Below are 144,179 nucleotides of genomic sequence, written 5' to 3' on the forward strand. Positions count from 1 at the left end.
ACAATGAACGAACAAGCCTCAGGATTAGAGTATATCAGCTATTCTGAAAATCATTTATTTAAACTCGGTCTGATTCACTAAAATTGTAAGACCCTTTTATAGTACGACGTGTGCTTACGAGCTATCCACTGAAAAGTGTATCCATCAATTTGATTCCTATAGTTAGATTATAAGCAGGAGGCGTATTGCTTTTTTTTTTCTTGTTGCAGCAACCCCCGAAATATATTTTTCCTTCATCAAGAAAAAAACAAAACAACACAATAATTGTATTCACGTACTTTACTTTTCTTTGTTACATTCGATTTTTTTAATGCATGAATTAAAATTTGCCCCTCTGCAATGTTCTGGTGAGCGTTTGGGTATTATTGATACAACAAAAGCAGAATGTTGTGTTTTTTCATATTTCTCTTTGTAAATTCGCCATTCTGTAGCAGAGTTGGCTCACTGGGACAGTTCATTCTTTTTCATTTGTAAAACAATGATTTAATACCCTGATGAATATTTAAATATAATGTCGTAACATTAATAGTTAAATAATCGACAAGAAAGCAGATTATGCCTACTGTGAATTACTTTATTTTCGTGGATATCATTTTTCTTGGTTTTGCAGAAACTTAGTTTTGCCGGTACGTAAATTTGTTGGTCCAACTGTTTCAAACAGGGAATTGGTGTTCGTTGCTTTGTTAAATTCACTGCTTTTATCAGCCACGAAATTGGTACTTCACGAAAAATAGTGAATTAAAAGTCGTATGACCTGAAAATTAGGGCGGTAAATTTTGTAGCTTTATCTCTAACGTGCAATTACAGTACGGGTTCGTCCATGTGAGATGTTTTCATGCTCCAGTTTTTACGCAACTGACTTGATAAGGATATGGCCAACTTTCCCATTTCCCAGATAAGGATCTGGACATCTTTCCCATTTCCCAGATAAGGATCTGGACATCTTTCCCATTTCCCAGATAAGGATCTGGACATCTTTCCCGTACTAGATCTTTTACAAGATTCATATTATGACAGAAAGCATTAAATGATGCAATCGGAAATGATTGACACAAAACTGGTCCTCTTGTACGGTGTCATCTTCTCGGGATCGGATAAATCTGGCATATGCAGATTCCTCCATAGCGAAGGCAGGAAAAATGAGTTTTAAAGACACACTATGATGCAGATGAACGAATAAAACCAATTCACGGGCTAAATCTGTCCTGCAAGCCGCATTTTGGCCCACCCCAGGGATAAATGATAGTTTTGAAAGTGTTAGCGACATATGCCACCGGTCTTATAGGTTGCAAAAGTGAAATATTCTTTCTGGTTACGCTTATTTCAGTTTTGCTTACAGATGTGCAGCGAATCTATTATAAGTTTATCGGTACAAAAAAAGACAATAATGTACAATGGCACGAGTCAATGTACATGTAATGATGGTAATGCAAGACATGTCAATAACTGTTTTTGACATCGTTAATATACGTGTAATGCATGACATGTCAATAACTGTTTTTGACATCTTTAATATACGTGTAATGATGGTAATGCATGACATGTCAATAAATGTTTTGACATCGTCAATATACAGGTAATGCTGGTAATGCAAGTAATGTCAATAATTGTTTGACATCGTAAAACTGAACAGATGTAGTAGAGAATAAAATAATGATAAAACACTAAATAAATCGTTGCAATGAGCCCGTTAATATATACTATAAACAGGACAAGTATGTCGAATTTTTAATACAAGTTTTGGCATATCTGAACTACGAAATGTATTCTCAAACCACAGCGTTCTTACGTTATCTATAGGGGGAAGAACTCGCAGTGACACCTCACCACAGGAGTAACCTCGCAGTGTAGTCGAATATACAGCGACGTATCGAAAGAGAGCGAAATAGCGCTCTAGGATCAGTGCCTAGGCTGACGGAGATAAGTTCACACGCTGATCGGATCAGCGTTAAAGTGTTAAAGTGTTGAATACTACAGAACCACACTAAGGAACTATTTATTTTTCAAGCAACATTGTTCTTCTTTCATGGGGAATATAAACAAGCTATGATTACCTGTTATCTTGGATTTAAAACAGTCTGACAGGTATGTTTATGATAGTACGTACACGAGAGAGAGAGAGAGAGAGAGAGAGAGAGATGTTCGTCTTTGTGTATGAATGATTGTGACACGAGTGCAATAATTGGCATCTTAATACCAAGAAGAAAAAGAGATTATTATATTTTCGGTATATTTTTACGTTTTAGTGGAACGAGCAGAACTAATTGCGAGAGAGGGAGAGAGAGAGTAGTTTAAAATCATTGATCTATCCACTCGTTCCGGCTCTCTTGCCTATACATATTTGTAGTTACTAAATCCAGTTATCAAAATATTGTAACAATGTTCTTTGACTTACATACACATAAAACAGGGCTGGGTTAAGAAGAGACTAATTTGTATCTTTTTGACAAACATACAAAAAGCAGGGCATTAAGAAAGGAGCAAGTCTAACCTCTTTGACTTACATAGGCTTAAAGCATGGCTAAGAAGGGACCAAGTCGAACCTCACTGACTTACATAGGCTTAAAGCATGGGATATGAAGGGACAAAGTCTAACCTCTTTGACTTACATAGGCTTAAAGCATGGCTAAGAAGGGACCAAGTCGAACCTCACTGACTTACATAGGCTTAAAGCATGGGATATGAAGGGACAAAGTCTAACCTCTTTGACTTACATAGGCTTAAAGCATGGCTGGGTTATGAAGGGACCAAGTCTAACCTCTTTGACTTACATAGACGTAAAGCATGGCTGGGTTATAAAGGGACCAAGTCGAACCTCACTGACTTACATAGACATAAAGCAGGTGCAGGTTGATGAGGGACCAAGTCAGTACTCTCTGACATACATATAAATAAGCAAGGCCGGATTGAGAAGGAACCAAGTCGGTCCTCTGATTTACAGCGACATAAGCAACGCCGGATTGAATAGGGACTAGGTCAGTCCTCTTTGACTGACATACATAAGGTACAGGCAGAGTGAGAAGGGACTCAGTCGAACACTTTAATATTGTAATAATAATAATATAATAATAATAATACACATGGATTATAATAATAATACAATTTTCCGTGTTATCCCGAATCTGCCCGCCCATGCTGTGAAGTCGTGTTAAAATACTTTCCTTCGTGATATAATGACAGATGATTTGGTGATTTTTATTAGCATGGTAATGTTCACATTTTTAGGTCGGTTGTAAGATTGATCGTGTTTACTGGCGTGACGAATTTTGAAAGCGAATAACATGTAAGAAACAAGACTGACCGGCAATATTTACAACCATTGCTCAAGTATAAGCCTTTTGCGATAAGTTAAATTTATGACTCGATTGTACTGTATCGACCAATTAGATCTAGCTCTGCTTTATAGCTAAATCCTGGTTACTCCTTTGGCAACAAACGTATACATGTTAGCAGTATATGACCTGAATATATGCACCAAGAAACTAACAAAATGCACGGAGCATAATGTGGTCGATGGTGAAACAAATCCGACTGTTTTCACTAATGATTGTTTTATCTTTCATCATTAAAGGAGATTTTGTTACGTGATCAATGAAGATCAATAACTGGATTTAGAATTTAGGACGAAGTTGCGTAATAGATGTAGTCATTTTTTTTTTCTAATGCCTTTAAAATTTGACTCTTGAGAGTAAATACAGATATCATTATCTCGTAAATAACACCAACAACACCGTATTCATTTTAATTCTACTTTTGGTTTAATATTTTACGGCACAGCAACACAAGTAGGTTTGAATGAAGTGCCTTGTCCACTGACACACCATGGTAGCTAACCGTGGCTGATCCTATATCAGGATTCGATCCAGCACCCTTTCGGTCGCGAGCACGATAAGCACTGATCGATTGGGTTTTTTGCCTTAATTAATCGGCTGTTACGATAGGGTCTATTCTACATCCCGGAATCAGAAAATGGTGGGTGTAAGTGTGGAATAAACGTCGAGTAATCTTTTGTAAAATGAATATGTAACAATCAAGAGCTACAACATGAGATCAATCAGCAGTGAGAAAACAACAATTTCAGATAACTTCACTAACAACCTTTAAACTAATTAATGCAACTAATTGCTTGCCGGAAGAAAATACAAATACTGTACTCTCTCCCCTCTCTCCACACACACACACACACACACACACACACACACACACACACACATATATATATATATATATATATATATATATATATATATATATATATATATATATATATATATATATATATATATATATATATATATATATATATATATATAATTTACATTAAATTAAAATTGATTGGTTTGGAAGTCATTGAGCAGTATACATACATACATACATACATACATACATACATATATATATATATATATATATATATATATATATATATATATATATATATATATATATATATATATATATATATATATATACACAAAATTTACATTAAATTAAAATTGATTGGTTTGGAAGTCATTGAGCAGTATACATACATACATACATACATACATATATATATATATATATATATATATATATATATATATATATATATATATATATATACACACACACACAATTTACATTAAATTAAAATTGATTGGTTTGGAAGTCATTGAGCAGTATACATACATACATACATACATACATATATATATATATATATATATATATATATATATATATATATATATATATATATATATATATATATCCTTTCCTATACATGTATTACTTTTGTATCGCTTACATGTAATTTGAAGTTAGATTTTCGCCAGTTTGACTCGGAATTAAACTTTAAAGTTAAAAAATATAATCAAAACTTATTGTAAAAATGTATTAATGTCCCATTGAAATATTTACCGTTGTCAGTTCCAAGGTTTTATTCAGTGACACTACAGTGTATCGACTACAAAAGGTCAAATATTTATACTGATAGGAACTGACTGATCATGTGAGTTGGACCGACTTTACCGAATATGCTGTTTACAAAAGATATCCATTCATTTTACATCAACCAACATCATTTATATGTAATTTATAGAAATTGCATGATAATTTCTTTTAGTTCCTTTGTATCGTGTTTTTGAATGATACAATTCAAAATATCCTTTTTATCATGTTCTTAAATGATACAATTCAATATCCCAACTATGATAAGAGCAAACGGTAGTGCCCACTTCATGAAGGCTTGTTTAATCGCAGTTTGGGGTTAATTGTTTTGGGACTTCGAGGTCAACCCTACATGTCATAACTGTGCGCCGATACTATTTTATATCGAAACTTGGACCGACCTAGAAGTTGTGAATGGATCGAACGGTTGTTTCATTCGCAACTTCTCTTCTCGATAAATCCTAAAGGCAATCCAGCAAACGATATGCCCCGAATATATGTGGTTTCCATTTTGTTTTCCTTTTGGCGGAGACATTCCGGCGAACAAAATGCATGTTTTTTTTTTTTTTTTCCTGCAAATTGTCGTGCTATCATACATGCGAAGCATATTGTTATCTTACATAAACAGCCGAGGACGTTCCGACTGAGGCAAGAGAATGACTATGGAAGGGGGAAAGATGAGGGGTGTTAATATGAAATATATAATGGGCTCGCCTAAAGTCTTTTTGTGCATGGGTTAGCTTAAAATTATCCGGTATCGTTGTCTTTTTTTCCTGCAGGTACTTCTTAATTTTTTTGTATGAAATGTACAGTTGCCATAATTGCTGTGTATTACATGATGCCGATTTTTATCTGTAGCAGGAAATGAAAACAAATCAGATCAGACTCATTGTCATCCAAATGCTTTGGCACATATGATCAGATGTTACAGTGCCTTTTATTGTCTGAAAACATTAACGTTGATTTTTTTGACTGTGTTGGCGCCCCAGAGGTGATGGCCTCGTTTCATGATGAAAATATAACTGTACACGTGACTAGCTCACACTGATTTAATCAGACATGTATGGAATTACCAGCCGAATATCTCTTGAAGTGTCTTTTATTGCTGCGGATACGCGTTCATTCTCCTGATCTTCTTTGTTTTATTTATGGCATATCGATCCTTTTGTCTTATTGTCTCAAGTCAAGGCCGTCCCGACCACATAGGCGAACATGGCGGGCGCCTTGGGTACCCGGCTTTCAGTGGCACCAAATTAGATGAAAGTTAATTTTTGTCGGGGGGTGCGAGGTGGATAGGCGCAAAAGTCGTAGTTTTCCGAAGGAGCCATTATCATTTGGCCCGGTCCTGTCTTTAGCATTAGCAATGGGTTTGATTTGTTTTCGCCGCCTCTTTACTTAACTATCTTTAGTGTATTGATTTTTATTTTCAGTGTGTGTGTGTGTGTGTGTTTATGCGTGGTGTGTGCAAAAGCAATTTATCTAGTCTATGGGATGGAAACCGCAGACGTTCATTTTAATCGTTTCCAGGTCATAATTTTAACATATTATGCAAAGAAAACTTAAATGGAAACGTTCCAGTTGTTATTAGACGTGGGGAAGGGGTGTCGGATGCCCCCGCCCCTATTCTTATCCGCCCCTATTAATACGGCTGATGTTTTGTTTTCATCGAGCATTTTCTTGTTTTTCACATTTTCTGCTTACTTTAATCTCCAGAAAATGAGTTGCTATAAATCGATGGATCAATCAACCAGTAGACTATATAAAGTGAGACGGCGATTCATTGAACTGAGAAACAGCAAACATGGATAGATTTAATCGTGTGTGTGTGTGTGTGTGTGTGACTACAGCAGGAAGTACTATCGTATTTTCCCATATAAAGAGCTCACCATATTAGATTTGGTAGTTTAATCTCAGATATGCCATCCATTATGTATTGACAGATTAGAGTCTACATTGGTCTTTTGAAATGATAACAAAGGCACAAGAACAAATAAGAACAAATAGCATAAACCTTGATCTACTGGCGTACAATGTGCCAACAATTTTGTTTCAGTTATGTAAGTTAAGTTCGCAGTTGGATGCGCTACGTGAAGACGACATTGTTCAAAGCTGAGCAGTATGGTATTTGTTTTAATGAGTGGCCAGTGGTGCTGAAGATATGGTTAACAACAGTTTAATTGCAGTTTGTTAGTAGTCATTCCAACGGCAACTATTCAGCATGGCATATATCACCTTTAATTTTAAATTTGTCTTCCTTTTTTTTAAGTCCCTCCCTCCATCTCTCTCTATTCTAGATGTGTTGTTTCATATGAAGTGCTGTAATTTTTTAGGTTCCTTATTTTGAATTTGCTAACTAATTAATCTTTTGGACAGTATCTATTTTAAGAGAAAGATTTATTATCAAACTTATAGTACAATTTATTATCAAACTTATACTACAATTTAGGACATCGAAAACATTATATACATGTTTTTCCAGACACCGCTGACAGGTAAATTTATGGTTCGTTTGATACCAATGTATCGATACCCTTTCAAGTATAATTATTTTATTTAAAAGATAAAATCGTCATCTAAAATACCCACTGTGTTTTTTTATCATAGTCGCACAAAAATAAATTTTTATAAATGTTTAATTCTACATGACCTTTTTGCCCTTTGCGACTTTGTCTGCTCGTGTGAAAGTATGTCGGAAGGTCTGAATTGACTATATATTATTTATTGCTGGTATACAAGAAATAACCGGTCAACTGGTAATATAAATCGTGTGTCGCTCAGGTATACGGTACATGTACATAGTTAAATATAGATTATAGAAGTTTCGTGTCAAGTGTTAAATTTTACACTGTTGCTAGTCGACAGCAGAGATCTTATATTTACAAGCACACCGTTTATATAGAAAGGGTTCCAGTTCCTTTAGTTATATTTCGTGTACTGGTGGTTCAAGACACAGTGGCTGCAGATGATGTCTACAAAATGTCAGTAGAGAGTGTAATTTTATGTGTTCTTTAGGGTTTTTTTAAAATAAAAAAATTCAAACCTGACATGTAAATTGTGTTTTGTTTGTTTTGAATATGCGGTCATCTTTTAACTGAAGATCCTTTGTGCATACATAGACACCCACACATACATACGTATGTACCGGATGCATGTGTACGTTTTGTACCTACGTATATATGTAGTTTTCCATCAATGCAGCCAGATCGTTGAGTATCGGACTGGTATTTCGAGGGTCGCTGTTTCGATAACTTTTCCACGTCAGTTCGGGTCAGCCGTCAAACTGGGTCATTGGGAGAGGCACTTAGCTCCCCCATTTCCTAATCATGATGTATCCAGTAAGTCCAGTAATGTATCTTACGGCACCATAAACACATTTGATGTAAATGGCACAACATCGCATATCAACTCTCAACAATGTAAATGTGTTCCTTCATATCCATTTGCTAACTTAGTATACATTTTTTGTGAGGTGGGATCCTTAAAAACTTCCCAGAAATGACCGCTCCGGTGGCCTAGTCGTTAGAGTGTCCGCCTCGGATGCGGGAGGTCGCGGGTTCGAACCCTGGCTGAGTCATACCAAACACGTATACAATTTGTACTTGCAGCTGCCTCGTTTGGCGCTCAGCATTAAGAGGCTAGTGCTAGGACTGATCGGCTTGGTGTCAGGATAATGTGACGGGATGGGACATGATGCTACATGTCGACAGCGTGATGCCACAGTGCTAAACATTACTAAAAACTCTCATTCTGCAGACATCGTAGCGATATGACTGAAAACGTATTAAAGCAACGTTAAAAATCCAAATCATACACACATACACATACACACACACATCCCATGAAACGAGCCAAGGACAAGTCTCCTACTCCATAACCGTGGTCCTGGATCTAGTGGCAGAATTCCGCTTAGGTAGACTGCATATTTTAAGTGTGAACATGTGGCAATGTCAATTTTTTAACATTTATTTTTAAGAAAAAGAAAACAAAAAGCACGTATTCATTTGTGCCACTAATTAAAGCCTCTGGTTTTTAGGGGTGGGGGCTGCAACTCTGACAGTGCCTAGGGGCGCCATCATAAACCTGTCGCTGCAGGAGTCAGTGGCCGATGCGCACGTGCATATATCTCTTACTTATGTTTCCAAGTTATAACCCAATGGCAAGTCACCTACTATAACCGAGCGCATGTACTTGAGATAATATCTAATATCCTATCATGTTCTTCAAATACGTATAATATTATACGGTGGAGTTGTTAATAAATATCGTTTGTACCTAAATGTTGAGTCCAACTTTAAAGAACATATCCCTGATCTGTCGTAGCATCATGCGCATAAACAACAGGGTATGTGTTGTTTGTTTTACTTATTGCTCCTGACAATCTGTAAAGACCGAGATGTGACTTGTCTTATTAGCGAGTAAAGACGGTATAGCGCATGACAAATAACCATATCGGAGGGCATGATCCAGGGTTTGTAGTCCCCTCCTGATCTTTGAAAACGCTCGAGGATGATCGTTCGAACCAAGGCGTCCCTTACATCAGACAGAATGGCCAACAACTGAATCACGTGATGTATGTACATGCTTTATCAAAATGTCTCCCAGCCAGACGAACGAGCTGCGTAAGAGTTTATTAGTCAACATTATTTCTTGCAGAAAGATAAATTCAGAAATATTCGAACGTGGCTTATCTTCAATGCACAGGAAGATGTTACTTCCTTAGCATATAGAAATATCATCTTATAACCCGCCGCCCCCCCCCCCCCCCCCCCTTACCCGTTTGCCACACCCCCATAACCGCTGGAAGGAAATTCTCAAAGCTTTGTAGTTATATTGCTCTTGAGCTTGACATATGTACCAGTGGTGTCTTTCGGGTAAATATCCATAACATAGGTGTCTTGGAGAAGATAACATGACTATCGTAATTGGATCACACGGATGGTGTCCCTGATAAGAGGTCAAAGGTCAGATATGACATTTTTCAAATATTTTCCTGTATGACTAATTCTGCATTACGACAACTGAGTCACCGTCTGGAGGTGAATGTGTGGCCCTAGGAAAGATTATGTTGGAAGGGTTAGACTATGCAATAGAAATCATGGGCATTTGCTATGGCGAACCTTTGCAATTGTGTTCAGGTTAAATATAAAGCATTTATCATTCGAATAAAAGAAAGGATTTGTTATTACATATTGTAACCTGCAAAATGTCAGGTTGTTTTGTTCTTGCATGATGGATGAGTGTATGGATGAAAGAAATAAGTGCAAAGTAGTTTGTTAATCGTACATTATAATTTCATACATTATAATTTTAATTATGCAGTTTTAATGTCAGTGGTAACATAAATATCGGTAGTATGCATAAACACAGTAAAATAATGAAAAAAGTATACTGTACAATTATCAAAATGTGGAGCCAAGATTATATGCTCAGAAATGCTTTATGAATTTCAGTAGTCCAATAGAAACATTCGATCCCTCAGTGCTGCGTGTATGCTGCGTGCAGCAATCGCAGAGAAACAACCATAACTGCAAACAAGCGCAACAAATTTCTTTGTCAAACGCGTCATTTTAGTGAAACGTCTTAAGTCAGATGAAATGCATATTGAAGCCCATTTTCAGGTCACATTCACTCACCTTATCGGTATTTATTAAATAAATAGCATACGAAATATTTACATCACAAGTTTTGAATTCAGGAACGTCGACTCAGTTTAGCATCGGCCAATGTAGGATATCGAACGTTTTTTGTAAAAATAAATAAACGCTTTTTAGTAAATCTATGTGATTTGAACACGCGTGTCTAATTAAACTAATTTATACCAGTCTAATATTCTACAGTTTTCAAAATTATATTATGTTTTTTTGGGGGATGTTTGATAGTAGCAAGTGTCGCCCAAACCAATACATCATTGCGGCAATGAAATATAGTTAATACAGCTTCGTGAGTATATATATATAATCAACCTGGATATCATTGTCTTTAAAAAAAACAAAAACATCGCTTTTAATTCCCCATTTACCCTAACTATCCACATGCCCTATTACTTATTCTTTTCACCTATATCTGCGTGGGTTCGAGTCTCAGGCTTGGCTAGCGTGGGTACGTTGGAAAGCCTGCTACTATCTTCTCGTGGGTCGGTTGTTCTTCCCTGGGTTTTCCAGGGTTCTTCCTCCACCAGTTATACTGACCGCCATGTACAGCCTATCCTGTGCTGAAAATGGCTTTAAACCCTAAAACAACAACTTATTCTTTTTCATAACCTACCTGTAAAATATTTCTTATTTGACCGTACATTTTAGATTTAACGACCATTTACGGTATTACCCTTGTCATACTACCTATAACTTTTTACCATTAAATGTATTGGATGCCAGATTGGCATGTTTCATAAAGCGGCTTAGGTGTCTGACACGAGTGTTCGTTTGATGTGAAATTTATGCAACCAATTGTCACATATTACATGTAATCTGCTTGTAGCGAGTGACATATTGCAGTATTCAACGGGTTTTATACATTTCATGACAAATTATAACAGGTGTAAGATTATATTATGAAATAAGGATAAGGTCTTTACAGCATGTTGCTCTGTTGCGTTACAATTTACCTTAAATGTTACGCCAAGGTGTGGGACCCTGAGTGTCTAATTGGCCTTTAGCCACCACCTTTACCGTTTACTGCCACCTCACTTCTGTCCGCATGTGTTCGAATGTTAGCTCAGCCAACGTGGGCATGCCAGTAGCTTCCCGTGGGTCGGTGATTCTTATAGATATTTTTTTCAACTCCAGGGTTCTTCCTCCACCATTTATACTGGCCGCCATGTACAGCCTATCATGTTTTGAAAAATGGCGTTAAATCCAAGCCAATAACAACACCAAGGTGTGGTGAACGATTGTAATGTTGTGTCGTAATGACGCTGACATAGGTGAGCGTTATGTAACCGTTATAGATTATATGGTCTCTAGTATCGGATTAAATAGTCATTGTTGGATATTTAGCGAAGCGTACATTTTCATTTAATAACTCAAAGTAAATAAATACACCCATGGTCATTTAGTCTTTTTAGTTCTAAGTGTCATCCTTTCCGCTGTCAGATCAACGGATTTCATCAACAGAGCATTCATCAGCAAAAATAGCTGGTATTGTTTTTCCTTTGTCGCCAGCTTCATTACACTCGGCCAGAATTCGCTGCCCCTTCTAGGCATCCAGGATTTGTCGACTCTTTTTTTCTTTCTTTCTTCCCTCCATGCTAATTATTTCCCGTATATAGGTAACAGTAGGTCGGGGAACCATCCTACCGACTACCTCACAATTCAGTATATGTACACATTACTTTACAGGAAATAATTGTTAGTACATAGCATTATATCCTAATTCGAAACCTAAAACAGAATTTAATATTCGTTGTGTGTGTGTGTGTGTGTGTGTGTGTGTGTGTGTGAGAGAGAGAGAGATGCTTGTTGCTACTAGACTCTACATTCAATTATTCAAAGTTTTATACAGCAACTATTTTCTTTATTCACTTGACGATATATATATTCTATCATCATGCTTAATGGTGACTTTCTCTTATCATCAATCTGCCAATAAAACAGATACATAGATTAGGAACCTTAACGGTTTACTGTACAAACACCTTTTGCAATTACTCTGCTTTGTAGATGTGTATATTATATAACATTTTTCCTTTCTAGTATACCCAACAACAAAATAAATTAAGTCATACCTCCATCACTGCACATATGCTTAATTTCATATATGGACGTATCTGAGCATAATTAAAATCTGTACTTGTATTTTGAAAATTAAGTATGAATCATTCAAAAGTATGTTTGTATAGTTGCCATTTGTCATCAAACTTTTTCCATGTACAATTGATGTATGTATAATATGTCTTTGATGGGTAGTAGAACTTCATTTCTTTTCTGAAATGAGCAGTGTTTGGTGTTTCATTATTAAATCTACATTTATAAATATATGATGTCAGTTGCAACGAAAGGAGATCAACCACATTATCTCTTTTGTTTGGTTTATTATACCAAGAATACATTTTCTTTTTGAAACCTGAAAATTGTGCAGATGATTACACTTACTCCTCATCCACCCAATACAATTAGTAATTAATGACTCAGTTTTGGAGCAGTTCCAATAAAGACTAGATAAAGTCTCAAATAAATCGTTGCGTAAAGAACACATGCTTGTAGGGACTTTTCTAATTTTGTTCAAAAATGTATATGTTGGTGAGTCTCTATGCATTATATTAGTTTGAAACCATCTCAGTAGAGGACACATTTGTTTTAAAGACAAGAAAAAGGTATTTATTCCAGTCACTTTCATAAATAAACTCATATTCTTGATTTCATTTTAATATTCTACGTTGGCGAGTTGTTGACACTGTTATAGATATGGTTGAGTATCGGCGGTGCATAATGGCGACTGTGGGACAACATTACTTGTTATGGCATTTATTTTTAACAGTCTGGCTTTTTAAACAGTATGTGTACGCCAGACTTCTGTAGTTTCGACATTCTTTGTTTTGCTTTCTACGCATTTCTATCTTTCAAAAACCAAAATCGGGATGTCTTAATGAGATTCCCTGGGTTTGTATCATACGACCATGATCTTCAATAACATCTGGCGAAACATCCTCCAGACAACAATGAATGTATCACAGTGCCCGGTAAAGCGTTTCATATGCTTTGTTGGGCTGTATATTGCTTGAACTTCTAATCTGCAATTGTATCTGGGGTTGCAAATTTGATCTGAAACGGGACTGGTGAGGGCGGACTTCTTGTTGTTATTATTATGGTGTAATGAGTTAGCGTTACCCAGAGTGCACTGTAGTCTGATTGAGAATTGAAAGTAGTCCTCAGAATATACTTATGTTACTTCTTTAGGCTCGAATAAACAGTAACAAAAGAAAGAGTGAAAACAACAAGCTTTGAAAAATGGAACTTACGATTTTAAGACTCAAATCCAAAAATAATCCCAGAATAATCAACGAATTAAATTTTAGAAGTCCTAGTAATAAAATGTACATATGAATTCAAGTTCGAGTCCTGACGAAAAATCCAAAATTGAAGGCGATGATGTATACTGTATCCTTTGTGGTGTTGTAAGGTTTGCACTTTTGTGTTATTCACAAACAATAAACCGGTGTTTGAATTAATGAAATGTCTTTGTCCAAGAATTCTGTATGAGCACTAAAATGTTTACAGGAAAAAGAATTATCCTTTAGAATGCAAAAAATCTAAATAAAATTTGAAACGTAATTCCCAAACTGGTCACAAACACACAAACACCTTGACATCAAGTGTTTTAAGCTCCGACTGACCAAACATCTCTATAAACAAAGATTATACAGTGACTTGAAGCGAAAACCAGATTCCCGGATGAGGGTCATCTAGAAAGATTTAGAAAATATCTGCAAGTCTAAGGGCACGTAGCACAGAATAGCATCCATTTCACCACCACCATTCACACACCAAAAATGAATAAAAAAAGAGAAGTTGTTTACTTGACCCTCAATCAAGGCCAGGAACTAGGTCAAAAATAGAAACAGTGTTTCTAATATTAGCCGGCCACGAAAAGAGTCAGGTCAAACTGAATTTTCTGGAAAATATCAAATTCCTAGAAAACAAAATTACATTACAGTGGCATATAATATAAAAAAATGTACAACTTGCAAACAATTAAATTAAATCAAATATAAATTAAATCAAATATACGTAGCATTATACCTGTGTGTAAACAAATTTCAGATTAGCATCACATGACTGCTTAACTCCAATCACATTGCTGAAAACTCAGTAAGTTCATAACAATGAGAATTATTATTAGTTACATATTAGATTAGAGGGGGAGGGTGTGTGTGATTTGGATTTTTAACGTAGCTTTAACAATTTTTAAGTCATAGCGCTACGAAATCTTCTGTAAGGCAGCTTATAGTGATGTATAGCACTGGGGCATCATGCCGCAGACATATAGCATAATGTCCCACCCAGTCACATTATCCTGACCAGGCCAACCAGTCCTAACACTAACTTCTTAATGCTGAGCGCCAAGCGAGGCAACTGTTAGTACCATTTTTGTAAGGCTTTGGTATGACTTTGCCGGGGATCGAACCCACGATCTCCCGCATCTGAGGCGGACGCTCTAACCACTCGGCCACTGGAGCGGTGGGGGGGGGGGGAGAGGAGGGATGTTCGCAGTTGTATGTCTCTTTTGAAGCTCATACACATTTCTCCTTTTGCACAGGGTCTAATGGGACTTCAGGACGGTCATCAGCGGAGAGTATATGGGGTTAAAGGCAATACGTACATCGTAGTAAACTAACGTGTGCTATTTTTCCCCTCACAAACTTAAATTTTTCGGCTAGAGTTGCTGTCACTGTTAGATATGCAGACGATTATTAAGATGAATCATCACGTGGGCGTTAAAAAAAACAAAAAACAAATTAATAATCCCTGACGAATCGGCATTGTTTAATTAAAATATAACCTTCTTTGGTGTTGTGTAATAAGCATCACACACACACATACACACACACATAGGATAATAAAGTAGATTTTTGCATTTTAACCTTTTAAGCGGGAGTTGTCTGCCATTCTTTTTATCAACTTGTGCCACAACTAGTCGGCATTTGACTTACACACTGCTTGTAAGTCACATGATCAGGCATACAAAGTCAAATGCCTCATCTAAACATCGGTACCAAATTTATTATTTTATGTGAAACATAGCTTGAAATCAGTCTGATTAAAAACCAGATCTGCACTGTCCCACGTGAAGATCTGACATCGACCGCTGAAGTATCATGATCTGGTGACATTTGGAATGCAGGTTTCAGAACTCTGAGAGTGAATCAGCTCGTTCAGCACACATTGATACTCTTCAGCCATACTACTCAGTCTCCTAAATACAAAGACATAAGACATCGTCTGATCGGTTGATAAAATTAGCAATTATAGTAATAAAATATGTCAACAGAACATGACCCCTATGCGGTCGCTGATGGATCTTCGTGTAGGACAGTGGATACCAGATTATAATCAGCTTGAACTGCATTGATTCTTCAATAGGTCGCTCAAGAAACGAAAGAATTGTCTTCCTTTTGTATTATTATATAGTACATGTATGACCGGTAAAATTAAAAGCAACGATACAAGCCCATGTGCTGTAAGACACAACATTGTATTTAAACTGCTTTGCACACAATGGAAATGAATCCAGATATTTTTAATAGAAATCCTTGTTCAAATGTTTTATGACTGAAAATGACATGAATATAAATTTGGCTGTTCATTATTTTATGTACTGTTGTGTCGCGATAGACCATATGTGTCAAACTCAAGACCCGCGGGCCACATCAGGCCCGGCGTACAATTATATCAGTCCCGAGAGGTCTTGACCGGCGTACAATTATATCCGGCCCGAGAGAGAATTTTAGGCTATGGTGTTTCCCAATGCACACTTTGCTGAAAAACTTAGCTTACTTCGCGCCGAGTTCGCACGGCGCTTTAGTGACTTTGAAGCACAGAAAAGTAATTTCGAGCTGTTTCGTAACCCATTTGCCATAGACGTGGAAACTGCACCTGTAAATTTGCAGATGGAGCTAGTAGAGCTGCAGTGTAATGGGACACTAAAGGCAAAGTACGACACTGTGGGGCCTGCACAGTTCACTCGTTTCATTCGTCTACATGCGGCTGGAACCTTGAGCATGTTTGGTAGCACATATCTGTGTGAGCAGCTGTTTTCTGTGATGAAGATTAACAAAAGATTACACAGGAGTCGTGTCACTGATGAACACTTGGAGTCCATCATGAGAATCTCAATGACACAGAACATTACTCCCAACATAAACGAACTTGTAGCCAAGAAAAGATGCCAAACATCCAGCTCTGACAAATTGGCATAAGAGCGAAAATGGGTATGCCAATGATTTTTTATTATTAAAACTTTTTCTGTTTTAATTTATATTAATGTTTAAAAAAGGTTTAATTTTCCGCTTATTGAATGTTTATCCTGTTCGACCCGCAACCTTACGTGTGATTTGAGTTTTGGCCCGCTGAGCGATTGAGTTTGACACCCCTGCGATAGACCATCACGGTGTCCATTTAGTAATAATCCTTGTTGGGTCCTACATGTGCTTAACATAACCCAATAGGATCTTGACAAAGCCCACTATGTTGAAGATTTACTGTTTTATCCCAGGGGACGCACTTTTATTGGATATCAGGAGCTGGGTATGCAAATAACAATAAGATTCAGCATGCAATAATCTATAATTAAGAGATGATTGTGGCGAAAGCAACAGAAAGTGGAACAACTTGACGAATCGGCATTAACATAAATATAAGCTTCGTTGGTGGTGTATAATAAGCAAAACACACACACACACACGCGCGCGCGCGCGCAAAACTGCACACTGGATTTCTGCTTTGTACAAGATACAGCTCAATGTTTTAATACTGTGTAGCTCTCAGTCCACGTGTTTCGTCGAATCGATCCTTTAATAAAAAAGTAAATCATTGATCTCCGAAAAAATAATCGTATTATAGAATGTTTTGTAAAATGGCTGTTTAGAATAACACAAATCTGAATTTGCGCACATTTTACTTTATTATGAAATTAAATAGTTAATTATTATTTTGGTACTCCATTTGTGGTATTCCCTTTAGTATTTTTATCTGTCTCGAAACGGAATGGATGCAGTTGTACTAATCTAGTAATAGTTATTTTTTTATATATAATGTCCTCTCACTACCCTTCAAAATGATTTTTAATTTAATTTTTGTGTATGGCTTTTAAACAGATGCCAAGTGACTGTAATCACAGTTTATACTTCAGGGATCATATGATAAAACAATTTCTGAAATTGCCTTTCTCAGTTCGTATCTAACATTTAACAAATGAGCAAAATTATTCGATGTAGCAGGTACAATCAAAATGTTAAACTCTTTGATGCACAATTGATTCTCGTGTACAACGAACAACTCGGTTGCTTGCACTTTCGTTGTTAAATGGAGTTTGATGTAGTCTGAACTTAAAGTTGACTTATTCCTTCTGTTAATCTGCGCACCATAATAGTAGAAAGATGAAACAAAGGAGAAAATGAAAATGGTATGATTGTTAAAATTAATTGAATTGAGTAATCTGCAGGTTGGAAAAAATGGTCGGCAATTTCACGTCGATTGCATTTGGACGATCATTCTTTCGAGGCAATAATTTCGCTATTTCTGAAATCGCGACTTTTTCTGACATGGTTGCACACTTTAAATGCAATTTCCTGTAAATGGTTCGTTGTAACTTCGCCCTCTTAGTAAGATAGGTGGTTAATTGGCCTTGGCTGGCGTTATCTAGAGGATGACCTCCCTCAATTTTATAGCCCGGTGGGAGTGGGAGATAGAATATCAACAGAGAATTGAGCAAGACTATTGGGAAGAAATACTGCAATACGAACCCCCTTAGACAAGAAACAACAAAATTTAATCAATAACAATAGTGGCAGCTCCAATTCAATCCAAGTTATGTCAGCAGAATTGAATAGCAGTGTCTAATTTGGATTTATTTCATCATAATAACGAGTGGTGAAAAGAGCGTAATGTCCAAGACTGATTGCATCACCTCACGTCTTCCTATTCTCTAGTCTTCGTATTTTGAACGCTTCATCTGTTCCTGAACTTCCTAGTCTTTTATTCTGAACACGTCATCTATTTCCGAACTTCCGACTTACATCATTCGGTCTGTCCTGTCTCTTCCTGGAAGCTGTTTCCATAAAGGACAAAATTACCCCTCAATCTCTATATGTATCTCTTTAATATGTACACAGAATTCCCTCACTTACGTTACTCAGAAGCATAAATAACTATCCGAACACTGCATAAATTCTGAACTAATTCGATAGATCGTCACTCTCGTTTCACAGCGACTGACCATAAATTAACACGTGAGCGGTGTATCTAACATTACCATATCTCTTTACCTACGCTACCATATGCTCGATTACTTTTGCATAAATCCATAAAATTCTAGCTCACATCAGTCCCTAACCTACAAGATTATTTAAACAATCCAAAGTCAGATATAAATATGCGATTATCGTTAACTCACGACAATCAGTATCGTCCTAACAGACAAAGGAAATTATTTCACCCATGAAATCCTACACATATGAAAATTTGGATAGCATTCAATCCGTCAAATCTATCAATGAAATAGTAACTGTAAAATTAAAGAGATACATTTCATAACAATTCTAGCATCAATAGATTTCCGTGAAACTGAATTAACGAGACATAATATGAATCCTAGTCATATGAAACACATGTGCACAAAACAAACAATCAGAAATAGAAAATTACGTGAAAAATTAAAATTGCATACCTTAATGCTGTTCTCGTTCAGAAATTGTGCGTCCTAGTACGAAACTCTGCTTTTCTTAAAAGACAGCCACCTGGTCCCCTTTTCTTTTTTTAACGAGGAAAGCACTCTTCTTTTTCGGATTCTTTGGAGCCAAACGTTTCTCTCAGGATTTCGGACTAAAGAATTTCGACCAAGGTCGTCACTTTAAATTTACAGTCTTCCAAAGTGTTCGCCTTAATTTATTCTGACCAATCGTACAAAGCGGTTCTTAAATATTTCCCAAGATAATCATTTCTTTCGTCAGATTTTGGAAAGCATAGAATCTCTGTCCTACGTTGCATGTAGATTTTCCTTTGAAAATGATAGTTTGACATGAGTTCCTATCAAGCGGTTATGGTTGGTTGCTCAAATGTTTACTTTCTCAGGACATTGTTGCAATACCATGGTCAAATCTCAATGAGTCATAGATGCTAGCCTTTCAAGTTTAGCAATGCCATGGGGGGGGGGGGAGAAAAGAAGACATGTCGAAGTGACCCTTTACAAAGACTTATCTTGCTTAAATGTGATAAAAGTTTAATGCCCAATGCATTCAACTTTAAGGTTCAATACTGTTCAAAATTAGACAGTTTACACTTGTCATAACCATTTTTTAGCAATGTACTTTCCCCGTTTATTACAAACATTATATCTGTAAATAAAATTCCTCTAGCTTGTTATACGAGTACGGCTCTCTCTTTCTCTCCCCTCCTTCTCGATCTAACATGATTACTCAACGCATTGTTCGTACTCGAGCGTATCCGAGTTACTAGGTATATCATAAATATTGATTGATAATTAGTATCTTATAATAAGGACTAACACCTGGTGAGTGGAAATCAGGCCTTGAGGCAATGTCGGTATATCAGTCAGTTTACATGAGTAATATGGCACTTTTGTCACCAACAAAAATCAATGTCTTACTCGGAACTCGAATATTTCATTGTGGAAGTCAAATTTAATAGTGTTTTCGTTCGTTCCGACCGATTAAATATTCCATTAGAACGAATGTCATTGTAACGAGATTTCATCGAGCTTCCTAACCAGAACAGATTTGCCCATTTTATTTGTATTTTGTATTATCGAGGAAAGCAATCCATCATTGAATATTAATCCCCGATGGTGCAGAATGCGTAATGCGAAAACAAAATGGTTCACTCCCCAGTTATGGTAGGAAACAATTCCCATGCATTCAGTTTATAAATGCCGTTACATATTCAACAGTGTTGTAATATAACTGCGGAGTATCTATATTCGCAGGGTAGCTTGGAAATCCTCGTCATAGAAAAATATTTTGATTATTGTTAATAAAAATAAGATGTAACACTTATGGTTTATTTTCTATCAAAATAATATCTGTAACGGCGAATTTTATTACACTGCCATAGAATAAGCACACGCTTGCCGTTGAGGGTGTCCATTTCATTTGATTATTGAACATTTTCCTGTCTCTTGTCTAACCGTTAACGTACGACTGTAGACTTTTCTGTCACTTGTTGAACTATTATGCTGAGTAAACAAGTATGTCCCCCACGCTCTCACCCCATCCCCTTTTCCGAAATTCACCTCACTTTCATAGCTTGATTACATAAATATATACGTGAGTTGTGAAAGCTGCAGGTTGTTGTTATGAAAAGAAAAGAACGGTATCAGATTACTATGCCTGGTTTTATATAATGTTTTCTAAAAACACATTGTTACTTTAGTATTCTTATTGCTTTCTGCTATATCACCATATATAATATATATTACCTATTTACAGGGACTTAGTGCTTGCTGCTACTCTGACTCATTAGAGTAACGAATCAGTCTTATTAAGACCCCATTTTAATTCATGTTTCATATTTCAAAAGGTAGATATCATAAGAGAGTTCGTGTTATTTGTAAGTCCTCTGAACAGTCTTTTTTGTTTTAGAATTTCACCATTTTAGTCATTTTCATTTTTAGAAAATATTTAGTCTTGCCAGTGTAGAAAATGTTTATAACAAATTCATTTTGGTAGAAGACACGTGATTTCCAAAATGATGCGTTTCCAGTAATTAAAAAAAGAAACTTTAATGGTCATAGAACAGTAGAACTTTTGGGGTATTATATCGTTCATCTTTTGTCTTCGTCCGTCCGTCCCTCCGTTAGCACCAGTTTGTTATCTCTAATCCTCCTAAACTACTTGGAGAATTGCCGTAAAAGTTTACATACATATTGATCCCATTGTTTAGTTGAACCTAAAGGAAAATGGTGCCCCTTGGGCATTTAATAGAGCAGACGCGGTATCCATCTTGAAAATTGTTTTAGTGTCACTCGTAGCGAACAGAAAGACAAATCAACATTGGGGTTTCATCAGATGACTTCTTCTGATGTCAGCTTACTTCTTAATATAAAATAGTGTTGTTCTGAAATACAGAGTGGCCACCCATGCCAGTTCTCTTGAAAATCGTGTTATTGTTATTGCTCCTGAACGGAGTGGCAGATTTCCGTTCAGTTTGAACCAGAAGACCTCTTAAGATGCTTAGTTCAAACTAAGTGAAAATGGTGCTGTCTGGGTTCTAATATGGCTGCCACTTCAACTATCATGAAAATCGTGTTATCATTACTTCTCTTGAATGAATTTCCATACTATCATGACATTTTACTCAAAGACATCTTTTACATTTCTAGTTGGTCCTAAATAAAATAGTGCCGTTCGGAAATCAAATATGGCTACCATAGTTGCCATCTTGAATATTGTGTTATCACCGCTTCTGAATGAATGACTATATCAACGTAGTGTTTTCATATAAAAAACGTTTAATGCTTGCTAGTTGGTCGTAAATGAAAATTTTACCAATCTGACCTCCGATATTGCCGCCACAATAGCCATCTGGAAAATAGCATTATTGCTGCTATAGCTGGGCACGTTCACCAGAAAATTTATTATGATGTTAAGTTGGTCCATAATGGAAACGATGCGCCTCTGATATCCATTTTGCCAATGTGGCAGCCATCTTGAAAATGTTGTTATTGTTACTTTACAGAAGAGAAAGTGGTATTAGCATGAGGTTTTCACCAGAAATATCTAGTACTAATATTAGTACCCTTACTCGTACCTCGTGGATAGGGTACTAACATGAGCATATACGTGTTAATGGAGCAAGCCGGGTGTGATTCACACCCGGCGCTCTTTTAGCCTAATAATAACACTTTAAACATATTCCTTGCATATAATGGAATAAATCGATTAGTCCTCTTATTTAATACCAGAAGTATCGAAAATCATTGTAGAAATAGTTGTAAAATCTCCTTTACCTTTTTTAGCCGATATTTTCGTTTAGATCGTCCGCCATATTATTTCAAATAATGATTACTTCCGTTCTCAGCCTCGTTTGTTTGTGTGCCATATAAGGACATTGACGCCTTATTTGGAAATGTAAACAAATCACAGTAAAATTTTGGCGCCGTTTGGGTCAGAAATTTTGCGCATTAAAAGTAAATACGGTTTATCAGCAACTTTGAAATTATCACCAAGAAGCGATTATTCGCACTTGATTGATAATAATATAGCATAGAATATCCAAATATGGTCTGGCAAACCTTACGTAGAAAAAGCGGTCACGGCGAGAGTCTCGCGTTATCTGTCATGGCGGACAGGATAAAGTTAGAGTAACCATGCCAATTTATTTTATCGTGTAAGTGCTTAATAAATTCAAAATAAGCCAAACTTCATTCACAACATGATTATACTTACGTAGTTGATTTCTACACTGTTTGTTTTTCTGACTTTAGTGATGATTTATTTTGCTCCATTACATGATAAGGGATCAGTTCGTAGCCTCAACCACAACAAATCAAGTTGAGGCTACGACATCGTAGCTAAGAAATATCATGTGATATATTGTTAGTCATAAATCAAAATGGTACTGATCTGATTTCGAATTTGGCCAACATGATGAGCACCTTTGAAAGGTTGTTTTTGCTACTCCTCTTAAATGGAAAGGAATTTTGAAATGTGGTTTTCATCACAGGATTTCTTCTTATGGCGCCTTGATGGTCCTAAATGAAAATAATGCAAATTGACCCTCAGTATGGTCATCATGGAGGCCATCATGAAATTGTTATCCCTATTCACCAAAGATGGATGGATCTATCAACACTTCATTTTCATAAATAGATCTCTCATGACCATTTGTTGGTCCTAAATGAAAACGGTACTAATCATAAATCTAATATGGCTGCCACGAGGGCTGTCGTGAAATCTCGTTGTCACTTCTTTTCCTGAATGAATGGTCATATTGACGTGGGGTTTTCGCCAAATGATTTCTAGTGATGACTGCTTGGTCCTTAATGCAAATGGTGCCGATGTGACTGACATCCAATATGTTCACAACAACAGCTAATTTAAATATCTTGCTATTGATGAAGAATATTAGAGATGGTTTCAACACGCATCAGTTAAAATGAAGGAATGGACTTACCTTAAAATCATGGAACTTGTCATCGCCTTGATGTGGATATATGTGGGGAGTCAGTATTCACAACAGATCGAATCAGCAGAACATAATGTATTCTGTTATGAATGGAGTAGTAAAAAAATTGTGTGTTTTTTGCTAAAATCATCAAACTTTACAACGACGAAACACATTAAAGCAGATTGTTTACACTCCGGATCTCACATACATATACCTAAATGTGGCGTCACTTGAGAGAAACGTGTCCACTTAATTAAAAGATCTTGAAACCAGTTTCAATTACATACGTTTCTGCATGGTACGGAGAACTTCAAAATAATCAGATTTTAGATGATAGACTGTGGTTAAGAAAGAACCCAAATGGAAATATAAATGAAATACCATTGCTTTACACAATACCTCGGTGAATGATTTGACGTAGATACATATTGTGCTGATATATATATATATATATATATATATATATATATATATATATATATATATATATATATATATATATATATATATATATATATATATATATATATATATATATATATATACATACATGCATACATATCTTCGTAGCTTGAATGTTAATGGTGTCGTAAAAGTATGTTGGAAGCAGCTCTAGTTTTCTCTTTCTGCAGTCGTCACAAAATTAGGATGAGCCATAGGATTACTAATAAGCCACTAATCCGATTAACCCATAGTCCGGCACGTAGACATATTCACTTATAGTTGTGTATGTCATCTACTTCTTTGTTCATTCTTACTTTATATGATCGATTGTGCTCTTCGTGTAACAGAAGAAATAAAAATATGAATCAATCAATAATGGCACATGTCATGTATAAACAACTGGTTTATTGTCCTACAGTATTAGCGCAACGCCTGGTGGTGAAATGGAATTTTTCGAGTCCATTTACGATATCTTAAATGAAGAGAATTAACTTTGGGTTCAGATTTATCTTGAATCTCGCGATACTGCACGAGACTGGAGGCATCAGATTGATAATAATACGCAAATAAATTCTTGAAAAGGCTATCTGCTCATGATTATTGTGAGAGTATAATATTTTAATACATTTTGTTTTACAGTTTGTCAGCTTGTTATTTACGGGTTGTCTACATAAAGATGTAGTGCGTTTTATGGTAGACTTTGTGATAAGTGACGAACCGAGTGAGTCACTGACATTGGCAGCCACTCGTCAGAATTCCGATATCTACGAGCCAAAACGGAAGTGTTGCTTTCCAACTGTTTTCAAAATCTTCTAAATTTAGCGTGAGTGTGGAAATATTGGTGCTATTTATGCCAATGTTGATTGTTGCACTCAACGTTTATACGTCTAGTGCTTTCCACAGAAAGCTAGACATTTCATTAGATCTTATCTTAAGGATTGAAGGGAGGATATAATCATATTCATTTCCGTCTTAATAGCTTAGATAATAACGTGTGTATATCAATATCGTTGTTAAATTGAATGCAAGGAACTGTCCAGTGGCGATTGCGGAGGAGTATCTTAGCAGCCGCGGTTACTAATCAAAGTAACGCGGTCGAATTATACTGGACATTATACTAGTATATGTGAAGCAGCACTCACGAGAAGCAACCATGGGTGACTATAATTTATATTTCAGTGAGTGATTTGAGACTAAATATGCCTAATACTGAAAACAGTTGTTCAGAACATTCTTCTGGTGCGTTTGATATGGCCTCATAAAAGAAAAACCGAGCAAATTATTTCTACGATATTTTCATCCCGAGTTTAATACACGCAGGGATTTAATTTTAACACAAGGCATTAAGATGTAATGGTTTAATAATTTTTCTGTGTAAAAGTCAAATTCCACTCTCTGATATATCACAGCCACGTCAAACAGTAAAACTAAATATTAACTCATATGATACTATATATAACCACGTTAAATAGTAACATAATATATTACTGTAAAATTAGTTTTCTTATCATTAAAATTTCAGACTCATCATAATTATCAATGAAATTAATGAAACTCTTTCAGTAATACAGTATGACATTTGATGCCAGCAATTAATTCGACTTCTCACTGAAAATGTCATATATGATATAGTCAATGCCATATGATGTAGTCATTGTCGTATTTGACAGTCATTGTCATATATGATACAATCATTGCCATATGATATAGTCATTGCCATATTTGATAAAGTCATTGTAATATATGATATAGTCATTGTTACATATGATAGTTATTGTCGTATATGATATAGTCATTGTTATATATGATATAGTCATTGCCGTATATGATATAGTCATCGTCACATATGATAAAATTAAATGTAAGATCTTCTGTCTGTCCACGATGCATCTAGCGATACAGTAACTTGATTGATCTGAATGATTGGTGATTGATCTGGGTGACCGCGTCGAGTCGAGTTTGATAGCGGAATACATATGACCTTGGGAGACCCGAAGGGTCAAGCGGGATTCGATGTCCGTCCGCAGTTAAAAAAACAACAAACAAACAATTTGACGCGTTACGGGCGCCTATATTAAGTTATTGTAATGAAAATGTGTTTATTATAAATGATTTAATAACTGAAGACAAGCTTTGTATGACTTTAATAGCATCCATCTACACACACGTAGTTCCCTCGCTTGACCGTTGTTAGGTAACGTCATCCTGGGCAACGGGGAATCTAAATCCGTGTCGGATACGCATCTGATATATGGTTTCATATGAGCTTTCGGAAAAGTGGCTATTATCATGGGTTGTATAATGACGGATACATAATAATGTTGTTTTTGTATAAAGCAATCACTTACCTAATGGTAACACATTTGCATTGTGATTAACAGGCATTAGGATTGTACATGAAGAGACATCTTTTTGATGTATAGAGAAGTTTCAGTGTAGATATCCCAACTTCACAGATTATCGGAGTAAGGATTTATGTAATTTTTGGAGTTCTGATACGACCATTTTTGATTGACAATTCAGAATTCACATTGTTCCTATTCAATCGAGAATTAATGATCTCGACGCGTTGCCGATGCATTTTCTACATTTGAGATTCTGGTATGTCTTCGAAATTTTTCCTGATGACCAACCTGCGTTAGTGACAACTTTGGAGATTCATTTAGCTGGTTGGAACTGGTAAGCTCCAACTACATCTCTTATGTAGCAAAGTCCAAAACTAGAGATCTTTGCCGGCATGCTAGGGTTTCCTCTTGATGCCTTAGTTTTGCCATATTTAAAAGAAAAGGAAATTAGAGATCCTATGAATAGCAAATGCTTCAAAGAAATTCATTATCAACAGAAAGAGAATAATCGATATTTATCACACGGCCATTTCAAAACATTTAAATGTCACAAATATGTCCTGAAGTTAAAGTCTGCATATCATAGATTGGTCACAGTCAGACTCAAGTCAGAACCATTTAAACTATGAATTTCCAGATCTAAGTTTATGCCTGGACTCGAAGCCTTTTAATGAAGTTGAGCCTTGAAGAGAGTAGCTAAACGGGACTGCACTCCTATGTTCTTCTTCTGCTAATAATGTTTGTGGCTTATTGCAATCACAATTTGTATGAATGGGAGGAACAGTAGGAAATGTTTTCTTTACGAATTGTCACCTGAAATATTTTAGCCATCTTTAAATAGACTAAATTAAGTATTGTAGTTAGTGTTTAATGTTTGCAGACAACGTCTTGGTATTGCTCTGTTCTATCGTCGGACGTGTCAAATTAATTAGAAATAACTGTATCTTGTCCTACGTTGAAGCCTGTCCTATCTTCGTTACAATTTAGAAGTTAGTCAGGTTCTTCCTCCTTCTGCTTATGTTGTTCCTTCACGTGAACGTGCAAGCTTGAACATAGTTGCAAAGACTGTTATGTGTACGACAATTGTCAATAAAATCTTTCCCTGTACACGAAAATTGAAAAAACACACATAACAAAATATAAAAACTGCCATACCAATTGACACGGTTAGTACTAAATCATTTATCAATTATAACCAACATTTTACAAAATTGTTTCTTCTGCCTTTAATTTGTCAAAATAAGGCAGATGAATGGGTCTTTGAGCTATTTTCATGTACACAATAATACACAGTGATCGTGGGTAATTGGAGGCGGTGAAGATTTCTATTTTACGAGCCATCGTCCATGAATAGGTTAGTGTACTCATTTTTTTTGAAAAGTTAAAGAATACGAAAAACTGAAAGGGACGAAGACAGAAAGAACGATCCAAAGGAAACTTTGGAAAAGCTCATCAGTGGTACTTCTTTCAACGGCTATTGAATGTGAATCATTACTTCTGAACTTTTTTTTCATTTCTTTCTAAGTTCAGTCAATGGTGAAATCCTATTTTACGCATGTATTGTTAATCGCACAGTTGTCAATAAATCCAGTCTTTGGAATCCTGAAATTAAAGAAACATGACATCACGTCTTTTATCTGCAACGTAGTATATATAATCTTGTTTGTTAAACGGATTGTAAGGTCTTTGTTTGAAATTTACACAAATTGGATTAATATATATATTTCTTATAAATCGTACGATTTAGATCCTTCAAAATAAGAACTATGTATCGGAATAAATATCTAATAAAAAGGGTACAAAAGTTGTTCGATACGGTAGACTAATGCTTGAAATGAAAAAGTACTGTAAATAGACAGATTGACGAACTATACAAGATGACACTTTGACTGAGCACTCACTGCACGCATGCTTACAAAAATATCTAAAAGAAGACGAAGAGACGCTTCATCCCATAATGTTTCACTTAATTTAAGAAATTACAAGGAAAATTCACATATTTCTGAAATTACTAACTGATCATAATTTCTTTGACTGTATATGAAAGAATAGTTAAATTTCTAATATTAAGACAGTGTCAGTTTAATGACTGTGTGTATGATTTAGATTTTTATCGTAGCTTTAGAAAAAATTCAGTCATATCGCTACGATATCTGTAGTGTGACAGTTTATAGTGATGTCTAGCACTGGGGCATAATGCCGCAGACATGTAGCATGATGTCCCACCTAGTCACATTATCCTGACACCACGTTGATCAGTCCTAACACTAACCTCATAATGCTGAGTGCCAAGCGAGGTAGCTGCTAGTACAATTATTTAAAAGTCTTTAGCATGACTCGGCCGGGGTTCGAACCCGCGACCTCCCGCATCCGAATTTAAGAGGTTGTGAAATATGAAAATTCCTTGTGAGTTTTACTAAACCGTCATAACAGAAGTAAGGCAATGGAGCAAAAATATACAGTATACTGTGTAAATCTCTATTATTAACAAAACACGTTTTTTATTTTAAATCTTGCAAAAGTTTTTTTTTAAAGCTTACGTTCACATTTAAACCAATTGGCTTGCATAACATGGGGTTGTAAAGTAACATTTAAACCCATTGGTTTGCATAACATGGGGTTGTAAAGTAACATTTAAACTCATTGGCATGCATAACATGGGGTTGTAAAGTAACATTTAAACCCATTGGCTTGCATAACATGGGGTTGTAAAGTAACATTTAAACCCATTGGCTTGCATAACATGGGGTTGTAAAGTAACATTTAAACCCATTGGTTTGCATACCATGGGGTTGTAAAGTAACATTTAAACCCATTGGTTTACATAACATGGGGTTGTAAAGTAACATTTAAACCCATTGGCATGCATAACATGGGGTTGTAAAGTAACATTTAAACCCATTGGCTTGCATAACATGGGGTTGTAAAGTAGCATAGTCGTGATTTGCTTCCCAGTATCAGGAGTTAATCATAATTTATTCTTTGTCAATTTATTGCTTTTAAAAGTACTCATTGGTATATTTTAAATCAAAATTACAACGTTTTCTGTGATTTTCCAATATCATTTGATTTAAGATAAATTGTTGCAATATTAAGATTAACCGCCGCTCAACGATAGACCCATTTGGCCAAATATGCGGGTCGAAAGAGTTGCAATTCCTATTATCGATCACAGAAAATTAAATCGAGGCTATCACTGCTGGGTGAATGTTGTTTACATTGACAAAGAAGTGGAGATCGGCGATGCAAAGTATCACCAATATCATGACATAATGTACATGTACTTATATTGTTGACAAACCAATATGTGTCATGATAATTTAGAATATATAGATCTATAGTAATAATTAACCCATTTCCCGATATGTTAACAATAAACAGCACACAAAGAAATGTACAGTACACACATGCATTAAATGAAATTAACAATACACAAATACAAAGAAATTTACAATACTCGCATACCTTCAAGGAAACTAACAAAACACATATACAAAGCAATTTACGCACATAGTCAATGTTGTTTTTGTGGGCTTTAACGCCATTTTTCAGCACACGATAGGCTATACATGGCGGCCAGTGTTCATGGTGGAGGAAGAACCCGGGAAAACGCTGGAAAGAACCACCGACCCACGAAAAGCTACTGGCAAGCTTTCTCACATACCCACGTTGGCTGAATCCGAGACTTGAACCGGCGCAGATAGAGGTGATATGACAGTGATACGTAACGGAGATCGCTTTAGACCACTTGGCCAGTCGGAGCCTCCTGTACATACGAAAGTGCTTTACAGTTCTAGCTTCTGGCAAGCTTTCTCACATACCCACGTTGGCCGAATCCGAGATTCGAACCCACGCAGACAGAAGTGAGACGGCAGTGATCCGTAACGGAGGGCGCTTTAGACCACTCAGCTACTCGGGACCCCCACATAGTCAATGAAATTAACAACACACATTTGCAAAGAAATTTACAATACACACATACAGTCAATTAAATTAACAACACACATATACATTCAAAGAAATGTACAATACACACAGTAAAAGAACTTAACAACACATACAGCCAAAGAAATGAAAATATCTCTTAGTAATTAGTTTTATACTGAACGTCTGTTAAGAAATTATTCTCTCCTTTGTTGCACTTAAACCAATTGGAATAAGTTTGTAAGTTGTAATACTAATTTGTAAAATTATGCTTTGTTGTGCGTACAGTGAAACAATAATTATTTTTAATCGTGTATTCGGTATATACAGTTGTAACAATAACTATCAAATCATATTGAGAACTATACAGATGTTCAGAGGTATATACAGTTGTAATAATAGCTATCAAAACATGTTTATCGGTAAATTAGTTAAATAAACGTTTAATGCAGCAAGTCTTAAAATAATTATCCTTGCAGATTTAGAAAGCAGTGCCATTCGCTCCGCACCTTGCCTTCGAACTTTGAAGTTTAAATTATTCCCATAGAAATGAAATAAAAGTCATTAATTTAGTAATTCAAAGTCTGAGAATGCCTATATAAAGCCCTTGTTAGAAATCTGAAATCATAGACACGTAGACAATTGTAATTTAAAATTACATTCTGCTGTGAGATTTTTTAATTTTTATTATATGATTGCTATAGGTTTTGCACATAACCAACAAGGTTTCTGTTCCTTGAAACTTTAATGTCACTGACATGCCTCGGAGCGCAAAATATGATTACATGGTTCTGTTTTATGATCATGATTTGTTTCTTTCAGCAGTGAGTAGCTGACCTTTTTGTTTTTCCACTAAACAATTATAAATCGGATGGAAATGAGTCTCTGTTAATTGTTTAAAATCTCCGGACCATTTAGCATTTTCGAAAAGACATACCAGATCGTGAAATGTCAGATGTCAACATGACATTCTGCCATCTTTTTTTAACTGAGAAGCGTCCTTTTTCATGCAAATTAAAGCGTATGTACCTGCCACTAACGTTGCCATTTGTCCGCTGACCTATCATTGTTCAGACATAAGATTTCTTTTTAAGGTTAAATACTGAAAATCATACACGCTATAACTGATATGCTTTTCACCCTCTGACATTTTAATTGTTTGTATACCTCCCAGCAGCGAGAGCCTCATTCTAGAATTTCGAGATTTTACGAGATATCGCGAGATCATTATTTTCAAGTATTGCGAAACTGGTCTGTTGGAAACTGGTTCCTTTATTTCCACGAAAACAGTAAAAGAATGATAGTTGCGACAAATGATTAACTTCCCGTCAATGAACTGTTTTTTGTTGTTGTTATATTAGAGGAACTCCTCGGATCTGTATAATTGTTGAAAAAATAAATTGTTATTTTTATCGCGCAAGATTTAGTGTCATTAGAGCTATTCTCAGAACCAAAAATATGCGTTTTAAAACGAAAAAGAAAAGGAGAACTTTAAAGAGACTGCATTTGTACTTATTTGGGTTGGTCCAAAATAATTACTCTCACTATCGATGGAAACTTGCAGTGATGTCGAATTAAGTTTGGGGCTGGTTGCAGTAGTTCCATGTCATTATTCAGATTTGCTGAAGCTCATGCAGTCTGACAGAATACGTAAACATTTTTTTATTTTGCTCATGTCACAATTTAAAAGCATGCAACTCCTATACTGATAACAATGAATTTATGAGTAAAATTATTTCGCAATTAAAATGCAGTTTATTCATTTAGGGATATTTAAATGTCTTCAAGAAGGCTACAATACATAACTTCAGTAGCATCATTGTACATTTTGTATTTTATAGGGCAAATGATACATCTTAACACTACATGGTTTTACTCGATTCATATGTGTATACGAAATGTTCGTCAAACTTTGTGACGAATATAATTAATATAGCGGATGTCTGAGATGTGCATAAATACTTGTGCCGTATGACTGACAGCTGCACTGAATCCCAATTAGTTATTTTAAAGTCAGATGAAGTTTTCTAGAAGGGCTTTAAACCACGAACGAGTTTTCTAGAAAGGCTTTAAACCACAAACGAGTTTTCTAGAAAGGCTTCAAACCACAAACGAGTTTTCTAGAAGGCTTTAAACCACGAACGAGTTTTCTAGAAAGGCTTTAAACCACGAACGAGTTTTCTAGATTTATACCTCATTAGATTTTACACATTTTTTCAAATGAAATTTTTCATATCGTTTATTCGTGGACAGTGGAAAGATATTGTAACGAAGATCGGGGATCAAATCAGTATTTTTGGCACGTATTGACATACGTTGTTGAAATTTCCAAATCCCCCCACCAGCATCAACTACTGAAAGAATGCATTAGTGGGAAATGGGAGGGTCAATTTTGTCACCAGTTCCGTTAAAACCAACCAACCAACCAACAAGTTTATGTATGTTCCTGTTTCAGAAAGAAAAATTGAAATGTATTGTACAAATATGTTTTCAGTATGAAATGTGTCATTACAGATCAAGAAGTTTTAACATGTTTCTGCCTAAAATGTTATTAATGGCAGCTGAATGCAGTGTATGCATTTAACATTACAGAGATAGAAGCAGAGTCTATGCTTCTTTAAAAGAAAGACTCCAGCTGTCTGATACTGTTATCGAGCATTTTCCTATGCATTCTACTTAAATGATTAAGCTGCCGATTTTGATTATTTTCTCAGGCCTACATAGATGATATCACATCTTGCGTCATCTCGTCTAAATTTGATTGTACAGATTGTTTTGGCATATATCATACTATCTATGTTATCAGCAACGTAAGTGTTTTATACCTTGAAAATAACTTGATGAAATATTAACGAGCAAATGTTGAATCCAAATAATCTAATGACTTTTCTATGCCAAAGTATTATTGGCACCGTAAAATTTCATTATCTTTGCAATTACAAAAAAAAACGTCATAAAGTGAACCGTTGACAGGCACGGAGAAGACCAAGTTTATAAACCTAATTCAAGTGTGCATCCAGTCTGTTCGCAAGGACCAGATATAAAAAAATACACCGAGATATGGTTCCAGCCAAAAACAAACTGCTGCATGAATGCGTCATTATTAATTCCTGAAACAGCCACATCTTAAAAAAAGAACTATTTTGTTTCCAGAAATTTCTGCTACAGACATGCCATAAACTTTACTAAAATCACAACAACAACATACATCAGCGTAGTTTGATTGACACAGATAAAGTTAAGTGGCCCCAGAGTAGAAAAAACCCCAATAAATTACGAGTTTAAAAAAAGGGGCATCCAGAAACTGTAATTAAATGTCTCTCACGCTGGCATTAACATGAAATACCTTCTGTGGAGTATTTTAGTTAAACAAAAATGTAGTCAAAGATCTGGTTAAAAGTAGTACAGTCACCAGTCTTTTCAATTTCTTTATGAATAATGTACTAAGGGTCAGTCATGCGCTTTAAATTATTTCTTTATTTCCTTTACAAATGACTTGCCAAGCTTGGTACGATCGAACAACCTAATAGATCATGCGCCTTTACCATCTTGTATGAAATAGTTGGATGATGTTTCGGATCCCATTGATGCGTGGGGTAATACCCACAGATGTTTACGTTTCCTTGTTTTATCAAGATGGCATCATTTATACTGTAACAGGTGCAATGAAAAGACTTGTTGAAAGAGAACTGGGACTCAGAACCCCAATGCTGCATTTTGATTGATTAATTTAGCACCTGACTGGCATTTAAATGAAGACAAAATGTTTTTGCGTGCAAAGTCAACTCATGCGGAACCAGACTGGAAGCAATAATGGCTCACAAGGATATTGAAAAGCCACTCTGCTTAAAATCAGATCTCAGCTGACCTACACGAAGATCTGACGACAACTGCTTAAGGGTCATGTTCTGGTGACCTTTGGATTAGCCAATGGAAATGCAGCTTACAAAAATCTGAAAGTGAATCAAATCGTTCAGTATACATTCATGCTTTTCATTCACACTGCTCAGTCTCCACACGCGAAGATATAAGACTTCTGACTGGTTAATAAAATAAGCGGTTATGGTAATACCAAAGGTCACCAGACAGTGACAATTAAGCAGTCTATACTTGAAAAGAGAAATCTGAGGTATACTGTGAGGGAGGCAACTCATCAGGTAACAGAATGTATGGAACAATCTTTGTAAACTGAACCACATCAGTTGGGAAACTTAAACAATGAAATTATATACCCAGGTTCATCTCGTCTGTTGATAAAACTATATGTATATATACAATATTATAAGAAAGCTAAGAAGGTCACCTTTGCATCATTTTCACACTGGCCATTACATATTATTGCTGGACCTGCTGTTATTTAGAGAAGTTTTTTTCTTGCTAGTGATTGTAGCCTGCATCGAATCAAATCTAAAACAAACAGAAAATCGCGCAAAGTAAAAAAGGGGATGAGAAATAACACAATGTAAAAAGGCACATCCATTTTAGATAACTCACCAAAAACTCCAATGAAACTGATGCAGATATATTTGTTTACGTCAAAGCTCCATGCCATAACAATTGGCGCGGCTCACTTTCAAGGAAATCTTTGACGTTGTCTTAGCTACCAATATCACTTCGGCTGGTGTGCTCCCATACACCTTGAGGAGGAAAATAAGAAAATAAAACCCTGAACGTCTTATCTATAGGTCATTATAACTTAAATTTTTGTAAATAACGTGAAATCTGTGTATCGAAAAAGTATATCACGAGTAGATATGTGTGTAAAAGCATTACATTAATGCACTTATCATTAAATAAGGAAAATATACTAAGTATTTATTGAACATATTGATAAACTGAATAAGTATATGAAATGCTTCAATTAAATCACCGGGCATGAAACTAATAAGGCTTTTGTTGTTCATTAGCAGAATGGATCAGAAGCAATACCTGATAACTCTAACAGTGTTGAGTTAACTCCCTTCTTCTACTATGATTAAGTGCTATCAAATCTATAGGAAGTGTATGTTCGGAATACCTAACTATGTCATATTCAAGACATGGAGGTAATAAGTAAATGATTTATGGCACAGTGAATCACATTTGACAAGACTGAACAAATGACACCGATTCTTAAGGTCTGACTAGACAGTTTGTCTGGCGAATTTTCATCCGACAATGACCTATTGCAGAAAAATGAGAATAATTTTACACTGAGTATACAAATAAAAACAAACTGATGAGTTTTGTTGAAAGCATGCATGTGAGATTTTGACTACGGCAGTCAGGTGTGAATTCCGTATACAAGTGGTGTCTTTTATAGTGAGCCAACACTGCCACCAACCCCTCATTTTTACATTCAATTTTGATATCAAAGAGCTATTTTAAATATAATCCTGTGACAAGGCAGCTGAAAGAATCAGTATGTACCTTATGCATGAATAAAATTCCCATGTGCTATAACAAATTAACATACTTTTCATCACCCCTCAACCATCTCCAGTTTTAGATACTTACCTCTGTAGCAGAAATATGTAAATACGTAAGCCAAGTCGGCTGTTCATTTGCAGCCCAAGTTACGTATTTGGTTTCTATTGCTTGTTTAGCTGTGACAGGCAACCACCAAACACGCCAGCCAATTGTCAAGCCTAACTCAAAGTAATTCTAAACCACATTACAGATTTAGCTTCTGTGTGATTTTATAAATGCTAGGCGATGATAATTAAGTTCATGCCTTTTACCTTAAAACTTAGGGAGGTGTCGAAATACTAAACTATCCAGTGATACATTAATCATAAACTTTTTATGCAAACATACAAATTGTTAATGGCGACCTTAAGTTGACCTACTATGATTGCGCATACGTGATATATTAGCATGGATAAACCCAGATTCGACTTCTGGAAAAGTATGTAGTCATTTCTGCCCAAATGCCAAATATGGCCTAAAAGTGTACTGTACTATTCAGTTTCACTCAGTTTTCATGTTTACGTAGCTTTATAACAAATTACCTCATTCTGCTACTTATTTGTTGTGGGGCCGAGAGTGACCTAATGGTCTAAGGCGCTTGCCTATATAGATCACTCGCATCTCACATCTGTCCGCGTGGGTTCGAGTCTCGGCTCGGCCAACGCGAGTATGTAAGGAAATTTGCCAGTAACGTCCCGTGGATCGGTGGTTTTTCCTGGATTTTTCCCAGGTTCTTCCTCCATCAAATACACTGACCGCTATGTATAGCCTATCATTTGCTGGAAAATCTCGTTAAACCCACAAAACCGAAATAAAACAATCATTTCTTTGTACACTTATTTACGTGAAAAAAGCAATAACTAACCTAGCAGCAGGGAAGTTGTACAGACCAGGTGGCTCAGATAAAATTAAGCCTCCCACACAACATTTCTCCGTACAAGCCTCAGATTTCAAAAATAAACCCTCCTGCGCAAATTAATCAGCGAAAATTCGACCCAAAATGCAATTTCAAGCATAAAAAAAAACAACAAAATTTAGGGGGGGGGGGTATAGTAAAATTTGTTTGTGATTGCAAATTCCGACTGCAATTTTATGAGTAAATTTGATCAAGACCAACTCGATACCTACTACGAGGATCATGAAGATTAATCGTGACAAAACCGTGTGGTGTTGCCTGAGCGTGACTGAAGAAATTTTTAAACTTATTTATATCCATGTCGCCATTGCACCAAGTTTGATGAATATTCCTCAGCGTGTGAGTATCAACGCCATTGAATACCGATAAAATATTACAATTATCTCTAATTACCTTCGGAATTTGCGTATATCGCTGCGTCACGTAAATCACATCGGTGTTCTTGTGTCGGCCACGCGAGAATATCCTAGCTGGGTTAGTTTGTTTATCCAGCATTACATCATCGAATACGACAAGATTATTAACATCGCCATCTAAATTCTCCACTGATGGAGCCTCATTGATATCCGTTATAAATTCTATCGTGCCATCCTCAGTATTATCGCTAAATTCTTTTAATACCTGATAACATCGCTGATCATCAACAGACGGCGCAACCAAATACAATTTGTCCCATTTTAACCATCGCATAATCAAATTTAGCAACAATTGCGTTTTTCCAGAACCAGATGGTCCAATGATTATCATTCTAATCGAATTTGGTAATGCCTCGATATGTTTTACTTGCTCGCGTTTTTTTGTGGCTGAAAAATCAATTACATTCATGTTATTAGAATAACATGGATTCATATTGTGTTAAGTGTCGCACTCGAACTGCTACGATAAATCCAATCGAAGTCGTTACACGCAACAACAGAAATGCAATCAAGGGAGAATGTGAAGTTTGCAAGACAATTAAGTTTAGATTTGTAAAAAAAAAAGTAGAACCGGAGGAGACATCGCAACCTCCTTAACAAATCTGCCTGGAGCTCCTTGGGCGAAATATCCCGGAGAGAAGCATTTACCAGGATATAATTACTGCGGACCTGGTACAAGGCTAGATATAAGACTTAACGATAATAATCAACCAAATCCTGGCGAGGATCCAGTAAACGCTATCGATAACGCATGCTACTATCACGATCTTGCATATCGCAGCGGAGATTTACAACAAAGACATCTCGCTGATATTAAATTAATTCACGCAATAGATGCTATTCCTGATAAAAATTTCAAAGAGAAATTGGCAACTTGGTTAATAAAAGGCGCGATGAAAGGTAAATTAGTACTAGGTGCTGGTAATTTATAATGGAGCAAATATATTATTCTCCGCGAGGATTTTGGCGAGGAAAATCAGCAATTGCCAAACTTGCTAAGGCAGCAAAAGTAAAGCAATCTGTCGCTGAATCGTGGCTATCGAGACAAGCAGTCTGGCAAATTTATCTTCCTCCGCCTAAGAAAATATCATATGCGAGTTTCTCTGTCAGCGTCCCTAATGAAGTCCATCAGGCTGATCTTATGTTTCTTCCTTACGATACCGTTGACGGAGTTACATACAAATATGTTTTGACGGTTGTTGATATTGCTAGCAGATACAAGGAAGCGGAACCATTATCAAATAAAACAGCAACGGAAATTGCTAAGGCGTTTAGCGAAATTTATTCACGATCTCCATTAACATGGCCGAAGCTTCTCCAGGTTGATCCAGGACGAGAATTCCTCGGTGCGGTTAATTCATTGATGAAGAAGAATAATGTTAAAATCCGACGTGGTATAGTTGGTGTTCATCACAATCAAGCTATCGTTGAGAGATTCAATAAAACTCTTGCAGAAAGATTATTCGGATATCAGTACGCGAGAGAATTTATTCAAGATAAACGATCTCATGATTGGGTAACAAGATTACCTCACGTGATTAACGCACTAAATAATGAAGTAACACGAACAATAGCAATGAAGCCTGCAATTGCAATTACAAAAACAAATATACCACTGAAGCGAAGTTCCATAATTCCACCTGTGCTAGGTAGTGTCACGGTTAGATATTTATACAAGGAAGGAGAAGCCGAGGGAGGAAGAAAAAGAGCAACTGATCCAACTTGGAGTGTTACGACACATAAAATATCAGCCGTAACAAGATCATCAGGAAGGCCAGCAATTTATTTTCTAGATTCACTAGCACCACAACGCGGATTTACCAAAGAAGAATTACAAATAATACCGAGAGATACTCAATTACCGCCGTCGTCACTTATGTGAAATTTAATTCTACCTAACTGAGATAATTTTCTTACTCGAGAAACTGCTAGATAAACTAAATTTGACCAGGAAATTCTATCATCGACGATCCAGACCTGGCCATCTACTGTTAATCCCTGTGATGAATGTATCGTTGCTGCGTATCCGAGTTTCCATGGCGATCTTTCTGCGTTTATTGCATCATTGACAAGATTAATATCAACGAAAATAATATCATTCAAAACTAATATTTTTTCTTCTCCACATGGCAAAATAACATTGATATTTTGTTTCCTAGTATCAGTTGGCCTATAACACAACGGCACCTGCAATGTTGGAAATTTATCACAATGAAGTTTGAATAATATTTCCTGAATAACATCGCGAACAATTTTTCTGCTAGCAACAATCAGATGATCTGGACGCCACAAAGTTAGAAAATTATCCATCGAAGTTTCGTCGATTATTTTTCTCATCACATCACATTGAAATTTATTAGGTTGCAATCGAATCATTTTTTTAAACTCGGTCAGTAAAATATCATTAGATCTATAATCAGCGTCAATTTCTTCATAATAATCTACAAAATTTCTAAGCCACCTGTGAGGAGATTCACCATCAATAGGATCAGGTTGGCCGTGATCTCCGCACATTATTACAGCGGTATTTTTTTCTTCTAGCCAACCCAGGAATAATTTTAACACAACTAAATTTACCGTGCAAATTTCATCAAATATTATAATCTTGTTGATATATTTATTTCCCATTCGAGCTGAATCCCACAATCCACCGCTGTATTTGAAATAACTATGATACGTACAAGAATTAACGCCACGCTGTTTTATTTCTCGCGCTAATCTATGAGTTGGAGTCAACACGATCATATCAGAGTTTGAAAATAAGTTTATCGCTCGTGTTGTTTTACCGCTACCGCCAGGACCATTTAGGTAAACGAATTTGTTTCGTGAAATCGGATCAAACGCAGATACTGCTGTTGATACTTCATCACATTTATCTTTATGAAACTTATCGCAATCTTCCACATCCGCGTCCTCGCAATAATCTAGAATATCCTCGTTTTTTATTCTCCATGTTCCCCAGGAACCATCGGTGATTAAATTTTCCAGCCTGCACTGAAATTTCTTATCGATATAAAACGAATCCGTTGCAACCCTTACCGCGATATCAGAAAATTTATTTATCATCGACAGCAAATTGATACTCACATAAGCGAGCATCGATGATCTTAAATGAGTATACTGCGCTGACTCTCCATCGAGATAAGTGATCACTGTACCTAACTTCGTTCCATCAATAATAATATTTTCTCTGTTGCAAAATATTCCACGCGATACTGTATCAGCAATAATAAAATCCATCTCGGTATCATTGATAAATAACCTAGCGTGGCGATGTTTATGATCAACTGATCCTCCTTGAGTAAATTTACCAATTATTTTTCTTCCGATATCTTTCGCGTTTTCACAATCTGTCGGCAACCACACCTCGGTCTGCTTTCTATACGATATAATCGCTTCACTTACCGTCAATGATATTAACATCGACGAATCCAACATAAATCTCAACAATACCGTAGGGACCCATCTTCGCTGAGATAAATGCCGACCAATCCAAATATAACAAATTTTATGCAAATTTTCAGCAAGTTCGAATGAAGTAACATGAGCGAATCCTGTCATGACAAAATCAGGTAACGGTCCGTTAATTGCCACTCTCGTCATTTCGTTGGTGGGATGGCCGAATTTAGCAAAGTAATCCGCACAATCACCATACCCAAGGAAACTTCCAGGGTAGCACGCGCTCATATCAACGGAAATCATATCCTCGAAATAATATTTGGTATTCCATAATCCTCCATGGCCGTATTCGATACAACTAAGTTGAATATCATTGATAAATTCGTTTCTTGTAGGTTTCCACGAGTTTATCTCTCTGGCAGCGTGAGCGGCAACAGATGGAACAGTAAAACAATTTGTTAGTAATCGATCTGGATTTGATGAATACTTCTCCGCGATATTTCTCATTGTTTCGTGTAATATTTCATCACGGTAAATATCTCCGCGTGGTAAGATAAATTGATCGTATCTTTCTTCGCTAGAAAATAACCAAACCGATATTGGATCAGACGCGGCTAATATTTTGATAAACCTAAACATGGAATCGGAATTATCTTTTCCGGATTCCACGGCATAAAATTTAACATTACGATCCCTCGGGAATATCATTACCGACTGTGTCCACGCATGTGAATTGTGATCAACAATTTCGATTGGTGTTCCTCGAGAATTATACGGCGACGAATATAATATTTCTCCCGATAATGTTTTTACCGTGATAGGAAATTTAAGTTTCTTGCTTAACGCAGCAACATCGTCAATCGATGCACCATCAGTAACTGTCTTTGCCCATGAATTAATTTTATCCAATCTCAATTGAGTCAGACCAGATCCACGTCGTGCATTTTTCATGTGCTCGATGACGCGCTCAGCTACACAATTTATTTTCGGTGATTCCCTCATCGTAGGTAGGTTTTTCACATCAGGATTATTATTCAGCCGATAAATTCCATAGACAACAGCACTAGAAGGATACGCCCTAGCATAATAAGGACCATCAATCCCTAATAACAATCCTGGTTTCGAATTTTTATCAAGAACAACATTTTTCTTACCGCCGCGTACCGGATCTCGTTTATCACGAATAATCCAAATGTCATCGGGCATTTGTGCAATAAATTTTATTCCGAAAATAAATCTCTCTTCTTTGTGTGAGTTTTTTATATGTTCGATTATCTTTTTCGCTCGCTCCAAATTCATCGTAGCATCAACAAAGTTAGTTTTCCATGTCGACCAAACATGAATCGCTCCATCATCGAAAAATTCCTTCTTTGCACGATCAACTTCAGGAATGATATATTCTGCCTCATCAAGATCAAATAAATCCATTATTATATTTTAGACAAATATCTAAATATAATGAAGCAATGTTCATGGATAACAGTCGGATCAACAAAATCATGTAACAAATCCTGTAGAGGTGAATATTGTGGCGCTCACATATACGAAATTCGACGAGGTAACAAAGGACCACAGCGATGTTTAATTTGTCAAGTTGGCATTCGAGGAAAGACACGATTGTGTTTCTCCTGTGGAGGGAAAAAATATCGTGAGTTACGGAGATATTATGAGAAAGGATCCTCCTCGGTAATAAAATGCGAAGAAGATTATATTAATCGTTTCAAAGCAAATTTCGATTTAAACAAAGAGAATATCATATATGGAAATGAAATCAGCGATTCCCACAATGAAAATCACATGCGAGTATAAATCGCATCCCATCATCGAAGGTTACGAAGCATCTGAGGATGGTAATGTCAGAAACATCAAAACAAAGAAACGTGTTGGTAGTATTTGTAATTCGGGATATCTCAAATTTACAGTCCATAAAAGAAATGAAAGAACAGAATGTTATTCGAATCATAGATTTGTGTTCGAATGCTACAAAGGACCAATAGAGATCGGACTTGTTATCGACCACATTGACGGTAATAAACTTAACAATAAACTTTCCAATCTGCGCGCGGTAACCCAGAGTGAAAATTCAAGATTTGGTAATAACCGTGGATTTCCTAATTATTCGAGGACTGTTAAATCAGTGAATCAGGCAACAGGTGAGGAAATCGCGTTTACATCGATGTCTGCAGCAGCAAAACATTTCGTTATTGACTCGCATTCAGTAAAACGAGTGGCAGAAGGAAAATACAACGCAACATTTTCTTATGATGCTGATTCGTGGATCAAATTCTCCTATGTACCAATAATATTTGATTCGGAGAGTGACGAAGAATAATTGAATATCTCCGCAAAACAAAAAAAAAAGATTAATTTTGAACATTCCCCTGGTTTTTATTTATTTTTTTCGCCCATTTTTCCCTGGGATACAGATTTGAAAATCTCACTCACGATTTCACCAAAAGATTGATACTCACAGTTTCCCCGCGTATATCAAGTAAATTTCCTTTCTGATCCGTTAGTTTGAAATTTATTCTTGACAAAAATCGATTATGACATCGCAGGTAAAACGGATTCATTGGTTCCTTGATTATCAAATAACCAGGAGATGCGCTAGGTGAAAATGAATACAATATAAAACCCTGATGGGCTTGATTTGACTCTGACGCATCAACATTGTAACTACCCTCGACAACATCCGCGTGAAGATAAATCGCGATAACTTCCGTTATATTAACGATACCTGGCGAGATATGCCGTCCACCCCCATTCGGATCATTATTGTGTTTGAGAATCAATTCCGATTGTATTTTTTTAGTCCATGCGGCATGTAATTTCGGAAATAAATCATCAATGGTATCAGTGACGGATTTTCTCATCGCATCAAAATCAGAATTGGGAAATTTGAAATTTGGTAGCGTTTCATTGGTTAATTCAAATACTCTCATGAATTTTTGTTTTTCTCCTGAGTTTTTGATCAACTCGAATTTGCTAATAGGAAGAACATACTTGGCAATTGATATATCGTCGACTATCGCCCGAATAAACATATCATGATAATATTCAATATCATTCGCAAGTTGATTTAAAATTTTCACGTGCTTTATAATTTCGCTGCATGAACCAGATTTATTTAGGATGCATTCATGAAATGATCCTCGCAATAAATTTAATTCTGATTCGTGTTCTTGAATAAACTCGTCTAGTGTTCTTCTTACCAAGATACCGTCTATGGGGGCTATTATCCTGTTAATGTGGGTAGCGTCGAAGATTTTCACATCTGGGGGGATTTTAGGAAGAGGCAGCCATGAGAGAATTCTTTCGTTAATAAAAGTGAAAGCGAACATTACTAGGTTAAATTTGTGGTTATTCATGAGATTGATGGCGCTGTGGATCAGAGGCTTGTGTTTGATATCTCCGTACCATCCTTCGTTGGTTGTAAAATCTTCCTTTTTTGGTTCCGGTAGTTCTGGAAGAGCTTCCTCGTACCAACCTGGAATAATAACATCCGATTTTTTTGGTTCTACCAGAGGTGTGACCTCGGGCCAACCTAATATATTTCTAATCGATGATTGGTAAATATCTACCACGTACGGTGATTTCACTTCTATCATTGACGATAGTGTTGGATCATGTGAAGATATCTTTATTCCCGGAGTAGCATCGCCGGTTAAATTTGATATTCTGGTAGTAAACTCATTATTCAGCTGATCAATTTCATAACTGCCCGTTGGTATACCAACGACGATCCAATCAGGTGTTCCATCGGGTTTATTTTTATTTGCAAAAACAAGTGAATTATTTGACATCAAATTACCGAATGATTTCGATCTAACATTAGGCCAGCTGTTGTAGACGCGCAATTGTGTTAGTGCAATTTCATTAACACTGATTGGTGTTGAAAAATTAATGCTAAACTCTGGTTTCGTTGAACTTAACGATATTAACGTTGTTGTCGGTGGTGTCGTGTTTGTCACGATCTGGGCTAGCTCGGACATTATTAATATTCATTTGTTCAATCTCCGAGTAGATACTGATAATCGAAGAAAATTCTAGATCGGATATAATACCGTCATTAAGACTCTCAGAAAGTAACGATGATAATTTCGAGTATGCGTCATTGATTTTAGTTAGTTTAATTTTGTACGAAGATAGTTTCTCACTTGTGCACGAGGATATCTTTTTCGCGATGATATTTAAAACACCGGCAATTGTTGTTGTTGACGAGATTATTATTGTTGCTACAATTGGCGCTATCATTGTTACCGCGGATAGAATTATTCCTGCACCAGCGACCACAGCAGATACCGCGTACACAGCAACATCAATGGTAACTAATCTGCGCTGATATTTCTTTATTTTTATCTGATAATCGTCGAGGAGTTTTTTTTAACGAATCCTGCCATGATCGCGCCTGATTGTAGCGGTAATCAGATGCGGTCATTTATTAATCTACGATAACAATTACGGGATTACCATGTTTATCCTGGAATACCAACTGATCCCAATTCCGATAAATATTCGAAAATTACAAAATAATCCACCGGTCCTGTGGTGGTTCTATCTGGTGGTTCTAGATCGCATGATATTATATCGATATCTTTTTTTAGCGAAGTAATAAAAAATCCAGGGTAGAATTCATGAATTTCATGTCCAGATAATACTTTAAATTTTATCTTGGAAATAACATATACTCGATATACGCCGGTAATTGGCACGGAGAAATAAAATCCGGTACTACCGTTTTCAGGGTTCCAATTATAATTGTATGTCCTAAACACAAATGGAACATTGCAGGGTAGATTTTTTGTTTCTACTTCCTCTGGTATCGAAATTCGCGATAATCTTCCAAGGTTCATTGACGATATTTTTGTGTTGATATTGTTAATTTTTGTGGTTGTTTCGATAATTTCCCTACCTAATTGTTTTACGTCAGTGGCGTGACCAGTTTTATCGACGGATTGGTCAATCTTTGCTGTTGCAGCAAGAAGTTTCGTGTTTAAATCTCGAATTTCTCCGTCGTACGTTGATATATCTAACTTTTGACGCGCCAATTCACGTACCACGTTAATTTCATCGTTGATGGATTTTATTTTCTCATCTATTTGTCCTTGCATCACGTTAATCCCCTTGGTAAATTCAGGAACAACAACATCGCCGAGTTTAATAATTTCCTCGTTGATTTTTTTGTTGAGATCGTCGATTGATGGTTTCTGACCCATCGAGATATTTACTTTGTTAATTTCGGCAAGAATATTAGTAATTTCCTCGTTGATTTTTTTTATTCTCTCGCTGAGATCGTCATGTGATGCTTGATCGGCTTTTTTCTTTGCTAGTTCATTTGTGGCGGAGGAAGTATCGCTGGATGTTTTTATGTCCTCGTCAAATTTTTTGCTAAATTTAGCTAAAGCATCGTCAAGTTTTTTAAGGTCGTTATTTAGCCTGTTAAGTCTTTTTGTCATTCTGTCCTGAAGATCGTCGTGTAATGCTTTATCGGCCTTCAGGGGTAACTTTGCTATAATATCGGCGATATCAGCAATAGATTTTAATACCATCTCCGATTGGCGAGTAAACTGACTAATGTGATCGCGGTATTCGTCTCGCTTGATTATATCAGTTATTTTGACGTTGCTAGTTTGTAATCTTCCTTCGGTATTTTGAAAAACAGCAACTTCGCCAGGATCCACCTCTGACAGCGATAAAAGATTGTTAATATCGCTCTTGGTTGCAAACTTTGATGTATCGATGTCGACTGCTCCCTTTTTTTCTTTCCTAAAGAGGGATCTACCGTAAATGTCAACCATGATATTTATCTACGGTATATTCAAATAAAATTTTGCGATAAGAGTTGGATGATTTTGAAATTGCATCAAGGACATTAATTGACTCCGGGCCGCATATTGGTGGATCTGCTAATGTTTGTGTTGGAAGCGTTGAATACCAAACCGGAAGTTTTAGTTTTGACACATATTTGATAAATTCATTTGGCGGTGCTAATCCATATGAGTCGAAGTAAATAACTTCGCGAGGATTAATCGCGTAAGCAACCCAGTGAGTGCCAGGACCGGAATTTTTATCGAGATTTATTATTCCTGTCTCGGTACGATTCGGTTTATCTGGTAGTTGATCTCGCATAAATACACCTCTGAAAAATTTTATTTTCTTTTTTTTTGCTTCACTGATTAAATCTAAATTTGAGGCTGGTAGGCTCGACTTAACCCGGATCCGTACGGGGGTCGTCTTAGATAAAGGCCGGATCCTTGTCGTTGCTGCATTGCTTTTGCAAGAAGAAGAGGAGCAAGAAGGGGGAATATCCCTCCCTTTTTTTTGCGATATCTTCCTCCGGTAACTTTTTTTGCTAATGCGGAACCTATCCCTCCAAGCGCGCCTAATCCTACTGCCTTCGCAATCGCGGGAGCCGCCGCAGCTATCAATCCCGGAATAGCGGCAAATAAAGGAAAAATACCACCTACTTTGATCATATCTCTGATTGCTCCTATTGAGAGATTCAGGCGAATACCAGTATTTGCTGATCTGGCTCTGGTGAAATGTCCATGTTGATTTTTAGTTAACGATAGTTTGTTAGGTCCACCGTGAAGCTGATTGCTTTTTAAGGTTAAACTTAAACCTCGTCGCGCTGTTGTTGCCGATTGAAGTTTTTTCACCTGACCGGGAGTCAGAGTTACGCTGACGTGATCGTATGGCATATTAATAATCACTTAATCTAAATTTGGAATTTATTACATGTTCTCTACGGGTGCGTCGATGACTCTCATTCTACCACTGATGCCTTCCAGGATCATTGTTCTATCGCTGAGAATAACCGCGATTGCTCTTGCATTATTTCCCTGCGTGTTAATTCTGGCCTTGAAGTGAATATCGACAACCGACTGCTTTACCAAATCGAGATGTTCCAAGGAAAAGTAATAGATGGGATAAAGAGTATTAAAATCTAGTTGTGATATTTGCAATCCAGTATCAATATTTTGATCGCGGCCCATAAAACTTAATAATCGATGATACGCGCGTGCCGTGGAATTGGTGACATAATCGATGGCTATTTCCTCGGATGGTTCCTGTTGGCCGTTTATTCTCAATGATACGTTTGTCGCCTCGAATCGATCGAATATCATATGGCTATGCAGTTGATCATTTCTATCTACAGATTGAAGGGCAACAAAGATATGTCTAGGTGCGGAAGAACCTTGTTGTGAAGCAATTCGCCAGGTAAATATTCCGTTAATATTAACATCATAGGAGTCGGTCATAGTTGTCAGCCAGGACATAACGGATTTTCCACCTTGATTCATAAATGATAATAATTTTTCTTCAATGATCATCGATGGGACTATCGCTGGCATCCACAAGGTAATTCTTTCAAGGACAACTTTACCGATATCAAGGGGATCCACACTTGCATCTCGCCAGATGGCTCTGTCATCATTGGCATCTCGAACGAAAGATATCGTATGTTTTGCTCCGTAAATAACTTTTCTAAAATGTCTGCAAAATCCAAAAATGTGAGATAACGGAATTGCGCAGGAAAATCTTAAACTCGGACCAACCAACATAAGTTTTCGCGTGGCAAATCCGAGATTGTAATCGTCATTGACGCCAGTTATTAAAGCCATCTGAGTGGCTGGTGCAACACCAGTGTTATCCATTGGTATAGCGATGTTATACCGATTGTGTTCAGCTTCATTAGAATTATCCTTGGCAAACATCATACTAGGACCGGCTGATCTGGTAAAATCATCCGAGTATCTTGCTAGTCCTATGATCGTCGTTGCTATATCAACATTATTCGTGATTGATTCAATCTCTTTTCCATCGATCATGTAAGTGGCATTCTTGAATAATGCCATAATACCATTATTGACAAATCCAACTTTAAAATTTGCTCCAAAGTTGGTATCATTGGTTCTAACAATTTTACCAACAAATTCGATATACGCCTCAGATGGAAGAAAATATCTTGTTGTATCGTGGACTTGAATTTCCTTCCGATTTCTTGAATCTGGCTCAACTACATCGTACGAGAAATACTGAAAATCTCGCACTGATGTATCCCTACCTACTGGTTCATCCATGTCAAATACTTCATTTGACACTTGTGCGAACATTTATTATTAATAATATCGTCTAAAACGAAGACCATCACCTGAAACAAAACTTGTATTTGCTAAATTTGTATTAGCAACATTCTGCGCTAGATTTGTATTAGCAACTTCCTGCGCTAGATTTGTTATAGCAGCTTCTTGTGCTAGATCATTTATTTTTTTATTTGCCGCATCATTTATGGCCTTACTGACTTCAGGTGGCATTTCGCTGGTAATGGGTAATTTGACGGGTTGTTTTTTACGTACTAAACTTAATATTTTATTTTTGATAGCGTTGAAGCCTTTACTGGCCAAATTACCGATACCAGAAACAGCAGTCTCACCTATCTTTCCTATCGCTTTCAATCCTAGTTGTTTTACCATTGGTCCAATTTTAGGTATTACTCGCGTGACAAGACTTCCAATGATATCGCCGAATCCATTACCGTGAATATATTTGTATACTGGCAATCGAGAGTTTACTATGCGGACCTGATTAGGTCTGCGTTGATGTTTGTGAACAATCATATTATTTCAATTGTGTTGATTTAATCGATGAGTTCATCGACAAACTCTTTATAAATGTGAGAATTAATGATACCGCCACGGAATAATCGCTGACAAATATCTGATGCTTCGTTGACTATCTCACGGGAGTTATTTCCGGCTCGCTTTCCTCCGATTAATACTTCAAGGCGAGATACATCATTGACAACACTATCGGGACAAACTGAATATCCACTTCCTGTTTTTTTTGTTTCTGGAGATTCCAATGGCGTTACGTAAAATACTTCATCTGACGGCGATGAAGATGTCCCTGATGACGATAACCCTGATGACGATGACTTCGGTGGCGAATCCCCTATAGGACTATCTTGTTTAGGATATTTATCCTTTATAGTAAGATATGAGCTCATAACAGCCTTTTCAGGAGTACCACTCCTCTCAGGTGGCGAATATGGTTCTCGTGGACGAAATGATGGAGGTGGTATTGGTCTGCCTGAATGCAACGCTGAATAATATTCAGAAATACCTCTCGAAATTTCCGGATCAAGTAAATGGCTTACCCTCTCTCTCTTAGGTGGCGAACTTTCCTTACCTGTAGGTAATGAAAGGGGAGTGGGACGAGGAGGAAGAGGTTGTAATAAAGTAGAAACATCTGTAGGTAATGGATCGAGGTAGGAGTATGCTGATGCAGGAATATCCTTTTTAGGACTATCTTTTTTAGGACTAACCTTTTTAGGTGTTGTTAAATTTGATGCTCTCGCTTCCCCTTTTAATAACGCTATTCTGTAATTACCAACATCCGATGAAAATTTCCCAAAACCTTCATCAGAATATCTTATTGGTTTTCCTAAACTACCAAAATAAATCATCGCATACCAATCAAGTAATTTAACTTTATCAACATCAATATTTTTTCGCAAAAAGAATCTTTTATTTTCCAGAGAATCATCCGCAGCCATTTGAATTCGTTTTTCATTGGTATTGATTAAATACAACAAGTTTGTATCCAAATAATTATCCGCTGTTATATTAGGATCAATTTTAAACACACTACTAGCCGGTGATGATTTATATTCGGGTACAATTATCGGTTCATCACTTTGATCTTTTTTCTTTTTCGATTTTCTTTCCTTTTTCTGAGGTGAAGTTTTTTCTTTTGGTCTAGCTCCTAATTCCTCTGGTTGAAATATTGGCTCCTGTGGTTGAATATCTTCCTGTGGTATTATTTTTCTTCCTCGTGGTTTAGGTTTTGGTCTAGTTTCTAATTCCTCTGGTTGAATTATTGTTTCCTGCGGTTGAATATCTTCCTGTGGTATTATTTTTCTTCCTCGTGTTTTAGTTTTTTCTTTCTTCTCCTGTTGTTTTCTTTCTTTCTCTTGCTGTTTTCTTTCTTTCTCTTGCTGTTTTCTTTCTTCCGCCATTTGTTTATTATGATTATATCTATCGTCTGCTGCTGTAATAAATCTTCTAAAAGATGGATCCCTTTCACTCGCTTGCGTTTTTCCATCATAAATTCTAAATAACATACTAAACCAACTTTTACGAGTTGGATATCTTCCTCTTCCTATATCAGACAAATAGTCATTTCGAATACTGAACATATCTTCAGCAAGTTGACCAAATTGATCTAAACTATATATCGTAGATAGCGGTTGTGATATTATATTCCATCCCTCATCGGTGAAATTTTCTCTTAAATCATCGATATCAAATTTTCTTTTTTTTACTCCAGGTTTTCTCCCTCTAGGTCTTGCTTCAGTTTTTCCTTTACGACCTACTTTAAAGGCAATTGCAGGTTGTCCACCCTGCTGCGCTGCCGCTGCTGCTATTGCTAATCGATCGGGTAATGTTTGTGATTGCTCCTCAATACCTTTCAACGCGCGAAAAATTCCACGTTTTCTGGCTTCCTCATCTTCCTTATCTTTTTCGTCACCATATATAGTTTGTTCGATTGTTTTAGTAACTGGCTTCAACCATTTTGCCGAAGTTTCTGAAATTCCATGTTGTACATCTTCGTAACCACGAACATTTCTCTTAAATAATTGTTTTGTCGGAATGAGTTTCTTTAATGCAGCTAATTGTTCTCGCGCTAATCTAGCCGAATGAGGTTCTCCAACTGTACTAGTTTTCCGACTCATCTTATTTTCAACTATATTGTTTTATTGTGAGATAAAATTAGCATCTGCAACCTTTCCTTGCAATCGCACACAAATTTTACTATACCCCCCCCCCCCTAAATTTTGTTGTTTTTTTTTATGCTTGAAATTGCATTTTGGGTCGAATTTTCGCTGATTAATTTGCGCAGGAGGGTTTATTTTTGAAATCTGAGGCTTGTACGGAGAAATGTTGTGTGGGAGGCTTAATTTTATCTGAGCCACCTGGTCTGTACAACTTCCCTGCTGCTCTAACCTTGAAAAGTTAAATAAAAATCGATTCAATTTATTACAGTCCACCTTCATCTCCCCAGAGGTTTCATTTAGAAAGACACCGGAGATGAGGTATTTTTCAGGATTAATTATTGGTAAGTTGATCCGACTAGAGATTCAACGAAATATGATTGTTTTCAAGACTGCCAGCATTGAATGTAAAATAGACATTTGTACCGTCAATATGATCAATTATTTCTTCGGTTATTATTACTCTCTCGGGACGAGTGTGTGTGTGTGATTTGGATTTTTAATATAGCTTTAACACTTTTTCAGTTATATCGCTACGATGCCTGCAGTCAGGACCGGCGTTTGGGGGTGGCAAGTGGGGCGACCGCCTCAGGTCCCGCTCTTAAGGGGGCCCCGCGCTTCAGGCCTAAGTTCGTCCTTATGAATTTGTCAAGCTATATTCTCCGGTAAATTGGAAACGCTGATACATGCCGCACGTAATGCACGCAAATCGCGAAAGTTGATCTAGTCTAGACATAATCAATGTTTGCAGTAGCATACCAATCGAGATACCGATACTCTGGCCCCGCGCGGTCATGGTCAGCCCTAGACCCCGCGTACTCCTAACGCCGCTTCTGCCTGCAGTGGGACAGTTTTATAGTATGGCTAGCACTGGGGCATCATGTCGCAAACATGTAGCATTATGTCCCACCCACAACAGGTCGACCAGTCCCAACACCAACCTCTTAATGGTGAGCGCCACTACCTCCCGCATCCGAGGCGGACGCTCTAACCACTAGGAACCGGAGCGGTGCTCTAGGGACGAAGTTGATAAGCTATTATTATTATTATTATATACTGAACAAACACTTATGCGATCCCAAACTACGGGAAAGGCATTGATTTCTGCCTTACCTTGTTTAACACAATTGCACCTCGTGTTTTATGTGCATTTTGAAGTGCAATTGCATCTGAAATGAATGCTTAAATTTACATTATTTGCAAAATTATAACTGATTATTATTCTAATTTTTCAGATACATACTTGCGTTTTGAAATTTCGATCCCTCTTCTTTTAAATTTGAAAGTACGTTTCTGTTAAAATAGCCTGTTTTGAGATTAATGAATTGTGAAATACTTATCAATGATGTTCCAGATAATTTGTTTCGTTTTTGAGTGGCTTATGAAATATAATTGTAATTTAAATTGCTGTTTTATTGGGTTAGAGATATAAATCATATGAAAACCGATCAGTAGAAATACTTTGGCTATATACATATTTATTTTATGGGAATTCGTTTAAAAAATCTAATTTTAGACAACACGACGAACTAAACAAGCTATATATTCTTTCACGGCAGATTTTAAAACCATTTCCAAGGTTTGACATTAAAGTACAAATGTTCCAATGAAAATAGTGCCCGCTTTTCCAAGGATGCATGAGAAACCTATTGCAATAAATTATTACATAAATTTAAAAAAAATGAGGAATGGACAGTAGTTTTTAAAATTATATTTGAATTCAAAAATTATAAAATATGCTTAAAGTAACGTGGCTATCAACGATGTATTAAATTTATTCAAAATACAGTATTCATCAGTATAATACAAAAGACAGCACTCATCTGTTCAGAATATTATCCGAAGTCACATAATGCTTTTGGTATGTCCAAATGTACAAAACTGAATGATCTGTTAAAATGATGTTAACTCAGAATCATTATTCCTAATGTTGTCCGCTTTAAATTTTGACACATGCGTGCTGATTATCTTCTTAAAGTAGCATGTATTCAGTTCGATCGTGCGCTGCGTCTTCTATATTCATTTCGCTCTTTAACATTTTCCACATTAAAAAAAAATAATTTTATGGATATTAACCTTAATGTAACTGCCTTACTTATAATGTTATGAACATTAACCTTAATGTAACTGTCTTACTTGTAATGTTATGGACATTAACCTTAATGTAACTGCCTTACATATAATGTTATGGACATTAACCTTAATGTAACTGTCTTACTTATAATGTTATGGACATTAACCTTAATGTAACTGCCTTACTTATAATGTTATGGACATTGACCTTAATGTAACTGCCTTACTTATAATGTTATGGACATTAACCTTAATGTAACTGTCTTACTTATAATGTTATGGACATTGACCTTAATGTAACTGCCTTACTTATAATGTTATGGACATTGACCTTAATGTAACTGCCTTACTTATAATGTTATGGATATCAACCTTAATGTAACTGCCTTACTTATAATGTTATGGACATTGACCTTAATGTAACTGCCTTACTTATAATGTTATGGACATTAACCTTAATGTAACTGCCTTACTTATAATGTTATGAACATTAACCTTAATGTAACTGTCTTACTTATAATGTTATGGACATTGACCTTAATGTAACTGCCTTACTTATAATGTTATGGACATTAACCTTAATGTAACTGCCTTACATATAATGTTATGGACATTGACCTTAATGTAACTGCCTTACTTATAATGTTATGGACATTGACCTTAATGTAACTGCCTTACTTATAATGTTATGGACATTGACCTTAATGTAACTGCTTTACTTATAATGTTATGGACATTAACCTTAATGTAACTGCCTTACTTATAATGTTATGAACATTGACCTTAATGTAACTGCCTTACTTATAATGTTATGGACATTGACCTTAATGTAACTGCCTTACTTATAATGTTATGGACATTGACCTTAATGTAACTGCCTTACTTATAATGTTATGGACATTGACCTTAATGTAACTGCCTTACTTATAATGTTATGGACATTGACCTTAATGTAACTGCCTTACTTATAATGTTATGGACATTGACCTTAATGTAACTGCCTTACTTATAATGTTATGGACATTGACCTTAATGTAACTGCCTTACTTATAATGTTATGGATATTAACCTTAATGTAACTGCCTTACTTATAATGTTATGGACATTGACCTTAATGTAACTGCCTTACTTATAATGTTATGGACATTGACCTTAATGTAACTGCCTTACTTATAATGTTATGGACATTAACCTTAATGTAACTGCCTTACTTATAATGTTATGGACATTAACCTTAATGTAACTGCCTTGTAATGTTATGGATATTAACCTTAATGTAACTGCCTTATAATGTTATGGATATTAACCTTAATGTAACTGCCTTACTTATAATGTTATGGATATTAACCTTAATGTAACTGCCTTACTTAAAATGTTATGGATATTAACCTCAATGTAACTGCCGTACTTATAATGTCATGGATATTAACCTTAATGTAACTGCCTTACTTATAATGTTATGGACATTGACCTTAATGTAACTGCCTTACTTATAATGTTATGGACATTGACCTTAATGTAACTGCCTTACTTATAATGCTATGGACATTAACCTTAATGTAACTGCCTTGTAATGTTATGGATATTAACCTTAATGTAACTGCCTTACTTATAATGTTATGGACATTGACCTTAATGTAACTGCCTTACTTATAATGTTATGGACATTGACCTTAATGTAACTGCCTTACTTATAATGTTATGGACATTGACCTTAATGTAACTGCCTTACTTATAATGTTATGGGCATTAACCTTAATGTAACTGCCTTACTTATAATGTTATGGACATTAACCTTAATGTAACTACCTTACTTATAATGTTATGAACATTAACCTTAATGTAACTGTCTTACTTATAATGTTATGGACATTAACCTTAATGTAACTGCCTTACATATAATGTTATGGACATTGACCTTAATGTAACTGCCTTACTTATAATGTTATGGACATTAACCTTAATGTAACTGCCTTACTTATAATGTTATGGACATTGACCTTAATGTAACTGCCTTACTTATAATGTTATGGACATTGACCTTAATGTAACTGCCTTACTTATAATGTTATGGACATTAACCTTAATGTAACTGCCTTACTTATAATGTTATGGACATTAACCTTAATGTAACTGCCTTACTTATAATGTTATGGACATTAACCTTAATGTAACTGCCTTACTTATAATGTTATGGACATTGACCTTAATGTAACTGCCTTACTTATAATGTTATGGACATTAACCTTAATGTAACTGCCTTACTTATAATCTTATGAACATTGACCTTAATGTAACTGCCTTACTTATAATGTTATAATGTTATGGATATTAACCTTAATGTAACTGCCTTACTTATAATGTTATGGATATTAACCTTAATGTAACTGCCTTACTTATAATGTTATGGACATTGACCTTAATGTAACTGCCTTACTTATAATGTTATGGACATTGACCTTAATGTAACTGCCTTACTTATAATGTTATGGACATTGACCGTTATGGACATTGACCTTAATGTAACTGCCTTACCTATAATGTTATGGATATTAACCTTAATGTAACTGGCTTACTTATAATGTTATGGACATTGACCTTAATGTAACTGCCTTACTTATAATGTTATGGACATTAACCTTAATGTAACTGCCTTGTAATGTTATGGATATTAACCTTAATGTAACTGCCTTATAATGTTATGGATATTGACCTTAATGTAACTGCCTTACTTATAATGTTATGGATATTAACCTTAATGTAACTGCCTTACTTAAAATGTTATGGATATTAACCTCAATGTAACTGCCGTACTTATAATGTCATGGATATTAACCTTAATGTAACTGCCTTACTTATAATGTTATGGACATTGACCTTAATGTAACTGCCTTACTTATAATGTTATGGACATTGACCTTAATGTAACTGCCTTACTTATAATGTTATGGACATTAACCTTAATGTAACTGCCTTGTAATGTTATGGATATTAACCTTAATGTAACTGCCTTACATATAATCATATAATATTATGGACATTGACCTTAATGTAACTGCCTTACTTATAATGTTATGGACATTAACCTTAATGTAACTGCCTTACATATAATGTTATGGACATTGACCTTAATGTAACTGCCTTACTTATAATGTTATGGACATTAACCTTAATGTAACTGCCTTACATATAATCATATAATATTATGGACATTGACCTTAATGTAACTGCCTTACTTATAATGTTATGGACATTGACCTTAATGTAACTGCCTTACTTATAATGTTATGGACATTAACCTTAATGTAACTGCCTTACTTATAATGTTATGGACATTGACCTTAATGTAACTGCCTTACTTATAATGTTATGGACATTAACCTTAATGTAACTGCCTTACTTATAATGTTATGGACATTAACCTTAATGTAACTGCCTTACTTATAATGTTATGAACATTAACCTTAATGTAACTGCCTTACTTATAATGTTATGAACATTAACCTTAATGTAACTGCCTTACTTATAATGTTATGGACATTGACCTTAATGTAACTGCCTTACTTATAATGTTATGGACATTGACCTTAATGTAACTGCCTTACTTATAATGTTATGGACATTAACCTTAATGTAACTGCCTTACTTATAATGTTATGGACATTAACCTTAATGTAACTGCCTTACTTATAATGTTATGGACATTGACCTTAATGTAACTGCCTTACTTATAATGTTATGGACATTGACCTTAATGTAACTGCCTTACTTATAATGTTATGGACATTGACCTTAATGTAACTGCCTTACTTATAATGTTATGGACATTAACCTTAATGTAACTGCCTTACTTATAATGTTATGGATATTAACCTTAATGTAACTGCCTTACTTATAATGTTATGGATATTAACCTTAATGTAACTGCCTTACTTATAATGTTATGGACATTGACCTTAATGTAACTGCCTTACTTATAATGTTATGGACATTAACCTTAATGTAACTGCCTTACTTATAATGTTATGGACATTGACCTTAATGTAACTGCCTTACTTATAATGTTATGGACATTAACCTTAATGTAACTGCCTTGTAATGTTATGGATATTAACCTTAATGTAACTGCCTTATAATGTTATGGATATTAACCTTAATGTAACTGCCTTACTTATAATGTTATGGACATTGACCTTAATGTAACTGCCTTACTTATAATGTTATGGATATTAACCTTAATGTAACTGCCTTACTTATAATGTTATGGACATTGACCTTAATGTAACTGCCGTACTTATAATGTTATGGATATTAACCTCAGTGTAACTGCCTTACTTAACAGTTATCATCTAAAAAGTCTGGATGATTTCAATTTAATTAATCGAGGGAATGACTGTTGTCGGTATAAGTAACTAGTAATATTACAAGTTTGGATTCAAATGTGTTACTTTATTTTCGGAAGTATTTAGTTCTAAAGATACTTCAGACACAGTACGGTTGCTCTGTGCATATTTATTGCATCTTGGAAGATATCTTTAGCAGAACATAAATTCTAAAGAGAGTAAGTATTTTACCGTTTCAGTATGCACAGGCGTAGATGTGGGTAATTACCTAATCCATGCAAAATATATCGCGTAATGTGATCAGATTTTCATACTAGGAGACGGGTATTCTCATGGTGATGTATGGTCATAAAATACGATTTCAGATATTACTAAGCCTCCGAAACCCGACAGTGCAGAATATATTTGGTTATTAGATAACGTAATGTTTTTACTTTGCAGAACAAAAATCGGTCAGTGTTTAGAAGTTTACAATTATTTGCAGTCTGATGTTGTGTGTCATGGTGCACTTCAATATCTCTACGCTGAACGAGCAATTAATTAACGCGAAAACACTCTAGTATGGATTTTAAAAAAAAATGAAAGGAAATAGAACTTACTTTTGTATTATTTAAAATTTTCAAAATGTAATTCTTATCACTAAGGTCTTCAGCATCGCGTGTCATCACAGGGCATAGCAATTCATTTACATTATCTCTAGAACTGTAAAGCACTTTCGTATGTACAGGGGGCCCCGAGTGGCCAAGTGGTCTAAAGCCATCTCCGTTACGTATCACTGTCATCTCACCTCTGTCGAGTCTCGGATTCAACCAACGTGGGTATGTGAGAAGGCTTGCCGATAGCTTTTCGTGGGTCGGTAGTTCTTTCTGAGGTTTTCCCGGGTTCTTCCTCCACTATTAATACTGGCCGCCATGTATAGCCTATCGTGTGCTCAAAAATGGCGTTAAACCCCACAACAACAACAACAACAACAACATATGTACAAACGCTGAATATGTCTGAAAATGGAGAGTTGAAACTTGTACGTAAGCTTTGATAAAAATGGCAATGGACCTGCAAGACAATACACAAGCTTTGTCTAACAGATTAGTTTTTTGTGCAACGAAGTGTTATATTAATGCTCTTCATTCGTAATATTTCCTCTCTATCACCAGACCCGGGTTTCACTCAAATTCACAAACTGTCTCCTCAAATTGACACTTAACATTATGTTTCTTATGATATTTTAGAAAATATATATATTTTTGTCTGAGATAGAGACATCGGAAAGGATGGAAATCACTGTTTGGTTTTAAAATGTAACGCGTCGAAATCTTTTTTTAATTTAAAAAAAACCCCCAGAATATAGGAAATCCTCAAACATTTCCTAAGGGTAAAAATCATTTATAAATGTAGTTTAATCCCTGACATCTGCTGAATATTGTGCGAAAATATTATTACCAATCAAACAGTAGGAAAAATAGTATTTACTCTCAATCTGAGAAAGAAATAAGGAGATGTTTAATGTAACTGAGCAAGAAAGCTAAAATAATCTAATTCCTTAAATAAATTCTAAGTCAAAATAACAGATGGCATGTCCATCTCCATGCGTTGAAACATTGCCGCTCCTTTGGAACCTTTTCAACATATCGCCATAGTCTTGTGTAAGATTCTGTTTAACGATTGAATTGAAACGAAAATCTCCATTTAAAATAAATTTTAACAAAATCAATGCATTTAATGCTGCAGTGTAGAAATTATGCAGAGTTTGTGTTTGCAAAGAGCAAACATTGTATTTTACTTGAAGCAGACTGTAAACTATTTGCCAAGCATTCTTGGCGAGGTCGATAAAGTCTAAAATTACATTTAGATAAAATAAAGAAAGGATACGTGTACAAGATATATGATTTTAAAGGATTATTAATATGACAAACCAACTTTACAGAATGTAATAGTTGTACAAGTTATGCTAAATTTGACAAACTTAGTGTGGCAAGTTATGTTACATTCAACAAACTTCGACTTGTACTGCAAGGCCCCCATTCTTTACTTAGTAGGCGCTATACAGTTTCCTTTTTTGCACAGGGTAAGATTGTGAGAAAGAGGATTTCATGGGGATTTCCTCGTTGGTTGTCCTATCTGTTTAAAATAACTTATTATATATCTCAGGTACTGTTAAAAGAACATTTAATTACATTTATTTTGGTTTATGATTGATGGGTGTAAGTTAGGTGATACAGTATACAGCTTGGCCTTATTTTAGATGTGCACCTATTAAAAACTGCTAGCTCCGCTTGGTCATTTTCGCTTCCTTGATTTGAAAGGTAATTTGTATAAAAAAGGACCTGGCAACTTTTAAAAAAAATACTTTTATATATTTTGCAACTCATTCATTGAAGACCTCTTTGATAGCCTTGTGGTTAGAGCGTCGACCTCAGATGCGGGAGGTCGTGGGTTCGAACCCCGGCCGAGTCATGCTAAAGACTTATACAAATTGTACTAGCAACTGCCTCGCTTGGCGCTCAGTATTATGAGGTTAGTGTTAGGACTGGTCAACGTCGTGTCAGGATAATGTGAATGGGTGGGACATCATGCTTCATGTCTGCGGCGTGATGCCCCAGTGCTAGACATCATTGTAAGCTGCCACACTGCAGACTTAGTAGTGATATAACTGAAAATTTGTTAAATTGTTCACACACAGACACATTCATTGAATTTTCAGAAGCTGGGATTGCATACTGTGGCTGTGTTTGTTTTCCCTGTTCTATTAATTGTTAAAGATCGTGCACTTCAGACCACTTCAGGCTGATTTATCGAGCACATTGGGGCATCAATTCCATTAGCTGTGCGCTTTGATCGGTGTATACTTTTCACAGGTACAATAGGTCAAGACATTGTAGCCACAGTAAATGAAAGTAACATTGAGGTATGACAAAATGTTCTCCATCGTGAGTGTTGCAAAATACAAATAACTTCACCTTGCACCCGTCACTCTCTCAGTTGTAGCCTACGTAAGGTCAGCACAGCTGCCTCTCATCTATTTGATCTTGAAAGTACAGACCGATATACGTAAATTTTTACTACCGATGCTTACATTTTGGGAACAAAAATATAAGCTGCTTTTGAATCCTTCTGAAATTCAGATATTTATTCAAGAATACTTTTTTGAAATTTAAAAATGTCTTATTTATCTGATTGATAAGCCTACAATAAGCGTTCGTCTTATGTTAAAAAAACTTCCAAATTCGACTCGCTCTTACTCTGTATTTACCATGGCTTACCAGTTCTTTCTGTGCGGACTTTGCCAAATATATGATAATTTTTTCTTCAGAAGAAAAACTTCAGGCAAGTACCAAATGCGATACTCATTTTGTTCCCACAAATATTACTTGCTGAACCGCCATTTTTTCAAGCAACGCTCAGCATCCATGACAACTGCTTTGGTACATATGCAGGCAAAAAGAAAACATGAGTATTCTTGTTTCAGATCTGTGCAAATTATTACCCAGAGTAAAGACACAGCAAGAGCAAAATTCCAGAATAAAAACTTCCAGTTCTCTTTTATATCATACCATTTATTAGCTCTTTTTATCGCAGTTGTAAAATCCACGAAAGTCTTTAACTTGATCACATATTCTTAAAAAATTTTCTTGACTGGGTATCGTCCATTATTAAATAAAAGGTTTTAGAGAAAAATGTCATAACCATACTTCTGATTCAAACATGTCTTAAATACTAAGTAACTGTTAAATTTGCGTCGAGCTTTTACCGGAATCATTTTAAAAACCTGTTTGAAAGTTTGTCTTTATTTACGAGACTAGTTGTCATTGTTGGCACACTGTTGACCGCTCCATTGGCCTAATGGTTAGAGCGTCCGTCTCGGATGTGTGAGGTCGCGGCTTAGAACCCAGGACGAGTCATAACAAAAACGTATAAAAATGGTACCGAGAGCTCTCGCTAGGCGCTCAGTATGGAACGTCAGAGCTGTCTTAAGATGAGAATATTTATTTATGCTGTGCTTTTGTACTTATATGATGTGCAAACTTCTTTATATGCTGTGCTTTTGTACTTATATGATGTGCAAACTTCATTATATGCTGTGCTTTTGTACTTATATGATGTGCAAACTTCATTATATGCTGTGCATTTATACTTATCTGTGCATTTGTACTTATATGATGTGCAAACTTCATTATATGCTGTGCATTTGTACTTATATGCTGTGCAAACTTCATTATATGCTGTGCATTTGTACTTATATGATGTGCAAACTTCATTATATGCTGTGCTTTTGTACTTATATGATGTGCAAACTTCATTATATGCTGTGCTTTTGTACTTATATGATGTGCAAACTTCATTATATGCTGTGCTTTTGTACTTATATGATGTGCAAACTTCATTATATGCTGTGCTTTTGTACTTATATGATGTGCAAACTTCATTATATGCTGTGCATTTGTACTTATATGATGTGCAAACTTCTTTATATGCTGTGCAAACTTCATTATATGCTGTGCTTTTGTACTTATATGATGTGCAAACTTCATTATATGCTGTGCTTTCTTCCTTATATGATGTGCACACTTCTTTATACGAAACTTCATTATAATGAGATGGCCGATAGCTGCCGCCATAATACAACATCAAAGTAACACGAATCTGTTATCAACTTGTTATTAGCAAGTGTGAATTTCATTCATGTCAAAATTAATTGCTTTTAGACTCCCAGCTAACTGTCCAGCTAGAATGCCCCTATTTCAGTTCCCTGTGTTTGAAAGCTAGCTTTAAATATGGGATTTAATAATAATAATAATAATAATAATAATAAACTATCTTTAACGAGGATAACACATCTGGTCATGGCTGACCCATCTGCCATGTGGTCCTCAGTTTTTGTAATAAAATAATAAAAATAGAAGTTCATGCACATAACCATGTATCGTCGCACACTCATTCGTACATATTTGACATGAATGACTATGTGTGACTATACTGGGAAACATACAAATATATATCAATTATGGATATGATTTTAAAGTTTTCTGTTCGGAGCTTTTAATATATCATTCCAGCTGGTCTAGAAAGAATTTCTTTAATGATAATTTAAAAGAAGCAAGGGATGTTGAATTACGTATCCTCATTGGTAAGGAATTCCATACAGTAGGTGCTGATACAGAAAATGAGCTTTTGTAATGATTGGTTTTCGACCAAGGAATCTGGAGATCGTTGTTTGTCGTCTGGTTTTCGACCAAGGAATCTGGAGATCGTTGTTTGTCGTCGATTGGAGATTACGCTCAGTATTTCATGATCTTAGTTCAATTATGTTAGAGATATAATCTGGAGAAAGACCGTTTAAAGACTTGTATGTCATGATTCCTTTAAAATAAAGAATACGTTTTTGTATAGGTAGCCATTTCAGACGTGAAAACAAAACATTTGAGGGAGTCATAAGAGGAAGTTTCAGTATTATTCGGGCTGCCCTTTTCTGGAGTCTAACAATTCTGGACAGATTATAATTTGATGTGTTTCCCCATATGGTACAGTCGTAATCTATCAGTGGTAGTATATAACCCGAAAAATAAATTTCAAGTGATTGTGGAGGTAGAAATTTTGAAAGAATTTTAATAGAGTTATTCTTTTGACTACCATTGCACATAAGTGATCGATATGCGCATTCCAGCTGAGGTGTTGATCAATGTAGATACCAAGAAGTTTTTGATTTTTGACAATAGATACGTCTAAGCCATTTTGAGTTAGAAGTAAATCCATGTTAGTAGATAGACGCTGCCTTGTTCCAATTGTCATACGAAATTTTAGAGATGTTAATATGCATTTTGTTTTGATGACACCAAACTGATATATTGTTGAGGTCGGTTTGAAGTTTATTTTTAATGGAGTCTAGAGATTTATCAGATAAATGCAATGTCGAATCGTCAGCGAAAAGATCTGTGTTAGCGTGCGCTGGATACAAGGCTAAGTCATTGATAAATAGTAGAAAAAGAAGAGGCCTTAATATTAATATAGATCCTTGAGGAACACCACTTAAGATATGACTTGGTTCGGATATATGTTTACCCGTGCAAACAACCTGGTGTCTGTTTGTGAGATACGACGTGAACCAGGTAACTGAGTTTGGAGAAAACTTGTAGGCTGAAAGTTTTTTAATGAGCACCGAATGGTCAACCAAATTGAATGCTTTTTTAAAATCAATGAAGATTGCACCATTAAGTTCACCTGGTTCTACTGCTAGTAGCCATTGGTCTATAACTTTTGTCACTGCAGTCTGACATGAATGATTCTTTCGAAAACCTGATTGTGATCTATGGAGGAGTTGATACTTGTCAAGATATCTGAAAATATGCTTGCTGACATGTTTTTCCATAATTTTTGAAAGTACAGATAGAACAGATATGGGTCGATAGTTGGATGGGTCATTCTTTTCATTTCCCTTATAAATTGCGAATACTTTTGGTAACTTCAATGACTGCGGGAATTTATTGGAAGTGATACTACAGTTAATTATTTCTTTCAACGACTCTGAGATTGATAAAGCCGACATTTTCAGAGTTTTGGGGTGAATTCCATCTAGACCAGCTGATTTGTTTGTGTCAAGTTTATTTAAAATATCAAAAGTGTCATTTATTGTTATTAAGTGAATGTTGAAACAAACATGATCGCGTACCCTTTCATTCACGAATTTAGTAAGTTTGTCTAAATTAGGCTCTGTATTCTTAGACCTGTCAAGCGTTTGGGAGATATTAGCAAAAAAATGGTTCAGCTGGTTTGCAATATCGAGCTCTTCAGTATATTTAGTGCCATCAACTATAATTTCACATGGAGCTAGAGGCGCAGGTTTCGTTGAAGTTAGATTTCGTAAGTGATTCCAGATGGATCTGTTATCGGACTTTGATATGATGGCTTCTTTGAAAAAGGAGCGTTTGTGTTTTACAGTGATTGATTTTCTTTTCTTGTATGTCAAGTTATTTTTATATTGTATTGTGCATAATAGATTGTAGGTGATATTTTGTACCAAAATAAGATTAGCTGACTGTTATTGTGATGTGTTTGATTGACATGCACTCCAAATACATTGTCTGAATAGTGTTGTGATTTTTTTTTTCAAGAATACTTAGCTTATCTTGAAGACACGGAGTATGTAATATAATCAAGAATTCCAAGAGGAAGAAATGATAAGAATTCTATATTATTTGTATTCAGTATTTTGTAATATCACATATTCAGTGTATCACATACCTACACATACTAATGTCAGCCTCAGTTTTATATATATATATATATATATATATATATATATATATATATATATATATATATATATATATATATATATAAATTACATAGCCTTTTACCACAGTAAAAAAATTATGTTTATAGTATCAGTTAAGTTTAAGTTCAATAACAGTTCAATAGCAATAAGTTCAATAACAATGCTCTCTTCAAATTCAATTTTGACAATTTGTTTTATTTACATATCATCAATAGGAAAATAAATATCAGGTTCGTTAATTGGATGGGGAGGTAACATAAATACGTAAGCCAAGTCGGCAGCTCATTTGCAGCCCAAGTTACGCTGTTGATCTCCAATGCTCCTCTAACTGTGACAGGTAGTCACCAACATGCCAACCTGTTTTCAAGCCTAACTCAAAGTAAATCTAAACCACATTATAGATTTAGATTATATATGAATTTATAAATGCTAGGCTTGTGATAATTAGGTTCATGCTTTCTACCTTAAAAATTAGGCGGGGGGGGGGGGGGGCTTCAAAATACGAAACCATCCAGTGAGACCTTGAGCTAACTCAAACATACTAACTATGTAAGGCTGCATCTGATTGGAGGTTGAATTCTTTGGCTGGATTTGCAACTTGCAAGGTTCGATATATTAACTCAAATTTGATTGGTAGTTTAATACTTTTGTAGAAATTTAACTTGTAATATGCAACCAAGGTTGAATAAATGTAATTGAGGGCTGAATTCACAATAACTTAATTCTTTTAGCTGGGAATATTTGGTGTTAACTACTATTGGAAATGCTGATTGAATTTAATAAAACGCTCTTATTAGTTGGCAGATTGGAAATTGTTTGTTTGGTGTTGAGGGTCTATCCTAAATTTCTTTCCACTTTTGCCTCGTCCAGACAGACCAATTAAGAAGTGTGACACTCAAGCATGAACACGGAACTGTAGTGGTACCATTCATACAGTTCAGAATCTCGACATTCGAGACTTAACCAGTCGCAAAAGCACCCGATGCATAGGCGACTTTAATTTTTTTTATCATTCATTCAATTCCATTAACTAGCAGTAATAACAAGATTTCAAGATGCCTGCTGTGGTAGCCATATTAAGTGTCGGAGTAACACCATTTTCGTTTACAACCGAGAAGACCATAGAATGAACATGTGTGCATAAAGTGTCATGATAATCCTCCAAATTAGATTACGATAAGTGGTGATAAGAAATATACTAATGGACAGACAACATGCCATCCCAAAAGCTCATCTTTTCTTTAATAACTTGAAGATAAGAAAAGAAATTATGAACATATAATAAACCTTTTGAAGACAAAAAAAATCATTGCTCTCAATTAAAGGTTTTGAAAATATGCATAAGTAGTATTCATTTACTAGTTTGATTGCAGTTCAGCAACAATATGACATCACACGTGATATATATATATATATATATATATATATATATATATATATATATATATATATATATATATATATATATATATATATATATATATTCACAGGCGTCGAAATTACTGGAAGTCGTCTAGTCCAAGACTAGTACATTTTCTGTCCGACTAGTAATTTACATAATTTCATTAGTTCAATGGCTAGTTCTCTTGATACCTGTCTGACAGTATGTTGTGTGAAAGACTAGTGAAGTATTGAAAGATCAGCAGGACAAGTAAATTTCTCATTCTACTAGTCCTTATGGCTACAAAGAAATTTGTTTTCAATTCTAAGCATGCATGTTGCTCATTTCAAATGAACTTCATGAATCAAATAATTTGAAATGATGAGACTTCTTAAAATGTATTTTCTGATTTTTATTTCCAAGTGAGCAGACGTAATATTCTGTTTCAGATGTGTAAACAATCATTGCTTTATTTAAAATACAAGCTAAAATAATGATGGCCGGTAGGTGAATAGAAGAGAAAGGAGACCCCTGTCAGTGTTCTCAGCCAAGTTTTCATAAATGCCTAAGAAATGAGAACAGGTTGAAATATAAAGTATAGCACTCTACCAACCATGTAATAAATATTTTATGCTACTGCAATATACATGGGTGCATAATCAGTATCTGTTATTTTGTATTGTAATTTATATATACTGGACCGGATTAAGGCCTTTGGGGACCCTGTGCACAGCCAACATAAGGGCCCATAGCTATCCTGCCTTGTCCATATATATGGTTACAGTACTATTAACTACACTGCCTGTGAAATCAGACGATACTATACAGGGCCCCTTGAGCCTTGGGGGCCCTGGCCATGTTGCCCATTTTGCAATATGGATAATCCGGTCCTCTGTGTGTGTGTGTGTGTGTGTGTGTGTGTGTGATATAATGATTTGTGTGTACGCATGACAAGTAAAAAGTATGCTGTCGAAATAAATTTTGCTTGAAACATTATTTCCTTCTGTAATGCAAATAAAAATAAATATGCCGTACATTAGTAGTATTTCCGGTTTGATAGAATTCCCTCTCGCTCTTACCCCATTTATGATCATACAAATATTACATTTGTGGACTTGCCTATATCTTAACACATCTCTCTTCACTCAATAAGGCAAAACAATTATATTCTAAACTCTAAAATTCTTACCTATTCATATCACTCCCTGGATATCACAAATACCAAGAAACATTGTACTTATATGTTGACAATAAAGAAACTTTAAATGATTATACCAGTAAAAATTTACAGACATCCAGTACTTAAAGCTGGGACATCGAAACCAGGGAACACGAGAGACCTAGTGGTCTAAAACGATTGCCATACTAGCCGCCATGTATAGCCTATTGTGTGCTGACAACTTGTGATAAATCCACAAAAAACGTCCAAACCAATAACCATGATGTGACTGGCTGCCTGATTCATGAACTATAGTCCCTAATACAAATGTGTAACATAATATACCATGGCTATATTAAATGTTACCTCCCCATCCAATTAACGAACTTGATATTTATTTTCCTATTGATGATATGTAAATAAAACAAATTGTCAAAATTGATTTTGAAGAGAGCATTGTTATTGAACTTATTGCTATTGAACTGTTATTGAACTTAAATTTAACTGATACTATAAACATAATTTTTTTACTGTGGTATAAAGCTATGTAATATATATATATATATATATATATATATATAACTGAGGCTGACATTAGTATGTGAAGGTATGTGATACACTGAATATGTAATATTACAAAATACTGAATACAAATAATATAGAATTCTTATCATTTCTTCCCTTTGGAATTCTTGATTATATTTCAAGATAAAGCTAAGTATTCTTGTAATAAAAAAATCACAGCACTATTCAGACAATGTATTTAGAGGGCCTGTCAATCAAACACATCACAATAACAGTCAGCTAATCTTATTTTGGTACAAAATATCACCTATAATCTATTATGCACAATACAATATAGAACCCCCATATTTAAAGCTAGCTTTCAAACACAGGGAACTGAAAAAGGGGCATTCTAGCTGGACAGTTAGCTGGGAGTCTAAAAGCAATTAATTTTGACATGAATGAAATTCACACTTGCTAATAACAAGTTGATGACAGATTCATGTTACTTTGATGTTGTATTCTGGCGGCAGCTATCGGCCATCTCATTATAATGAAGTTTCGTATAAAGAAGTTTACACATCATATAAGGAAGAAAGCACAGCATATAATGAAGTTTGCACATCATATAAGTACAAAAGCACAGCATATAATGAAGTTTGCACAACATATAATGAAGTTTGCACAGCATATAATGAAGTTTGCACATCATATAAGTACAAAAACACAGCATATAATGAAGTTTGCACAGCATATAATGAAGTTTGCACATCATATAAGTACAAATGCACAGCATATAATGAAGTTTGCACAGCATATAAGTACAAATGCACAGCATATAATGAAGTTTGCACAGCATATAAGTACAAATGCACAGCATATAATGAAGTTTGCACATCATATAAGTACAAATGCACAGCATATAATGAAGTTTGCACATCATATAAGTACAAATGCACAGCATATAATGAAGTTTGCACATCATAAAAGTACAAAAGCACAGCATATAAAGAAGTTTGCACATCATATAAGTACAAAAGTACAGCATATAATAAATATTCTCATCTTAAGACAGCTCTGGCGTTCCATAGCTCAGCATTAAGAAGTTAGTGCTAGGACTGGTCGGCCTGGTGTCAGCTGTTGTTTTTGTTGTAGGGTTTAACGCCATTTTTCAGCACACGATAGGCTATACATGGCGGCCAGTATTAATGGCGGAGGAAAAACCCGGGAAATTCCCGGAAAGAACCACCGACCCTCGAGAAGCTACTGGCAAGCTTTCTCACGATTCCACATTGGCCGAATCCGAGACTCGAACCCATGCAGACAGAGGTGAGATGGTAGTGATCCGTAACGGAGAGCGCTTTAGACCACTCGGCCACTCGGGCCCCTGCCTGGTATCAGGATAATGTGACTGGGTGGTACATCTTGCTTCATGTCTGCGGCATGATACCTAGTGCCAGACATCACTATATGCTGCCAAACTGCAGACATCGTAGCGACATTACTGAAACATTGTTAAAGCTCCGTTACAAAATCAAAATCACGTACACATACACTTGGCACACTGTTGTTTTGCACATCACAGGAATTAGTTTGATATTCACTATACATCGGGTTGTTTAACCAAAGGTGATTTTTAACCGTCGACAGCATACTGATTTTAAGAGACGAGTAAAAGTCTCATATAGCTCTAGATATTCAGTGTTAATACAAGTAGAAGTTCATACATTATATTTCTCAGACAGTGTTCGCGCTAGTTGTCAGAATTACATTACAGAATTAATCTCAATGAACCATGAAAGTGTAATTTCATGGTTAAGTTAATCCAGTGTGCAGTATAATTCAACAGACATTTATTCAAACCTAAATAATTTAACTGACATCGATAGAAAATAATGTTGTACATTTCTTGTGCATTGGACTGTGAAGCGTAAACGTGCAATCTGCACTGTTTGCATCAATGCCAGTGAGTTGAGTTCAGAGTTTGTTGTGCGCAGCGAAGATCGATATTTCGTTTTCCAAACTGATGTTCGCATTTTTCGTCAAAACCGTAGAAGTGCTAGAGTAAAATAATCGCATATTTTGTGGCCAAAGCAGAAGTCATAATGTCAATAAGCTAAGGAATTTTCTTTTTAATAGAAGCTAGAGCACTGGACTAAAGATGTAAAATTTGCATTGATATTCACAATTAGCCGTTTTTGTTTATATTTCGTTTGGGAACTTTAGAAAAAAATACCTAATTATGCATCAGTGTTTATAGTCAAATTCTACCCTGGAGATCAGAATTTTGCGTCAGACGGTCTTTAAAGTCACGAATCTTACGCATTATTCTGACCTTCGGATGGAATTTCCCTCTCATACACCGATGCATATGAAAGATTCTAGTAACTCCTCATAGCCGTAGTCATGATATCAATGACTAATGTGTTTTGAATACAACATATTCCCTTGTTTGATATAAGTCGGTTAGACAGTTGAAATTTAATTTACTATGAATACATTTTTTTTATAGTTTTTTTTAATTATTATATAGATTAGACGTGCTATCTGTCACAACAGCCTGAACACCGCACTAAGTTATCCCTCGTACTTAACGTTCATCATATAGGGACAAAATTCAGTCCAGCAAATAATCATCTAGACTATTTTCGGCATGATCTCCAAGTCACCGCGATTATAATATGGCATGCTTCAAATGTCGCCTTTGACATTTTGCTGTTCGTGGTATTAAAGATTTATTTTTTTATTTCATGTATTTGTTTATTATACCTAACTTGTGACAAGTTTAGATGTTTTAAATTAATAACCACCTTTTAGCAAGTGAAGATCGACAGCCGCAGCTTATCCCGTTTACTTCCACGATTCCATTTTGCGATAGTCTATGTAAAAAAAAAAGAAATAAAAAAAAAAGAAAGGGCTTATAGGGAAGATAATGTTTACAAACAAAATAAAGGTCTTGTTTTCCGTAAACATTTTCTCTCGAATGCAATCACGGCTTCTATATGCTTTCATGTGAAGGAGACAAAGGTTAACGGGCACAAAGAGGCAGCGACAGGCAAAACATCGGCATTTTGGTTTTAAATAACATGGGTCATGCCGTTAAAGTGTATCGTTATTGTTATGATTATTACATTTCTTAATCTTCATTTCAGAGGTCATGTACAGCAGCGGTGGTTATAGTCGTGCTACTGAAATCTTTTCAAAATCAAAGAGCAATAGAGGAAGACGTAGAGATAAAATCCAGTGGACTTAAGTGATACGCAAAGGTTTGACGATTTAATAGTTAAATCCTGCCATTTCTCTCGTATCCTCTTTATTATCTTTCTGTTTTTTTTTCCTATGTATGTATGTATGTATGTATGTATGTATGTATGCATGTACGTATGTATGTGTGTGTGTGTATGTATATGTATGTATGGTATATGTATGTATGTCCGTATGTATATATGTGTGTATGTGTGTGTGTGTGTGTGTGTTGATACAATAAACTTGTCAGCTGTATATTATACAGAATGAATATTAATTTGATATAGTTATGTTTAATAGTTGGCAATCTGTAAGTTAACTTTCAAGTAAGCACACATTTTGTCATAGCCGGTGTTTTGTTAAAATGAGCAAGGTTATTTAAAAGGTGAATGATTACGTGTAGTTTTGACTGGGATAGAGCCATCATGGCCAGCAGTTTTCCTCGAAATTCCTCACAATATTTCACATTTCAACTATTACCTGTTTTCTTTTCTCTTCTGATTACAAGTCATTGAAGTGCTAACAGAATATCTCTCTCTCTCTCTCTCTCTCTCTCTCTCTCTCTCTCTCTCTCTCTCTCTCTCTCTCTCTATATATATATATATATATATATATATATATATATATATATATATATATATATATATATATATATATATATATATATATATATGTGTGTGTGTGTGTGTGTGTGTGTGTGTGTGTATTCTACTGTACGTTTTGGGCCAGGTATAAATTTATAAATTTACTATAAATCGGTTATCTTCCATCGCAGCTTGACGTGAAGCCTGCATACATAATAAGAGTCGGAATCGTGGATATCTAGGCTACAGAGAGATATAAGGACCCATTATTCTCTTTACATAGTCAAACGGCCATAGTGAAATTTTAATTCTGCATAAACAAAAAAAAATATTCGGAAATATTATACTTAATTTAGTTAATTCTTATCATTATATTAAAAAAATCGGAGAAATATGTTTTGCGCTCACACAATAATATTATCAAGTGGTTTTATTCTGTTTTTCTATTATATTAACGAATTTTCAGGAACACTGGCGGGCTGTAATATCCTCAAATTCCATCAATATATTTAACCCTAAAGAACTAATTCCTTCCTTCAAGGACTTTAATGTCATATGCATATAAAACACGCCTTTACCGTATCAGAATTTGGTTAGGAAAACTGCATTATCAAAAAACATGCAAAGATAGATATTACATAAGCCTGTTCTGTCCGTAACATTAGTTGTGATTTATGGAAAAAAAGAACAAAGAATGTAACTTAATTACTAAAGATTGCTTAACTGCACAGAGCTTTAAAGTATGACGCTGTCCGCCCTGATTGTTCTTTATTGCATTGCCCTCTATACTCGTACAAATGGGAAAGTTTTATTAGGGAGACTATGTATTTTCAATTCGATAACATTAAGTTTAAATATTATAATTTATATTGATTATGCTAAGTAAACATGAGACCTTAAAATTGTCCATCTATATATCTACCTATCTATCTATAGAAATTTTGATATTTTAATCGCGCTTGTCGATTGCTTTGAAAGAGGCTATAAAATCAAAAATGAACAGATCTATCTATCTGTCTATCTATCTATCTGTCTATCTGTCTGTCTGTTCGCCCGTCTGTCTGACTATTTAAAATGTTACATTTCGTCGCATAATAGTCGGTTTAACAGACCCAAATATGCGAATAAAAACAACAAAATAATAAAAATAAATACAAATTTACTAGAATAGAAAATCTACTTAAATTCAGTGTTATTAGGTTTAACCACATGACCGACTTCATCATATAAAACACGTGAATGAAAACATTCCAGTTTGAAAAAGATCAACATTTTTTCCCGATGTGTATAGAAAGTTGGTCCTGAATTGTATAAAACTGTTGGAAAGATTAACTTTTCTAATATAAAAAAATGTGCTTAGAAAGTGGACCCCGAGTAGTATTGAAACGCAATGTGCATAGAAAGTTAGCCCTGAATAATGTACAAATGTAGGAGAATGGTCAAGCTTTTTTTCCAATGTGCGTAGAAAGTTGGCCCCGAACCATATAACGTGCCTATATGAGTAAGTGGTTAACTTGTACTCTTGACTACTAAGGGACAGTTGACCAATGATTCAATGCATTAGTCTCTGATTCTCCTCATACTTTTTATATACTGAAATAGAAAGGAGGGAACAGGATATGACGATATCAGCTACCGACGTGTGCAGCAGGCATGGACAACTTCCTCTAGGACGCGAGCTGGGTAAGCGATTTTGAAAGCCACACTCGATGATGTAAATTAATGGATGAAACCAGGTCACGGACCGGATCCGGCCCGCGGACCGAATTTTGCTCACTATTGGCGTAGAGTCTTCACGGCCTTGGAACGAGTTTTCGTCCTTACTCTGTATATATCGTGTCTATGTGGAATGGAAAGACGTGTCCAACATGGAGAATTACGTTTCATTGTGAAAGTGTCCTTTCTGCATATGTTATCACTTTTATGTAAATAAGACATGTCTAGTTATTTTCTTAGAATGGTGCGTTGAACAGATGTTTACGGTATTACACTTTTACTGAAATTTTACACAAAATAAGGTCCTTAGTCCTTATCATTTGCTCATAGGTTCCTTTGTTTTAACTGCCAAATTTTAAAATATATTCATTCGAGGAAAATAAATTTATTTCATTGTATAATAGTTTATATAGTTTGGATGGCATTAGCTGCCAATACAGTATGCTTCTGGGAGAAATTTTTCATAAAATATACTTTTAGGTGAAGGACAGATGGCCCTACTTCCTATGGTTTCGCGTATTATCTAGGTTTCACGGTTTCGTATTGACACTAAATGGATGTTTCTTTTGTTTTTGATTTTATGTCCCAGGCACATTGTGGTGCAAAGACTGTAGGCTTTGGACACACCGGCAATAAATTCTAATTTAATATTATTGTGAAGTATTAAATTGGATCAGAAATAGTTTAAAATTACCATATGAAGAGATAAAAGAACAATTAGCATTTGCCGTCTTATTTCATGTCTGTAAAGTGTATCGAAGAATGATTGTGTGTGTGTGTGTGTGTGTGTGTGTGTGTGTGTGTGTGTGTGCTTGGATACGTGTTCAACAAATCGACAACCTCATCAATAACTGAATACTCATCACACAACATTCACAGTGTTTGAATCTCTTGTGTCATTGCGATATTTAGCATACTTTCACATTTGTTCTTTTTTTACTAGGAAATATTAATCATTAAAGGTGTTTTATTGTTGTTGTGGGTTTAATACTATTTTTCAGCACACGATAAGCTATATATATGGCGGTCAGTATAACCGCTGTGGGAAGAACCACTGGTAGGCTTTCTCACATACCCACATTGGCCGGGCCGAGCCTGAAACTCGTGCGGAAAGTATGTGTGTGTGTGTGTGTGTGTGTGTGTGTGTGTGTGTGTGTGTGTGTGTGTGTGTGTGTGTAAGTGTTTTGGATTTTTAACTTAGCTTTATGAGTTGTTCAGTCATGACGCTACAATGTCTGCAGTGTGACAGTTTATAGTGTTGTCTAGCACTGGGGCATCATGCCGCATACATTTAACATGATGTTCCACCATGTCACATTATCCTAACACCAGGCCGACCAGTCCTAACACTAACGTTTTAATACTGAACGCCTAGCGAGGCAGCTTTTAGTACCATTTTTATAAGTCTTTAGTATGACTCGGCTGGGTTTCGAACCCGCGACCTCCCGCATCCGAGGCGGACGCTCTAACCACTGGGCCACCGGAGCGGTCTACATGCGGATAGAGGTGAGATAGCAGTGATCGGTAAGGCTAGCGCTATTGACCGCTGTGCCACCCGTTGGACACAGACGCAAAAGTCAGGATATGTGCATCGTTATATTTGTTTTCGTTGAAATATAAGATTTATTGACTGCCTGAAATTCAGAAAAAGTTTCATTGCAGATTTATATACTCATTTTGATTTTGCAAGTCTCTCAATTTTCCGTCAATTTTTTTGTTTGTAATAATAGTCGTGGAAAGAAATGTACACGTCGTGGCGAAGACAGGTACGCGACATAAGTTAAATATGTTGTGTATTGTTTGACACTCACGAGGGCCGGAATCCTTGTGATTTGTTTTAGCAGACTGTGTCGAGAACTTGCTCATAAAACTAAGTAACCAATGACAGCTTTGGATCTGGAGTAAATTATTTGAAACAGTTTTAAATGCTCTCTTTGTTTCCACGTATATACGTGTATTATTACATCTGATTGATGTTACACGAAAGACTGTAGTCTTCCCAACAAGCAATCAGTCCCTCACACCCAACCCCCACCCCAGCCCGATGCATAAACACGCCTGCCACTCGTGTCAGGTTTCTTTGTTATTTTATTGTGTGATCTGATACTCGAATATTAATGTACAGGCGTATTTTCTGTAATGCAAATACAGTACATAACCAATCCAGACATTCAGAAATCTCCGCATGTCGTCTAAATGCAAGTCTAAAGGCATTTAAACAAGCGGTCGGAATCACCGCTCTAACTACGGAAGAAAGGAAATCTTACGATCTCTAAATAACCAGACCTTTGTTTGAGTATGGTTCTGATGGAAAACATATTACGGTGGACTACATTCTTCGCTTTGTTTGGAAAAAGTGTCAAATAAAACATTCCAGGTAGAAAATTTGGATTCACCACTTCATGCCCGGAAATTCCAGTGTCCCGTTTAATGGCATTATGAGCTTATGACATGCTCCATCATCCATCTTGCGTTGTCTGGGCTCTAAATGGCCGAGTGATCTAAGGCGCTCGCCTTTACTGAACACTGCAATCTGTCCACGTGTGTTTGATTCTCGTGCTTGGCCAGTGTGGATGTGTGAAAGTTTGTCAGTAGCGTCTGCGTGGGTTCGAGTCTCAGGCTCTAGAGTGCGTATGTGACAAAGCTTGCTAGTTGCTTCACTTGAGTCGATGGTTTTTCCAGGGAGTTTTTTTTTGTTCTTCCTCAACCAGATTTACTGGCAGCCGCGTATAGCCATCATGTGGTGAAGATGGCGTTAATCCCAAAACAACAACTGTTATATTTTATAACTTCTTCTGTGTTTTGTTCAAATACAAAAGAAATCATCATGGCATGAAACTCTTTCCTATTTGTTCAAATTATGCCGATCCGCCTTCAACCCACCCACCCCCACCTCCCAAATTAGTAAAACCTTGAAAGGGCATCATCTCAAATCCGCTAAATATTCGACTCCATTTGTCGCAAAGTACTGGCGTGAAGTTATTTCAGTTTCAAAAATGTTGCCGATCTGCCATAACTGTGGCCGCCGTCATTATAAATAGGACAGCATTTAAATGGCTGCCTCTCAGAAACTGTTAAAATAAATTTAACCAAATTGCCAGAAAACATCTTGCCGTGAAGGTCTTTTACATTTATTCAAATGATTTCGTCCGCCATGAGATGTGTTCGTGTTACTAAAAACGGCGAAATCATTAAACTACTTCTGGCAGAAAACTCATTTGACGTTATGTAATGCCATGTAGGCCTACATGCTTGAAGGGTGGGGTTTTGTGAACAGTTACAAAGTTATAAACTCTGGCCCCAGGGGCTGTGGGAGATCCGTGGGACAATGCTTGTAGTATAAACAACTTTTTGATACAGAGAACACGTCTGGTATAGGAAAGAAAATAAATCACACCAACATTGATACATAATATAGCAGCTATGTGAAATAAGCTTTTATACCCTACCAACTGTTTAGTACATTTGTGAATTTACATTCACACTCTCTTAATGTCAGGTTCTCATTTTGGGCAATATGAGGTCCACTTGGGTGTCATGTTATGTAGTTGCGATGTGGTTCAGAATTTTCACATGAACAATTTGTGTACGGAAAATACTTTTTCTGACAGAAAATGTAGAAAAAGAATTCGTTTTTAAAAGAGACAAAGTAGGTAAATAATTTTTAAGTCTGCATTAAGAAATCTAACATTTTAGGTGTAATATACATTCAGATAATCACGTCATTTATTTTCTTTTTGTCGCTTATGGTTAGATGAAATCTCGTTGATACACAACATTGTTCGGATGTTTGCACTCATTATTGTTCAAATGGTTGCATTCATTATTGATGAAAGAGTTAGATAATAAGCGGTGGCCATGCATGTGAAATAGGCCATTTTGCACATGATAGGCCGGTCCTGTTACCAGTATGGAGTTCATATTTCTGACCCGAGTTTGATCAAGCATGAAATAAATGCTTACATCATCAAGATCCTGGATGTGTTCGATAATGAGTGAGATCCGCACATATTATTACGCTATTCTTGCTGGTTATTGACTGGTCATATTACCTGTCACTTTTTTGATCCGATTTTGATGAAATCTGAAATATATTCTTATATTATTAACATATTGGATAACATCGATAATGAGCGGCAACCATGCATATTAATAATACGACTGTAGATATGTTTAATAATGCGGTCTTGGATACGACTGACTGAGCTGTTACTGTTATAGCCGCCTTATTTCTGATCCTGATTTGATCACACTTGAAAATGGACCTATATCATCAAGATTTTGGAGAACTTAGATAATGAGAGAAATCCATGCATGTTAATCGAGTGATCTTGAGTCTGATAGACTGAATTTATTAACCACACTGGAAGCCATAGTTCTGATACGATGTGCAAAATTCGCATATTAATGAGGTGATCTTGCGTGTGATTGATTGAGCTTCTTACCACTCCAACACTGTGTTTCTGAACTAAGTTTAATCAAACTAGATCAATAATAGGCTTACATCGTCTAGATCTTGGATTGGTACATCTATAAGCATATGCATATTGACGCTGTAATTTTACATCGTTGCTTACAGCAGTGTCTGACACTCACGTGTAATACGTGCAACAGTGTGTCTGACACTCACGTGTAATACGTACAAAAGTGTGTCTGACACTCACGTGTAATACGTACAACAGTGTGTCTGACACTCACGTGTAATACGTACAAGCGCATTCATCCATGCACTGTAGTAAAACAAACTTAAGATATACGTATGTATGAATGTATGTATGTATGTATGTATGTATGTATGTATGTATGTATGTATGTATGTATGTATGTATGTATGCATGCATGCATGCATGCGTGCACGCAAGCACGCACGCAGGTATGTTTTCGAGATATGAATGTGTGGTGTTATCCATAAGAAATTTGTGAGGCGCACTCTTAATATGATAGAGAGTTAGTGCCTGTTATATCACTTTGGGGATGATATTCCACAACACTGCTGCAGAATATGTAAAAAATATATTGCATATAGTCGCTTTGAATGAGGCAAAAGAAGGTTACAGTTTGAAATAAACCGCATGATTGGCTGAGCGTTATGCTATTTGAAAGAGTGTATTTCAGACCACGTTTAACGAATCTTGGTAAATAGGCTATATCTCTTCAAAATATTGGAAGAGTTTCACTATGCCCGAGACGATTGCGATTTAGCTCCAGGTTGGCTGTGGTTCATTTATTACTTTAGTGCATGTGTTTTTAATTGGATTAGGATTTTGATCAAACCTGCCGTATATGCCCGTTTCATCAAGATCTTTCTTGTGTATGTTCATGTGTGAAATTCACGCATATTATTGAATTCACTTTGCATTTGATCGGGAGAGCTGTCAACATTCTAGTAAGTATATTTCTGATCAGATTTTGATCAAACTTATGAAACAATGTTATATCATTAAGATGAGATTGAGTATGTGCAAAACGTGTGCGTGTGAAAGAGCTAATAGTCTACCTAACCGGCTTAGCTAGTGACAAATCAAGAGACGAATCCAAATTGTATTTGGCTCTATCTGAGTAAACAAACTTTCATTATCATTGTCGTCTAGAGGTTGTCTAATAATGGGATGTATACATATTAATGGGATACCTTGCAACTGATTGGCTGAATTTGCTACGTCTATTGATCTAGAAACATTATTTTTTATAAAATAAAATGTTGGTCATTGAGTTTATCTCATCAAGATCTTGGATGATTTTGATTACGAAGACTGTACCTTGATAATGATACCTTTAACTGTAGAAAGAATTTGTATCAGAATATATTAAAATAGACAAAGTGAACACGAAATAAAGTTTTGGAGATAGTTTACATAGGTTGTGTTCCTACAGTATTTTATAAAACTTTAAGGAGGTGAGCGATATCAGGTACACACGGGTCTCTTGTTTCAATATTTGTTCTGATTTAGAGAACTGATAAAGAATATCTAGTGATGACTTAAGAGATTTTTCAGGGAATTATGATTGAGTATAATGTATGTACATGTCGTAAGGTGAACTATTCTGTATGATTTGTTTTATTGCTTTAATATTTGGACTTCGTATTATTATATGAGCTAATATCGCTTCAAAGATATTTCTGTTAATTTTATAGTCGAAATATAGGTAAGTTCTTAATGTTACCGATATGGGCTTGGTTTGATTAAACTGCAGTTGGACCTGTGCTTTTTTCTGCGAAAAACATAAACTATTTTTTATACCAAAAGTGATTTTGACGGGATGAAAGTATATTGTTTAACGATACAGTCTGCCTAGGATTTCAGTGGCGTAAGACTTTAAATGAGTAAAATCACATGTTCTTGCCTCTCCAACCACCAGTCACTAAATTCCTATGGAAAATTACCATGGAACTAATGGAGAGCTTTGATACGAAAAATGTGGCTTAGTGTCATGGGACTCATTATTTGCCCACTTAATTGTCTATAAAAGGTGAAAATTGGCTGAATTAGATTATACAAAAAAGTGTTGATATTTTGCCTCTGTGTTTTTCTCCAAACCTTCGACTAAGCTTATCCAATGTATAAAATAAATAGATAATAAAATAAAAAATAATATAAAATAAAAACTTATATTGAGAAAGACTAAACGATTTCTTTTGTATTTTATGTAATCCAACAAGAGGTCGAGATATTGATATTGGTGTCTCCCTTGGCTGAAGTGGCTTAGTGGAAGACGTTTGGCTCATGACCAGAACGGTTTGGGTTCGATTCCCACGATCAGCTCATCCCCGACCGGTTACCATGGTGTGTTCTTCGGCGGGGCATACTGTACTACCTTTCTCAATATGACAATAACAACGTTCATGTATCGCAAAATATCAAATCAAACCAAAACAGTGATTCGATGTATGCCAAGCAGTGTTTATAAGCATTATGGTTTAACAACCGATCACACATTATGTGACAGCTGCTTAATGAGATTATGCTTCGACATTGTGAAACGGTGAAAGCGTGGAAGCGAACATAAATTTTAAAAGGTCAGTCCTCAACGGTTGTAAGGAATGAAATATAGAATTTACGGAGAGTAAGAAATGATTTAAAATTGATTATTTTCAGTATTTAAAAGACTGAATTTCTTCCAAAACTGTGTCCTCTTATTTTAAGGATTTTATTTTTGTTCGACTTTGTCAATGTTTTGTGTGCTTGTGTTGAACAGTTTTTGTAATATCACTACCTTTTATCTTTTGTCTCATGGTTGGATATTTACTTTTAGTTGGACGGGTTTCTCATCCTGGCGAGTTTGGTAAGGAGTTTGACTTTTTGATTTTCTCTTTGTCTTCACCAGCTTTTGCCTGGATTCAGAAAATTTAATGTTAGGATTTACGATAATATGGTTATGCACGGCATCAGTGTTGTTGGGATTTTTTTCTTTTATTTTTATCTATAATTTAATGCACCTGTTAAATTTTTTAACATACATACTTTTATCTTGTCGGATGGCATGTTTGCCTCTTATCTGGAAGGGCTTATCCACATACAGTTTTGTGGCAATTGTACTTTACATTTTTTAAAACTAATATTTAATTTCTTGTTTAAAACAAGGATTGTGCTGACGAGCTATTAAATAATTTACAGATATACCTATAATGAAACATCACACGATGACTCGGTAGGTGACTCGGCTGTTTAGATTCAGCCAGTGGATTGTTAAATTTCTCATAAAAATGAAACCATTAATAAATTTTAAAGGATCGAGGAAACGTTGAAAATTGATTTAAAAAAATACTTGTTCTTGTATTAGACGGTCGTGTTTTGCTGGCTTGATGATAAAGAAGTTTGTTTTTAGTGATAAAGTATTCTCTGAATATTGTTTTATTTAGTCATAAATAGCTGAGAAAGTACATATTTAAACCATCGTCACCATGATCGTGAAAGGCACGTTGCTTACATAAATGTCAATCAGATGTGGCAACAAATTAAACTGGGTATAAATAAAACAGATTGCAGTAAACTAATAAAAAAGTTAACTGAACAATCTACCTATAAATTACACAAGCAATTTCCTTGGAAATAAATTGAAGATTGGGTGGAAGAAAATGAAAATGAAAGTACATGGTTAGGGGTCGAAAGAGTTTATAAAAGCCAAAAGAGCTATGTAGAGTTTAACTTGATAGACAAGTTCGCAACGATCCTAAGGCTGAACGTTTATATAAAGAGAAAGTAGAGGAAAAAGGGTGCTAGAAGACACGATGCAAAATGTTTGTTATTCAATAGGTGGTGGTAAAACTTTCTGATTTCATGTTCATATAGTCAAAAACTATTTCCTCACAGAGGTACACACATTTTGTTGTGAAACACGTTAAAGTTCGAGGAATAACCAACCAAATCATTGTTTATTGTGAAGACTGTTTAAGTTATAAAGGAATAACTTACCAGTTCATTGTTGTTTTTTTTAAAATTATATCAGAACTGTTGATGTTAACAAGGAATAACCAACAAAATCATTGTTTATTGTGAAAACTCTTGAAGTTAACAAATTGTTTGTTGCGAAGAATAATGTAGTGAACAAAGAACAAAGAACTAAAACATTTGTTTATTGTGAAAAATGTTGAAGTTAACAACGCGTGATCAGCCAAATTATTGTTTGTTTTGAAAAATGTTGAAGTTAAAAAGGAATGACAAACCAAATCAATCAATGATTTATTGTAAAAATGTTGAAATTAATAAGGAATAACCAACCAAATAAATGGAGCAATTGCATAATTGATTATTCCATTTTGACATAAATGGAGCAATTGCTTAATTGGTTATTCCATTGTGACATAGTTCATAGTTTACTGCATCATAGCACATGGGTTTCTTCAGGAAACATTGTTAGCACTGTACGTAAAATCAAACTTGAAATATTGAATTATTTCCAGGCATAATATAGCTTTTATCTACTGAAAACAATGTCCAATAGAGGAAAAGCCATTATCAATACCATTTATCATGCAACATTAAGCTTTTTTTTTCTTAGGGCCGCATACAACTTATTTTTGAAAAAGCTATTAAAGTTTACAGTAAGTCCTTTGTCTAGCATAGATTTGAAGAAGCTGTTATACCCGTTATTTCATGCTTATTTTATCCAGTCCGCATGTGACTAATATTACCTGAACTTTCCTAGATGAAATGATTACTCAATAAATGGGGTATTTTAGACCAAGAGACCACATTTATGTTGTGCAAAGCGCGCCATAAAAATGTTCGACTCCTTTTGAAGGAAAATATTGTAACAAAACCTACAGCGGTACAATGTATAACATCTACAGAGTAAACTAAAATCAGTCACCACTCAAAAATCTAAGCTGTCTCTTTCGTATTTGGAACTGATGCATGGTTATGAACTTTGCGAGGAGCACAGCTGTTATGATTCGACAAATGAGTAAAATCAAGTGCACCTCCCTTATATCATACAATACCGATAGAAAAAAGGTATTACGCCGCCTGCAAATTCTGGGTTGTAGACGATTAACGAGATTAAACTGATTTGGATAAAGAGATTGACGGTTAAAACAATATAGATGCCAAAGAAGGAGTATGAAGCAACGTTATTACAGTCCCAGTTTGTATTGTGTAACAGCAGTTGTATTAGTTGTCGCAGGAACAGATATATACGAGTGTAGTTGTTATTTTACTTTTTGTGGGTTAGATAAAGCATTGCAAGGATTTATTGGACAAAGTTCATTGAGTTCATCAGTACAGTCGGTATGAATCGGATAACAATAAACGAGATTGAAATCGATCAGGATAAGCTTGCTTTTTTATATCCTCATTGAGTATAATAGATACAAAGAGATAATAAAGTCAGTCAGGAAGAAATTTAACAATGTTTTGAAAGTAAAGACATTTAAATAGATTGATGTTGGAACATTTAACTCGAAACCTCTAAGCGTGTGCACAGCATAGCAGGAAGTATATAATGCTTACAACAATGGATATAAAATGAACAGAGAAAACACGCAAAAAACATAAGTTGGTAACATAAGTGTTTGTACTTGATTTGATTTAAGAAATAGACATAATAACAGATTTCAAGGTACTGGTCATAAATTAACTTATGTGCAATGCCGTATTCACCGAGAACTTTTAACAGAAAGGAAAATGGTCATGCTCAAAAATATATATTTAGTGTGTATCAGATGCTCCAGTAAACATTAAAATCACATTTGTTATTATTAATATCATCGATTTTACCTGAAGATAAATATACACAGAATGCAAAACATAATTTTTGAAGTGATCAATTACGGAAAAACTGTTTGCGCCAGATCTGATGAATCTGCTTACAAAAATATATCAACTACATCAATATAATCATCAACTACATCTATATAATCTGTTCAATATTTCTGGACAGCAAGACTTGCAATATAAGTAATTAATTAAAGATAATTGTTATAGACTCTGATTTTATGTTTCTTCCAAATTACTGAATACCCATCTTAAGAAATATTTTTGCAACTTATTTTGTAACAAATCTGAAGAGGTAATCAGAATATTGCACAATTCGTATATGGCGCTTTCAAGCAGAGGAAAATATGTTACAAATTGTGTGATTATATATATTCTGTCATGTATGTAATTAATACAAATTGTGTAATTATATTCTGTCATGTATGTAATTAATACAAATTGTGTAATTATATTCTGTCATATGTATGTGATTATATGACTTACAACCATATTGTAAACTTGGAAAATACCAATGTGTGTCTACCCTAGTTATATATTTTCCTCATTATAACTTTGTACTTGGGCAAATGACCTTATGCAACAACAATAAAGTTATATTAATTTATGAACAAGAATGCAAATAAGTGCAAAACCTAGCTTTTAGCGGTGGATATTTTAAAATGCATCTTCCGGGGATCGTTCAAAAGTACAGCTCTCTAATAAAAGATTTCAGATAATACACGTTTTATGGTTGTGTTGTTACAGTAAAGAAAAAAAAAAGTAATGGAAAATGTAGAAGAAATAAAAGGATACAGTGTAGTTGCTCGCCAACAATCAGTCACTGCGTATAATTTGCTTCAGTAGTATAATGTACGTATATATCGTGATAGTAATGTATACGTTTCGAATTTTTAATTTATGACATATTGTTACATTCTGTAGCAAACTTTCATTCCGTCTTTATCAGCACTGAATAAATAAGTTTTACCTTTTACATAACTCTTTAATGGTACGTCGTTCGCTTAATCTGTAAAAAAAAAAAAATCCGACAAGTTTCGTATTCCTTGTGGGATACCAGGTATGGTGTCCTTTTTGTGATACCGGATATGGTGTCCTTTGTGAGATACCAGAAATAGTGCCCTTTGTAGGATATCAGAGATGTTTTTTTTTTTTGTGGGATGCCATATATGGTGTCCTTTGAAGGATACCGGATATGGTGTCTTTTGTTGGATACCATATATGGTGTCCTTTGTGAGATACCATATATTGTGTCCTCTGTGGGATACCAGATATCGCGTCCTTTGTGGGATACCGGATTTGGTGTCTTTTGTGGGATACCAGATATGGTGTCCATTGGTTAGTCACTTGAGTCTTATATAATTAATGCTGTCCTTAACCCCACCATTAAAACACAATGAATGTACATTAGTCATTAACAGCCTCTTGCTGTGGCCATGTATTTTTTAACTTGTAATGTTCGTACATCAATTGTTATGATGCTTTTGAAATTGTAAATTGCTTCTGATAATTTTATTTTCTTGGTTTTCAAACAAATAGTAAATCAGCATCAGTAAGTGTTCTTCTTAAAAACGTTCGATGTAAAAATTTTATTTTCCCCTTACATATGTCAACTGTCCTTTTTCTAAGAGCTTATGCAATCAGTCTCACAATCATCTGATATTTCTAATACATTTTCTTTCATTCATTTTATTATTTTTCATCTTTTCTACTTCACATTTTCGCTGGAATACGCCGTTAACTTTGGAAACAAAATATCCTATAAGAAGAAAGGTATTGATATTTTTCAAACAAGGTCGTAACATCCTTGTATATTCTACAAATCAGATGACTTCACAAGTGTCATTAGTAAGAGAAATGTAAAGCTATAGCCCATTTCATGCAGACTTCGGTGAACTTCGTAATTTGCTCGGAATTTTGATCACGTGGAGGGTGATCAGCTGACCGTAATAGGCACTCGATAGGTGGTGGGCAAAATATGGCGGACGCTTCAGCCTCAGCATCAACTTCTGTAACTACTTCAACATCGTTTATCGAGTTGAAAAATGTATATTCAACAGCGATGCTACAGCAAATATTGACGGAATTTAATACTGGAACTATCCTGTCTTATTTTCTGGAAACCAGGGCGGATTTCAAACCCATACGAGAGAGTAGCTTTGAGCTGTTTACATCTGAACATGTACATGTAAGTAAGGAAACGGTGTCGAAGTAAACAAATCTAATCCTGACAGGCAAAGAGCAAGTTGTTCAAACTATTTATGTGCATCCGAAACGTCACTATAATAAAATGCGTTTCATATGAGTTTATCAGATTTGTTTTTGAAAGTCTGTGGATAATTTACATATAAATTTCAATAATTTAATTAATTTTATTTCTGAAATATTTATAAACAACAATGGACGTCATTTTGTTATGTACATGTTCCCACCAGCGTTTGATTGGCTGGAGTATAATGTAACTCGGGAGGTTATTCGGATAATTACAGAGCAACTCGGTTAAATTCGGTATGAAATGGGCTATGCCCCTCCTATTTTCGCGGTATTTATCGTTTATGCTATAAGATATTCAAAGAATTCTATGAAGATTTTACAAAATATATTTACTAAGTTCTGAAGGAAAGAGTAAGAGATTTCGATTTCTAGCTACGGAGTTCTGATCCCAAGGAAAACGGGATTTGTCTCTAATCTTATATAACACAGGGAAACAAATACAGTTTTCACTATTTCAGGTATATTTAACACATTAATCTGTTGTCGATACTTTTGCTACATTTATTGAACAAAACTCTGGAATAATAGGAAAATATGCAAGTTACCAATATATTTCGGTAAGTAAACACCAAACATGAGTTTATTGAATCAGCTTAAAATATAGTTAAATGTTAATGGATTGAATTACTCCAAAATAAATTTTATTACCATAAAAATGTAATTTCTTTCTTAAATTATTTTAAAGTTATTTCCTTGCACTTTTGTCAACATGAAAGTTAATTGCTCTGTTTAATAGTATTTTCTTAATTTATTTCATCTAAATGTTATGTGTGAATGTGTTTATGGTTATCCTCTGATGTAATGTTTTCACTCCCCGTGGAATTGCACCCCATTTTTGCTAATCCCTAAAGTACCTTGAGGGATGTTATCAAATCTAGAAACGTTTGAACATTTGCATATTTATTAGTTTATTTTCTGGTCTTATATCATTAAAAAGATAGATTTGATCCTTCACACTTACACAACAGATACAGACAGAAAGAGATATAATTTTGTCTAATTTTTCTGGACATATATCAAAATAGCTTATGGCATGTTATATTGTCCGTTGTCTGTTCGACGACGTTCGTTCATCCGTTAGCACAAGTTTATTATCGCTATTCCTCCAAACAACTTGCAGGATTGCCACGAAAAGACACACGCACGCACGCACGCATGCACACACACACGTCTTAGTGGTCATATATTTTTAAACATCGTGCTGTTCGCAAATCTAATATGGCCGGAACAAAAACCATCTTTAAAATCTTGTTATGGTTACTCCTCCTGAACGGATGGTTATATCAACAAATCGTTTCCATTAAAAGTCTACATATTATGTTTAGCTGGACCTAAATGACAATCGGACCGATTTGATATCCAGTATGGCCGCCAGGGCAACAATTTTGAAAATATTGTTATCTATGTCGTGTCTGAATGGGTGGTCATTTTAACATATAGTTTTAAATAAATGACTTCTTATGATATATAGTTAACTAATCTAAATAAATATGGTGCCGATCTAGTTTTAAATATGTCCGCCACGCCAGCAATTTTGAAAGTCTTGTTATCGCCATTCTTCCAGAATGGATGGTCAATATCAACATGGAGTTTTCAATAATAAAAAACTTATAAGTCTAGTTAGTTTAAATTAAACCTTTGCTGATCTGGATCCAGTATGGCCGCCACAGCAGCCACCTTGAAAGTATTGGTATCGCTACTCATCCTGTATGGGTGGTTATATCAACAAGGGTTTTCACCAAAAAATTATTATGATGTCTAGTTGCTCCTAAATAACATGGTGCCGATCTTAAGTTCAATATGGCCGCCATGGTAACCAGCTTGAATATCTTGTTATTGCAGCTCCTCCTGAACAGAAAGTTATATTGGCATGGGGTTTTAACAAAATACTTTTTTTGATGTCCAGCTGATCTTAAATGAACATGATACGGCTATAACATCCAATATGGCCACAACCAGCGACCATCTTCAACAACTTGTTATCACTCCTTCTCCTGAATGGATGACCGTATCATTATGAGATTTTCAATGAAAGACTTCTTATGTTGTCTACTTGGTCCTACTTGAAACTGATTTCAATCCGATGTCCACTATGGAAACCACAGCAGCCAGCAAGAACATATTTTTATCGCTACTTCTGCTGTTCGGAAAGTGATAATGACATGGAATTTTCACCTTAAGACTTTTTATGATGTCCAGTTGGTCCTGAGTTAAAATGAGTCTGTTCTGTGCTCTAATAAGGCTTTCACTGTGGCCAACTTGAAAATCGTCTTATCGCTATTTGTCCTGCATGATTTGTCACCATAGTGTTTTCACTACAAGATTTCATATAAAGTTCTTTTTTGATCATAAATTAAAATGGAGCTGATCAGATGTCCAGTATGTGACCATCTCGAAAATCTTGCTTTAGCTGCTCCATTTTAAAGAGACAGTCATTTTGACATGGATTTTCATTAGAAGAGGTCTTATGGCGTCTTTTTTTTGGCCTAAATGAACATTACTTACCATCATTATCGCCACCGTGGTGGCTATCATGAACATATTTATTTATACTTCTTTTAAATGGATGGCTATATCAACACCGGGTTTCACCAATAGAATGCGTATGATACATAGTTGGTCCTAAATCAAAATGGTGCCAGTCCTGCATCTAATATGACTGACATGATGCCTATCGCGAAAAACCTTGTTGTCACTAATCCCCCTGAACTGACTATTATTATCACATATGTCCAACACAACAGCTAATTTGATAGTCTTGTTATGGCTGAAGATTATCAGAGATGGTTTCAGTACTCAGCAGTTAAAAAGAAGAAATGATCTTTTCTTGAATGTTAGGAAAAAAATTCTCCCAGTTGAGCATTTGTCCCTTCAAGGGACTTTTCTTAAGGAACGCATTTATTATACAAGTATATATGCATTGAGTCAGATAGATGCATGCTGATATACATATATATATATATATATATATATATATATATATATATATATATATATATATATATATATATATATATATATATATATATATATGATATTTATGGTATGCATTTATTATCATGACCAATCTTTAAAGCACTAAAAAATAAACCCCTTTATGTTTATATTAGACCTATTAAGCAACAGAAAACAAAAGTGTTTACCTTTTTATATCTTGCCCATTCAGATGTATTAAACTGGATGTGAATCATGCGACCATTGAAACGTCTCGGCGCAAGCGCTTGAATCAGAAGACCAGAAAGGGAGATGCTTCTGCATAAAGAATTGTCTTGATGAATGTTATCGGTCATTTTTTTTTGGGGGGGGGGGGGTCAGTGGTAATGAAAGAAAAAGATGGTAAGCGTACACTGAATTCATTTCAGTTTTCGTAAGAAACTGATCTAAGAACAAAGTTCTGCTATCAAGGAACACTATCACGTGTACTTGTGCTGGCTATTGCAGCAACTGTAGCGAAGTTAGGAAATACTCAGATGATTCCAATTACCGCGAATTTAGACATGACACGAAACAAGTAATATGGAGTATGTTTTTAGCCTTTTATTACAAACACAGTTCAGTAAAGTATTTAAGGAATTTTGACAAACCTAAAACAAAAGTTTTAAAACTGTCATTTTTCGTTCTTACTTTCTTTTCTTTTGTTTGCAAATGTGCATTTGGTTCAGTTGTTTCTGCGTATTCGTAATCCAAAAGATTGCGGGGGTATTGTTTCCAGGGATATGGTCAATAACATAATATAGCCAATAATGTAGTAAAGTACCGTTAAACACACACACACACACACACACACACACACACACACCTTAAAAACATCAGCATCCAGACAGAACAATTGGCTTGTTTTAATTAGGACTAAACTGCGTCTCTTTTTCAAGCAAGTTCGTTTAATAAAATTAGACTACATTATAGAAACAAAACTAATGCTGCATACGGCATTTGAAGGGAGTGGTTTAATTTGCTAATTGACAGCCACCTTTATTGCATGAAGAAGGAATCTGTGAATATTCCCGCCAGGCAATTAATTTGATCAAAATCTTGTGCTGTAGATGTAACCAGTATGCAGTTTGTGCCAGCGCTTGGCTATTCAGCGTATCAAAATCCAAAAATAGTAGCAATTTAAACGCGGAAAGCAATTGTTTTCCAGATGTTGACAATCATCTTGCACTGTTCTTTGCCCAGGAGGTGGGGCAATTTCATTTGCATAATCCAAAAGTAGGCTCTTTTATGACCACCACTCTTGTTGTTATTTAGAATAATATTTCACCTACACAGAGGAAAACATTGTATATTTTCTCATGGAACCCTGGTGTATTTCACTTTCTTTATATATATGTAAAACCTATGAGCAGCAGCACTGAACAATTCATTTCTCGCGAAACTGCCCTTAATTCTTATCACTCTTTTGGGATAGTTTAAAATTATATACGACTCTTATGCATATTTGCTATTCACCACATCATGCTTGAAGGTACGAATTCGAATTTTAAATGATATGAATGAATTATTTCGACATTGCGTAACATGTGAATTTTTCCAATGGATTGACAGGGACATATACTTTAAATGTTGAAGGTTGAAAACTCAAAATTTTCACTCCAGCAATCTACGAAAATCCATTTATTGTAGCTTCTTTAACTTAGCTGTGAGCTAAGGCCCTCCACAAGGTGTTATGATGTTTTTTGTATCTTTGTGATAAGAGTGAATATCACTGATACTCGCTCTCTCTCTCTCTCTCTCTCTCTCTCTCTCTCTCTCTCTCTATATATATATATATATATATATATATATATATATATATATATATATATATATATATATATAGAGAGAGAGAGAGAGAGAGAGAGAGAGAGAGAGAGAGAATTTAATAATACTAATAATACTATCATACAGGTTAGAGAATTTTTAATTCGTATTCTACGGATATTCGAACCCAGGTCTGCAGGTAAACGGCACCCATCGCCTTGCCTGCACACGAGCCCATATTCCCTCACGACTAAGCACACATCACCGAAAAGTGGTGTTACTCAAACGGTGTTATTTGCATTCGTGTGTAGCAGACACACTCGTATGACGACCTAGTAATTAATTCTCTAATAAATTGAACTCTGTGTTTGCGTATAATGTGGTATTTATGGTAGGCTTTCGATTTTAAGAAGAAGAGCTAATGGTTAGTTCATATTCTCCAAAAATGTAACTTGACCTGCAATCTAGCCTTACTAAAAGATTATATATAACTTCCAAAAGTCTGAAACTGTGTCATTTTGAGCACAAGAGCGATTAGAAAGTTCTGTAAAGTGTGAAGAACTTCCAGAGGTTTAAAAATGTAGAGAAATATCTGGCAGAATGGCAGACTACGCACATTCCGTGAAAACTCGGCAGTGTGAATACCCTGTTATTATTATTAGTGTTGCTATTTCCAAAGACTAAAATGTTAATGCTCTTCAAGGTACTATAATCATACCTCTCTTCATAACATACCTCAGTTTATTTCATACCTCTCTTGATATCATACCTTTCCTTATTTCATGACTCTCTTTATATTATACCTGTTTTTATATCACACCTCTGTTTATATCATACCTCTGTATTTCACACATCTGTTTATATCATACATCTCTTGGTATCATACATCTCTTTATATCACACCACTCTTGATTTCAGACACTTGATATCATACTTCTCTTGCTACCATGCCTCTCTTGATATCATACCTTTTTTGCTATCATGTCTCTCTTTATATCATAAAACTTTTGATATCATGCATCACTTGATATCATGCTTCTCTTGATATTACACCTTTCTTGATATCATATCTTTCTACAATACCTCTCTTTATATCATGCCTCTCTTGATATTATGCCTCTCGTGAGATAGTGCCTCTCTTTAAATCATTCCTCTCTTGATATCATACTTCCTTTATATCAGACCTCTCTTGATATCATACCTCTCTTGATATCATACCTTCCTTTATATCATACCTCTCTTGAGATGCATCTCTTGGTATCATACCTCTCTTGATATCATACCTTCCTTTATATCATACCTCTCATGAGATGCATCTCTTGGTATCATACCTTTCTTGATACCGTACCTCTCTTGATACCATACCTCTCTTGATAGTACTTTTCTCTTAATATCACACCTCTCTTTATATCATACCTCTCTTGATATCATACCTCCCTTTATATCATACCTCTCTTCATATCATACCTATCTTGAGATACATCTCTTAATATCATATCTGTCTTTATACCATACCTCTCTTGATATCATACCACCCTTTATATCATACCTGTCTTGATATCATACTTCTCTTCAGATACAACTCTTGGTATCATACCTCTCTTGATACCATACCTCTCATGATATCATACCTCTCTTGATATCATGTCTCCCTTTATATCATACCTCTCTTTATATCACACCTGCCTTCGTATCATACCTTTCTTTATATCATATCTTTCTTTATTTCACACATCTGTTTATATCATGCCTCTCTTTATATGATACCACTCGTAATATCATATTTCTCTAGATATTACTCCTCTCTTGATACGATACCTCTCTTGATATCATTTCTCTATTTATATCATACGTCTCTTGATATTATGCCTCCTTGTATATCATTCCTCTCTTTATTTCACACATCTGTTTGTATCATACCGCTCATGATATCATACCTCTCGTGATAACATCCCTCACTATTTTCATACCTCTCTTTATATCAACCTATCTTGGTATCATATCTTTCTTTATATTATACCCCTCTTTATTTCACGTATCTGTTTATCTCATACTTCTCTTGATATCATGTCTCTCTTGATATCATACCTCTATTTATATAATACCGCTCTTGATATCATACCTCTCTTGATATGATATCTCTGTTTATATAATATCGCTCTTGATATCATACCTCTCTTGATATTACGCCTCTCTTTGTATCACACCTCTGTTGATATCATACCTCTTTTAATATCATGTCTCTCTTAATATCATGCCTCTATGTATCATGCCTGTCTTTATACTACACCTCTCTTTATAGTTTTATTCAATGAAGAGGATATTAATTAGTAATGTGCCAAACCCAAACATGTAACAGTAGTATAGAACTTTAAACACCAAGGAGGGGTAGGTGGAATAAGTACGACGGGAAAACTCGCGATAAATCAATGACTGAGAAAAGTACGGTGGCAGGCTTTTTGCTGCGGATTTCAGATTTTCTAAGTATTATTTCATTGCACTGTCATACTTCCCCATTGACAATCTGCCAGAGGGCAGAAAAGCTGCTGGTTATTGGGAAATATATAAGAGGCGGCCTGCTATGGACCGCCATGATGGTGGGCAGCCTAATATAAGGGAAGATGTCGCATTTTTTGCCCAGTCCGATAATATTACGGTAGCTTACAATATTTTATTCATCTTTTCTTTTATTCTGCTATTTTCAACGCAGCTACCATGGTATAAAACAGCAACAAAACAATAAACAACGGGTATCTTTGTTGTACTACTATTAGACTAAATATTATACCATTCAAATTTTCAGTAAGAACAAATTTGAAATACTTCTAAATTATATCAGTCAAGAAGCTAAACTGTTCTTCTGTGAAAATACAGCGAGAACGACCTGTGTAATATGCTATGTATAAATTAATCCAGGTTGTGGTTTTAGTTTAATCCTGGTCCCCTTTGCTGTTAAACTATTTACAATAAGGGTGTGTAGAGCTGGCATGTAAGCCACGATTGTAGCCAAGCTTGTCAGAATTCCGGATGTCAGACACCATTGTAGCCAAGTTTGTAAGAATTCCTTATGTCAGACACCAGTGCAACCTAGCTTCTCAGAATTCCGCATGTCAGACATAAGTGTAGCCAAGCTTGTCAGAATCCCACAGGTGGCAAGCACCACTTTAAATTGAGACGGATAGCTACATATTTAAATCAGACCGACTTTCGGCAAATTGGATGTTGTTAATGAAATCCGTGTGTAATAGACTGAGTTTTTAAACCAGTCCCCTACTGTTTTAATGGATCTATGCATCTTGTTCACCATTTGCTTGAGATGTTCCAAATGAATACCTTCAATTTTGTTTACAAATTTGAAAATCTCTTGTAATTTTGGTGCATGTGGAGAACATCTTGTCTATAATACACTTAGATTATACTTCTCGGCTTTCTTGGACATGGCGTAATCCCAGGGATTAGAATTTGCCAATCGTAAGAAGAAATAATTATTTTCAGTACTTATAATTTCTAGATGATTTATGTTCACCCATTGACATAACCATCAGTGCTTGAAATTTTGTATAAGATCAATAAATCTTTGGACGTGGAAGTAAAATATAAGATAAAGCATGTTTCTAAAACCGACCAAATAAACTAGGTATAGTTAGAGCGAGCGAGACTTTACGAGATTTGTTAATGGTCACATTTTCCATCTGGACGAATGGGTAATGGAGGGTACATAATATATGTTCTAACTGAGCTTTTGTTGATTTAGTATGTCAAGCTATCAGTATCCTCACCATCATTCATCGCTATCAACATCGTCGTCATCGTAGTTTTAGCTATAGCTGAGATGGGCCTTGAGCATCATTGTCGAAGTTATATCAGATGGTAAGGCGTATAAGTTTTCCACCTGAAAAACCTCCGTTTCCTGCCTTGTTTTTCTATTAACAAAATGTATGTATGTATGTATGTATGTATGTATGTATGTATGTATGTATGTATGTATGTATGTATGTATGTATAAATACAGTATGTTTTATATTTATTATGTACATTTAAAGCATTGTGTTCTCCATACATGTATGCAAAATAACTAATATTCAAATCATGGCGTGTGCAATTCCTTTTCCAATGTTTATCAAGATATGTAAACAACTGTCCTCAGGTATGTATGTATTTATCTCTCTCTCCATCTGTTTCATGCACACACACACACACACACACACACACACACACACACATTATACCTTTTCTGCAAAATGTAGATTTGAAGGATTATTTCTATCCAATATTTATAGGTTACTGCATTTGTATGAGAAAATATGTACGAGTTTTTCTGATGAAATACTGCACGATCTTGGGAGTGCACTATATCCATCCAAAAAACTAGTTCATAATTTCTCATACAAATGCAGTAACCTTTTTATTATATGCTCATTTTTTTATTCTACCTAATGCTTAATTATATTAACACAATACAGAACAAGAAACAAAATAACTGAATGTATGCCGTATTCCAGCTTAATACACACTCACATATTCATCATTACACAACAGCAACATTATTACTGTTCACATAACTCCGCCCAGATAAATTTGAACTTAGTCGCGCGCTCGACATAAATTTCGAAAGAAATTGGCTTGTCTAGTTAACATTGAAATTTGGAGTCACATTGTGAATGAATGCGCATTGCAAAAACTTTTCCATTTGATCTGGAATGAATAAATTTTGGTATTTGTTTCGATTCTAAGAAACTTCGTGATTATGGACTGGATTTATATGTGACAATTCCACATGAAATACATCATACTGAAGAAGCGAGGGAGAAGCATGTTGACATCTGCAAATGTGTTTCTGTTTCTGTCATTGAATGTTTGAAATCATAATGTGGGAAAAATATGAAGTCTTTCAATTGCAATTATCAAAAAGACTTTATGGAATTTAATGCTTATTTTATTTTGAGTGCAGTAAGGAGGATGTAATTGCACTTATATTCGAAATTACAGTACAATTTCGAAATGTGTAATCAAGATTGAGAACCTATGACATGGCTCATGTAATTCGGATTTGCAAAACTAAGAAAACACATTTTGAGGAAATTCAGGATGCAAAACTGTAAGTATTTTTTTGCCATTCTTATCACCAGCTAAGAAAGACAGTTTATGCCTTGTCACTTGGATGTTATTTGTAAGGACCCTTTCATGCGTCTATTGTATAGCTAGCCTAAATCCGAAAGATTGTATCAAAAAAGTTAACGAGGAATGTGCCAAAACAGCTGGTATGTGGCAGTCCACGAAACATCTGCATTACTTCATTCAGAAACAAATGTAAACAACCACAACGTAAAGCGCCTTCTACGCGAGTGTACATGATTTGTTTACAAATCAAAAGTGCTGGCGTCAGCGTCCATTGTTTGTTTACAATAGAAAGTAGTTCCTTTATGCACGTGAATGCAATATGAAGGTGTGCAATATCGTAAAATACTGAACGATTCTGACAATGTAAAGTTAACAGAGAAAAAAAATGAGCATATATTAAAAAATGCCGTCTTTCTCACACGTAAATGGATGTTATACCTTTGTAAAACGTAAATTTCAAGGGTTATTTCTGTCCAATATAAATACTGTCTTTCTCACATGTAAATGGATGTTATACCATTGTCAAATGTAGCCTGCGTGACCAGGCCTGGCCCTAGGATGTGCGGAGCCCAAGGCAGTATGCGGGGCCCTAGGCAGCAAGCGATGGGCGCGGGACCCCAAGCAAAACAAATGCATTGTGGAGTTGATTTCCTGAAAGAGCGGGGCCCAAGGCGGTTACCTCGTTCGCCTTGCCCTAGGGCCGGGCCTGTGCGGGACTATTCTATGTCCAATCTAATACTTCTTTCAACTCCTTTTGTGCGGTGGATTCGTGACATTCCCATGCTATCGTTTGTTGCATCAGTTCCGATTCTGGCTGCCTCGTTTTGAAAGTTTTGAGCTTACATTCCTCGTGTAATGTACAGCCATATCTCCATTACCTTTTGTTTTGTTTTGTTTCTAAATGATCCTCAGAGTATCACAGTAAATGAGTCGAAGGGAATATCACTAAATAGAGAACCGAATTGTTTATATCAGACGCAGTGTTTTCAGCTCCAGAAAGTGTTAAAATATATTGAGAGGACACTGCTTTCGATAGAAACTATCGGTCAGCCTTGGAATTAAAACCGCATAGCTACTTCGTCTTTTGAAGTTTTAATTTGTATTCTCAGAGAATAAATTATTTGTTGATTTTGCTAAACTTCATTGTTTTAGACCTAGAATCGTAACCTTATTATCAACGGAAACTCAAAATTCCTATTGTATGACAAAAACATATTGAAAATATGTGGTTCTCATAACATAGCTTTATCACAAAAAACAAAACAATGGGTACATTGAATAATTTACAGTGAAACAGCTGTTTCGATGTATTTTTGTTAAAATGTCTTCCTGTTCACCACCAGCTGTGGACTTCAGATATAACAAATGCGGCGTGTACGAAAAAACATATTGACGTTACTATGACTCATACTTCATATTTTAAAGAGAAAATGTAAATATAACAGTTTATATCACCCAACTAACAACAGTTATATCACCCAAATAATAACAGTTTATATCACCCAAATAATAACAGTTTATAACACCCAAATAATAACAGTTTATATCACCCAAAGTATTTGGTGCATTTCTGTCGTTATCGCACGTACTTTGAAACCATCATTAATTTGTTATTCATAAATATTTACAATGTTATCATTTCTGTAATATTCACTTTATCTCATGTATTCCGTTTTTTGTTCCATAATTAAGTCTTAATTAAATGTTAAAAACACTAATTGTACGTGTTTGTTCAATACAGACTTTTCTATCATGTCATACTCGTTGTATGTATTGTAGGAACTCAAAGTTTAGAAAATTACGAAAGTCCAGAAAATATAATTATTAAATAGAGACTTTCCATGTATAATGTTTTTAAGCCTGATGATGAATTTAGCATATAATATATATATATATATATATATATATATATATATATATATATATATATGGACGGACGGACGCACTCACGCACGCACATACCAACACAGACTGACATGATAGATAGATACAGACGTATTTGTAGTAGCAGCAGCAGCAGCAGAAATAGTGGTAGTAGTAGTAGTAGTAGTAGTATCATTAGTTGATTTAGTAATGCTAGAAGGGGAAGAAGCAAATGAAAAAGAGGAGAGATGCACTAAAGTCATTTATCTGCAATCGAATACTATGCATGCATATCGTGTAACAAATAAATTATGTCATAAATTATGAGTAAAAAAAATTAGCATTTAGTACATACTTTAAAAAATGTCAGCTGATGTGTAATGCTTGGTATTTATGACGAAATTTGCTGACGTTCGGACAACGTCAACTTCGTGTAAAACGCCGTCAATCACGACGAGTTTACACTTGACCTCCGCTATTTGATCACGCCCAGTTTATTTATTGGATATAACGATAATATTGTGTTTTGCCAACCATTGTTTTCTTGTGTGATGTCAAAGATAAAATGTAACCTATGTAACCCGATTCCCGTCGTACAATTTAACCAATGCGAATTCTGATTCATACGACATAATTTTCTGAATAGAATAGGTGGTCCGCATATAAACATTGCAAAACGGAGTCTTTAAGGAGCCAGTTTGCACATGAATTCTGTCAGAACAAGTTAAGAATACAAATTTATAAAAGAAACATGCTTAAGATAAAAAACTAAATAACAAACATAGTGCAATAGCAAACATAGTGCAGTTCTGACTCACATAAGTAGTAATTATTAATATTTTTCGTAGACACATCAGTAAGTTTAAATTGCTTGGAAGTAACCAAACCGTATAGGGTTGGCAATGACCGATCCACCACACATTGCTTCTTTTAAAAATACTTAACTAATATCAGGTATATAATTCGCTTTTGTTTTCAAGCGTAGTTTGTGTTTGCGCATTTGTTGGACTACGGCGACTGTGATGACGATAACGATTTGTAAATGACAATTTAATCCAGACCCTAAAACATTTATATAGACCAATAATACATTTAAATGCGTTTGTTTTGCGTTTGATAATTATCATCCGAGCGTTTACCGTTTATGTATTTCTCACACGTTTCTTTATTAGGCTAGCTCTCGTCATTTCTCGTTTTTCATTTATTATAGAATAAGAAGTATTTACAATCCCAGTGGCAGCCGGGGGAAGTTGGTCTTCAGATTATAGGGGTGGTGGTGGGGGTGATACAAACTGTTCTCTGTGGCAAAGTAGGGGCTCCAATAAAGAATGTTGCCCCATGACACATCGATAGAAGCGCCACAAAACAACTTAACCCCGGGCGCCTCAAAGCCTCGCGCCTACAACCAGTTCATTTATTTTGAGCGTATCCATTTACGCTAGAACCTCATCGTTTATCGTTTGTTTTGTATCGTTTTCTTTTTTTGCATTTTCGGTTTACGTTTTAGCCGTTATATGTTCGTGTGTGTTCTAACATATCGTTGTTATCCGCATATCTTGTTTTGAAATTCATGCGTTTTGTATTCTGTAGTAGTCAATGCGTACACATAATGCAAACGTTACGAGAGAATGTTACAGTATTTCTACAATTGCAATTCAAACTGACATACAATTGTTTAAATGTCCAACTATTTATTTGCATTTAAATTATATAAACTGTATAAAATGAAACTATTTATACACAAGCATTTTTGAGTTCAGATGCAGTGTACGTTTTCCTCTCTGAGTGTGAGTGGCGTGGGGGGGGGGGAGGTTGATAGCACATTTTCATATAAATGATTTTAAGTTTTGTTTGATTTGTTTTGTTATTGGTTTTTTTTTCTAAATTGAGGAAATAAACATACTTTTTAATTTGGCGGTTTAATTTAGTATACAAGATAAAACGCGACACACATAACAAAGGTTTTAGTTGTCTCGACAATTCTTACCACGTAGGCACATGCTAATTGACAATGGAGAATATTCAGACACGGGGATCATACAAATAAAGTTGAAAATTACGTTGGACGAAATTGCGAAGCAACAGTGTCTACTGTTCACTTTATCAAGGACCTTGGTTCTGTTGGTTTTCTGCACAGAGATTGTCAGTTTCAGGACTACACCTGTGAAAATGGTGTCGATCGTACATTCATTATAGTTGCCACAGTAGTTAATTTACAAACAGTTTCGCTCAAAAATATCAGAAATGGCTTCAACGCTCACCACTTATAAAGAAGAAAATAATCGTATCTTGGATTACCAGAATATTTTTTTCTAGCAGTTGAGCGTCAGCCCCTTCGAGGAAGTCTTGTTTAGTTCGGTATGCACCTATCATAAAGTCGCAAATACTTAACGGTATATTTCCAGGCAGACAAAATGTATAAATATTTTGGCAAAATCCGGACTTTTGGATTGACTGCTGACACAAAGATGAATACAGAAAAGCGCTGATTTTTCTAAAAATTGAATTAATATGGCCAACGTGCAATATCTACATACATACATGCATGCACGCACGCACGCACACACACACACACACACATACATACATACATACATACATACATACATACATACATACATACATACATACATACATACATACATGCATACATACATACATACATACATACAGAAATAAGAGAATATGTGTTTAGAGTTGGAATGAGACAGATTGCAAAAGAACCTTATGTATTTACTTTCATCCAGAGGGGCCCGAAAGGTGGGGGGGGGGGTGACAAGTGGACTAAAGTACTTGCCATCTCGCATGCATCCGCGTCGGTTCGAGTCTCCGGCTCGGCCTATGAGGGTATGTGAGACAACTTGCTAGTAGCTACCATTGGGTCGGTGGTTCTTCATGGCTGGTCCCCACCTCCTTTTTTTTTCCCCTTTCTTCCCGGTCTTTTTTGGGTTCTTCCTCCATCAGGTATTCTGTCCACCATGTATAGCATATCTTGTGCTGGAAATGGCGTTAAGCCCACAAGAACAACCACTACTTTCATCCAGTGTTCTCATTTTGGTGATGTCTTGTGGTTAAAATAGCCTTTGATTCCAGTTAATACAGTCAACAAAACCTTTGGCAGTAAGGGTGACTTCCACATTTTTTAAGACAGATTTATTCGCTTGCTTTCAGAGACAAAGAACACTGTCGGGGATTGATTGAGAGCAATGCCACTATTTTCCAAGTAACATGTATTCAAACCCCACAGGACGATCCAAACTATTCAGTCTAGATTGTATCTTTGTAAGGTGCATGCCAACAAGAGAAAATACCTGTATTCAGTTTCTGATTTTTCTGCTCCCGATTCATTATTTTAGAGCTCTGCCATGCTTTTCCAATATAGCCTTCACTTTTGCAAACCTGTTATAGTCTGTCCGGAGAAACACTATCAAACTGTAACCAATCTCACTAAGAATCGTCCCACTAATGACAGCCAACCATTCACCTGTAAGGGACCTTTATGGACCCACAGATTGAGGCCAAACTATCAGGGTTCCTTGAACCCATAAAAGCCTGGGGGAGGTGGCACCATTCCCTTCCCCAGAAACAACTAGCAGGCTGCGGTGCAGTCAGAAAAAAAGTGGCACATGCACAGTTGTGAGCACGCCACTATAATTAAACTCAACAACAAAAAGAATCGTCGTTGGTCTTCGCCATGAGCCGTAAAATTAGCATGTGAGGATTATACACATCGTCCTTGAGTTCGTTTATTTATTAATAGATCATAATTGCTCCATAAATGTAAAGGACAACATGCCTCATTGGTATATATGAAAAAATATTATCTTACAGGTTTTAGAGTTTAAATCACTTCCCTTCTTGGTACTTTCGTCCCGACCTTGGGTCACCGAATTACGTCACTCACAGTCAATATCTGTGTACACTAAACGTCATACCATGATAAATAAATAAACCAGCCCCCAGCACCCTTTCTAAAAAAAAATCCAACAACAACAAAAAGGTGAACTTAAACGTGATTTTATGTCTGTATTAAAAGAGTTCATTTGTGAAATTATTTAGCAAGTTTTTGCTTACAATTTTTACAAATTTAATGACATAATTGTAAGACAAAAACTGATAATTTAATTTAGAAGACGATGAATTATAGTGTTAAGTAGGCTATAAACTTTCTTGAAAATATAAAGCCTTAAGGAGAACAAGGACAAAGCCTGCCACTGGCGATTACTTAATCCCGAGTTTAGAGTGTGTTCCGGGAGTAGTCGTTTTATTTAAAATTTTGCGCGTATCTCAGGTGAATTACCTCTGCACTAAATTAGATCCCTCAGACATAAGTCAGCGTATATAGAAATGCCGACAATAAAATTGGTTCTTTAGAAAATGACCCAGAATGGACGCCAGTGAAATTACATTACAGAAACTTAAAACTATGTTGCCAGTGCGTGAAATCAAAGATTACGCTTCTCATTCTTGCTCATAATATGGGACTAGAAATTCATGGTCTGCTACAAATGAACCAACTGGAAATTCTGTAGAATGCTATGTCTCACCTGCCTCGCCGGCATATGATCTAAAGACTCGGCACAGCCACGTTAGCAAAGAAAAAGAGGTCATTGTAATTTACGTGTTATAGGTACAAGCGTAAATGACAAAGGAGAATGCACACATGACCGTACATGCAGCAGTAGTAACAAAGCTGCTCTACAAGTAAAGCAAAACACCAGATACGGAGCGGAGCATGACAAAAAATGTATATCACTTTTACTTTCTGTACCTTCTATGATTACGATGACATAGTTTTGCTGACAGTAGTCCTCCAACAGGTCAAAGTGCTATTTACTGATGACTATGTAGGTTGGGAAGGGGGGGGGGACACAGTGATATGGTATTTGGGAGGGGAAGCTCTTTTTGAAATTGCTTCAGGGACACTTGTCGCCTTAATGTGGCCATGGGTTTAATGTTAGACTTTAAAAGCTTCATCTCCTGCAGTAGTGTCAACTTTGGAAGATCTTTTAATAGGCATATTCATTATGTCGTGTAGAAAATTACCCACTGTGACTTGCCGAAATTGTCTTCTGTTTCATGTTAGCAGTCATTTGCTGTATTTCTGACTGGACCAGTTACCACACAATTGTTTCTTTGTAATATATTTCTTATATTTAGCATTAACATTTATTGTGCTCGTTAAATAAAATTAATTCACAGAATTTAAACGATAATCCATCAATTTCCATTTATGTGGTGTTTTGTAGTCACAAATATCGACCCATTTTGATATTGACGGGTAATCCATTAATATGAATGCAGGTTTGGGGACTGATTTATTGGGTTAGATGTCTTGTTGCCAGTCGACATTCTAGTAGTTGGCCACCCCAGACCAGAATCTTATCTATGTGTTATGTTCATCAGAATTTACATCATCGGAATATTTTGGACTTGTCCCTCATAAACTTCATACGTTCCGGTGGTTGTTTTTAAAACCAATCATATCTATTTAGGTATTATGATTATGGAGACTAAGTGCAAGATTTATGTACCTCCGAAATTAAATTAAAAACTTTTCACCTCCAAAACTGAAGATTTGACAGCGAAGATTTCAAATGATCATGACCAATTTTAAAATTTGCAAAAGCACAAGTGGGCGCGTTTTTACGAAGAATTTCGCTTAGTTAAATTACAATCAAGACTGAGCAAATTATCAAATAACATAATAGGGCAAGATGTTTGGAACTATTTTGTTACTCTTAAGACAGAAGTGTCCTCCAAACTTGTCGATGTAGGGAATATCCAGAACTAGATAATAAATCGCCAGTTAGCAGCACAGGCGCTTACTGAGCGGTAATTGTGTGGAGTGTCGTTACTGGTGCATTTATCGGTCGTCGTGAGGATAGCACGAATATTCGTTGCAAATGTTGGTACACGGTATCCGTACGAATGAACATTTCCAAAGACATTTTACTGACGTTAGAGAGCATGTTGATCAAAATACGAACCGTTGACACGGAAGCCTACAATGGTACTGTCTACACAATTGATACAATAGGCGGGGAAACTTTTGAGTGGGATACAAAACACCCGGGCAAGATATTTGTCAAAGAGGGACAGCAAACATAAAACACACTTGCTCAACAAACGCGAAAATATTTAGTCAGCAAGTGAAATTACTTAAAATTCAAGCAGAGCATAAACTGCTTTCATGAAAATCTTCGGACGATTATCCATCTTATGAAAGAATACATATATGTAACACATTCAATTACACTAGTCAAGAATTACGTTTGTTTTCCGGCCAATGTGGGTATGTGAGAAAGCTTGCCAGAAGCTTCTCGAGGGTCGGTGGTTCTTTCCGGGGATTTCCCGGGTTCTTCCTCCACCATTAATACTGGCCGCCATGTATAGCCTATCGTGAGCTGAAAAATGGCGTTAAACCCAACAACAACAACAAAAACAACAACGTTTGTTTTCAATCCGAAATTTTTCCAAATGTTGGTTTTAGCCTGAGTTTCTTTCTCAACATCCCATTTAGCCACCGTGTTAGCAAAGGTGACACGTGTTAAACACGCGATTATCGGTTCATTTGATTTAATTTGTGTTAAATACAACTATTTTTTTATTACAAAAAGTGTAATAAATATTTGGATCTATTTTGTCTTGAAAAATGAAAACATACTTTTAATATCGTTAAATTAGTAACAAGATTTCTTTGCAATTTCATCACATTCCTTACTGATGGAAACTACCGAAGTACAGGTACAGTGAAAAAGTACTGCGGTATGAAGACCAGAAAAAATACCGATGTAAAGCGGTATAGGGCCTACCGATGATCCTGTGTGCTTCTGTTGGAAACACTCTTTGTGTTCGTTTATGATCCCTACTTTTGCATACACAAACTGAAAGTAGAATCTGTGCAAAAAATAGCTTTTGATCGGATCACCACGTAAAATCGCCTTCCATTCAAGGCTCTGAGATGTCCGATGAATCTGCACCGGAACTACGTGTACAATCCAGATGTGATTTGAGAAGGATGTCCAAGGAGCAGGTCGAAACAATCATTATTTTTATAATTACATCGCGCCGTTTGCTCGATTTGGTCGATCACCCCAATCTCTTTAACCATGCATGTAGAGTAAACGTAAAGAGGCGGAACGATATTTATTAGCTATTTGTTTAACATAGATGATACTCTACTCCGTAATGTGTCGTGTGATCACTTCAAATATTCTGTGAATCAGCATGCCCGTCGCACTTGGCAAATTATATCCAATGAAAACTGCTGGAGAATGTTGTCCCTCGTATGGGATAAATCCGAGAGATGGGGTGGTATAGTGCTTATCGAGTATCAGACGAATCGGAGAGATGGCTCAATATTGTGCTAATTACGTGTCAAACATACCGGACTCACTCATACCTGCCGAAGTGTGAATCTCATCCACAGTGTGTATCCTGCTACTGTCCACTGACAGTCGAGCATACATTCTTGTCGAGTATGTCGAGTCCAGCCTGCAAAACAGAAGTATTTTGACGTGAACTGCTTAAAAAAGCTAAACTGTACCAGGACGTACTAGCTGAGAAAAGTTTTGATTTTATTGAGAGAATATGGTTTAAGCAACCAATTTTTTTTAATGTTTAAAGATTTTAAGTTTTGTTTTATATACAGGTAACAGAATTGTAACAGTTTTTATGTTTTGTTTTATATACAGGTAACATAATTTTGACAGCTTTTATGTTTTGTACCTTATCGTATGGTACTTCAGGTTTACATTCATTTTGAAGGGTTTATCCGTCTATGGGCTTTGTGCAATTAAGTTTTGCATTTTTCGAACATCTACCTTTAATAGGCTCCATAAATCACCTGCAGGGACGATAAGAGAGGGGATAACCGGGGATATATCCCTGGCGCCCGGGCCCGTAAAGGGGCCTGTGCCGAACAAAACTTTTTAATTTTAAAAAAGAAAAATTCTGTTTGAACAAGAAGTAGGAGAGGCCCAGGTGTTTCTTATCCCAGGGTCCGTGATCGTTCTCTATGGCCCCAAGGATCTGTTGTGCTGAGGTACCGTAAAACGCTACTTCAAAAAGAGCACTTCCATTTAGGCATTATAGGATTGCGGTCTACACTCAAGATGTACTTACCAACAATATTGGAGATCTTGACAACAAAAGCTACGCAACTCCAAAACGGAAGATTTGACAAACGGAAATGCTCCAATGAGCATGGATAACTTTTTGTACCTTGTACGAAAACACATGTTAACACATTTCGTGCGAAATGTTTGCTTATTTCAAAATACAACTAAGACATTTATTATATTTATCTTAGCAAGCCACTACAACAAATTAGGTAAAGGCGCCAAGTGTTTGAAACTATTTTTTGGACTCTAATATACGTGTCCGCCGAGTTGGTCGGTCTAAGGATGATGTCCTGATTTGTTGCAAATAGCAAGATAGTAGAGGCGCTAACTGAAACACTGAGTGAGGTTGTCTTACTGAATACTTGATTGCTAGATCATCTGTGGTATTAGGTATATAAGGATTGACTAATTGACTCGATACTGGCACAACATGACACATTTCGTTCCATTAACAAAATTTTTATTTTTTATTTAAAACTATCAGAAGACACATTCAGCATGCCAGTACCAAGCTGCTGAGAAGCTAAATCTCTACATTTTGATACATTTGTCTTGGCCTACCCTTATCGAAATTTTCAAATTACCAACCCCATATCTTTATTTAAGACTGATCATGCCAGTGGTTGCCGGTATCAACATTATGTCTGTCTCGAAATCATCCAGAATAAGTTCTTATTTAGGATTATGAGAGTCACACCAGAGCTCATCAATTGTATGAGCAATGCATTCTGTGTATTTCCGCTCGGTTCGTAAATTCCATTTCATCTTGTTTTTAACCTGTTTTTGATGCATTTCACTATAACACGAGAGTCGAACAGACATTGTTAGACAGAAAAACTGAAATAATTAATAAACATCTGTACATGCATGCATACATACATACATACATACATACATACATACATACATACATACATACATACATGAAAAAAGAAAACATGTATTAAGGGTTAGAATGAGACAAATTGCGGCAGTAAACATTATGTATTTCCTTTCATCCAGGGCGCATGGGTGGTCAAGTGGTCTAAACAGCTCGCCTTTACCAATCACTGCCATCTCACCATGTCCACGTGTGTTCGGGTCTCAGTCTCGGCCTATGAGGATACGTGAGAAAACTTGCCAGTAGCTCCCATGGGTCGGTGGATCTTCCCGGGTCTTTCCCTGGTTCGTCCTCTGCCAAACATACTGGTCGCCATGTGAAACCTATCACTTTCTAAAAGCATGACGTGAAACCCACAAAAACATATCTTTATTCGGAACCTTATAACTCTTTAAGTATATAGGACTCACGGTACTATTTCAGTTCCCATAGTAAACCTATGCAAACGCCATGATATTAAAAATTCAGTAACTTAAGATTTCTGAGTACTCATTATCAAACCTATATTTATCAGTATAGATGAAACCTGGATGTCAGCTTCTGTGTAGAGGAAAGGATATGAGCCGCGGCATTTTCTGAACCTGTTTGTGTTTGAAACACATGCTTTCAATTCCGCACCAAAGAGTCTGTTGCTAATTTTAGTAATGAGTGTTCCAAACTCAAGACTGTTAAAGGACTAAATTTTCATCGATAAAACAATGTCTCTATTTTTTGGCACTTATAGCTAGGATAAGCTCTAAAAAGATTCTTTTTCCTAAAACATAACTTACATTATTAACCAATCCTGGCCAGCCAAACCCATATAGGGGGCCCTGAGTGGCTGAGTGGTCTAAAGCGCTCACCATTACGGATCAAGGCCATCTCACCTCTGTCTGCGTGGGTTCGAGTCTCGGATTCGGCCAATGTGGGTATGTGAGTAAGCATGCCAGTAGCTTCTTGTTGGTCGGTGGATCTTTTGGGGGTTTTCCCAGGTTCTTCCTCCACCATTTATACTGGCCGCCATGTATAGCCTATTTTGTTCTGAAAAAATGGCGTTAAACCCAACAATAACAACAACAACAACCAAACCCATGTATACTCTATTTTACGTTCACCCATTTCCAGGCTGGTTCCCATTTTACAATACCATTAGTACCGTGTGTCCTAAAAGCGTTTATCTTATAAAACCACTCAAATAACTCGTTACTGCGTGCGGTTGCCATAACATTTAATACGTGTATTTACTCCAGATATTAGACTTTTACAACAAAATAGCAAAAGTTTGATTTATTGCCAGAAAATTGAAACGATTCTGATAAGGAATTTTACTAATTTATGTAATGATTTGGCACTAAGAATGCTCATAAGAGTACGGTGACAATCTGCCAGAACTTGGTACAATTTTCCAAACCGTGTTTTATTTGCATTTGCAACATTAGCGCTAGCAGTAACTGTCATATAAGGGTAACGGACTTGTTTCAGATAAGCGAAAATAATAACTTTTTTCGGACTATAACCTCCATTCGTCTTTGAGATTATAGCCTTAATACTGTACCAGTTAAAAAATACACGTTGTGTTGGCTTTTATGACTAGTGTTTGTCGACAAACGAGAAACATTGACTTGAAAGGATCGTCATTTATATACCTAGTAAGTATTTGTGTATTGATTAAATCTGAGTAATGTACTTCTATGAATGAATACCTAATGTATTACTGTTGGTTACTGCCGGGTATTATGTTGATGAAAACATTATCAATATGATTAACAGTACAATACATACACAAAACTGTATACGTGTTTTGTTATGGGTCGACGGAAAGAACGAGTTTGACATGGCGTAGGGATACGTCGAGGCCGTCAGACCGAAACTTATTCACAAGCCATATCAAACGAGTTCTTCCCCGCTTTCATCGAGATATACCTACATTAAATCGATAGGAATATGATTTATTTTCTCAAAAGTCGTGAGCATAGCATTCGTCAATTCTTTAATCCCCTGACAGACGAGACGAAAGTACGTCATTGCTGAAATTTTTACCTGGATCTGGACATATGCATCCCGCGTCACATGACTATACAGATCTCGCAACCAACATGTAAATGACATCGGAGGTCATATATTCACGTGATTTCGAAATAAACAAATTCTAAAGTTGTTGTACATAGAATTTGAACATATTATATAGAAGTCACCTAATGTTTGTAAATAAATATAATGCACACTTAATTCTCAACATATTTATTCTGAGAACAACGACCAGAAACCTGTCGGTATCGCAGAAGGGTGGAGAAAACCATTTTCAAGAAGTACCGAGCACGTGTGAGTGATATTTTTGTTGGTGACACGTGACTATCACATCGACATGTGCTCTCTGCGTAGAGAATCTGGTTTTCTTCAAATTGCTGCAACATTTACAGATTTTCGGTCGTTGTTTTCACAATAAATATTTTGAGAAGTTTACGTTTTTTTCTTCATTTTTCTATAAAAATTACGTGACTTTCATTTATATGTTCAATTTCTTTTCATACAGCAACACTAGAAATTGTTTATTCTTGATATCACGTGACTGTATGACCTCTGATGTCATTGATATGTAGGTTGCTAGAGTTGTGTAGTCACATGACTAGGAATGCAAACGGCCAGATCCATGTCAAATTTCAGCAGCGATGTACTTTCGTACTTTCAATTTCAACATCAAATCTAAGTAAAATGTACCCATTCCGCCAGAGTTTTTTTCTTGGAACGGTGCAATATTGCATGCCTTGCGTTGTAAGTGTATGTTTGAAGTACCTGTGCGTTCAGTTAACATGGGTAAATCTCCGAACACATCACTGTCGGTATCGCTGAAGGGTGGAGAAAACCATTTTCAAGAAGTACCGAGCACGTGTGAGTGATATTTTTGTTGGTGACACGTGACTACCACATCGACATGTGCTCTCTGCGTAGAGAATCTGGTTTTCTTCAAATTGCTGCAACATTTACAGATTTTCGGTCGTTGTTTTCACAATAAATATTTTGAGAAGTTTACGTTTTTTTCTTCATTTTTCTATAAAAATTACGTGACTTTCATTTATATGTTCAATTTCTTTTCATACAGCAACACTAGAAATTGTTTATTCTTGATATCACGTGACTGTATGACCTCTGATGTCATTGATATGTAGGTTGCTAGAGTTGTGTAGTCACATGACTAGGAATGCAGATGGCCAGATCCAGGTCAAATTTCAGCAGCGATGTACTTTCGTACTTTCAATTTCAACATCAAATCTAAGCAAAATGTACCCATTCCGCCAGAGTTTTTTCTTGGAACGGTGCGATATTGCATGCCTTGCGTTGTAAGTGTATGTTTGAAGTACTTGTGCGTTTAGTTAACATGGGTAAATCTCCGAACACATCACTGTTCTGTCTGAGTAGCTCATTTCGCTAGAAGGCCAGCATAAAAATGTTAGTTATTTTGTTGGTTACTATGGTTACAACAGTCAGAATATTTTGCTTTATGACTGAGATGTTTCTTAGAAGACTAAAGCGATAACTCTTCCAGCGTGACCGGTGTTTTGTTAGACATTATAAATTAACCATTGTATGATAACTACAAGAAATATTCAATGAATACGAGAATTAAGTCACCTTTGTAATTTTTGTTTTGTCTGAATTCATTATATAATGGGCATTAAATTAAGTATACGAACACATCGTAGTTTCATAGTACGTCAGTCATATTATATGACTGACATTACATATTGTGATGGACGTTTATTTGAAACCACATTTATTACGAACTATTTATTAAACATGCTGGGTTTTTTTCTCTGTGGTATAACTTGTTTTCACTCTAAAATTTGATAGCATCATGAAAGGTTTGCTTACCTCTTGTATTATATACTTCTAAACGAATTCCATGTCATATTTAGATTCTTGGGGCATTCACTTTTGCAAATGAGAGAAATTGCTATATTTTTAGTTGGAAGGTCACGGATTTTCAAGCTGATTAAAAACTGTTACCTCGCATCTTTTTAGACACCAGTCCTACCCTGTTTCTATCAGTTAATTTTTAACATGTACCTATTTGTGATGTTTAAGTGATGTCACGTATGGTAGAGAAAGGAAAATACAAGCATATTGCTGTATGGTTAATACGTTGATCCATTGTTTGTTATTGATTGCCTTGTTTCTTTCAATCATGTTGATTCTTTTCGCAGCTTAAGCTTCTCGTGTTTATCGAAGGAAATGATTTGGGCATGTGTCGATATTTCTGTATTTATGTGGGTGCGTTTGACACCGAAGAAGCGTCTGATATCTTCAGCGCAAATGCGTATCAGACTTTAAGATCGTTGTCAACATATTCGAACTTAAATTTTTACAAAAGGTGTGATTGCTGTGATGTTTCATAGCAAGGCTGCAAATCAGTCGATTTTAAATCGCGTAGAACAATCCACGCACGAAAAAAGCGAACTCCGACTTTGAGTAAATTCATAAGCTATACAATTCCGCGTGTGTTTTTATGATGTCAACGAAGGAAGTACTGAGGCCAAAAATTATTAAAGTAAAGAGGTGAGATGGCTAGAGCAGATTGTGTGAATGGATAGAAGATAATTGCGCTTGGCTTGATGCACCAGGCTACGTTATCTCTTTAGCTTGCAGCAAAACATCACGGGGTTCTGATAGACATCATCTTGTCGCGTGCCAACACTGCCAGTTTCGGTGCTAGCTTGCTGCAAAAGCATAAGCAGTGTACCGACCAATAAAGATATCTCCTGATCAGACGGGACATGGTGTAAATTATGTGCGTCATGTCAGGGACATCGGATATCCTTGGAATTTATTGGTTGCATCAAACCAATGCATTGGTGCAGAATAAACTCTGGGCTCGAGACCGCTAATGGCTATATGCCGTCAGATAATTATTTCCTACTTCCATAAGCCAGGCCAATTTCCTTCTTTTTTAAGCATAGCTGTGGCAAATTTGTAAAATAAATGGGTTCATCTGAGTTGTTGCCAAGGGAAAATTCCGCTTTTCAAAGGAAGATTTATCTGCCAATCTTTGTTTTGGGTAGGATAGTAACTAGAAGTTTAACTGAATACAATTTAACTTTGGCGAAGGTACTTGTATATGGCATAAGTTGTACATGGCATAAGGCTTCGCAAACTGCCGATCCGTGAACCGTTACTTAATAATTCCAATGTTTATAAATGAAACGGATTTTCTGCAATACGATTGGCTGTAAACGGTCACGTAGTACTGATCTTCATCTTTTAAATGTTGTATTCATCAAATAAGTATAAATTATACCCTTTTATACTTTTTCTTAATATTCTTCGGACTTTATTTACTTTGTGAGTGATTGTGTAAAAAATTTACACATCGATAAATACCCAACCACGATCATTTAATCATATACTAACTACCGTACTTTCGTGTAACTTGTGTTCCTCCGCACTCGTAGATAACTATCAGATGTGAGATTGGCAATAATTCCCGGATATGACAGTTATAGTGTACCACCTTGTGCACGGAGAGAGAGATGCTTAACAAAAACGATTGACTGGAATATAGCTCCTATCCATCTGTTTTATATTATGGGAATATATGGAATTAATCATCTAACAGATGCATGTTGACTGGTAAAGGCCAGTTCCGTGTTGTTGTAAAGCATTAGTTGCTATGAAAATGCTTCTCTTATGAACATTTAGGTGAATCTTGTAAAATTATGACATCATTCACGCGTGAAGGCGTAAATGGCATCTCTTATCGTCTGGAATCTGAGGTACTTGGTATTTGTATATGGATGACGCCCAAATTGTTTTATCATCTTTCCAAATATACATTCACATCATTTTATTAGCACTTACTTTACAAAATTGAGCTATAGTTTACTTTGGGATGGAATCGTCTTGGTAACTAAGCATTTATACGTCAACGATAATGATTTAGATTTTCTATCAGCAAAAGTTCTGTAAAAGTAATGAATATTTAGATGGCGCATTTTCAGAATCGGGGAGAAAAACTGAAACTTAGTATCAATGCATGTACAGATGGAAAGATATTGAACGGGTTCCGAAGAGTTATAGTGTTAACAATTAATAATATATTTAAAGTAAAGATCAATAAATCTTGCTTTCGCATATGCGCACAGAGACGTATATGAGGAAGCTTTCAGGCCAGGCCCTTGGTATGTGTATCTTTTCTAACTTCATGCATTTAGTGTCTTTAAATCCACATTATTTTTCAATCCACCTTGTCATAGCCTTTTCTTATTCGGCTTCTTTGTTGCCAAGAAATCGTGCTATAATCAGTCACAGTGCACATACGTTGTCAACAAAAGTGTGACTATAAAGATGTGACCGTTCATTGCCCTAGTTTATAAGTTAAAATTGTTCAAAACCCATCGTGTGCCAGTAGGTTCCATTGTGTTCGATATTAGAGTGAAGATATGTTTTAATGTTTTCATCTATAATTTTCATCCACATGCCCATGTTGAATCATTAACTTTCTTCTCATTTCTTTTCAGATGGAAATCCTTAACCTGACGCTGGAATTAACAACCAGCAAAATGGCGACCGTGACTACCAACCAATCAGTTGTCAATGTTACTCAGCTGGATTCCCCAATAATGCGGAGTCGACAGGATGTGGACAAATATATCACGCCATTCATCTACGCAGTAGGTTTTCCAGGGAACTTAGTGTCATTTATAATATGGCTTCAGAAGCGAATGCGCCATTCTTCCGGTTGTTATTTAGCGTCCCTGGCAATGACGGATTTTATATTCTTGTTGTTACACGTTATGTACGAACTTCATGAAGTATGGAAGGTTGACACTGTAGACTATCCCGGAATCTGTGAATCCTTTACAATTGTTTTTCTAGCTGCACAGTATTTATCCCCGCTTCTGGTACTTGCTTTCACAGTGGAGCGATATATTTCAATTTGCCATCCATTTACAAGGGAACGATACTGTACCCCAAGGCTTGCCGTCATCATAGTTATCTCCCTTGCGGTATTTTCGCTAGCAATATGTGGTATTCAGGGCTATTTCTTTAGAGTGGACCCCGCAACGAACCTCTGTAATGTTAGAAAAGAGATTATTGAAGGAGGAACCAATTCATTTTGGACCATCTGGACATGGATAACGGAGATGCTGATCTTTCTGGTCGTCCCTCTTTCAGTGCTTATTTTTAATGTTATGGTGATATTGGAAGCCAGGAGACTGTCGAAATTTGAACAACACCAGCTTAAGAGCAGATCTCAGAAGACCTCTGCCACCACTTTTATGCTCCTCGCCGTGTCGTTCTATTTGATCTTTACCACACTTCCGGTCACGATAGTGTATGTATCATACTTCAGTTTCCCCGAAGGAAAAGATAACATAATTCAAGCAACGGATCCCATGTGGCAAAGACACTTCAAATATCTCCTTGCGCGAAAGATCATAGAAGAATATGGAATGACACACTATGCATTAAACTTCTATATTTATATGATAACGGGAAAGGTATTCCGGCAGGAATTCAAGAGACTATTTTTTCGATTCTGTGTTAAAGAAATTCCGGAACGGGTCCGCACTGAGTACTCCACATTAAGGAGTAGCTTTAGAGGGAGTATGAAAAACATGACGGTTAGGTTGACAAACGGTCATTCACATAAAGAGGGAAATGAGACTCACGTATAGAGGAGCTTTGTTAAACAAAGAATGACAAACACACATATGCATCAATAGGTGAAGGGTCATGGAGAGTGCGAATTCACATGGAAATATAGCGATGTTGAACTTTTGTGGAGAGAAGAGTTATGTTTTGTTGAGCTGTAAGAAGGTTACAACAGTTCAAGGACGCTTAAAACGGAACACTTCTACCACAACTATCACCTTCACTACCGCCTCGAACAACAACATCGGCAATACTGAGGGATACACTTAAGTGTTCAGCGGTTTTGTGCTGCAGCCGGTATTATTTCTGTGTTTGTTTTGTGATAAGCAGGTCCGGAAATACATATTGTGTAAATCACTACCAGTACCGAAAAGAGCAACAGCAACACCAGCAGCAGCAACAACAACAATAATGGATTCTGAGTTCAGGGTAAAACATTTTTGTGTTGAATAAAATTGCTGTTAGAGGCGAAATCGATGTAGAATATCAGTGGATATTTTACATTCAACATAGACAATACCATTATAATTAAGTTTTACTAAATGTCTGATTATAATTTGGGCACATTGTATACAATCGGCAATAATAATTCCTACTAATGTATTTCATTCTTTGCAAGTCATCGCAAATTAAGAAAGCCGCGGTAGCTCAGTGGGTAGAACGTCGGACTCGTTGTCCAAGCGTCGCGGGCAAGGTCACATTTCCTAAGCATAACATTACCTAATAATGAGTTAAAACAACGTCATTAACAACAAACGAACCATTTAAATCCACAATGATGATAAATATTAATACATAGTGTGAGGATCCAGAGTGTTCGCTCGCTCGCCTTCACCGATCATTGCCATCTAACTTCTGTCCGCGTGGATTCGAGTTTTGTGCTCAGCCCGTGGGTCGGTGGTTCTCCCAGGGTTCTTCCTCCACCAATAATATTGGCCGCCATGCATAGTATATCGTGTATTGCAAAATGGCATTAAAACCCACAAAAACAACATATGCCTGTTGATATGAAACTGTGTACTGTTTAATGGAATCTTATAGAAAATTAATATTTTCCACTTGTAGAAATACATTTCACGTGCATGCCTTCAGTTATACATCAGTATCTGCGATATTTTGTATTTTTGTATTTTTCCTCGTTATTTTGTAGCAGTTGCCTCTGTTTATGTCCAATTAAAATTCCTTTTTCTTTTAATGATGACGTATCTTTGGACATCAGTCTGAAAGAGAAAAAGAACAGCCTTATTCTGTGCCGGTCCACGAGTATTTTAATGTTTTCTTAATAATTATATAGAAATATATCGCCTGTTCAATGTGGGTTTCATTGTAAGCTGCTACGCAGTATTAGATACTGCTACACGCAGTAATATACATTAACTCGTAATATTTGAATACAAAATTAAGTTATTGTTGCTAATTTGATTTGTTTCCTTCTATAATCTACACGTTCATGTTTAGTGAATTGTCGTAATGCAGTTGTATCTAATGTAAAAATAAATATTCATCAAGAATAGGGTAGATTAAGTTACTTATTAGAGCTTAATAATTTGGACCATGTATTTAAATTACAAAAGATTTATTTCTCCGCACAATGGAAATAGACGTTTATAAAGCTAAGAAAGTTACAATCGAAAAGCCTACATAGAAATGATTCAGTTTACATTTCATAATTTTAGTGTATATCCAGTTTGTAAAAAAAAATCTACTAAATAGAATTGCATAAATCGGGAAAACCATGAATAGTGGCACATGTCAGCATAATAGAGGATATTTACATTATTTCGTCTTTATTGACGCAACCATCCACTTCTCGCATGATAATGAGTGGTTTGACGGTGAGGGGCAATGTTCCAGTGAATTCCTTGGAGTGAACGAGCGAAATTTATGAATACATGATTCATAGAAAAGATACTATATATTTTTAATTAGTAGCTCAACTTGAAAACAAATAATAATTATATATACTTTGGCGTTAGTATTTGAGCAAAATCATATTTTTAACCTGAAACGTTGTGATCAAATTGATAAATTTACTTAATCACTAAAACGTTTTCAAAATGTTTTAATATTTGACTTATATAGTTTCAGCGAATTAAGGTACTGGATTTATCATCTCAAAACAGCGATCTAAGCCTTGGAGAAAATCATTCAATAAACGATATGGCTTATCGTAAAGAAACGTTGTAACTAAACTAATGACTCTTTCGTTTAGGTAACTATTATTTCGTGTGCTTGGAAAGTTTCACGTTATTGCCTTCCATGCATTTATATGAAACACTTTATAAGTTAAGTGACCATAAATTGTACTAAAAAAATGATCTTCATAGAGACATTTAATTTTATAATAATCCATAAAAATAAAATAAGTCAATTAAAAATGGAACAAATTTGTGAAACTGTTTTATCGCCTTTATATAAGTCTTGATTACCTTTCCAAAGTGTACGTTTGTGAAAATCGATTTTCTACTTAAGAAAATAAAAAGAATTTTTATGAAAACTCTGCACATAGTTTTATCCTGAACTAATTATAAGACATGGTTTTAAGACAGGGTTTCACCAGGATAAACATTGTCTGTTTGAGAGAAAGACAGACAGACAGACAAACAGGGACATAATAAGAAATATGAGAAAGCATTGTTTGCAAAATCGTTTTTCTATTTAAAAAATCCTTTCATGTCTATTAAGTCGCTGAGTATATTTTTGTTTTACGAAAAATATCCATCGAACAATAATTTAAAAAAATAAGAGGATAATGAAATGTTTGAATTTACACACAAAAAATGAAAATAACCAGTGGATAAATATGAATGATCAGTGTGTGTACATTTATAAAGATCAAATAAAAAGAAGTCCTCGTATTATTCACAAAGTAACATTTCATTTTGTAAATGATTGGATGTGGCATTAAAAAATATATAGTTTGTAATACACTGAGCAATAAAATAATTATCTTTTTAACTTGTGGCACTCGGGGGCATACCGTATAATTTCAATATAGCTGACAAGTCACTAATCTCCCGTAGCGAAAGGACATTGAGTCATGAAAATAGTCATTATTTATTTAATCTACATCATCTAGTTTTTATCTTTTCATGTCTTTTTGATACACATTGATATAAGCCAAATAATTTAAATTTGATTTTTTTTTGTTTTACAATTCTCTGGCGAGATAATAATCTGTCTTCTTGATTAAAGAAATCTTCATTAAATCAAACTTTCGGATCCATGTTTTAATTGCTGCGTGAAACAGCATTATTGTTTAAACAAAATTTTATAACTTTACGTATTATCATTGTTATGTATCGATGGCTTGGGCGCAGTGGATCGATTTGTTCCTGTACGTGAACAATATCGGAATATGGGTATGCGCTCTGAAAGTATGAAAGTCTTACATGCGCAACACCTGGCGGCAATACAATTAAACACAACATTTCAATGGTATATATGGTATTTCTGCTTTCAATAGTGATTACGGTATCTCGCAGTAAGCATGTCTGAGTAAAGTATCTCGCAATAAGCACATTAACATATCCTGGCGGCAGACACACCATGGCGGCAAGCAAGGCCTTGTCTGGTTAGGATTTAAATCAGCACCCTTCTGGTCGCTGGTCTGGAATGGTAACGACTGAGCTTCAGTGGCTTCCGATCTTAGAAGAACGACTGCCCAGTTTTTTTTACTGGGCGGAACTGGGAACCAGGTTTCAATAAAAGTGAAATGCAGTGAGAGTTAAGCAATGCACTTGACGGACACATGGTATATAATAAGACACATGTATTTTACGTTTTAATGGATCGATATTTGATGTATTTTAATATCTAGACTTTAGAAACGTCAGTTTACTTGATAGTTGTTCGAAGCCCACGCTTACGTTACTGTTTATAGGATTGGCCATGGGAAAAGTTCCGAATGATTAGTGAATATAATGAGCAAATGTTCGAAACGTTAACTCTCCGACAGACATACATATTGAGCATTTTTGTATTTGCTGAAAATAGTTTGCATTAATATTCTAAATATAAATCGTATTTTTTTTATATTTTAATCGGGCCAGAAGAAATGGATACCGGATAACGGCATCCATTACAAAAATGTTCCCTAACTGTATACGACTTACTTCACACAGTCGTTGACTACAGCATTCTGCGCTGAATAAGATGGTAAGGTATATCAATATTTATCTCTACAATACGTTATTTTCTTCAATCCACCAAGAAGGAATTAAAGTAACTGTAAAAAAAAATTACGTGACACAATGCTTGTTTACTTGCATGTGATATATTGGCTTTCTATGGGAACTCGGCTTGCATTTCATTGTAACCTCCAGAGTAAATGAAAATAGGCCACCATATCTAAAAAATGGAAACAAAACCGACTCGTTAATGGAAACACTGCAACAAATGTATTGATTCTACGACGTGTCCTTTGAAAGATACCTGAAGGTGATTCATTGGCTCACCATGTCAAATCCCCTCAATTTATTTTATAATATAACCCTCCCCCTACCTACCCCGCCTGTCCGACATATTAAAGCAAGACCCCTCTGAGGTGTGAATAACAAAAGACTTGGGTGAGAATGTAAGAAATACCATCTGCACCCCAAGCATCAAACTATGCTACAGAGACACGGGGATAACAAAAATACAAAACTGTTTCTTTCGTAGAGCCTTTAGTTCTAAAATATGCAAAAACAACTGATGTGATCTTTTTAGTGTAATAACGGCATTTATATAAGCAAAAGTCTTCTTAAATACTTTGAAGCAAGTCTAACATGTGAAAACAATTGTTCCGCAGTCTTCGTACCTTAATGTGAGGTGGAATGAACTCTCTGCTTGATTGTTTTGACCTTTTCATGACCCGACCAACGCATATATGAACGTGTAACAGTTCCCATGCAAAGATTCAAGAGAAACGTCAAGCTAACGAGCTCGAACATGTATTAGGAAAGAAGTATGTTTCAAGTGCAATAGTTGGAATTACATTGTATCTATGAAAATCAAAATACATAAAGTTCTCTCTTGTACCTCGTAGTACTTCAGTAACGCATGTCGCACAGTAATTATATTCATGTAACTATAAGGCACATACTCACTATCTTTTAAATGTGTTCTTACATTGTGTAACATGCTTGCCGTGAAGCGGTATGTGTGCGTCATTATCAGCATGCATGTGTTCGAATAAACTAATTAAAAAACATGCTCTGTGTAATTAATATTTTTTCTTTTACCATCTTTTGTCTAGTTAGTAATTATCTGCGAATGAGCATTACGGCCAAGTGGATTAACGTATCCTGTTGAAAGTAACTCGAAATTTTGACCTAGCATCTTCAAATCTGGAATTACTATCTCCAAATATTGTCCCTAATTCTCCTTGATGATTAATCTGTTCATTGTTTTACCGTGTTTTCCTGTCCATATTTGTATCCCCTTACTTCTTGAACATGGATATATTACTTATCCTTAATAATCAAACAATAAATACGTGACCAGCTAATCCAAACGTTTCCATTGCCTATCAAGTATACACTATTTTCTATGTCCAGTCTGTGTACTTTACCCGTTGAGTCCCTTAAAAACAAAACTAGTCGTGAAGTCTATATAGTTCTATGACAGGGCATCTTCACAAAAATCTCAATCTGGGATTCTTTTTCTTCCTTCTTTTTCTAACTCTAGGCTCTTTGTTACAAAATGGACATTGACTCCGTGCTTGCACTTGATTTTATAGTTTTGGTCTTTGTTGATCTATTGTAATTTTGGGTTTTTATAAAAACAGGAATATCAACACACTCAAAATGATAATGAGGATGGTGAGGTCACGTGCGCTTATGATACACAATAACTGTTGAATGCAAGAGAGTGAGATAGAGACACCTCAAGAGATATCGATAGATAAGAGAATAGTACACTCTAGTGCAGGGGTTGGCGAAAAGTTTTACATAGGGTGCCACATTTTTCCGGATTAATTATAAAATGAACGAGCGCGTGCCACCAGTAAGAGAGTAACTGTTAAAATCGAGATATTTGGCTGCCCTTCGCGTGCCACACAAAACCTCTTGACGTTCCACCTTGTGGCACGCGTGCCGTAGGTTACCGACCCCTACTCTAGTAGACTCGTTTTGATCATCCAGCTAACGGGTACAACATCTTGCAATTAAATACGTCTCATTACTAATGCAAGGTGATACAAGTTTCCAGTCAGAAATAGTTCACTCGTACTGTCTAGCGCTTTAATCTCCAAATGAGTCACTTTTTTTCATTTACACTGTAGGGTAAGAATATAAATCTGACCAATCTAGTGTTCTAACTCCCGTCAGCAGTATTATTATTTTGCAAATATTATACAGCGTTGCAGGTTCCAACTGAATCACGCAGAACTGAAGTTTCTAGCCAGAAACAGTTTCAAATTCAAATTGTGTCCTCTTGTTACGTACTCTAATGCAACGTCAAAGACTTGTTTTTAAAAACGATCAATCTTTAAATTGTATTTATTTATTTATTTGCGTACGGTGTACGTTTAAATGCCAGTGACGGTCTAACCTATTTGCCCTGGAAAAATTACATCCGACCTCTAACAGATGATGTTATGACTAGTTGATTGTTGATTGATCAATGAACAGATTATCGAAACTGAACGTTTAGGAAAAGCCTGAAATACTTGCTGCATGTTGGTCAGTCCGATTTTTGATATGTACCGCCGGTCTTGAGTAGGTCGGAGTTCTCAATACCACATTATTGATGTGGGTACCTCTCATATTTCAAAAGTTTCCTCCCTGGAGCTTAAGAGGGAAGTTTTTCTTATTTTAATAAGTAGCAAAAACACACTGTACGACACACTGTACGAAGCAGCCCAGAAAATTGCATTTGCTGCTGTAATTATCGCCTACAGCGAGGTAGCAGCACATAGCTTTAACTAATCGCGTTTCTAACTTGAAATGAGTCGAGGAAGAGTAAAATCGTGTTTCGGTTTTCCTGTTTCTCTTTCGGAAGTTTCTTCTGATTTAATTTTTTTTTCAATTTTGAAATCAGCACACGTAGATCCACGTTTTCTTCTTTCCATTTTACGCAAATCCTCAATTTTTACCAACTTTAATTTAAAGACCGCACGTTAAAATAATGAAGAAAATGAAAAACATACACGACAGCGGCACATAAATCCTCATAATTATAATCCGTTCAATGCTACGGCTATTGATACCATATCTGTTCTAGATGTATGATATGGTTGTTTATACCATATCCGTTCTATATGTATGTTAAGACTATTTATGCCATATCCGTTTTATATGTATATTAGGGCTATGCACACCATATCCGTTGTATATGTATATTACGGCCATTGATACCGTATCCGTTCTAGATGTACGCTACGGCTATTGATACCGTATCCGTTGTATATGTATATTACGGCTATTTATACCATATTCATTATATATGTATGTTAAGACTATTAATGCCATATCCGTTTTATATGTATATTAGGGCTATGCATACCATATCCGTTGTATATGTATATTACGGGTATTTATACCATATCCGTTCTACATGTATGTTACGGCTATGTATACCATATCCGTTGTATATGTATATTAACGGCTATTGATACCATATCCGTCATATATGTATGTTGGGACTATTTATACCATATCCGTTTTATATGTATGATAAAGCTGTTTATGCCATACCAAGATCTGATTAGATTAGTTATCGCAAAATTTATCGGTATCTGCGATATAGGAACAAGACGCCGGATTTGAATAACAGAAAATAGATGCTAGGCCAACATTGCATGGAATAGGCTCTGCGCAATCCAAGACCCTTAATGGATAACACTTTGTTCCCCAAATCAGAAAGCATATGTTAAATCATTAAATTAGCGGAGATCTGTCTGAATAATGCAAAGGACCAATATATAAACAAAGCGCACTTTGTTTGAACGTCTTCTTGTGAACTCCATTTTGGCCACTTGAAAAGTGACTGTACGCAACCATATGTTCTTTGAAGAATACTCGACCTTATTAATTCCAACATGTGGTGTAATCTAGTAAAAAATTCTGCAGTTTGTTTTAGAGGTAAGCCACTTTGCAACAGCTGCTTGGATTTTATAGCAAACCAATATATATATATTTAAAGAAAACAAAGGTTTCCCTTTCTCTCAAACTTTAACGGCAGGTCCCTGTGATATGTGAGGTTATATCTTTACAAACAGTAAGTGTTTATTGATTATGATTTACTAGTAGTTATTGTAAAGGGTACTGCACATAAACATGGGGCAAATATTCCATGTCTCTATAATACCGCCTTGGTAATATATGTATAAACCCGCGAACAAGTCTGAAGAACGAAAGTATCTCAAGTGAAGCAATAACTTGCTTTAATTACGCCAGATAAACTAAGGTAAAGCGGAGTAGACCATGAATGCTACACAATAATTTTGTAAATTAGTTTGTCAACTTTCTTTAGAACATCCATATTAAAATGAGTACATGTACAAATAATATCCTAACCACAAGAGTCTACAAATTTACATATTACGTATAAATAAAAATTTAGAATATTTCTTTAACCATGTTACTTTAATTTCCCGATCTTCTTTTGTTTGTCACACCTTAAGCGTTTTAAGAATTTCTTCCAGGATAACGCCATGCAACCAAAAGCAGATTAAGAGAAATGAATCGATTAATGTGTAATAGTGCAAATGATGTTAGACTTTTAAAGTTATTTAGTTTTTCTTGAAGTAGAAAGAATTTATATTTCAAAATAAAAAGTTAAGTGCTAGGTCGTAAAATCATGATCAAGAGAGTGGAAGGCAGGGCATATGATATTAAAAGCCGATTATCAATAAGATTAATAAGAGACTCTCCTGGAGTACTTTATTCAATGATTATTTATAGACGAGAGCTAAAATAACATAAATCATTGGTTCAATGGCTTTGAAGTTGCAAGCAATCTGTTCGTATTTAATATCAAATTATTTAAGTGATATAACGTTGATTGCTCTAAAAATGTCATAAAATGTGGACGTTATTTCCTTATTCAAAGAGTTGCTCCTCAAAAGTCAGGGAAGCAATTGGATAAAGACGAATTGTTTGTTTATCATGGAACCATAACATTTGTTTATGACAAGTTAAGGTCCCAACAAAACAGTTTTGAAACTCGAGTTGATTCAGGATCTGAAAGACTAAGTAAAAACCTGATGGTTAGCCGGAATTAATGGTCAAGAAAAAAGGGGTGGCAAAGAAAATAATATAAAACAAAATTATTGGATACAATGAGTGTTTCATACTACAGTCTAATACAGGGATCTTAAACTCACGGTCCGCGGCCCACCAAGCCGTATCCTGTGGCCCGCAAAATGATCGGTGTCACAAGGTGTCATGAGAGATAACAAAGGTTGGATGAGAATCATAGTGCATTAAAAACAAAAACAAAAATATCGCATTAAACCCTTGCTTCAGTATCTATAAATTACTTTCGAACATTACCAGATTAAATGAAGATGCTATAAGTGTCGGTTTCCTAATAAGTGAAATAATTGCTAAATACTCAAAGCCATTTATAGAACGTCTTTTTGTTCAAGAGTTTCTTCTTAAAGCACGTGACATTTTATGTCCTGATTAAAAAAAAAAGCCATTTGAAGGTATAATCTTGTCCGCTCACACGGTTGCAAGCAGAATTACTGAGCTAGCAAGTGTTGTGAAGCGACAATTGATTCAAAAGTCAAAAGAATTTGAACCATTGTCAGCAGCTTTTGACGACGGTTCAGATGTTTTTGATACCGTAGTGTGTGATCATAAGAGATGTTTATGTCAATTTGAACATAACGGAAGATTTGCTTGACTAGGTACAGCTGAAGGGCAACACAACGGGACGAGACATATTTGAAGGACTACAAGTGTGCATAGCGACAGGTGCACTACCATGGAAAAAACTTGCATCCTTAGCTATGGACAGTGTACCAGCAATGTGCTCTGAATACAGTGATTTTGTTGGGTTACTGAAGTCCAAACTGAATATTCTCACTCCACTAGGAAATAACTTGACAAGAATCCATTGTATTTTGCAACAAGAAGCTTTGTGTGGCACTTAGAAAGAATATTGAAACCTTCGTGAAAATGAAAAGCAATGATGTTCTCATTTCTATAATTCAACATTTTTTTTTGTAATCTTGCTTTTTTAACAGACCTAGTTGATCACTTGAAACTTTAGGATAAAACGCAGTTGATAACAGAGGTATGCCTGTGTTAAGTCATTCAGAGTCAAACTCACTTTATGTGAGAAACAGCGAACTGTAGGCAACTTGTCCCATTTCTCTACACTGAATTCCTTGGGAAATGTTGAAATCAAATTCTTAAAATAATATGCAGATATCAATTCTGACTTGCACACACGATATGATGATCGATTCAAAGATTTTGAGGCACTTGAACCACAGTTTCATCTTTTTTCTATACATTTGCTGTTGACATTGACACAGTTTCTGAGGACACGCAAATTGATCTACTGAGCTTCAGAGTGACATTGTTTGAAACAGAAATATATATATATATATATATATATATATATATATATATATATATATATATATATATATATATATATATATATATATATATATATATATATATATATATAATGGAGTTCCAGAGCTCTACAAGTTTCTATCTCTAGAGAGATTCCCTAAGTACCTCTCTGGAGTTACCAAGATCTTGGCTATGTATGGTAGCATTTACATATGCGAACAGTTTTTCTCTTCTATGAAATAAACAAGACAGTGTTAAGATCAGGACTCACTGACGAGCATTTGGAAGCAACGCTGAGATAGCATTGTCTCAGGATGTCAAAGCAAACATTGATGTGCTGGTTGACACAAAACGTTGTGGGCTGTGTGGCCAAAGAGAGACTTTAACTATGCATGTATGTTTCCAAGTACTGATTAATGTTCATTTCGAAACTTTCGCTTTTTATGTAAAATTGTATGTTTAAAACTTTAACATATTTAAAGTTTCATGTTTTTACTAGATCTTTTTAAAAAAATAAATAATGACGTGTGCAGGTGTGATGTGGCCCTTGGGCCATCGAAAATGCCCTCATGGTGCCCTCAGGGTGGTTCGAGTTTGAGCCTTCTTGTCTAATATAACGAGCTAATTTCGATATCGTTGACATTCAAAATTTCGCACTCGTGTTAGTCAAGCTTGCGCGCCGCCTCGGATACGGGAGGTCGTGGGTTCGATCCCCGGCCGAGTCATACCAAAAACTTACAAAAATGGTACTAACAGCTGCCTCTCTTGGCGCTCAGCATTAAGAGGTTAATGTTAGGACTGGTCGGCCTGGTGTCAGAATAATGTGACTGGGTGGGACATCATGCTACATGTCTGCGGCACGATGCCCCTGTGCTAGACATCACTTTAAACTGCCATACTGCAGACATCGTAGCGATATGACTGAAAAATTGTTAAAGCTACGTTAAAAATCTAAAAAGCACGCACAAGCTAGCGCGTTTTAAAGTCAGCCCGAGTGTAGTTAAGCAGTGTGGATAAAGTTGACCCGTGTGTGGTTAATTAGTGTGGTTAAAGTTAGCCCGTGTATTATTAAGTAGTTGGGTTAAAGTTAGTCCGCGTATTATTAAGTAGTGGGGTTAAAATTAGCCTGTGTGTATTTAAGTAGTGGGGTTAAAATTAGCTCGCGTATAATTAAGTTCCTTGGACAATTGTATGAAGCTACTGGTAAAAATACACCATGCTTTGTAAACATTAGAAAGTTAGTTTGACTCATACTTAGAGTTCAGTTTCCATCCCATACATGGACAGCATGGTTCATCTCATACATGTACAGCATGGTTCATCGCATATACTGATAGCATGGTTCATCCCATACACGGATAGCATAGGTCATCACATGCACGGATAGCATGGTTCATCCCACACACGGAATGCACGGATAGCATGGTTCGTCCCATACACGGATAGCATGGTTCATCCCAAACACGGATAGCATGGTTCATCCCATACACAGATAGCATGGGTCATCACATGCATGGATAGCATGGTTCATCCTATACATAGATAGCATGATGATTCATCCCATACACGGATAGCATGGTTCATCCGATATACGAATAGCATCGTTCATCCCATACACAGATATCATGGTTCAACCCATACACGGATAGCATGGTCCATCCCATACACAGATAGCATGGTTCATCCCATACACGGATAGCATGGGTCATCACATGCACGGATAACATGGTTCATCCCATACAAAGATAGCATGATGGTTCATCCCTTACACGGATAGCATGGTTCATCCCATTCACGTATAACATGGTTCATCCCATACACAGATAGCATGATGGTTCATCCCATACATGGATAGCATGGTCCATCCCATACACGGATAGCATGGTTCATCCCATACATGGATAGCATGGTTCATCCCGTATACGGATAGCATGGTTCATCCCATACAAGGATGGCATGATTCATCCCATATATGGATATCATAGTTCATCCCGTATACGGATAGCATGGTTCATCCCATACACGGATAGCATAGATCATCATATGCACGGATATCACGGTTCATCATATACACGGATAGCATGGGTCATCACATGCACGGATAGCATGGTTTATCCCATACACAGATATCATGGTTCATCCCGTACACGGATATCATGGTTCATAGCTTGGGTCATGAGTACTTTGATAATGTGAAGACTTTTTAATATCATGAACAAATAATAAATAATAAAATTACGTTTCTAATGTATTTACCTTTACTTTAGCAGGGACCCTAGGTAAATACATTAAAAATTGTTGATTGTCTTTTATGAATAAAGTGTAAAAAAAGGAACTTATTTATTATCGTTACATTCACGTATTTCTTTGATAACAACCTGGTAACTCACGATGTTTGCAAACTCGTAAACTACTCTGCACCATTAAATATCTAAAACCAGAACTTAATAAATCTACCACACATAAATGTACACAAACCATGTTATAAAATGGGAAATAGCTCCACTTATACACTCTGTAATGTAAGAGCACCAATAAATTGTACATGTGCCTCGGTAGGCAGTCTAGTTGTACAATTACTTTTGAAAGTTAACTCCTCCAATATGGACATCAAATTAGTAATTTTGAAACACAGTTATGTGTGGTGGATGCAGTTATTTTGCAGTTGAAAATAATAAGAGTAAATATATATGAAAGTCGTGTAACAAATCGTTTATAGTTTCCACCAATGAATATAATTCACCAATGCCTTATTGAATGGGACGAACTGAAAGAATCGAAATCGAATGTTAAACCTTCAGATTCGAAGCCATTCGAGCAACCTTCAGATTCGAAGCCATTCGAGTTTATGTCGAAATAGGGATAATACTTCTGTCTTGGAAGTCAGATAGTTTTTTTATTGGTCAAAGATTAAGCAATTAAATGCCGATATAATCATATCAGACCTGCAAAAAATATGCTAGAGTGAAAGCTTTCGTCATGAAGTTCTTGGAACGATGACAGTCAGTGTAAACAGAGTTAATAGATAATAGCGACTGTTCATTTTTGGGATACATTTCTAAAAATCGGAAAAGGGAATACATAAAAAACGGACGATACGTTAAGGTCTCAGCATAAAAGGATACTACTACTACTACTACTAGTGTTCCTACTACTACTACTACTACTACTACTACTAGTGTAAATTACTTCGAATAGTTTTAGTACTACTACTACGACTAGTGTTACCACTACTAATACTGCTACTAATACTACTACTACTGTTACTACTACTACTAGTGTTACTACTACAACTACTACTTATGTTATTACTGCTACTACTGCTACTACTACTGCTGCAACTACTACTGCTACTACGTGTTACTACTACTGCTAATACTACTACTACGTGTTACTACTACTACTGCCACTAATACTACTACTAGTGCTACTGCTACTACTACGAGTTACTACTACTACTGGTGTTATTACTGCTACCACTAGTGTTACTACTACTACTATTGCCTATGTTGCTACTACTAGTGCTGCTACTACTACTACTAGTGTTACTATACTACTGCTACTACTAATAGTGTTACTACCACTACTACTACTACTGCTACTACTACTACTACTACTAATTGTTTTATCTAAAGAATTAAAAAAAGAAGACTCCTCACTATCAGCCAACGGTGTATGATTCTTGACTCAGAATAAATAAATAAATAACCGTGGAAAGTTCTATCTCGGGACACAGTTACCGCACACACCTGACGTTGAGATAAAGCTGTGAGATTTGCGCTTCCTAAATTAGCCACAATAGGTCTCTATAGCTTGCTAGTGAGGCTTTTCTAGACTGCATAGAAACCACAGGGATCTTAAAAACATCTGTCGTTTTAGGTAAGACGTAACCTTTCTATAATTAGAATAGTTCACAAGCGCTATCGACACTTCTGATCCGGATAAATCAATATCAGTTTTCGATGATTTTGCATTTATTTACCATAACGTATTACGAACCGTCTGTACTCCCTTATACGTTGATCCCAGCTGCAAACAACATTGACCCTGATCTGCTCTCACATAATGCACCGGTAGTTCAGAATTTATTTTGTTTATTCTCCAAACAAACCGCATAGATCTAGGTCCTCTGGCGCATTATGCGACAACATATATGAGTCTGCGCAATTTGCAGTTGGACTAGACGTATAAGCAAGTACATATGGTACGTCATTATGCTTATTTTTTATCTACTTAATTGCAGTTCTGATACAAGTCCTTCTTACAGAAGCTGTCAATTCGTTCTAAAACGATATCAAAAACATCGAAGACCCATGTTACGACACCATAAGTCTTTAACTATGTAACAGAAAGAAAAACAGTCAACAAATAATTTATTTCTTTAGAATACAAATTGAAGAGGAACTTACAGAAGTGTGAATTAAATCCCAAATAATCATAAGTGTCATATCGCATGACCAAAAGAATATAATGTTCCAAATGAATTCGAATGGTCTTGAATGTCTAGATGTACCATAATGATATAACCCAGAATGTGTTTGAATGAATCCTCAATGATTCCAAAGTAGTGTTTTAGTCCAAACAGTCAATGGATACTTTGTAATTTTAATAAATAATTTAGATGTTTAGTTTCTGTCAAATTATATCTAGATGCAACAGTAAATAATTTAACATACCGAACTTAAGATAGGAATGAAGACTTTGTTTACAACCTTTTTTTTTATAAACAAACTGTCACCTGATCTATGTTGCAAGAGAATGCCCCGGATGTAGGGCATTCTAATGGAAAAATTCAAAGTATTGTCAGTAAGTTCTCTTTCAGAACATTCTAAGGTCATAATCAAGACTAGGTCTTAAACTCAGATTGTAGTAAACATCTTAAAAATGACAATACTCAGGTAGGCCAAAACTTTTACGGACAAAATATAAGCATACAATATAAACTAAATATACATAATTATTATATAGACAAAATGTATACAGTGCTATCTAATGGAAAAATAATACATTCCCTAGTAAGTTCATACAAAATATTGTTCGGTATTAGAGGTCCTATTTTCGTTCTCAACATTAGCTATGGAACTTAATATACGAACATAACGTAGCATACTATGACGCACCATAACTTAACATAGCGTGACGTAATATAACATAACATTATTCATTCTTGTCGTTTCATATCAGCAACAGTATATTCAACCTTTCTTACTTTTCCGCAGTTATTTTACTTAACACACTATTAAACAAAATATTTTAAATGGAATTTTCAGCTGCTTAAACTTCGATTAAGTTTATCTTTCAGATTGCAAGTTAAGGTGTGTGTACTGAATTACATGCAAGTAAATAAATCATTCATGCGACTTGTTTTTTCTGTAATTATAAAAGAATGGTTTGAACAAAGTTAGTTATATAATAATGAAAATTGGACCGATAGCCAGAGAAGTGGAATGGCTACGAATGCCCACACACCGGGCTACGAATGCCCACACACCGGGCTAAGCGTTAAATCTAAAATTATTATTGAACCTTAAATAATTTAAAATCCCCATATCCGTTTTCATATAAAAGTATGCAGAGCGATTTGCGAATTATTCCGATAAAATTAAGTGTTACCCTCACTATTGTTGGATCTGGTTTTACGCTCGCTGATACGGGTGCGGATCAAAAGATGCAATGGCGGAACAACGAACTAACTAAACACTGTAGATTAGGACATACGAGACAGAGTAAGAAATGAGTATTGATCGTGATTAAACGAAAGAAATAAAAGTATTAATGCTTCCCATACAGCTTGAGAAGGGAAAGAGATGAATGATAATTGAATGAGATACTCCATTTTGTGCAATTTGCTGCTTTAGAGCCAGTCTCGGCCTTTACGAAGGGTATGTTCGAACCTTGTATGCAAGTCACAAAGAGAAGATAAGTACATCAAATACAACGTGTTTATTTTAGACATTAACTCCTGAATAAACTACAGTAAACATAGGCCAAGGGTATTAATCTCATTTGCACCGGTGGGCCTTATTTTATATAAATGTGCTTCACCCGGGCCATAGGCATAATGAGCTGTGATAAGCATATAAACAATTTGATACTAACAAGAGACCTGGTCTGCGAAAGGACTAATGAGTCTGGCGGGCCATATTTTTGACACTCTTGACTTAGATGGCAAATCTGAAAATCCTATAAAGATAAAATTCATATTCTTCTTCATCATGTCCTATTTCATATTTGCCGCTTTTGTCTCTTTGCTATGCTAATTGGCCGTCCTAGGACGCAAATAAAGAAAAGGTTAATAAAAGTATTTTAAAAAAATAAACGGAATGAGCGATTTTAAAAGAAGTTCGAACACAAAATTAAGTTTTTAAAATATTGGGATGCCGCTGTTGTTTTGCAGCCGGAACACACATACCGATGTGGGTGTTTACAAAGAAGATGGTTAGTACACATATCAAAAGCAATATATGAAGGAATATGCATCTAGCGTTTGCTTCCTTTTCTCTCTTATGGCTTATTTTTCCTTTTTTAAATTCATTCTCTTGCATTTGTTTCTGTGAAACTGCCGTCGGCCAATAGTTAGCATGCCCAATCTGGGGATAGAAGGGTTCAGTTCTGATCCTGTACAGACCCATCATGGTCAGCCACCATTGCGTGCGTTCTGGTTAGGCATTATACCCTGAATACCCCGACACGATTATAAGCTTTCATGTATTGATGTAACGTTAAACAATAATCAAACAGTCCTTTGTTCCCACAAATCGTGTCATAACAGGCTGGGTCCGCATCGGTTTCAGCTGTTGCCTGAATCTATATTTACATCCATTTGGAACGTTTAGGGAGACTGATGATGGTTTTACCACGTGTAAAATGACTGCAACAAATCCTAGAGGACACACGGTACTAATTATACGGAAGAACTGTGAACCAGTCTAGAAATGGGTGAAGAAATAATAGAGTATTTACAGGTTTGGTGGTCCATAATTGGTTAATAATGAAAATTAAAATTTTAGGAAAAATATCTTTTGAGAGCTTATCCTATATGTAATGTAAAAAAAATATTGACAAATTTCTACTGATGCAACTTTAGCATTTTTACAGGCTTGACTCAGGAGTACTCAATACTGAAAGTAGCACCTGATTCATTTGGTGCAGAATCAATAACACGTGTTTCATGCACATGTATGTAAACAAATTGCCGCGGGTCATATGGTGTTCTCCACACATAAGCTTGCACCAAGGTTAGATGTGCACAAAAAATTATAGGTGTCATTATCAGCACCCATAAATTTTAAGTTATTGAATTTTGAATATGATAGTGTTTCCATATGTTTACCATTGGAGTGGAATTAGTACCGTGAGTCCTATATGCGACCTATACCATAATAGGAGTTTGTTGTTTCCATGGTTACCACGTGCATACAGGGTATCAATTTGGTGGTTTTTACATATGACAATCATAATGGAGTCTTTTTATCATGGTTTGAATGTGATTTTGGAGAAAAATTCTATACAAAAGACAGATGGGGATGGTTTTATACACTGGAGAGTGGAAGTAGAAAGCTCAGGCCATAGGGAAAAGAGCATAGTATGGCCTGATGGCAGAATTTCATATGATGGTACCCATAGATTGGCCTATATGGTTGAATACCATTTAACACATGCAACAATTCCCCAAATGGGGGTGGGGGTGGGAGAGATTTTATATGTAAGCCACTTATGTCACAATCACTTATGTATCAGTACTGATCATTTAACTTTAGAGACACACTCAGCAGATCAAAGCAGAGAACATTGTAAAAATAAGGACTGTGCACAAAACTGCACATGCTGCATTGCCTCAACCTGTAAATTGAATTATTATATGTCGAGTCACATTGAATATCAATTATACCGGTCTTATTTCTTATCCTAGAATTAAACTCCTTGACACCTATTCTATGTTCAGCATGTTTCTCATATTGGTACATTACATTTTTGGGTAAACAGTATTGGAACTTTTCTGCATTCCTTTTGTTGAGGGAGCAGGGAGGGATATTTTCACTTAAAATAATAGTTTTCAACCCTTCATTCCAAATATAACTCTGCAAAAGTCCTATCTGTATTGCATTCTTTACACAGGCAGTTTTTCTTCCCCAACCTCTCTTCATACAGTTGAAACATTCTTGATGTATAACTGCATGGTGAACATACTGCTCTCTCCCACCAAACTAGATCTCTTTTTTCTTCATGTACCAAGTCCCATGATAGAAAACCTTCATACTCAGGGTGTTGCAACTTGTGGTCTCAGAACACATTATTCCAAATCTCAACATTTGATTACTGCGTGCACTAAGCGATATGTGTTTTGTTCACCATATATGTTGTTGTGAATAAATGAAAACAAGCTTCATGTCAGAAATATGGTTTCATATTTGAAACAAAAGCTATTTATAAAACCTACATTGCTCTGTTCTTACCATCAAGTAATAGTAAGGAATCATTTAGCTGTAAATTAGAGCTTGCTATTTGGTTTGCCAAATCAAGGTGTATTACCTCCCCTTTGACTGTAATTGAGTGATTGCAATGTTTGCTTTGTTTCTCTTTTGTTCAATAATGTATGCATTTTTTCAGCTTTATATTAAAAAGTAAGTAATTTAACACTGCTTATAGTGGAAAGCAGCCACAGTAATGATTTTCAGACTTTTTCTTAACTTTTTATGAGCTTTGGGTAAATGTAGGTATATGTTTATGTATTAGACAACTTCAATATGCAATTCAGTTCTATTACTTAAATTTAACAAGTAGTGTATTCAGTGACAATTTGTATCAGTGTCTGCATATTGCATAGAGACATGAACTTGTCTTGGCATAGCAAAGTTTTCACACATTTCTCCACCTCCAGCATACTTAATAGCTTGAGTCATAACAGTTTGTGCATACACTTTCTGTCTCCAACATCAATGTCAGCATTATAGGAACTTTGGATAGCTTTTTCAAATTTGCCTCTTGATGTCCTTATGTAACATACCTCATGTTGATGTGTTATTTGGGTTGATATACATTCCCCCCACCCCCTTTGTTGTGGGGAACATTACCAGGCTTGAAGAAATTACTCTGTCTATTCTTTGCTTATTCACCCTTCCCCATAGTTTTATACTAAAAAGTAGCACTATGTTATTTAATTATTCAGTATAATACAGCTTATGGAACTCTTCCTTGGCTTTTATACCTTTTTATTAACATTTGGGGGTCATGAATCACATGTGATGATAGTTTAAATAAGTTTGGAATATCAGCATCTCTTGATGCTTCATGGGTGTGTGTATTTGTTTTAGTCACAAAAGGGCAATGGCCTCGTATCATTTTGACCTGTCATGTGGCACACTTATTTGTTTTGTTTGATTGATGTGAATAGGGATGCACTGTATGTTATTTCTGTGAGAGTCAGCAAGAAAAGAAATGCAATTTTGAAATTTAAAACATTTAAAACTTGTTTTATAGCCAGTGAGAGATGAAAATACAATGCGTCATGTAATTTGATACCCTGTGATGTCATACTTGCTGATGTCAGCATGCTTGTGTTTCTTTTGTGTAGCATGCATGCCATAGAAAGATAACATGAAGATACAAAGGCAGAAAACAATTATTTTAATAACAAGAATAAGCCATTAATAAGTACAATACAAGACAGCAACATGTAATGCGGATGCAATTTAACTACAGATATTGGTATCACATAAAATGCTATTGCACTATTATCCATGCACAAGCATGGCCAATTCTTTCTTACAATTATGCTCTAATATCAAGGAGTAAAATACAACTTTTTCAAAAAAAATTAAATCTGGTTATAGGACACACGGTACTAATTATACGGAAGAACTGTGAACCAGTCTAGAAATGGGTGAAGAAATAATAGAGTATTTACAGGTTTGGTGGTCCATAATTGGTTAATAATGAAAATTAAAATTTTAGGAAAAATATCTTTTGAGAGCTTATCCTATATGTAATGTAAAAAAAATATTGACAAATTTCTACTGATGCAACTTTAGCATTTTTACAGGCTTGACTCAGGAGTACTCAATACTGAAAGTAGCACCTGATTCATTTGGTGCAGAATCAATAACACGTGTTTCATGCACATGTATGTAAACAAATTGCCGCGGGTCATATGGTGTTCTCCACACATAAGCTTGCACCAAGGTTAGATGTGCACAAAAAATTATAGGTGTCATTATCAGCACCCATAAATTTTAAGTTATTGAATTTTGAATATGATAGTGTTTCCATATGTTTACCATTGGAGTGGAATTAGTACCGTGAGTCCTAGAGTGCGCTTATCTCGCAAAGCTCTCAGTAATACTTCTCGGTTTAACACAATGCTATCAGTCGATCCATGTCTTGCGCATGGTTTCCTCCACGGGTACTATACGCAAGCTTTTGAGGGAATATATATATAACAGTACGAACAAGAAACAAGATCATCATCAAGAGCAATAGCAATAACAAAGACACAACTGCTACTACTACTACAAATAATAATAATAATAATAATAATAATAATTTTCCTCTTTTTCCTATGTTCACAACTTCTTTTGCTAAGAAGCATTCCATCTGAAAAAGAGTCCAGGTGTTTTACATTATAGCTTGCCATCACTATCACGAACATTCAATTGCTACTTCTTTTATCTCAGATCTAGTAACAATCACATTGTCGGCATCGTCTTCGTAATCGTTGCCATCCTTCTTCCTCTTCCACCACTTATCCAAGCAGCTTCGGTGTAGCTTGTTTTGCCTCGGCGGCCAATCTAAGGGAAATAACCTATTTGAAGCCTAACATTTTATTTTTAATATTAACCTCCCTTGAATCATAAGCACGGGAAGACTGGTAGTCCTATAATTTTAACCACTGTTAAAAATTGCGAAAAGTTGATCTCACGAATGACTCTTACAAGGCGGTTTATAAATATGAAATAGTTAAATAAATGGAGAAGGAATTCGGCATGAAAAGCAATCACGCGTCAATGACTATTTCATAAACACGTTAAAGAGGTCGACGAGCAAGTATCTAAAAGAAGGAATAAGTTATACTGCGATACAGAATTGGTTTGCTGTTATGTTACAAAACACAGTCAGAAGCCAATATGAAGGAACATGATATTCTGTCCATTTTTAGAAAGGCCTCAAGCAGAGAAATAATAATTAAAATGTATTGAGTCAAGAGTCAACATACATATCATTCAGTTAATTCAATCATAAATCAAAGAGAGAAAATTTAACAAGAAAACAACAATTAAAAGCAACGTATGCGGTAATAAACATTTTTCGCTGTAGAAATATAAATCCGTAATACAAAATTAAGAATTGCTCGAAGTTTTGAAAGTTTTTCTGTCTCTACTCCCCATCCTTTGTAACAGGATTAATTTTGTGAGACCATTTATGTTCTATTAAGTTTCCTTTTTATCACCATCTTCTCAGTTTTACACTGCTTTGATCATTTAACGTTGTCATACATATAATAAATTCAAAATCCTGGCATCGTTCGTAGCTAACGTTTTAATACTACTTTGGTTATTTCTTAGTTCTTCTTTCTCTTTAGACTATATGCGAATCAAAGGGTATGGAGCATCGGACATTTCCGGATAGTCTTCAAATGCAGTCGGAACATCGCACAACCATTTCCGTCGAGTCGATGAATAACCTCTGCTGTGTTGTAGAAATACAGTTAAATTTGATGATTTAGGTGACTTGCATTCGGCCGAGAGCATCACATATTTTGCAACGAAAAAGACCGACGATATTCCGATTGCCTCTCTCCGGCAGCATATTGTGGGACGTGAACAAAAGCTGTTATAAACATAGTTTTCAATGGCGGCAAATTACATCCAAATTTTCTTTTACGACTTGACAGATTAGGTCGATGATATTCCGATTGCACCATACGTACGAGTCTTGTGTTTCCCAACCTTTTCAAGTATGAGGACCCGTTCTTAACTTCAACATGTTTCGCGCATGCCCAATTTGTTCGTAGTTGTACCATTAGGCTCCGTTAATTGAGTAACCACATAACCCTTGGAATAACCCCGCGACCTTCAAGTTTGGAACCACTGTATTAGTCGATGTACAACATACCTGAATTGATTTTGTTGCCAAAATGTTTGTCCTGCCTCAGGTATTGGTTTGTTGCCTGAGAGTTGACAATCTCCAGCCATGCAAGAAAGTCGCTAAACTGCTTTGATAAGATGTGGAGTTAATGGCTGCCTTCAAATACGGGTGAGAATATATGTATCAATATGATCCAATTAAAAATAGATAAAACGGCATACATCTCAGTTTCGAAGACAGGCGATTTGTAAGTGTTTACAAACAATGTGTTATCACGCCCTATGTCCAGGTTAAAGATTCGTATCCAATCACTTTGACATAATCAAAAGACTGAATACGGAAACGATAAAACGAAATTTGTTGTCGCATATTTTTCCCTTACAGTGACGTAGGTACATTGAATATCTACTTGAGTTTCTATTCTTCTGCTTATTTCCTTTCCTTCCGGTGCGTAAGAAAAAAAAAAAAAAAAAAAAAACAGAAACGAAATGAGTCAGATGTCAGATTCTAAATCCACGCTGTGAAGTCATATTCATTTCTCCGTTATCATCAAAAGCTCGTTCTTTATCGTACGAGCGTATTCAATTAGCAAAAGTTAAAACCTCGTGGGAAGATGTTTCATTGCTTTTAAAGTTATTATCGCAGTTTTTCTTCTTCGAATAGTGCCCCTCTGTGTATCGAGAGTTTGAAATTTTCCACGAAGAGTTTTAGCATGTTGCAAAATTTAAAACTGATACAGAGCCAGATTTCATGCAAGTTTTATTTACCGAAACAATTAAGTATGTTATTGCGTTTGCAGAGTATCGTAAAAGAAAACTACTTGCAAACTGTGGATTTAGACGAACAACGTTTTCTAAGCTGAAAATTAAACATCAAAGATTATATTTGATCCAGTATATGAAAGAGCAAAAGCTTTGACAGTGCGATGCCCAGTGAAATGTCCACAGCAAAGCACCGCATACATCACGAAATCAAGACAATGATATAGATTATTTTGAAGGGTAACAAATTATTAGAACACACATAGTGCATTGACGAAGGTTTGCCTCATTCACCCATGGAGAGACCGCTCCGATGGCCTAGTGGTTAGAGCGTCGGCCCCGGATGCGGTAAGTCGTGGGTTCGAACCCCGGCCGAATCATACTAAATACCTCTAAAAATGGTACTAACAGCTACCTCGCTTGGCACTCAGCATTAAGAGGTTAGTGTTAGGACTGGTTGGCCTGGTGTCGGAATAATATGGCTGGGTGGGACATCATGCTACATGTCTGCGGCATGATGCCCCAGTGCTAGACATCACTTGAAGCTGCCACACTGCAGACATCGTATGACTGGAAAGTTGTTAAAGCTACGTTAAAAATCTAAATCACACACACACACACACACACACACACACACACACACACACACGGAGATTCTTTCTATTTTCGGGGTCGGTGGGTGGGGTGGGATAGGAAATACATTTTTGGGATTATATAGGGAAAGTTCAGCACTGAAACACATGTTTGGTATTATATAGGGAACATAATTGTGACTCTAGTCCGGTCAAGACTATGGTGTAGTGAGGTAAGAACTTCGCCCTGGATAAATCTTATTTATGTAATTGTGTTATTACATGTTTAACGGGAAAACCTAGATTGGCCACTCATACTAGTATTCACAAGTCCCCAGTAACGTTATTCCAACCTTATACTGTACACGTACTATTCGTTTGAAACTAGAAGGGGAGTCATGGTGATACGAAAAGTCATTTTGTATATTATGTCAAAGAAGAATTGACAAGAGATACGTCAAAAGCAAAGGACATCGATGAAGGCAGCTGGAAAGCACTTGCAGAGGACCGAAGTAGCTAGAAGCATGATATCAGTCAAGGACCTCAGAGATGCGAGAGACAGGATTTGGATCTGGCAGAAGAAACAGAGCCCGCAAAAAGGACAAGATGCAACATTATGTGGCAAGTCAAATACCGCGTGTGAAGCTTATATATTTTGTGAAAGAGCAGTGAAACATGTTAGATCACAGTGATTTTTGAGGCAAAAATACATGTTGAGATGTGTATATGTGTACACAGTACGAAACTGCAGGGATGTGCTACCTCACTGAACCGTAGTGTTAATCACTGGCGAAGGCCTAGGCAGAGTCGTTGAGGTTCTTGTATCACGGTGTGTCAGTATGAATTAAATCTGGAGCTTCTTACCGTGTACATTGGGCATATCCAACTGTGGACTTGGTATCACCACCGGACATTAGGGCAGACAAGACGCCAGTCTAACTCTTTATTCTAAATATCAGGCCAAATCTGAACAGGGATAACGTTTATTTAATCTTGAAGATCACTAAGCTATGGATTCCTTTACAGCTCTTTATTTTTCTTTTAATCATCGCATTATCTTTTAACGTTTGCCACACTGTTTTAACTGTTACCAGCCTATACTCTTAAAATAAGTAACAGAAAAGAGTGCAAGACAACAAAATTTATTTCCCTAGAATACAAAGTGAAAATGAGAAAAAAGAACCTACGGTATTGCGAATTAAATCCCAAAATAATCCAAGAATTACAAACACAAGTTCTAGCAATTTGAAGTCCTGAATAAAACTCAGTAGAAGTCCCGAAGAAATCCAGAACGGAAGACGATGATGTGTCTGTTATAGCTTATAGAGTTTTGATGTGGCAACATTATTTTATTGAGTCACAGTAATATAATTCCAAGTTTGAATTCAGTATAAATTCCAGTGAATGTCTCTATCCAAGAATTTTATCAGAGCACCTTTGTATTTCCAGAGAAAATAATCACTTGATTTCAGCACTTTGAAGAAAATAAAGTACACCCCAACCGGTCACACCATAATACAACTTGAAAGTGCCAGATGTTAAAGCACTAATGACCAAGTTCACACAATTACAAGATTATATAGTTCTCTACTTGATCTCATGTCACAATTAGCATTTTCTAAAAGAAACCATTACCTAATGGAAAATAACATTCTAGAATGATCCTGATGTTTACAAAACAATAACCTGGATTATGTATAATTTACTTATGAAATTCCAAAATTTGGACCCAAACAGACACATTTACCTCTTCTATCAATAATGATCCTGCTATTATACACAGAGAGAATAATTTAGCTATGTATTAGTTGTTTACATAAAATGAAAGAAGTCAGTCAGGTCAAGCAGAAATGACAAGTTCAAGTCCAGCCTACAATGTTACATTATAATAGCATGTAATGAAATAAATTTTAAAAACAACTAACACACGAACAATTAAATTAAATATTCATAACATAATTGCAATTCTTTACAACATCTGTATACGCCAAATGCCATCGATTCCACTCTTTACAATATATGTATGCGCCAAATGCATTCAGTTCTACTCTTTACAATGTTTGTTTATGCCAAATGCCTTCAGCTCCACTCTTTTAATATGTGTATACGCCAAATGCCTTCGACTCCACTCCTTACGATATGTGCATACGCCAAATACCTTCGACTCCACTCTTTACAATATGTGTATACGCCAAATGCCTTCAACTCCACTCTTTACAATATGTGTATACGCCAACTGCCTTTGACTCCACTCTTTACAATATGTGTATACGCCAAATGCCTTCAGCTCCACTCTTTTAATATGTGCATACGCCAAATGCCTTCGACTCCACTCTTTACAATATGTGTATACGCCAAATGCCTTCAACTCCACTCTTTTAATATGTGCATACGCCAAATGCCTTCAACTCCACTCTTTTAATATTCGTATACGCCAAATGCCTTCGACTCCACTCTTTACAATATGTGTAAACGCCAAATGCCTTCGACTCCACTCTTTTAATATGCGTATACGCCAAATGCATTCGACTCCACTCTTATAATATGTGTATACGCCAAATGCCTACGACACCACTCTTTTAATATGCGTATACGCCAAATGCCTTCGACTCCACTCTTTTAATATGTGTATACGCCAAATGCCTTCGACTCCACTCTTTTAATATGTGCATACGCCAAATGCCTTCATCTCCACTCTTTTAATATGTGCATACGCCAAATGCCTTCATCTCCACTCTTTTAATATGTGTATACGCCAAATGCCTTCGACTCCACTCTTTTAATATGTGCATACGCCAAATGCCTTCAACTCCACTCTTTTAATATGTGTGTACGCCAAGTGCCCTCGACTCCACTCTTTACAATATGTGTATACACCAAACTTCCTTCAACTCATCCTGCAGTGGACGTGGACATAAGGGTTCCAATTGATTTCCGTGGTGGTAATATTCAGCCAAAAATATATTTTGCAATATTTAGTTGAATTTAGATCTAAATAAATAACCTTTACTGAAATACAGACGATTTTTTATTGACTTTACGTACCGGAGATTTGAAATACTGTAGCAATCCTTGAGATTTTTGAAATTATTTTTAGCTGGTAAGTCAAATTCTTATAATCTTGCAGTAGCAAGTGTAATGTAAAAAATAAATCATATCCGTGTTTTATTTTTCCCCCTTTTTGTTGCTCTATTTGTATGCATACTTGTTTCAGTTTTCTAGTACATTTACACCTTAGATTTCAGTACTACTACTACTACTACTACTACTACTACTACTACTTCTGCTGACTATGACTAATACTAATGGTAATACTAATAATAAAGAATACGTTTTCGGTTTTAAACATGTTTTATTGCCATAATTAGAACACTTGGGGTCGGGCTGCACGTTTACAAGTTCTCTCAGCTTAAGAACAGCCCTCCTCCCAATACGCAAGTGGTTACATGAAAAATGGCAAGGTCTAATAACAAATAGTAAGTGTAAATAATTATGCGTGGATTATAAATACATTGCATTAATACAAACAAGTATCTAAAAGGTCATCGAATTAGAAAAATTAATAGCAAATAATTGAATACATATATGTATGTGTGTGATTTTGCTTTTTTTTACGTAGCTTTAACAGTTTGTCAGTTCTTACGATGTCTGTAGCGTGGCAGTTTATAGTGAGGCCTAGTACTGGGGCATCATGCCGCATGTATGTGGCATCATGTCCCACTGAGTCACATAATCATGACAACTGGCCTACCAGTCCTAATAGTAACGCCAGGCAGCTGGTAGTTCCACTTTTACAAATCCTTGGCAGGTCTCGGCCGGGGTTCGAACCCGCCACCTCCCGCATCCGAGTCGGTCGCTCTAAAACAAAATACTTGTCGTGGGGACTAGCAGGTTGTTGGATCAGGCACTAACTGGAGACAAGAGAGTAATACTAATATATATTTTGTAAAAGCAGTATGTGGCGCATACTTTTTGTCTGCCTCACCTAGATGTTGTGTAGGGATACGTCGATGTCGCCAGGATGAGACGTATCCATAAGTCATATCAAACAAGTTATTACACGGACTTGAAACAACACACCAATGCGGGTTTCAGTATGAAAAATGTTGTAAACGAATTGGGACTTATAAAGTTCAAGGCTGTGCGTCTTAAGACGCGTATTAACGCACGGGTGTTAGAGAACTCACAAATAGTTCCAATCTGCACGTGCTATACGGAAATCTGGACTGAATGCGTGTATCGAACGCCCGATCAACCATGTAATAATAAAAGATATTAATAAGCTTTCGCTCAGTACTTTTAGGATGTGGCTTCATCAAGAATCTTAAAACCCTTGAAATGATTTAGCTTTGTAATCCTCAAATCACTCAGGTTAGTGACTCAGTTAAAATCATTAAAGTCAGTGATTTCAATTCCAATCACTCGTCAGTAACTCATGTAAACATCATTGAAGTCAGTGACTCATTTCAAATCACTCAAGTCAGTGACTCATTTCAAATCACTTAAGTCAGTGACTCATTTCAAATCACTCAAGTCAGTGACTCAGTTAAAATCATTCAATCCAGTGGCGCAGTTCAAATCTCTCAAGCAGTAACCCATCAGATTTTTGAAATGAATGATGTTTTCCTGGTGACTGTGCAGACAACAAATGCAGGCTACCATCATCAAACTCATGCAAAAGTGCCAAAAATGTTGGACACATTGAATATCAATCGCAAACCAGATGAGGCAAAATGCACCAGTTTCTGGGAAGCCAATCTGAAGATATTTACTTCCATCCAACTGACTCAGGACTAAATAAATCACGCGTGTTGCGCGCCGAAAAATATCGAACACTAACCATTGAACATGATATATACAATAGCTCTGAATAAAATTTATCTTATTCCCTTAGGTCTTGTAGTTTTGTCATTTTGTCTACAAGAAGAGTTTTCTAAATTGTATTTTTACCCAAGATGAGTCATAATTTATGTTTACATGCACATGTATAGTATTTCCAGTATAGTCTTATGCAGGTATAAATACGGAATCACTTACACTGCACAAATATCTGCATGATATATGTAAAATATGCATAAATAATAGTTTTTACACCCATAAACAAACACTGACAATAATGAACAGGAGGTGGGAGAATCAAAATTAAAATTAAATTAAGATTGTTTGTATTAAATGTTTTATTCACCTGTCTGCTTTTAGACTGAGCTACAAGCATATATTTTGTTCATGGTCGGCCCAAGAGCTTTTGGCGCCTTATGCGAATTATGACATTGGCGTCCCCACCCTCCAACCCGGAAAAATATTCACTTCCGTCTATGCTGGCACTCTAGGCAACCACCTAGTTCGCTGCCTTTGGTTCCCTGATTATACTTGAGTTCAGTGGGCTAAACAAACCATTCTTTTCGACCAGTAAATACTTTATATAAATATTTATGTGTAATGTGCGAAAGGATCTCTCTTGTACCATACATAACTTACGGTATTGCCAATGAAATGCCAATTAATCTAGAATTTCTAACACAAGTCCCAATGATTAAAGTTCTGAATAAACTTTATTGGTATTCCAGAATAAATCCAATGCTAAAAGTGATTTGCCTGTGATGGCTGAATAGTAATGGTGTGCAAACAGTATTTTGGTTGAATCACAATTATAATATCCAAGAAGCTACCATTGTCTGAAGT

The 144,179-nt window shown here is 35.8% G+C and overlaps 1 protein-coding gene across 2 annotated transcripts; it reads left to right on the top strand.

Annotated features, from left to right (window-relative positions):
• The first annotated feature begins 1,861 nt into the window (after positions 1-1,861).
• LOC149801917 (putative G protein-coupled receptor B0563.6) lies at positions 1,862-119,757 on the top strand. 2 transcript variants are annotated; one of them, XM_089956303.1, is made up of 3 exons: positions 1,862-2,085; positions 71,323-71,436; positions 113,426-119,757. In XM_089956303.1, the coding sequence occupies exon 3, from the start codon at positions 113,426-113,428 to the stop codon at positions 114,584-114,586; it is 1,161 nt and encodes a 386-aa protein (XP_089812429.1). In that variant the 5' UTR covers positions 1,862-2,085; positions 71,323-71,436; the 3' UTR covers positions 114,587-119,757. The 2 variants fall into 2 exon arrangements, with proteins under 2 accessions (XP_089812429.1, XP_089812428.1); XM_089956302.1 differs by lacking the exons at positions 1,862-2,085; positions 71,323-71,436 and adding an exon at positions 85,821-86,118.
• The last annotated feature ends 24,422 nt before the right edge of the window (positions 119,758-144,179 follow it).

The sequence above is a fragment of the Sinohyriopsis cumingii genome, chromosome 4 (assembly GCF_028554795.1).
Source record: "Sinohyriopsis cumingii isolate HCF-2022 chromosome 4, ASM2855479v2, whole genome shotgun sequence".
NCBI lineage: Eukaryota > Metazoa > Mollusca > Bivalvia > Unionida > Unionidae > Sinohyriopsis > Sinohyriopsis cumingii.

What these genes read in the sequence shown, in the direction of transcription:
- LOC149801917 (XM_089956302.1), top strand. Translation starts at nt 85,909, where the DNA reads ATGGCGGACGCTTCAGCCTCAGCATCAACTTCTGTAACTACTTCAACA. An exon ending in TTACATCTGAACATGTACAT is followed by an intron (nt 86,119 to 113,425) that starts GTAAGTAAGGAA and finishes ATTTCTTTTCAG; the next exon opens with ATGGAAATCCTTAACCTGAC.